At 39.8% G+C, this 118309-nt stretch overlaps 2 protein-coding genes across 5 annotated transcripts; one reads left to right on the top strand and one right to left on the bottom strand.

Annotated features, from left to right (window-relative positions):
• Positions 1–14785: 14785 nt before the first annotated feature.
• Positions 14786–94691, top strand: ROS1 (ROS proto-oncogene 1, receptor tyrosine kinase). 2 transcript variants are annotated; one of them, XM_082757135.1, is made up of 44 exons: positions 14786–15061; positions 16849–16902; positions 18098–18157; positions 18903–18929; positions 22347–22407; positions 23090–23238; positions 24672–24810; positions 26446–26647; positions 27322–27398; positions 29703–29825; positions 31750–31934; positions 33094–33191; positions 33721–34232; positions 34837–35049; positions 35943–36053; positions 36964–37145; positions 38103–38294; positions 43039–43139; positions 44733–44947; positions 45283–45440; positions 46027–46189; positions 47023–47285; positions 48121–48184; positions 48824–49026; positions 49761–49972; positions 50735–51021; positions 53048–53224; positions 55693–55910; positions 56286–56427; positions 60806–61038; positions 63595–63771; positions 64823–65000; positions 65474–65591; positions 68451–68638; positions 69249–69338; positions 70009–70144; positions 70566–70728; positions 71004–71068; positions 73676–73805; positions 74883–74980; positions 75566–75769; positions 76903–77037; positions 82134–82297; positions 93198–94691. In XM_082757135.1, exons 1-44 carry the CDS (start codon positions 14939–14941, stop codon positions 93326–93328), a joined length of 6921 nt encoding a protein of 2306 aa, XP_082613261.1. In that variant the 5' UTR covers positions 14786–14938; the 3' UTR covers positions 93329–94691. The 2 variants fall into 2 exon arrangements, with proteins under 2 accessions (XP_082613261.1, XP_082613260.1); XM_082757134.1 differs by having other exon boundaries at positions 45283–45446.
• Positions 94692–107120: 12429 nt separating this feature from the next.
• VGLL2 (vestigial like family member 2) lies at positions 107121–113116 on the bottom strand. 3 transcript variants are annotated; one of them, XM_082756652.1, is made up of 4 exons: positions 112911–113116; positions 110901–111189; positions 109106–109621; positions 107121–108290 (listed from the first exon to the last, which is right to left on the bottom strand). In XM_082756652.1, exons 1-4 carry the CDS (start codon positions 112989–112991, stop codon positions 108247–108249), a joined length of 930 nt encoding a protein of 309 aa, XP_082612778.1. In that variant the 5' UTR covers positions 112992–113116; the 3' UTR covers positions 107121–108246. The 3 variants fall into 3 exon arrangements, with proteins under 3 accessions (XP_082612778.1, XP_082612779.1, XP_082612780.1); XM_082756653.1 differs by having other exon boundaries at positions 107121–108128; XM_082756654.1 differs by lacking the exon at positions 112911–113116 and adding an exon at positions 112734–112800.
• Positions 113117–118309: the final 5193 nt, after the last annotated feature.

Raw genomic sequence — 118309 nt, 5'->3', positions numbered from 1 at the left:
TGTTTCCTCTTGCAAATGTGCTCAGTGCTCAGGTGGAAACTCCACACCTCTTCCAGAAGGTGTTGGAAACGCAGGTTTCCTATTGACTTCAGCACGGTAATGAATAACGTAATCAGTGCTGAAGCTTCTGTATTATTTATTTTGCTATTAAATTCACATTACTTTATCATGCCCTCTCTCTGTCAGTTTTCAATATGCTGTAGGCAAGGAACTTACTGTCAGCTCCCAAGATTAAATAATCATTAAGATGAATGAAGTAGTAGATAGCTCTCAAAGCTATTATTCAGGGACTCGTGTAACCCCCATCACATTGCTACATCAGTTTATGCATACTTTTTCAAACTTCCCTTTGTGAGAAGGAGAATTAAGACCAGCTTTTACATAAATGCAGTTTTAAAAGCAAGGACTTTGAGTCAAGGCAAAAGATTTATTCAGAAAGAAAGCATACATGGAGCCTAGCTAACACCTTGTGAGGATGCCTCTCAGTGGGTGCTTCACAATATGAAAACTCCCCGGCAGATCACTTCTTGAGAGCTTAGTGCAGCTGATGTTGTTCACTAACACTGACTTAACTTCAGAGAGACAGGATTCACACAGTGATGTGGGCAACCTGTTTTTTTGTTTGTTTGTTTGTTTGTTTGTTTTTTTTTTTTTTGTTTTTTTGTTTTTTTGTTTTGTTTTGTTTTAGCATGAGGACACTCTTTTCCTTTACAGTTAGTTTTTCCAAGGATGTTAGGAGCATTTTGCACGTTTACTTAGTGGTAATTAACTGAGTCACCTACAACTGGATAGTGTATCTCATCTACTATTCCTTATATGTATACCTTTACTGTGCAGACACCTACCAATGAGTAATCCAGTCCCAGGATGAAGAGCAAGACAGGACTTCAGGATGAAATCAGCTCAATATACTTTAGAATGTGGTGGACCAGCATGCTGGGGACATACCCAAGTTAAAATCTTAGACTTTTATGTTATCTATGGCTTCATGGGTTTATCTGCTTATCTATACTTGGTACATACTTGTATATAACGCACTGAAAGAGCTGCTTCTAAGCAGACCTAAAGCATCTGATGAGGCCTTGTGTGCCCTTTGGACTTGAGCTAGGTTGGTAGCTTTTTCTGGGGGAGGAGGCAGAGGAGGAAAGAGAAACGCATCGCACTGAGGAGTTTCCCTAGGCTTATCTTGCAAGCTTGACACTGTATACATACTTTCTTTGAAAAGCATCTTGTTTCATACAGTTGTTCTAGGGGGAAAAGAAAAGGCAAAGAACTAATTTACACAGAGAGGTTTAAGTTTCAGCTTAGCGGAGCAACCTTGCTTTTGTATGGCTAACAGGGAAGTTCCCGTTCCTCAGAAATTTTAAGCGTTTTCTTTGCTGACTGTGCAGGAGAAGGGGGAGGAATCACACAGCACAATGAAGTGTAGCAGACCCAAGGTCACAAATCACAAAGTGCAGGAACAATTCTAGACATTGAGAGGTATGTTAATCTCGTCATTTAGCAGAAGGGTAGCTTGCAGATTGAGAGGCCTCTGAACAGTCTTTATATATGGGGTACGTTTTGCATTTGCATTGGTGTAGTGCAAATAGTCATAGAGCTGCAGGATAAAGCTGAGAACAAAATACTCTAATCCCTGTGTTTCCAGGTGCTGCCTTCTGCTGTAAGTGTACTTTATCGTTGTAGAATTATATATATATATATATATATATATATATATATATATATCAGGAGAGGAAACATTTAAAGAAAAAGCCTGAAATATGGCTAGATTCAGGATTTGTGTATGACATATGGGGAGCCCTCCTTGTTAAAAATAGTTAGGCTACTGCAAAGTCAGTACCATTTCATGACATGGCTTAGAAAGTCCACCAAGTTCATTGAGACACAGCTGAGATATTCCAGATACACAGAGTACTTACTGGATACAATATCCCAGTAACAGTGTAAGGTTAAGGCCATGCTCATAGAGCAGCAAAGACATTTTGGCCCATACACTGCTGCCCTTCTTTAAGGGCTGCATCCTCTTAAACTAGTTGGAGAGAGCTGATCTACAGAACTCCCCTGGGCTTCTGGATATTCACATAACTGCCACTGCTCATCATCATGTAACTGCCACTGTCCATCATCTGTGGCAGATTGCAGGACCGAGCTCCCCCTGTCAGAGTCAGACATGGCTCAGGTGAGGCTCTTTTTCACTTTTTGCTCTGTGCAAGCATTGCTCTTCAGGTGTGAAAACGCATGCTTGCACAGGGGTGAAGGAGTTAGGAAAACATCTCCTCTTTTCAAACAGATCTGAGCAAATAACTCAAACTCTACTGCAACTGAGTGCTTCATTACTTGAAGAGAAACACGAATCAAAAATCAGATGGGAGAAAACTTTGGAAAGGAAAAACAACCTAACTGGCAAGGGCACGGGCTGTTGTGCCCACGCTGAGCTGGAGCCATAGCAGTGGCATCGTGCCATGACACTGAGAGCAGAAACCCTTGGTGGAGGGACTCAGAATATTCTTTGACCATAAGAGCACCAAAGAAGAAATTGCAGGCAATTTAGGTAACAGCCTCCAGGAGAGAAAACCCAACTCTAGCAGGCCTCAGGACATTTTTTCATTATTTTTTGGCAGCAGAGATGTTGCCCAGGCAGGAGCGGCAGCAGCAGCAGGGCTCTTCCCAGCAGTGGCACAGGGTGAGCCTGTGCTAATTGGATACTAAGGAGGATACAGGGCCTCATTCACTGCAACAACAGTTGGGTGTAGCTCTAATGAGAGCCGTATAGGAGATGAATGCGCACCCTTCATCACTTTAATTACTGTAACCTACCCAATCTTGTCACCTTTTATGATGCAATTATGAGATCAAGCTCAAGACTAATCGCTTGTCCCACTGCCACGCATTTTGCAGTTTCTCACAGATGCTTGGCAGTCTTGTGTCATCATTTTTCTTACTTTCAGACAAAATGAAATCAAGTTTCTAATCATCCTGGTTTTGAAGATAATCAACCAAACGTGCCATGCTGTCGTTTTTAATTCTGTCAAGAAATATGGGACAGAATGTTCCTTTTCATTTAAACATATTGTTTTAAGGTTGCCTTGAAAAATATTATGATCTAAAGATTCATGACATTCTTTGTCAAAACAGAGCCTACTATTTTATAACTTGCTAGTTGGCAGTACCCTTGATCGATTTGTCAGAGACAAGGCTCTCATTGCTTTTTATGGATGTTTAAAATAATTTTCCTGTTTCTATAAGGTATTAGCTCTCACACATTTAAAACATTACAACTTTTCCCCTTTAATCCATAGGTAGTATGTAATTTTAAACTATAGCATGATTTTGAGGGGGAGTTCACAGCTGAATCTGCATAGTCTGCATTTTTTTTCCATGAGAAACAAGTAGTCTTAGTTACTTACTCATATTTATGAGGCTACATCCAAGGAAAAGCAGGGAATTACTTCTGCAAAATATAAAGCAATCCAGTCGTCACTTACAGGAATGACCAATTGCGTTTGAATCACATGCCTTTTTAATAAAGACAGTTATTAGTCTAGCTATATTCTTCCAATTCTTACCAAACAAAAGTGTGGAGTAATGGATGGTGAATGCAAGTAAGCAGGGCTTAACCATTTTTGGTCCTGTATGTGTGACTCTTGCTCTCATGTGTAGCATAGAGGGTAGCTTACGTGCTGTTTTATTGACCACTATACCTCCAGTTATATGAATAAGAGCTTAGAGACCTGCAGGCAAATACAAGCGTGATCTGAACAATTGACTGATTTAGCTGAAATCAGTCATTTTACACCAGACCTAGCCCATCTTTTCAATTTCAACTTTTCATGCCACGTTGCAGTTTGTTGTTTTGCAGGGCATGTCATGAACTCAGGCAAGAAAGCCTCAGGGGTTGAACAGTAAGTCCAGAGATACTTTTCATTTCGTTCAGCTTATTACTTTGAAGAGAGAGGGATGGGAATCATGCTTATTAATTCAGTAATTAGTGATGGGTGTGATGGGTGGGATTTTCCCTCCCCTCCCCATGCTCGTTTTGAAACCTATGAAAGTCTGCATTCCTCGAGAGCTTCACAGAAGTAAGCCAGTTATGCATAGAGGAGGCATGGGTCATAAATCTGCAATAATCATTATGTGTGGAGAAAAAGCTTCTTGTGCAACTTTTCCACATAGCATTGGGGCATAACACCAATGAATTGCAAGGTCAAATTCTTGTAATTCATAACTGCCACAGCTGCGAATTACAACTGTATATATAGTTTAAGGGTTCTCTGTCAATTGCTTTTAAGGCCAGACTATGTATTAAATGTAAAAAAAGTGATTAACTGTCATCATCTGTCTTTGTGAAGGCGGGTCTTTGTGTCCATTTTTTAACATAACTTCAAAAAATATGGGCTTGAATTTTAATATTTTCTCAAAATTTAATTGCAGTATTCAATGTATTATGGAAACTGTGAAGCAAAAATGAGAGCCTACCCTATTTGTATAACAGGAACTTAGCAGAGTGATAAATACTCTGATCAATTTTAAACCTTCATTTCTCATAACATGATAAATGATCAATAGCTTGAAATTTTTATGACTTAAAGGTAGGTTCACGTGGACCATATCATTTCTCAAATATGTCTTCTCAAAGTAAGAACTTTTGGCATCCTACTGTCTCCTTTTTGTTAAAGATACTATACTCTTAGTTATGCAAGACATGCATAATGGTGGTTGTTTTTGGCCTAGGGGTTTACAAGTGGTCCTAAAGGATTTTCAAGATATGATATTTGAAGTTATGACCTAGTTAGGTCTGCCTCCTAGGCTTAAATTGAGCCTATTATTTTAATTGTTCCACAATTAAAGTATGGCACTTGCCCACAAAAATCACATATGATATGCTCTCCAGCTCTTGAGCTCAATGGTGATTTTCATGCAGGATGGTGGGGTCAGACCCACTGCCTTGCATAGGTTAAACCATGAATTCACCTTCCGTGGGCTGCTCACCTGCATGAACAGCAGAGATTAGGGATGGGTCAGGCTTTCACTGAGTCAGTCAAAATCTAAAACTTTACTTTGAAAAAGGAGAGATCAAATGGATTTTGATTCATTCTCATGGCATAAAGTGTTCCTTTTCCTACAGTCCCACCAATATGCCCTCATTCCTAGGGGTCTTCTTGAAGAAGAATTCACTGAGAGCAGCCCTGCTGAGAATGATTGAGGGTTCTGTTGGATAAAAAGCTTGACATGAGCCAGCAGTGCATGCTTGCAACCCAGAAGGCCAACTGCATCAACACAGGAGTGGCCAGCAGGTGAAGGGAGGGGATTGTCCCCCTCTGCTCTGACCTTGTGAGGCCCCACTTGGAGTGCTGCACCCAGGTGGGGGTGCCAGCACAACAAGGATGTGGATCCGTTAGAGTGGGTCCAGAGGAGGGCCATGAAGATGATCAGAAGGCTGGAGCATCTCTCCTATGAAGAAAGGCTGAGAGAGCTGGGGATGTTCAGCCTGAAGAAAAGAAGGCTCCAGGGAGACCTCATTGCAGTTTTTCAATACATAAAGGGGGCTTATAAAAGAGATGGAGAACAACTTTTTGCTTGGACAGATAATGATAGGACAAGGGGGAATGGTTTTAAACTAAATGAGAGAAGATTTAGGTTAGATGTTAGGAGGAAATTCTTCATTCAGAGGGTGGTAAGGTGGAACAGGTTGCCCAGAGAAGCTGTGGATGCCCCGTCCCTGGAGGTGTTCAAGACCAGGTTGGATGAGGCCCTGGACAACCTGATCTAGTAGGTGGCATCTTTGCCCATGGCAGGAGGGTTGGAACAGGAGTATCTTTAAGATCCTTTTCAACTTGAGTCATCCTATGATTCTATGATCCAGAGAGGCCATGTCAGAAAAAATTATGGTCAAATATCCTCTGTACCACAACATCTACTCCTATTACTAGAATGGTGGTGAATTATGACTCCTCAGTTTGCCTACTTCACCACTTCTAGACAAGCAGGAGCAGGAAGACGTTGCTTTTCAGCTGCTTCTTAATTATAAACCACTCTTGGAGCACATGTAGCTTATCCTACATTGGTTTCCTGTGGTTGCAGATGGTGAATTTGGTGGACCATGAACCTTCACTTACTGCCCTGCATCCTACAAGCAGTATTTTTTTGTTGATGTTCCTTGTCCTGGGGAATTTGTTGTTGTTTTGACCTGTGGAATTACATTAATGCAATAAAATAGCAAACACTGAAGCAAAAGAAACAAAAACAATGTGACAGAGATACCACAGCCAGAGAACAATTATAATAACATTTGTTGATGACTCCTCTACCAAGCAAAGGCTAACTTGTTGTTACACAACAAAAACATTTAAAGCTATTTTATTTTACTGGTCTTATAGAAATACACATATAGACAGTTTTTCATATGTATCGTCTTTATCTAAAAAGCGCATGCAAAAGAGCATGTGCTGGACCTGGAAACTCTACCAAAGGAAGCATTTCTATTTAATCATGCCTGGGCAGAGTCTCTGCTTTCAGCTTAATTCTTGGATCTAATTCAAGGAACCTGGAAGATACCAGGTAGTCTGTGTTGACATCAGCACCAAGTGCTCTTTGGGGCCCTTACTTCTCAAGTTCAGATGGATCTTACTGTAGTGGTTCAAATTTTGTTGTGCCTATGCCTCTCTACTCTGCTCAGCTTCTTCAATCTACAAACCAGCAAAGAGAGCACACACCTGTACCTCAGCTGTTTGACCTTTGCTTAAATTGCTGTTGGGATGGGTGTGCACCAGTATACTGCACTGTGAACACAAATGGCTCTGGAGATTGAAAGATGTGGTCTCCAGCGGTCTTTACTGTGGATTATCACAAAAGGACACTTTTTTTTTTCTTTTCTTTTTTTTTTTTTTTTCCACAGAATAGTTCTTCTCTGGTTTATAATTTAGTCCATATCCCACACGTTGCTAGAAAAAAAAAAAAAAAAAAAGATATTCTCAGAAATAGTTATACAGTATCACTTCTTATAAAATAAGTAATGCTGTTATATCTGATTTGACCTAGAGATTTTCCCTTCCTAATTTACTCCTTTTGTCCTTGAGCTTGACTGAATCCTTTCACTATTGGAAGAGATGTGTGTACATGTGTTCTTGTTCATGTAAGTAATACTGGAAAAATGAAATACTTTTCATAAACCAATTTATATCTTTAATCTAGGGAGCATAAACTTATGAACTGGTATGACATCCCTTGTTTAATGCTTCTCTCTTATCCTGCTTTACCTTGACATAGTATTTGTTATTACAGTTTAAGCATGTCATTGTTTTGCAAATCATTTGGGAGTCCAGATGTGCTCACAATTAGAGGCCAGCTCTTGTTATTTGTATTATCATAATGCAAGGAGAGGTCACTGCCCTATTGTGCAAGATCACATTCAAACACATCATAAGCAGCAGACCCCACTCCCCAGGCTTCTCTCTATTAAGGGACAATGATGTAGCCTTAGACCTAAATTTAGTTAACAATAGCAGCTGTTAAAGTGAAGGTTCAAACAAGTCGGGTCAAAGGGTTCCTTTTTTGGCCTTACTTCCCTTCTTCCTGTTACTCACCTGATCTCGTGTTGAGCCAATTCAACTTGCTGAGCCAGCAGAAAAATTTCTTGACCACAAGGTGAATGGATTTCTGCTGTGTCAGGGAGATGAATTATTTCGGTACACAACCAAAAAAAGCACCAGAGCTGGTGTGAAGGGGAATGACCACACAGCTAGGGCAGGGCAAAGGAGAGTGAGATCTGGGAACCTGATGGGATGGAAACAGGGAGAGAAAACATTAGGAGCAGGGCTGTTTTCTTTTGCAGAGCAAAGATCATCTCAGTTTCAATGTGTATCCTCATTTTTAGTTTTCAGGTGGAGCACCTATGTGCCTGGCCTTGCCTGCCCTTGCCTGAATTGGGCTCCATTAGTGTGGGGTGACACCAGCCTGCCTGTGGCCCGAGGGTACCCCCAGGCCTGCCTGTTCCTGCCTTGGGGGTTCTGCCACCTGCCCAGGACCCCATACCAGCCCTGGGGCCATCAGTCCCTGCTCCAACGAGGCTGCAGCAGGGCTGGGCTCCAGCTCCACACAGCCCTACCTGGCCTGGCCATGGCCCACTTGCAAGCCCACATCTTGGCATTGGCCCATCCCTGACTTCAGGGAGGTGCCTGCTGCCCTCTGGCTGCCCCGGTGGAGCTGTGGCACATGGTGCCCCAGCCCTGGGTACAGTTTTGTGTGTCCCTAGGAAGATGTGTTCATGTTATGGGACCAAGCAGAGGCTTGTCATGGGCAAGTGGAGTCACTGTGGGCTACTCCACAGAGGGGACCTTGCATGCTGACAGGTGCTGGTGTGCTGTTGCTGATATTTTGGGGCTGTCTCCCAGCATTTATCCAAGTCTGGGGGCTGTTGGAGGCATGCTTGTGCCTTTTTCTCCACAAGCAGACCTGGGCAGCAAACCCCATGACGGTGACAATTTTCTCCTGAGGTGATGCAGCCTCTTCAGCTGTGGCAGCAGCTGGTCCTCCAGACAGGCTTTGAAACCTTTAGAGGATAAAACCTTAAGAGTGGACTTGGCTGTCTGTGGTGTTAGCACATGTTAGCAAGTCAAGACAAAATGTTGGCCTTCCCACAGCATTTACCTTTTGACCTGTTAATGCATGTGAAAATTACGTGTTGGGTTATCATCCCCAGAAGTTTCTCATGTTAGTAGGTCTGGTAACTGTATTTTTACCCAGTTGAATGTTTCCCTCACAGGGTTTTTAGCTTGAAAAGAGGAGAACTACTAAACCAATGAGAGGGAAGAGCAGGCTCTCATTTTATTTTATTTTATTTTATTTTATTTTATTTTATTTTATTTTATTTTATTTTATTTTATTTTATTTTATTTTATTTTATTTTATTTTATTTTATTTCATTTCATTTCATTTCATTTCATTTCACTGTTTTTTACTGTATTTTATTTTACTGTATTTTACTTTATTTTACTTTATTTTACTTTATTTTACGTTATTTTGATTTTTGTCCTTGGAAGTTACTGGGGAACAGGTTCTGAAACACTAGATTTTTACAGAAAGTTTAGTAAGTAGTGCATCCAAACCCCTTCACAAGCAGGTTGTGGAGATGGCTGAACCCAGCCTCTGCTACGTCCCCCCCAGGTGGGCTCTGTTGCTTCTCAGGCTGTCACAGACTCCATGCATATGGGCTCACTCCTGGATTGCTGGCTGAGCAGTTTCTTTTTATGAAAGTGCCAGGAGATGAAATGTTCAGGTATTTTGGAACACCATGGAAACCAGGAGGTGTTAGAGGTAAAGCCTTTTATGGGAGATGTTTATGCAGACTGAAGACCCTGTACAAAGATCATGTAATCTATACAACTGCTGCAGTTCCTTTTGTCTTTTTCTCCTAATCTTGGCTTTATACCTTCTCATGCACTGATCTACATGCTCAGAGCAGTAAGTCACTCCCTCTGCAGAAGGCAATCTTCTTTTCCTTCTGTTCCTCTCTAAAAAACCTTTACAAATCTTTTCCATGCAGTCCTCTTCAGACATGCTGCATATACCCATTTCACACTTGCTCTGTTGCTCTGTGTGCTGCTTGCGTGTGTTGAAACCTAGTTTTCTTCAAATTTCAGATTGCACAATTGATTATTAACAGTCAGAAGATATCTAGGAGATAATGCAGTTGAACAAATCACTGAAGAGTTTTGCAAATACTTTGCCAATTTATCATCTTGAAGGCAATACAAAATGCAATGTGAGTTTTACCTACATAACAGTAAGGCTTTCATTGTCACTTTGTAACACTCACTTTTATGTCACTCTTTCTCCCTGATGTCATATAGGATGATAACACAAATGTAGTTTAGTAAACTCTGAGATATATATATATATATACTTGTATATATATATATATATGCATATTGTAGCAACCAAGAATATTTTTTAAAGCCCGATCTTTTTTGTAATTAACCATAATATACTCTTGGCATTGATAGATATTATTCTTTAACATTCCTTATAATTTCTGTCCTGGCCTAGCTTTCAGATCTCTCACTATTGTTAATTTCCACAGTTCAAACTTGCCTAGTCTGATATCCATCATTGTACATCATTTAATGAGACATTTCTCCAGTCATCATTACTGCAGATCAATAGAAACAAATCCCTGTCTCCTGACTGGTTTAGCTAAATATCTCACGCATGACTGTCTTTCCAATTTGATCCAGTTTAAGTCTGCTTTTTTTTTTTTTTTTTTTTTTTTTTTTTTCCCTCCCCCTTCTCTAATCTGCAGAGACAGATATAAATCTTGAGCCAGACTCCAAGGGGTTTCTCTTGTATGGTCTTCCCTCTGTTTGTGCAAAGTGTTCCCTGATGGACTGGCTGTGACTGCCAGACAAGCAGCTGCCTTAGCAGTTGCACTAACAAATAAAAGAGAAGGGAGGCAGGGGCAGTGGAGGGAAGCTCTTTGCCCTTAGGGTCCTTGTTCACTTACTTTACAGAGAAATTCAAAAGCTAATGAGGGCCCATTGCTGTTGGGAAAATGAGAATAATCTGTGATCTTTGGAAAAGAGTGAAAATCAGTCACCACTAGTGAGAGCTTCACATCTGCATATCTTTTCAAGTCTATTCCCGACAGACAAAAAGGTTAGATAAGTAACACAGATTTTCCTTTTAATTTCTGTGCCCTGTAGACTGGTGGTGGGATTGACAGTCTCTCCTTTTTCACCTCTCCAGTTTTCCTCCCCACCAAGATAGGGCACATGAATGTGGTCAAAGTTTCATGGAAGTTTTATTTCTATGAAACAGGGCACAAGCAGTCCAGATTAGACACTGACATTTTGGGGCCTTGGTGTGTGCCCTTCCTTGCCTCCTCAGGCATACTTCTTTCTTTTTCCACAGCCTTTCCAATTGCTGCTGCGTGCTGTGGTTCTGTGAAACTATGTATAGCTGTTTTCAAACGGCACTGTGTGGTCAAGTGTTTCATTTGATGAGGTTTTAGGAGCCTGATTTGCATGTGGGAGAAGATTAAAATTAGGTGGCTGGAGTGGGCCACCTGAGCTGACAGGTCTACCTTTTGGTGGACGCTGCTGCCACTGGGGCAGGGATGATGAGATAGCTCCTGGCTCTGAAATTTGAGAGCTTTCACTCTGGGGTATGAAAATAATCTAAAGTTGGCATCAGTTTATGTTAATGTCTTGGACTATAACCTTTGGCAGTTTAGGAGATGCTGCCCAACAGATCATTCTGGCTGTGGGGGTAAGAAGCTTGTGTCTATGCACTGGGGTGTATGCAGGGGAGGCTGCCAGCTCTCCTCAGCAAAAAAAAATCAGTTTTCTGCTGTAAGTGCATTGGAGCCCTAAAACCTGGTGTCTTATATCATTACCCTGCATATATTATACCATTCACATGTACATATGTACAAACGTGTACATGCTCACATACAGGAAGGATTTGTCTTTACTGTTCATAACCATCCCAGGTATACAGCAGAAATTAGTTACTTGCCTAGCAGGCAATTATAATGTGCATTTTTCTCCTCAAGATATAATAACCCTTATTCATTACTGTCAAGGTTCATCATTCATCTGTATATATTTTTATCACTCTCAAAGGAATTTAAAAGATGAATCCACAGTTTGTGAGGTGCTCTGAAATATATTGCAATTCACATAGGGAATTGTAATGGAGTCTGCTCTTCTCTCTTATTCACTACACTTATTTTTCTGCTCATTCATACTGTTCTCCATTGCAGATCCTAGAATTTTCTGTGCTTATAATGGTCTTTGGGTTGAAGGAAATGATGTACTGTACATAGATCTACAATATAAAGGATAAGTTTTATTAAAGAACTCTCACAGATTTTGTGTCCCTAGTTCTATGCCAGAATGCAGTTTTATGGAAGAGATACCCTAAAAAATAATACTTAATATTCCATTATTTACAGATTTTACAAACCCTCATTTTAAAGCATGGTTTCTGAAGCCCATAAATACTCTCTCCCTGGAGGCAGTTGTTGGTATTTAGGTGAAAAATCCAGAGCCTCAGATGACTACTTGTATTTATTTGACCAATGTGCTAGAAAGAATTAAGTAAGGAGACATTTCAGTACTTTTTTTCCTCTGAAAGTCCTGGTTTATGGCATGTTACAGTGACACCTGGTGGAAAAGTGTTGGAAGTCTAAGAGAAAATTCTGTTTTTTAAAACGAATCGTTCATACCGTTTTTGATATTAATATTTTATTAATTATCTGTATTGTGTTAATGGTTTGAGCACGTTTGTGCAAGGCATGTACACTGATGTGCAAATGGTCATGTACAAGAATTATCAGCATCAGTAATCACATTGTTTCCAGTTACAGGGAAAGTGTTAGTTACATGTAATTGATAGCAGCCCAATTTCCTTGCCCTAGGATCCAAATGCCAACATTTTTAAATGGCTGCCAACCTCTGGCTTTCAAATGCACCTATATTCCATTCCTAACCAGGATCTTAACTTGAGCTTTCCTTCTACCTCCAACTGCTCCTCCCTATACATCCCCCAAAACACCAAAGACATTCTCCAGTATCCCAACCTAGTTCTTCCTATCTACTGAGCCTTCTCCACCCTCATTCCCCAGCCCCATCTGCACCCACTCCAGGCTCCAGATAACCCCAGACCTGTGAAGGGCTTGCAGAGTCAGACCAATGTCTCTTCCCTCCAGTAGGGTGGGAGGAGCTATACTGACATTTTTGCTGTAGTATGTCTTTGGCCCTTACATGTTGGCTGTGGCTATTCAGTGTGCCCTGTGCCTTGCCAACTAGCTGCGTCTGGTAAGTATCACTACAGAGCAGAGGCCTGGATTCAGTGGCACAACCAGGGGAATAATGTGATCCTCCTACCCTTGACAGTCCAAGAGCATGGTCACTGACGGGCCTCGTGGGACCTGACACTAGCTGGTGCTGTGCCTCTTGCCACCCCTGCCATGGGCTACCTGGAGTAAATGGGACTGAGAAAGGACTGAGGAGCACTAACACTGGCAGTCCTTGTAGGAGGCACAGGGGAGGCAAGCTGCACGTTTCTTCATAGTTTGTATAGATTTAGTACCGCACAGGTATGGTGTCTTTTGTCTCCCCTACTCCTTTTGGGGTAACAAAATCAACTAGTTGATTAAATGAAAAAACAAGAAACAACGAATAACTAAACACGGTTCATTTTAATTTTTTATTGTTATTTATTTATTTATTTTTTAAAAGATAAAATTCAGACATATTATTTAGTCAGAATACACCTAAACCTGTGATTTAAAGCCATGCCTAATCTCAAATGACCACATATTCCAGGGATAATTTAGGAGTCAGTAATTTAGGGGCCATCCTCCACAGGCATTTCAGTTGTGGCCATCCTCTTCTGGAGTGTGGCAGAGCTGTAAAGTGTGGATGTGGGTTTTACTGTGACACCTGGTCTGGATGCTAGAGTGTTGGCATGGGTACATTTAATTTACTGCCTGAGAGTCCAAGAATTTCCTAAAGATCTACGCAAAGCACAGACTGCTCTGTTTCCAGAAGATATCACAGTCTACAGCTGCCTGTCACCAGCTCCCTCTTCGGTTATGCTTCTCCTGTGAGCACTGACAAAGCTTCTTCAGCCAAGCTGAGCTGGATTAGCAAAGAGCTACTATTTAAGCAGCCAGACTAACCTGGCTTATTTTGGCTGGAGCTAAGGAGTTTCCTCTTGAGCAGCTTTGCTGGTAGGTTGGAGGGGGGCAGCATCCATCTGGAGTGGAGAGGTGACAAGCAAATAGGGCAATCTCCCCCTCATCAGTGTACCTGAAAGCTCATGGTCTTACTCTCATCAGAGCTGTTGGCTCCTTTCAGCTACCATGCATGGGCACAGCAACACATGGGGCTGCACTGTGACCTGAATCGGAGACAACAGCATCAGGTTAATGCTAAACAACTTGTTTCTGTTGGTGTTGGGTTAGCATTAACCAGATTCCCAGCCTGCTCCTTTGCATGAACGCATGAATATTTGATTGTTAAATGAGTCAGATGTGGGAAGATAAAGGAGCATTTAGGTATGAGGGGATAGTAACATTGACAGGATGCGACAGATCTTTAAAATGCTATGTTATTGTCATGTCTGTACAAATATGTACACAAAAACACATAATACACATGCACAAAAATGACATAGCATTTATTTATACATATATATTTGTGTGTGTGTGGATTTATTTCCTGTTGCAGTTCATAGAACTACTCTGGGGATAGCTCTGCTAGAACAACAGAAATGTGCCAGAGACTGGAAGTTGTGTTTATCTCAAGCTTGAATTCCCTCTCACTTCTTTAATGTCTCCAACTGTAGATAGGATTCTTCACCTCTCTCCAAATCAGATATATGATTTATCTATCCACTTCTACTATCTTCCATGACATGGGTACAAACTTCTTAAAATATAATTAATTAATATTTTTGGACTGACTGGTTAGTGTTCTAACAAAGTCATTCGTCATCACGAACAAATTTTCTTAGTTATAGCCACTTGAAAATATTTAGAAATAGCTTAATCACAGTAGAAATGAAGATTAGGGAAGTTTTCTCTCAGGCTTTCCCTGTTTCCGTGTTTTTTGCAGCACCTGGCTCAAAGTGTTACGCAGTTTCCTCTTCACATTAATGATATTTATGTAAGGAGATACGCTGACTTTCATTGGTCACCTCATTTGTTTCAGTGGCTTAATAAGAAACTATGAAATAGGTGTTGTGCAATTTCAGGACAAGTGCTCCAGGAAGCTGAAAAGTTGTACAAACAATGGACTAAACAAAGACTTAAAGATATTTAATATACTGAAAAGTAAAATCTCACAGTTGTTTCTCCATCATCGAGACTTAAAGGAGTTTGTATGGCCAAGTCAAGAAAAGAATCAGACTGCCAGATGAAATTGTTCAAGTTATGAGGAACACTTGCCTGTGGGATCATCCACTAAACAGACTTGCTACTTTTTACTTTGTATGGATTTCTGCAGTGTATTGTACTTTCTCAAAAAATTGTCAAAACCTGTGTACAAGTAACTTGGTAAGTTCTGAAAAACTCTTCTTAATCTGTTGAAATGTATCCAATCATTAACACTGTAAGTTTTTTTTTTTTTTAAATTAATGATCGAGTCTTTAAAAATTCTTTTACAGAATGTATTTGAGTAAAAGCAGGGTTTGAGAACTAATATTTTACATTAGAATTTGTAGAACCTGGTAAAGAAAAAAATCCCTTTAACTAGGTTGCATGGGTTTTCATATTATACTTTCGTTTCAGCAGCTCCTGAAATTACTGTAAATTCTAAAGACCCTGGATAGTGGAGGAGAGCAACCTTTGGTCTTTCAGTTTATTCACTTTGCTTACAGGTTTCTGTCTAGCCTGACTTTTCTTATGTAAACTTAGAAAACCTTTAAATTCATAAGAAATTGCCTGGGAATCTGTGGCTTGCACAATTATCACATACTAGTTTCAGTTCTTTTTTAAACCATTTATGCTTTAAATTGTAGATATTTCTTTAAGAAGCAAAGTAAGAGGCTAAACCCTTAATCTTATGCTTTCTTAGTGTTCCTTTGAGTAGTCGAGTGGAATTTATTATTTTCCTTCTACCGATGCACAACAAAGATAAGCAAAAGCTCTCAAATCCAAATGACAGATCTGCCTCAGACTTTCAGGAGTTAGCTGCTTGTTTCTATTTGCTTGAAACATTGATGTTTTTAGAAGATCATGTACCTTTGCTCAGTAAAAAGGACATTTTGTGCCTTCAGGCTAATTAACTGTGTAAACCTCCTGCAAAAGACTATCACCTGCTCCTTTTTGCTTCATACATTTGTCTGACGGTTCCTTTAAAACTATTTCTAACTCTGGCACCAGTGAAAGAGTTAATTGCCTTCCCTGGTGGAAGCCTAGCATGCTATGATAACTTTAATGGGGATCCTTCCTTTGATTTAAGCTTAAATTAATTCAGAATAAGAAATAATTTTTTCTTCCTATCAGCTTTGAAAGACAGGAAAATCACGTTCATGTTCAGTGAATGTATTGTGTTAGGGATTCAGATGAGAAAAATATAATCTTGGAGCCTAAGAGATGTAAATTTAATTTTTCTCCTTCTATCTACTTGTTGTGTTCACATTTGTTTTGTGACACCTTTATGTGGGTCTGGGGTACTACCTATTGTCACGTTATGCCTGGTGTGCTGAAATGTCTTCCCGAGGGTTGTCTTGTTAAGGATGTTCTTACTTGCTTGCAGGACCAAACTAAAGAACTAACATTCAGCTTCTCAAAGGTTATTAGATACATCCCTAAATCATTTGCACTTCACAGGAGATGACTGGTTTTACACACTTTGAATGATGTGAAAAAAGAGGCACCTTGGCTGGAAAGCCCTTCTGGCAGCAGAGGAAAGCTGGCCACCATATGGCTGCATACAATCCCTTCAAAAGGAGGCTAGACAAAAGGCACTTAGCTCGAAGGAAAGTCTTTCTGCTCCCCAGAGGTCAAAGCCACTTGGCTGTGTTATTTATGCCCAACATATTTATGAAGCATTTGTTATTGACTCTGTGAACCAGAATCGGGAGACGAGGGCCAAATTCATACCTGAGATAATTAAATTAACACTAGCTGATTCTGCCAAGTCTTTGTTTTAGCAGTGCTCTGCAATTAGTCTCAAGTGAGAAGCTACTTGTGTGTCAACAATACATTTATTCATATGAATAAATATTAGTAAAAGAAAACTTGTTTTACAAGAAACTGATATTTTGTTATATTTGAAAAATTATTTTTGGGGAGGAACGTTTAGACTTTTTGTAAAAACACATGTATTTCTCTTATAGGAAGGAGAACTTGGAATTGCAAACCTTTGCAATGTTAGTGACATCAATGGGGCGGTGAGTAATGGTTTACTTTGTTAATTACTGGCAATTTACATAACTGCTATTTGGTAATATGGGTACAATGACCATATTGTCAAAGACTTCATGCAAATGTGTACAGTTCTCTGCCTGCCACTGTCAGTAAATCGTGTACTTAAATTTGGCTCAAATTATTAAAGAGACAACCATCTTTTTTTTTTTAATTATTATTTTATTTTATTTTTTTTTTAAAGAAAACTCTGTGTAAAGTGTCTGATTCTCTGCTGTTAATTGCGTCCAGGTTTGTGATCTACAAAATTCATAATCAATAACTTTTTAGAAAGTGAGTCAAAACTAGTGTTTTCTCCAAAATTAAAATCATTAAGACTTTTATTCAGCTTGCTTTGTACAATTAAGTATACTTATTTTGTTTTGTCAGTGATTTGATGGGGGAAAACTTAAGCTGATAAATGTTTAAAATTCAGAGTTCTGTAGGACTTCAAATGCTTGTGCTTGTAGCAGGAGACTCTTTAGCTTAACATGAGCTTTCCATAGCAGCAATCCTGTGAGGACATTAGCTGATGTTCTCCTACTTCTGATTTCATGTGCAGTTCATTCTGGTAGTTATATATGTATTCTTGGAAGAGCTGTGGAGAATTTAGGTATCAGTACTTTCTGCAGAGATTAGCGAGAAGCAACCTCAGCACCTGGCTCATTTATGATGATGGGATAGTAAAAGGCTGTGTTGTCATGACAGTACATAGTTGACTTGACTAGGTTACTGTGTATCTTTTCTCAGTGTTATTAATTCTTGCTATTTTTTTTTTTTTTTTTTCATGAGGCTTTTCAGTACTCGATGTCAGAGTTGTCACACTTCTAATGTAATTCCCTTCCAGCTTCCCTTTAAAAAGAAAAATGTACAGGAACATTAAAAGGTGGATGGGACAGAACAAACAAGACAGGTCCAACATCAAATTCAAATCACATAAGATTTATCACATCTTTGAAAACTCATTGTTTTAAAGCCTATGCCTTGCATGTTGGAGAGCAAGAGGCTTTTATTTGAATGGCTTTCCACTGTTCTTGGCTGTGCTGCATAATGCATATCTGCACTTCTACCCAGTGAACAAGCATTTCTGAAATGTTCTCCTCACCCTTAGCACTGGAGTTTCCCTTCTCTTTAAAAATGTGATTTCAAAGTCCTTTTTAAAGCCACCATCTGTCTTTGCAGTGCACACAAGGATGTCAGTTTTGGAATGCAACAGTGCAACTCAGTTGCCCTCTGAAATGTGTGAGTATTGCCTTAACCTTGGCTTTATAGCAGTTGTCTCCAGTCCATCAAGTACATTATCTAACAGCAGATGTGGAAAACCTAACGAGAGCAGTGTTTTTATAAAAAGAATTAAGGTCTATATATATTTTTTTCAGTATATTTATAGTATCTCCATTGGGAAACTAATCATAGAATCATAGACTATCCCAAATTGGAAGTGACCCACAGAGATCAAAAATAATAATTCTTAGTGTAGGAGTTGCCTGTAAAATCAGAGGTTTAAAATGTATTTGTCACAATATGGGGACACTTTAGAGTTTATTCAGCTCAACCACTTACCCAGATTTTCAAGCACTGAGAGAGAACTAGTGATTTTCAGGATTTTACTCTTCTGGGGCGTATATCAGATATAAATGTAGCTCATGTCTTCACTAGATTGTTTTCTTGCTTTTAGCAAACCAAATGGGGAAAAATTAGCATGGGTCTAGGAAAACTGCCATGAGTTTTTAAGCTGATCTTTTTGGACCTACCTGAAAAACTGAAGCTCATTCAGTCTGGGCATCATCTTAATGATGGTTTCATTTATTTATTTATTTATCCCCCAAAGTGTGGGTTTTCCTTTTTTTTTCACTATTTACCAATGATAAGATTTTTGAGTATACTTTTAATATAAGAAATTTCTAATTAATTGATATTATCTGTTAAAACACTCTGTGATTATATTTATGCTAATCCTGCTTTTCACTAATTTGCTTCTTGGCAGAACAAGACATACACCAGAGCATGTGAGGTAAGTTAAATGCTATCAGATTGATACAAACAAACAAAAAGATCATAATTTCAGTTCTTACAGTGTGCATACAGTGCTAAGAAATATAATGTAGATACACAAGATTATCAATCCAGATCTAATTGTTTTGTGTTCCCTAAAGCTGAAGAATGACTTAAGTATTTGAATATACAATCCCTTCTTCCCAGCATGTTTGCTAAGGGCATATTTACATTGAAGACTGCTCTGTAGCAAGGAGTGTTGCTTTAAAGAAAGCAATCTAATCTCACCAGCATAGGACACAATAGAGACCGACTTCAGTTATTTTCTGGGCTCTCCCAGGGTCTTGTTCCATTCAATTTTTCATTGATACCATCAAAGATAAACCAGAGAGAATGCTTATTCAGGCTGGTATGGCATTGACTGGGGAGAGGTGGAAGCTAGACTAGAAGGAGTGGGAGCTAGACTGGAAGGCAATACATGCTCTTGACTGGGAAGAGGATATGAAACAAATAAAATGTAATTCAGTAAGGCACGGTGCATTGCTCTTTGGAGAGAGAATGCCTGATCTGTGCTGCAGATGGAGTGGCCCTTACTTTGATAAGCATAAGACAACAAAATGCTGTTGAGGAGACAGTGCCTTACAGGGGCCTTTTAACTTGAACATAGAGTGTAGGATGGGACAGTGATTATTGCAGGACAATGTCTGGCACTGCTGAGGCCAGTTGTTGCATCCAGTTGGAGGCAAACTGGCAGTAGAGGAGCTGGAAAGAATCCCAAGTAGAACACAAACCTGCTGGGAGTCTGGAAATCTGATTGAAAGGATTGATTTTTTGGGGTGGTGGTGGTGTGCTTCTTGATCTGTGAAACTGTGAACATGACAATAGTTTGCAAGTAAGCTAAATGGCTTACAGATAAAATGGTTTTAGAGCATAGGAACAGCCTAAGAAGTAACCAACTTCTGCAGAAGCACAGAAATAGTGGTTTTGTTTGTTTTTGCTTGTCTGGCCATACAAAATGCCGATGTTATATTCACAAACTCTGTGAGGGCTTTTCAGGATTATCCTTACGCTGGATCAGCTGGCTGACTTGACTCCCCATGTGGTCAGGCAAGCACCAGTTCACTGCGTGCAGGGGATCAGGTCATTGAAGTCCTCAGGGGAAAGGAAGAGCCACAAGAGCAGGACATTTTCTTTGGGATTGGTTTAGCTCTGTTGTGTGACTACACCCTGGGATTAAAGCCTGATGGTATTACTCTGTCCTGGTTTCAGTTAGCACAGAATTAATTTTCTTCCTAGTAGCTGGTGGAATGCTGTGTTTTGGCTTAGAATGAGAAGAGTGCTGATAACACCCCGATGCTTTAATTGTTGCAGAGCAGTGCTTATACTAAGCCAAGGACATCTCAGCCTTTGCTCTGTCCTGCCAACGGGCAGGCTGGGGGGTGCAGTAAGAGCTGGGAGGGGACAGACCCAGGACAGGTGACCCAAACTAGCCAAAGGGGTATTCCATACCATCTGACGTCATGCTAAACAATATATAGGGGTGGCTAGCCGGGGGGAGGGGGCCGGACTGCTCGGGGTTAGGCTGGGCATCGGTCAGCGGGTGGTGAGCAATTGCATTGTGCATCACTTGTTTGTACATACTATTATTACTTTCGTATTATCACCATTGTATCATCATTATTATTATTGTTATTATTATTTTTGTTATTTTTTTTCCTGTCTTATTAAACTGTCTTTATCTCAACTCACGGGCTTCACTTTCCATTTCTCTCCCCCGTCCCAGAGAGGGAGGGGGGAGGGTGAGCGAACGGCTGCGTGGTGTTTAGCTGCCGGTCGGGTTAAACCACGACATACTCCTAGGATCTCCTAGGATGGTATTACTCCTAGCTAGGATCAGGGGAATGCCTCTGAATTCAGTGGGAATATACATAGGAAGGGACAGTTCCTATGATGGAGAATATATGAGGATTTCTTCTTTTCAGGCAGAGCAGATGGCAATTTTTGCTCAAAATTTCTAAGGGTTGGAGCTTCTGTAATCCTTTTACCTAAAGCAAAAATTGGATTTATGGTTCTGACAAAGATCAGAAGAAGAAGGAAAAACAATGCAAAACACAAATGGTTGAAAATGTCTGTGTTAAATGAAGCAGAAAGCACGATGAATCAGCTTGTTAAACTGACAAAGTGATCCCCTGCAAACTAAACAATACTTGGTTGTAAAGACAAGCTGCAATTTACAGCTGATAAGTAATATTTACTTATACCCAGACCTTTGCCTGCTAGTAGTCATTGTAATTCACTTGGAAGTATTTTATTTCTCTGAACATGAAAGCATTGGAAAAACTTTTGAAATGCTTGTACTTAACAGCTAATGCCTAGATTTCAGGTAATGTATAATAAGGATATACTGCTAGGGAAGTTTTGAAATCTATCTCAGCAGCAATTGACTTTTCTGAAGTTGTATGCCTTATCAGTAGACACTGATAGGGTACCAGAAGTGGGTATCCTGGAATCTTAGAAAGAGTGCAATTGAGGAAAATTGCTCAGTTAATATAATGAATTCCCTCTGAATGGTCTAAATGTTAATTATCACTTGAAAGATGGCTGATGTATGAAGCAAACTTCAAGGTTTATAGGCCAAATAAACTCACACAGTAAAATGAGCCCAAATAAAATGCCTGTCTAGAAAAAAAAAATGAAACCATCACTTCTCATTTTTTTTTTTTTTTTTATTTCCTGGAGACTCAGTCTTAAAAGTGATTTTTAAGCTGCTGCAATGCATCTGGGAAATGTTACTATCTCTTTTTATGTTCTCTGCCTATAAAACAGGGTAATGCTACCCCTAGGTTCCCTACCTAGACTGAAACATCTCAGAATTTTTCTGTTCTTAGGATGTGAGTGCTCACTGCCCTGGCGTATTGTCATGATTTCAGCTTGTAGACATGATTGTAGCAGAAGTAGTAACTACTACCAAGGAAATGTGAATTAGCCGGGCTTCTCTGACAAGTTGGATTCAAGCATTTTGAAAAATCTCTGGAATTACATTTGTAAGAGTATGCTTCATTCATGAGAAATATATGAAGTGGGAAAGGGTGAAACCCCAAATGTAGAATACATCGCCAACAAGTTAAAAAAAAAATATTTTCTATATCCATGGTTGTCACCAAATTCTTTTTCCAGCTTTAACACAGCTCCATATTTGTGCTTTCCACAAAGGGACAGTGTGTAAGGACAAAAGCCCTCATTCAGTGCCCAGTGAAGTTGATAGAATGGCTCTCAGGAAAATCTCTGGAATGATATCATGGTACTGCCATTTTAAAAAATGAATGTAATTATTTCTACAAGATTTTAATGTATTCAAAATGTCCAGAGGGTTTCTATGTATTTAAAATGTATGCATTTCTACAAAACTAAGCAGTGATTTTGGTATCCTACACAGACAATTTCCTGCAAGTTTGGCTGTAGCTGTGCAGAGGATGCATACGGTGTTGAAGCACAGGGTAAGTCTAAACATAGTCCTGTGTCTAACTCACAGTCTGATAAATTCCATTTTAAGATTACAGTCTTGCTTTGTGATCTGGATTTCTTTGGAAAAAATAGGGATGTTTTGTGTTTTTTTTTTTGATTCATTGGAAACCTATCATTCTCTTATTTTTTCTTCTAACAAAAAAAAAAAAAAGAAGTTAACTTTGCTTTACAGTAGAACATTTTCCCCCTCCCTTTCATGGACTTGAGACTTTTTGAATTCATTCTCAACTACTTAAGATGATGCACTCATCCTTGACCTGACTGTTCCATTGAAATCATTGCCAAAATCTTCCGTGACTTAAATGGTAATAATTAGGTTAATACAGTGGTGTTGAAATAGGCTCGGTGCATATCCTCTCTTCAGAGGTTTCCCATACTTTCTCTACTCATCAGACCTTTGCTAGGTACCTATAACTAAAAGTATATTTACTCAAGTGCAGAGTTGTAGTCACATTTGCTCAGATTGAGCTTGGCCTGTTCAAGCCTTTTTATCAAACTACTTTTAAAATGTCATGTGATTCATTCACCAACAGTTTAAATATATTATTTTATGAGTTTTTGTTGGCTTCACAGCTATCAGGTGCATGAGGTAATAGACACAGAGATTATCATGAAAGGATTTTTTCTCACTATTGTGTTATGTTTTCCTCTCAGAATATTTGAACAACCCTGGACCGCCATTTGCATCTACCATTGGAAGCCACAATGTCACGCTAGGTTGGAAGCCAGCTAACATCTCTGAGGTGAAATATATTATCCAGTGGAAGTTCAATCAGCTCCCTGGGGACTGGAGATACACTGAGGTAAAAGGGACAATTCCTTTTACTTTGCAAGGGAAAAGGTTCTTCACATTTATAATCCATTCCTGCTTCACTGGGGAAAAAAGAAGGTCATTTATTAATAGAGTGTAATCATGTCAAAAAACACGTGAGGAAAGAAAGTAACAGCCAGATTTTGCAACACAAGTGGCTGTAATTTAGTGGCTCCTTCATTGTTTTCTAGCAGTTTGCTAAGACTGGTAAAACATACCAGGATTCTTAATGTACTTGCAGGGCAAAGGTTACATTTATTGTCTGCTCTTTGCTTTATTTTAGAAAATAATTTGATAATGTATTAGGCACATAAGAGAGGTTTGTGAATATCATGGATAGCATAGAGAAGCTAAGAACTGAACAATTATTTCTTTTCCTCCAACATAAGAACTAGGGACCTTGGTGGAAAATTCAAAACAAGCACACAAAGGTATTTCATTGCAGAATATTTAGTTAAGATGTTCAGCTGCTTCCTGACATGTGTGGAAGTTAAATTACTAAATTTAAATTAATAAATATTAAAATTATTTAAATTACAAAATAGGGTTCAAAAAGTGACTGGACAATTCAATGGAAGAAAAAATTGAGTTCTAGTAAATATAAACATTGCAATTTTTTTATGTTGATTCATACTTATAAAATGTCAAGACTGTGATTATTCTAGAGAAATATAATTGCATGCTATTTTTATTTTTATTCCCCCTCTCCTTCCCCCGGGTATTCTACCTTATATATATATATATATATATATATATATATATATATATATTTTTGTTTCTTGTAAAAGGCACGATACTTGGCTATGTATATTGTTTTGACTCAGTGCAGTCATTCTTTGATCATGCTCTTTTGTGTCAACTGCATTCTTGTTATCTTGTCATCATCTCTATTGGACCAATTTCTGAAGCATGGTGAGTTGGTACAAAAAAGCATGAAAACCATTTGATAACCAGGAAGTTTTTTTGAATTAATCATTGGTGAAATAATGTGGAGCAATGACTTCAGACTGTAAATACTTTAGGGTATCTAGGAGCCATTGGATCAACTTTTAATATATATATCAAAAGTTTAAAATATATTGCCTGTGTTGTTGTTGTCATTGTTGTCATTATTATTATTATTAACCTTATTCTTCAAACTTACTGTTGCATCCATCCACCCACATCCACTCACTGCTTAGATTTAGTAAAAAATTAGATTTTCTAAAGAAAAGAGGTGGTAATAAGTTCTGAAACGAAGAAAAATCAAATTCTGTGATACAAATAGCACTTAGAATTTATTCTTATTAAAACTTAGGATACTGCACTCTAGTATCTTGAAATGTGTATGCTGCTGTATCAGATTTCTTTTGATCAGATAACACCCTATGTAATAACTCCAGATGGAGGAAGAAGGAAAATGGATGTGTTTATACATTGATCTAGGTAGTATCTGAAACTTTGTACACAGTCAAAGACCTTCAAGCCTTCACAGAGTATGTGTTTCGAGTAGTTTGGATTATAACATCTCAGCTGCAGCTCCATTCTCCGCCAAGTCCCAGTTACCGGACCCATGCTTTCGGAGGTAATATATTGCACTATTAATCACTTCTTTAAGGACCATATCAGAAACATTTAGATTTCCTTGTTTCTTGCTTCCTTCACAGAAAAAAAAAAAAAAAGCTGCTGCTTAATCTAAAGAACTATGTTTGTTGTCTGCTAGGTAGCTGCAGAAGTCTGAACTAAGAAGACTGAGGCTCTTTTTATTTGAACTACAAGATTTAGGGCTGTTTGCGTCTTCTGGTTTTAAAAATGTAGACAGAAATGTACACGGTCAAATTGTAAGGGCACATTGAATACTTTTGTGCATAATTACACACAATAATGTTTTGAATGAAATGCAAATGAAATGCAAATGTTTTCCTGGACCTTTAAGAAATAAAAATATGGTTGCTGGTTTTTTTTTTTTTTTTTTTTTTTTTTTTTACAACACACCAATTATTTTGCTCAAAAATCTATATATCTACAACAGAAAGACGGAACTTCCCCGTACTTCGTTATCATGAGACAGAAATTACATTTACAATATTCCTTAGTTACGACATCAGTGATATGAGAAGGTAAATAAAATTATAGTATTTGAATATAAATTCCTGGTCTGTTATTGTCTTACAGACAACATATGATGTCACGGTCATGTTATCAACATTTAATGGAACTGAAATTAAAAAATATTTTACTTTGCACTGATACTATTTCCTTTCTCTTAGTGATATATGCAGTTTCATATTGAGAACTATATATACCCTTGAGTAAGGCATTAGGGGAGGTGTCATAGCTTTTTAGTTTGCATCCCATGGCATAGTGTACATAATTTCATAGAAAAAATTAATATTCTTCATGTTTTTAAGTTACTTTGTTTTCCAGCTTCACTGAGCTTAATGCTGAAACATTACTGCTGCAGGACCTAACTTCAAAAGTCTTGTTCATGTTCCTAAATGACATACTTTTTTTTTTTTCCCCCACCTTGCATTTCCTGTTTAGGAAAACAAAGAAAATTAACAAAACCTCAATATAGAAGATAGAAGGAAAAAACCTCCAGGGTTTCTATATTATAGATTGTGACAAATCCCTCTGACCAGAGAATACAATATAGGGAAAAGACTATGGAAGCTGAGACTTGGCTCTCAGTGGATTCCCAAGTACACTGTGGTGGAGATCACAGATATGTGAGAAATTAAATGTTCTCCAACCTTGTAAGGCTTGGTCTTCTTCTTTTTTTCTTTTTACAACAAGGTCACTGTATAGATACCAAATAAACTTCAGTGAAAATATGATGTGGATGCAGCACTGAAAAGGCATAATTTAGAAGATTCACAGGGCAGACCGTTCCTGTTCTGTTCCTTGTTACATGGAGCAAACTGAAATATGAGAATGAAGAGCTGAAAGGTTATACATGTACACTCAAAATGTGAAATTAGTTTTCTTCTGCAAAATACAAGGAGGCTAGCTTTTCTTCACAATCCTTTAGAAAATATGTTCTGGACCTGATGTATAACTTTTCAACAACTTATATAATATTTATTAATTATTTTATAATAATATATTATTATTGGTAACCATCTTACCAGGTATAAAAACTAAAATAGTACTTGAAAAAATGAAAAGCTGTTCATGTCTTAAATGCCACAACAGTGTCAATTATTTCTGTCTTTTGCAGCTCCTACTACAGCTCCTATCATTAAAGATATTCAGAGTTCAAGTCCAAACACTGTCGAAGTTAGTTGGTATCCACCACTTTTTCCCAATGGATTGATTATTGGATATAACTTGCTCTTGACCAGTGAGAATCATAAACTCTTGAGAGCATCAAGAGGGCATAGCTTTCAGTTCTACTCTACCTTCCCAAACAGCACTTACAGGTACAATAAGAAAAGATAACCAACATGGCCAAGAGTGCTGTACCACTTCTTGCCCAGATATAAGAGGGTGTGCCTGAATACCACTTCTGCACAATTGTGTTTCTTAATTATGTTCTTGCCAAAAGCAGAGGTACCTTCCCTGAGATAATGAAGTTATTCTGGTTGGGTAGGCTGCTTATATTTATATGTAATCCAGGTGGGGAGGAAGGAAAAACATTTTGATATACGGCCAATAAGCTGCATTTTCTTAACATAAATATATATATTAGCTTGTGTAGCATGTTTTCAGTGTATTCAGGGAGTGATAGAGCAGTCCTCTCTATTTAAACATTAGAAAAATTTCCTTCATTTTTATTAAACACCAGGGTCTGCATTCTACTTCAGTGGTAAATACAGATCTTCCTTTGAAATGAAATTGAGTTCTTCTAAGTCTAAAATCCCATCTGAAATTTTTACTTGGAGGATATTGCTGTTGCTTCACTTTTCAGAGTTAGAGAAATCAGATTCTGGTTGATTGTATTTTTGTTACAAATTTCCAATAACATTTTATTTAAATGTATGTTTTCCAAAAGGAAAACACTTCTGTAGCACCTGCCCTTCTATATAAAATGCTTCTCAATCAATCACTCAAAAGAAACCCCTAAAACCAAACCCATCTCTTTGATTTACCATAGGTTCAGCATTGTAGCGGTTAATGAGGCTGGAGCTGGACCCCCCGCAGAAGCCAACATCACGACACCAGAATCTAAAGGTACAGGAGCAGCAGAATCCTTATCACTGTCTGTATCTGGGGACAAAATCACATTCACTGGGTTGTCGTGTACCCTGCAGAAGAGAACAATATTTAGACTGCAAACAGAGCACAACAAGAAGTTATACTCTAAGGAACTAATAGTACATCAGAGACAGTCCTGTTCTTTGGCTGTAGCATTATTGGGCTACACAGCACAGTAATAATCTGAGATGTTGGTAGACCCAAACAAATTCATCTTGGGTTGTTCTACAGGTGAAAAACATGTCAGTGGTCCAAGGCAGTGACTGAGAAGACATGCTTTCATTTTCTACAAGATTTTGATACACAAACATATTCCTTTTAATAACATTGAATATGTCATATGAAAGTCTCCTGTCAAAATGTCCTCAGTAATCTCATGCAAAATATGTGGAACTGCACTATCTTTTTTGTTGTTTTTATTGCTGTTTTTATTTTTACTATATTCACTTACTTGTAATAAAAATAATGATGCACTTTAAGTATCACTCAAAAAATTACAGAAACATTTATTAGTTGCCAGAGAAAGGTTTATGTTGACATAAATCACAAATGAAAATGAATTCACTGTTATGAAAATGTATCTTTAGAAAAGAAAACATAAGACTCTTCCCTTCCTGAAGAAATCCCTGTTGTCAAGTACTTGGAAGTTCTTAACCAAGCTCTAGCAAACACTTTAAGTGTGTCTCTAAATCTAAAAATCAGTAGTCATTTGCTACATGTTGGCAAAATTAGTCCTTTAGCTTCAGTGGTGCTTTTTCAAAAATATGTCTTACATTTTTATGTAATAGCTTGAGTTAGCTATCACAGTGGTATGTCTTCATCTGGAGGCTCCATAGAGGTGGAGAGCTTGCTTACTATACTTTAGAGCTTGGTGACTCTGAGCCACAAACATTTGTGCCATTTGTAAATTGTCCAGACTAGTACCTCTCATTGAGTTCATTAAGTCAAGTCAATTTGCAACAAGTTAATTTAAAGTAGAAAACAAACAGACAACCCTCCCTGCCAGAACAACTTCTGGCGTGGGGAGTCTCTCCCCCACCCCCGTCCTAGCTGCTACTTAAAAGAGTTGATTGCTGAGAGTTGCACCAGGGTGCACTTTTTGTGCGTGCTCGGGTGAACAGGATCTCCCCTTTCTGCATGTATCACATTCAGAAATGGTTTTACTGTGTCAGAGAAGGAATCCAATCTCTGGACTAAACTGTAAGAAATGACACTGGAAGAAAGATGAGGAAGTGACACTAGTCTCTTATACTAGGTACAAAGGTAAATGTACAAAGGAAAATGCTCAGTGCTGCATTTGGGTTGGAGTAGTGCCAGACACAGGCACAGGCTGGGAGAGCAGAAAGGAACGGAGGGTGCTAGTGACAGCAGGCTCAATGTGAGCCAGCAGCCTGCCCTGGCAGCCAGAGGGCAAATGGCACTGAGGGGTGCATTAAGCAGAGCACAGCCAGCCAGTCAAAAGAGGTGATGCTCCTGTTATATTTAGTGTTGGTATGGCCTCACCTTCCACATTGTGTGCGGTTCTGGGCTCCACAATATAAAAAGGATGTTATGATCCTTAAAAGCATCCAGAGGAGGGCAACAAAGCTGGGCGTGAAGGTATGTCCTGTGAGGAGAGGCTGAGGGCACTTGGGTTGTCTGCTCTGGAGAAGAGGAGGCCGAGAGGTGACCTTGTTGCTCTCTGCAACTCCTAGAGCAGGGAAAGTGGGGAGGGAGGTACTGGCCGCTACTCCCTGGTCACCAATGGCAGGACATGAGGGAACGGCACAAAGCTGGACCAGGGGAGGGTCAGGCTGGGCGTTGTGGGATATTATACTTTGACTGCGGTTTTCGAAGAGGCCAAGGGGAGTTAAATATCTGGCTTCCACTGGATTTCAAGGTGATATGGATGTCTTAGTGTGTTCTGTTCCCAGGAATCCTTAGGTCCTCATTTGCCCCAGCTCACTTTCCTTCACTAAGGACTCTCATGTTACAGGAAATAATGGTGTGAAATTCAGGTGGTTCATTCTCACCCTGGACAAGTAGTCAGATGGTCTTGGTATAGTGGTGAATAACTCCATCCACTTACAACACTCAAAGAGTTTAAGTTTTAGTTAGTAATTGCTACCATAAAAATGTATGTGTGTATATATGTGTGTGCATACGCATATGCATTTCTGTTAATGATGTGTCTGACTTAACATTATTTTGTGCAGCAGTCATCTCTCTATATTATGAATTTCTTCTTCTTCTTCTTCTTTTTTTTTTTTTTTATTAATTATTTAATTTATTTATTTTTAGTTAAGGAAAAGGCAAAATGGCTCTTCCTATCCAGGAACCAATCTTTAAGGAAAAGATACATGGAACATTTCCTCGAAGCAGCCCAGTGCCTTCCAAATGGTATAATACACCACAACATTACAGGTAAAATTTCATTGGTCTCTCTCTCTCAGGTGTAACTTACACCTCTGTGTTTGCCAAGGGCAGAATGAACCTCACCTAGTCTGAGAGAGTATTGGCCTCCCTTTATAATCAGTGGGGAGAATGCATCCTCAGTAAGTTTGCAGATGACACCAAGTTAGGTGCTTGTGTTGATCTGATCAAGGGTAGGAAGGGTCTGCAGGAGGATCTGGATAGGCTGGACCAATGGGCTGAGGTCAACTGCATGAAGTTTAACAAGGCCAAGTGCCGGGTCCTGCACCTGGGGCGCAATAACCCCAAGCAGAGCTACAGGATGGGAGATGAGTGGTTGGAGAGCTGCCTGGCAGAGAAGGACCTGAGACCATTGGTTGATAGTCAGCTGAATATGAGCCAGCAGTGTGCTGAGGTGGCCAAGAAGGCCAACAGCATCCTGGCTTGCCTAAGAAGCAGTGTGGCCAGCAAGGCTAGGGAAGTGATTGTCCCCCTGTACTTGGTTCTGGTGAGGCTGCACCTCGAGTACTGTGTTCAGTTTTGGGCCCCTCACTACAGGAAGGACATCGAGGTGCTTGAGCGGGTCCAGAGAAGGGCGACGAAGCTGGTGAGGGGTCTGGAGAACAAGTCCTACGAGGAGCGGCTGAGGGAGCTGGGATTATTCAGCCTAGAGAAGAGGAAGCTCAGGGGTGACCTTATTGCTCTCTATAGGTACCTTGAAGGAGGTTGTAGCGAGGTGGGGGTTGGTCTATTCTCCTATGTGCCTGGCGACAGGACGAGGGGGAATGGGTTAAAGTTGTGTCAGGGGAGGTTTAGGTTGGATGTTAGGAAGAACTTCTTTTCTGAAAGGGTTGTTAGGCATTGGAATGGGCTGCCCAAGGAAGTGGTTGAGACACCATCCCTGGAGGTCTTTAAAAGATGTTTAGATGTAGAGCTTAGTGATATGGTTTAGTGGAGGACATGTTAGTGTTAGGTCAGAGGTTGGACTAGGTGATCTTGAAGGTCTCTTCCAACCTAGACGATTCTGTGTGTTTCTGTGATTCTGAGAAATGTGAACTTTCAGGATGTGATTCGACCCGTTTGAAATGACAGGCATCAGGTTGAGATAAATTTTTCTCCCCAGCATTACCTCTTCACTGAATCTAGGCATCTAGTTCAGAGGTGGACTTTTATATAGTAGATATACAAATTGAGGTAAGGTGAAGCCAAAGCAGATGTTTCCCTATGACTGGTGACTGCATTTTCTCAGCATGAATATGAGAAAGTAAAGTGGTTCAAGCTGAAGACTTAATACAGTGTCAAAAGATGCTGGCTGGAGTGTATGCTAATGTGGTATGTTAGCAAGTCTGGGGCATATTGCTTCTGAACAAGACATTTCAGTAGCCTAAGTCACCAGACTACCATGTTATCTCAAATTACGTGCCACTGTAAGGTCTGTTATCTACACTGGTGCTGTATGTGGTCCTTGGAGACAGTGTGGAAATCTGAGTTTATCTTCTGCAGTTCGCAGAGCCACAAAGACGCCAGAGAATGAACGTTGCCCCAGACTAAATACTCTGTGATAGTACAGGAGTGGCACAGATAATGTCTAGCTTAAATTAGAGTACATGGTGCTTTGTGAGCAGATACAAACTGCATCTCTTTGCCCTGGAGAGGAGGAACTGGTGTCAGTTGGTTTGCATTTTATATATTCTTTTTCTGTCTGATTACCTTTGTGAAAGGCAATTGTCTACAATAATATCACTTACATAGGAGATGGGAAAGTTTTGTTATCTGAATGACTAGAAGTGGAGGAGAGAAAAAGTTAACTACTCTCCTATGAAGCTGGGTTACAGATTGAAAAGTACTTCTTTTTAAGGCAATTAGGAAAGAGTATCTGAAAAATTGAGACATATTTCTTATATTATTTGTGTGCACATATTTTTCTATTTTTTAGGAATTTCAGTGAATGTTTATCAACAAGTTGTCTATTTTTCTGAGGGGAATTCCATCTGGGTGAAAGGAGCTGCAGATATGTCTGACACATCTGACGTAATGCTCTTTTATGCTGGCCGGGGGAATATAACATCAATCTCAGTAGACTGGCTTTACCAGAGGATATACTTTGTCATGAATGAAAAGGTAGCGCTCTTGGGCTTAATTAATTTCTTATTTTATTTGAACCACTCCTACAGTTTAATTCACTTGAGAAATTCTGTTTTATATTTATCATACACAAAATATAATTGTAGAAATAGAGCTTTAACTTCAATAATATTCACATATTTCACAGATTAAAAAAAAAAAAAAAAGAAAAAAAAAAAAAGGAATATCTAGTCACATTTAAGCAAACAGGTTATACAGAGCTCTGTCTTCTTGTCTTATTTTTTCCCCTCAGGGCATAAAAGGCTTTAGTTTTAACAGCTTTATTTTAGTTTATTTATTTATTTATTTATTTTTGAGACTGGCTTCATGTCCAGCTCATACCCGATATTAATAGCTTTGTTCTTGCTGCTGGGTTCTCTATCTACCTCCTTTGGTTCCTACTCTTCCTTAGGAAGATGGTGTGGTAACTAGTCAGTGATTACAACGCTCTTCATAGATGGCAAAAGTTCAAGAGGGAAAGTGATGACAGCTGAAATTACTACTGTTTCAACCTGAAGTAAAATTATAGATAGCAACTCTGCACTTGATTCCCTACTGGTGAAACATTAATTACATTAATGGCCAGATTTTGCATGTACCTTTGTATTGCTCTAATGCACAAAGGACTAGAAAGCTGTCCTAAATGGTTAGTGTTGTGTTGTTTTTTGTTTGTTTATTTTGCTAGCTTCTTGTTGCTCTTAGTGAGAAATTTAGTAGTGAGAAAATAATAAAAAAGCAGCTGTAAATGAACACACTGATGGCAGAGCTTTCTGAAGCCATTGAAGATTAGAGAAGTCCACAGGTATTGCCCCCAGCATCAGAAAAGCACTTTCTTCTCTCTTTGTCCTACTGTACTAGATCATTTCCAAAACACAGTTTGTCAGTACCCCAAAATTAGGCTTCTCCCTCCAGCTCAGAGGCAGCAAGCTAGGATGAAGATGACTGGCAAAGAGCTCTTTCAGGGCAAGTTGTCATGGATGTATTTGTATGTGCTACACTGATATACTCGGGTGTCTGACAACACAGGAGCTCAGAAGGATGTAGGCTTGTGAGAGAGGTATTTTGTTGTTGGGTTCACCTGAAAGAATCCCCAGTCAGCTTGTTTGCTTGTTAGCAAATGCCCTATGCATCAGCAGTTTCTCTTCTCATTCCCCAGATACATGTTTGTCATTTAGAGAACTGCACAGCAGCTGAAGACATCACTCCTCTTTATGTGACATCCCCTAGGAAGGTTGTAGCTGATCCCTATAATGGGTGAGTGTCCTCCTGTGAGCGTTTGGTGTCAAAGGTGCTATAAAGCTCCTCTAATTGTCTCCACTTCAGTAGTCATCTAGTTCCTGTTTCAAACCCCTACCAAAACAAAAGTGCAATGGCAACAAATAACAAACTATAAAACTGTTGGAATAAAAGTGACACCTTGCAGTATTGTTTCTGCATTTTCTTCCCTAGGGTGTTATCAGAGGAGATAAAGTATTTCCCATACAGAAATTTGTTTTTTAGACATTTGGTGCATTTACAAGTATAATGCTCTTTGCATTTTAAATGTCCTTGCTTAATACTTGAGGTATTATAGAAGAATATTCTCTAGTGATCTGCCAGCCAGATCCCCAGAAGGTAAAAAGTGATGTGCTTAATTCTCCTAGGATGTATATTAATAGTACCAAAAGCATTTTCTTATTGTCTACGTAAAGTCAGGCACATCTTCAAGCTGTTAAAATATTTGTGACTCATCCATAAAGTTCTTGCTTTGTAGTTACTTGGGTATATTTTGCTCCATGACCAGGTATATTTTCTGTCTCTTGGAGGATGGTATATACAGAGCAAACCTTCCACCCTTTCCTGACACTGCCTCTGCAGCTTCACTAGTTGTGAAATCCAGTGCTCTGAGAGACTTTGTGATCAACTTCCAGTCTAAGAGACTTATTTTCTTCAACAAAACAGAACAGGCCTTTGTGTCGGGTTTTCTTGATGGTTCAGAATTTCATATGCTGCGATCACACGTGACGCTTGATGACATGGAGAGCTTTGTTTATGAAGATAACATGTTTACTGTCACGGATGGCTGGGCAGTTTTCCAGGAGGAGGTCTCTCCAGATGGAAAGTCTAGCTTCAATGAGTATGTTGTGGATTGCAGTTTGGATTGTCCAGAGTACTCTGGCTTTGGCAATTTGCTTTTCTATGGGGCGTCAACTCAACCTTTTCCTTTACCAACTCCTCCGCGGTTTGTCACAGTGCTATTTGGATTGCATCAAGCTGTGATTAGCTGGAGATCACCTGAACACACTATTGGAACTAGTAAGTTCAGCTTTTATTTCTGAAAGACCAGTCCTTTTCTTTCTAGGGGAAAAACTTCTTGTGTTTTCCTGTCCCTGATGTTGGACTTCAGTGACTTCAATAGCCAGTTCTGATGGAAGATTTACCTCAGTCTGAAAAATTTAACTCAAGATTTGCCAGTAAAATACCTGAATTTTCTGCATAAATAAATAAATAAATAAATAATAATAAAAAAAAGTTTATATAGGTGAGTAGCTCATCTGTCACTTGCAAGGGATTGTGAGCAAGGCTCCATCTTAACCAAGGTATGGAATGTTTGCTGATGATACCACACAGAAAATGCATGCCAGTGACTTAGTGGCTTTTAATCAGTGCTATAATCTACCTGATTGAGGAAAATTTTGGTTCTTCCAACTTCTTTCTTCATGTGGAACTGAGCCACTATTCTTGGTTGGTCACAGAGATGGGGAATATAAATTTTTAATTCATCTCTTTTTTTAATACTTCTGGTACTGGCATTTTTGAAATGAACTTTGAACTTACAAACTTACAGTTTTCTCAAAGAACACACATCTCCCACTACAGTCATCTACTCTGCAATAACATAATTGTTTGCATCTCACAGGTCCTTCTGCTTGGCAGAACTGGACTTATGATGTGAAAGTGTCATCTCAAAATCCTTCTGAGAAGGAACAGGTTATCTCAAACATTAGTGACACCAGGTTTATGGTGAAGAAACTGGCCAGCTTCACAGTGTATGAAATGTCTGTCAGAGCTGTGTCTCCTGCTGGTGAAGGGCCGTGGTCAGAGTCATTCAGAGGCATGACATTAGAAGAAGGTGAGAATTTCTTTGTCATCCAGGAGAAATGATGAATGAATCATGTGTACAGCTTTCCACCTGGTGAAGTCCAGGCTTTGAGCAAGGATTGCAACTAGAGGGGCACAAAAAGGATTATGTTAGAAACGTTAAAGATTACAGGTAAATTAATTTGAATTTAGTTAAATAAGATTCTCAAACTACAATGACGGTACTACACAGAATGTATTTATTATTCATGTTTATATATATATGTATAAATATATTTTTTCTAATGCAAATACACTGTCAAACACATTTCTTGATACATGGAAAAAAACAGGTATACAAGGAGTGCTTTTTGCTCTGTAAAGCACTTTCTGTGATGAAGTGGTTTGAGTAGCGTTTTAGGTATTAATGCCAGTTTACAGGAGAGTGCAGGTTCACTAAAAACTGATACTCCTTGGTTTTAATGAAGATAATGGGAGAAATGGGCATCTGCACAATGTCTAAGATTAGTAGATCTTTGAAATGCTTTTTGATACCTATTTCACCTGTACTAACCTATGTCTGAGGGAAAAAAAAAAAAGTTTCTATTTAATATACTGGGCTGGCAGTTGAAATCTGGGATTTTAATTGACTTTGGTAGGCAAGGTCCAAACCTGCAGTAGTGTTTAGGTATCTAATAGGGTTCCAAATTGTCTTATTATTCTGGGTCTAAACCAGCCCTGAATCTGTAACTTTCTCAAACTGTGATATTTTCATTCCTGTCCTTTTTGTCCATTATTCCTTAACACAGGCCAATTTTAACTATGTACTTCAGTAATTTCCCAGAAACAGGAACCCCTGCTAAGATAATTAAAATACAAATATAGTAAGTTAGTTGTTTGTTGGTGTACACAACTGCAATTTTCTTAATTTTCTTTCTTTACCAGCTGAAGAGGAAGCATATATATTGGCAGTGGGGGCTGAAGGGCTCTGGAGGCAGTGGTTGGACACCTATGGGCCAGGAGAATTCCTTTCTCCCAATATAAGAAATATTTCAGGTAAATACTCACCAAACTGGGTGTTGCTGCTGTATATTGGCATTTCTGAGGTCTTCATAAATATTATCAACTTGAAAGGCAAGAGCTTTCATTACAGCAGTCTAGACTTGAAGGTGTAGTGAAGCAGCTTCACTGAGCCAAACCTTTGAGTCCATCCTCTTTCTTCTACTTTCTGGATCAAATTAGTCCTTGGTGAAATGCTACTGATTATAGAATCATAGAATTGCTTGGGTTGGACCTCAAAGACCACCCAGCCCCAAACCCCCTGCCTTGGGCAGGGACACCTCCCACCAGACCAGGTTGCCAAAGCCCCATCCAGCCTGGCCTTGAACACCTCCAGGGATGGGGCATCCACAGCTTCCCTGGGCAACCCATGACAGTGCCTCACCACCCTTACAGTGAAGAATTTCCTCCTTACATCTAATCTAAATCTCTTCTCTTTTAGTTTAAAACTATTCCCCTTTGTCCTATCATTATCTTCCCAAGTAAAAAGTCACTCCCTCTTTTATAAGCACCCTTTAAGAATTGAAAAGTTGCAATGAGGTCTCCCCAGAGCCTTTTCTTATTCGGGCTGATACTGATGTCATCACAGTAACAGCAGAGCTGTAATCAACTCTCTGAACCAAATGGTTGTGCCTCCAGCATCCCAGTACAGATGTCATACTTTTATATTTGTCAGAGTGATATGTATAAAAATTTGTGATTCCTATAAAGAAATATTTATCTTCATGTTAACTGAGACTAAGCGTTCATTTGCATTACTCTTTAAAAACTAAAATGTTTGGTTCCTTTTTATTTTTAAATATATATATGCTACATATATTTGTGTGTTGTTTTATTTACATGCTTGTGAAATGCCTAATATCTTCTCTTTTATCTATTTATTTATTTATTTATTTTTTTCTTCAAGACCTCGACTGGTATAATGGCACTCTGTATTGGAGTAATTCCATGGGGAAAGTTCAGGCCTGGTCATTGAACAAGAGAGAGAGTACTGCTGAGAATCCTTATATATCTGACATCAGAAATGCAAGAATGTTGGCCTTCGATTGGTTGGGACAATGTTTATATTGGGCTGGCAAAGCAAATACGGTAGGGTAGAGTAGTACTTAAAAATATATATATGTAAGTGAAGTCAATAAGAAGACTGTAAAACAGTATTTGAGAAGACAGTCTTTATTACCTGCAACCTGAGATGCATTTGGACCTTTGCTATCATAATATATAAAGAGGAGGCTTTTTTAATGTGATTTTCCAGTCTTATATGAATGTCTATGGTAAAATATTAACTAATATTGACTAATGCAGGGTACTGAACTGCAGGTGCAAAACAGGCAAATACGTTATCAACAGTTTTGTAGAATTCAACATTGTTAAAATGAGCGAAGATGGTAAAAACAAAGGCTGCCAAGTCCATCTCAGCCATGAGGGAGATGGACTTTATTTTAATCCTTATATATGTAGCACATTAGCATGACTTGTTTACACAAAGATTTTCAAGATTGGCTTCTGTACTGTGATATTTTGCAGATCACTGTAGATAAAAAATAATTACAATTGCACTTTGTACACTCTCATATCAGAAACACTGACATGTGAATTATTTAAAAGGTATCTGACTTCAAAATTGCAGTGCTAATTTATGCAGTGCTGTCAAATTATGCCTTTCATTTCTTGTAAGTGCAAAGTCAGAAGCTTTTTTTAAAAACTGGAGCTAGAAGGCCAGATTTCACACTGCCTTGCACCCTCATTTACACTCGTGAATAGTGAATAAGAAGTGGGTGAGAAACTCTGTCAGACAGAAGGCTGCTGAAACTTGTAAAGCCGAGGGGTGTAGATATTTCAGCTTTTTCTTTTGTTACTTTCTGACAAACATTAACTAATAATTTTGCCTTGTTCTTCCATTTTGAATGAAAAGGTTTAAGTTTTGGAAGCCTAAGGCTTGCATAAACTTGTGATATATGGCTGTGGGAAAATCACTTGTGTATACTCAATTGATCATGGCTGACAATTTAAGTGTGGTGCTAAAAGCAATTCTGTTGTCCCTAGATCTACAGAAAATCACTGCTGGGAGGCCATATGGACGTTGTGGCTCATGTTGTGTACCTAGTGAAGGATTTAGTAGTAGATTCAGTAAATGGCTACTTGTATTGGGCTACGATGTATTCAGTGGAGAGTGCAAGACTGAATGGAGAAGAGTACCTTTTGTTACAAGAACAGCTACAGTTTTCTGGTAAACAGGTAACTGTATTATTATTATTATTATTATTATTATTATTATTATTATTATTATTATTATTATTATTATTAATCAGTGTGTTTTAGTGGTTAGATCTCCTCTTGGGTATAGTCAGTGTTCATGGTTGTCAAAATCACCATGTTATAACCAGAAAAACAGCATGCTCTTCTAGCAATATTGTTTTGTCCTTTTGAGAGCAGGAAGCAGGGTAAGAATTAAATCTTATAACTGTACCAAAACCTTGGCCCCTAATTCTGTTGCCACTGTGCCAGTGACGGGGCCAGCTTTATCACTGACAATTCCCATCCTGCCTGCTCCTGTTTCTTGCATGACAGCAAGAGCAGCAAGCCCTGTGCTTTGGGGATCTTTGAGGTCTCTACCCCGCAGTTTGCTCCTGCTCTTCCCAGTCTTCTCTTTCTCAGTTGCCCCAGTAAGCTGGAGGCCTGGCCCCAACTTGGCTCCTCTTCCTTTGCTTGGGGAGCTCCTGAGGGCTGAGGAGAGGCTGATACAGAGGAGAGGAGCTCATCTGGGAGGAGAGAAGGGGCTTCTTGAAAGAAGGAGGAAAGATGGTATAAGGTGTGTCTGTGTGTGGAGGGAAGGGTAGGGGTTCTTATTTGAGTTTCATTAGGGTGGATAATGGATCCCATGAAGATATATGCTGGTAGATTGGAGACATGCCATGGCTCCCAGAGCTCAGCAAAGCCTCTGCAAATTATGGAATCCTGTTACGTCCTTCCCTTTCCTACCTGGAGATCTCCTGGTGTGATCTGAGGTTCTCTCAAACAAGCTGTTTCTCTGCTGACCTCTTCATGTCTTTCTTTTCCATATACCCTTCTCTGATGTCCTACCAAGACTTTTAAGTTTACTTCTGACTCCCTATAGATCATCCTTGCCTTTCACAAACCCATTCTGACACTGCCACCATGTGGGATTTGCCATGCAAGGGACTTGCAAGGTGGGATTCAGTGTTGCCTATGCAGCCAAGGAACTCTGAGACTGGTTTGTGAAAAGATCAGCCAGGGTCACAGCAGTTGCATATATGTGCTTCCTTCCTTCTCTTTCTTTCTTCCATCTTGTCATGTAGCTGGGAAAGAAGTGAGGGATGACCCATTTCCCTGGCAAGAAAACACTTCTTTACCATAATGGGGACAGGAAGAGTCTGGGAGTCAGTTTGATTGGGATTGCAGAATCAGTGAAGCACATCATATTTGACGAAACTCTTCCAGGCTCTGTCTTTGGGGCAGGCTGAGGGACTGTCCTCTTTCAAGGCTTTTACTCTGTGGAATCTCTATCAAAGAAAAGTTGAATGATCCCCACCTGAAACCACAGCCTGTGTAGGGTTTCACTCTCTGTCCCAAGCCTGGTAGTAAGGCACAGTTTGACTGCTACAAAAGACATCAACTTAGATTTATTAAGGCTTCAACGTCATTCTTTAGAGCATAGCTCTTGATAAAAAAGCCTTTAAAAAAAAATCTACCCATCCTACAACTTATGCCCCTGTTTTACCTGAAAACAGGTTCTCTATTAAAAAGCCTTCCAAAACTTTAGAGATCTACGTCTCTTGGTTAGCTTTGTATCATTGCCCAGAACACTTCAATCTCCCTCTCCAAGAGGAAAAGAGGCTGGTGTTTCTCTGTTTAAAAAATCAAAACAAAAAAATCAAAACAAACAAACAAAAACCACCACAACAACAAAAGAATACACACACACACACACACACACACACACACACAAAAAACATGAAAAAGAAACAATACAAACAGACAAACAAAACAAAACGGGTCTGATTTAGTCTCTGAAAGGTGAATAACATTTGGAAAGGCCAGCTGATCTCACAGGTCTCTGTTACATTCACTTTGCAAGAGGGCTTGGTGAAGACAGGGAAAGCTGTTTCTGGTGTGGCACCTGCTATACTTGTAAAACTAAACACAGAAGAACTGAACAACTTTTGTCACACAGAGAACAATACTGTGTTGCATTTGGGCCACTGTATTTTCCAGTACTAGCCTCACACCTCTCTACAGAAGCTGAATAGTATGGACTGTCTTCGTGGGAAAAGGTATGTTGCCTAGGCTCAACAGCACACTTGCACTTATCTCATATCTTCTGGGTGATCTGTTGTGAAGGACTGACAAATTGCACTGTAGCCTAAGTGGCAAAAGTCACCTTTCCTACCCTTCTCTTTTGACATATGACCTGTTTCTCTAAATCACCTCATTCTAACCTCAATTTTTTTGTTCTCAGCTTCAAGGCCCTTGGCAGCAATAAGACTGCCTGTCTGCTGCTGTCATTTTTTTCTGCACTTTTCTCTATGTCAGTGATACCAGCCTTCAACCATCTACTTATTCACACCTCCTACAAACAAACATCTCCTCTCCTGCTTCTGTGTTGCCCCTAATCTATGCACTGACTTCTTGAACTCAGCCTCCTGCTGTGATACATACAGGAAAAAAGCCAAGTAAAAATGTCTAGAATGAGGAGTGACCAATTTTAACTGACAGGTGATTATTTTATTAAAATAAAACCCCAAATAACTCATCCAAAAAAGGCTGTACAATATTGTTTATTGGCGTAATTATTCCATATAAATATGCAAATGCCTGTTTGTACAAGTAATAATATGTATCTTCCTTGTGCAATGGAGTCCTTTATCTTGAGAAGAGTACCTTTTAACTCAATATTAAAACACAGATGTAATAGATAATTGGTGTTATGCAACAGTTAGAGCATGTTTTCTACATAACTGTTTCTTACTGGAAACTACAAGCTGCTTTTCTAATGAAGAACTGCTGTTCAGCTGCTCAGTATGGGACCTTCAGCAGTATAGGGCTGCACCTCTTTTAGCATGAAATTTCAGCGATGGGAATAGAAGATAGCTAGTATGGAGACAATAGGCTTCCCAAAATATATGAAAGCAAAGCTTTGAAAGTTCTTTGGCAGGAACTAGATGTTTTTGTGACAATTATTTTATTCTGCAATCAGTTGCATAGCCTAGTTGGTGTGTATGGTTTGATTGATTTTGGCAGAGTTATTCTGATTTATTTCAGTTTAGGATCTGGCCCAGAATGTTCAAAGCACTTAAGTAGTTTACACTGTACAATTTGCCTGGAACAAAAGTAATTTATAAAGTAGCACAGTGCATTGTATGCAGGAGGGGCCATGTCTTTTTAGGAGTTGCCTCTTACCATTGCTAGTCAAGGGGCATTTCAAGTAGCTAAATTTATCATGTCCAGAGACCGATACCTCTCAGGAAATGGAAGAAGACTGTCTATTTTTTGAAGCATAAGGGAAGGGAGATGTTAAATTATTGCCTAACTCCTGAACAGTACAAATGTTTCTTTTTTTTTTTTTTCTTTTTTCCTTTTATTAATGGGGATACAGGGATTAGGAGAAAGAAGATGGGCCTGTCTATGGGAAAATGTAACAGCTACAAAAAGAAAACAGGGCAAGAAATGAAGATCTAAATGTTTAAAAAAGCAAGGTAGATTCAGGAATATGTAATTTGGTGTTGAACATGGATGGGAGAATAGGTAAATGGGATAAAACATAACATGCTCGGTTGAATATGCACTAAGGCATATACATACTGTGAGATATTTTTAACAGCAAAACCTACAGGAGCAATCACTCAAACCTTGATTTTCTGACATACAATGTCAACAGAAATATGTCAAGAATGTGATTACATAAGGACCAGCAGACAACAAAGTGACACAGCATTTGCTTTCCTGTCATCATCTTCTGCAGCTTATTAATGAAGAGTTAAAAAAAAAAAAAAAAGGTGCTCCACTTACATTCCTAATAGAAATCCAACCTTATAAAAGAGTAACTACAACTAGTTTTTGGATGTAAAGTTTGGGAGCAGCAGGAAAAATGTTCTCAGAAAGGCCCCTAACAACTTGTAAACTGTGCTAATGACTTGACATGGACTGAACTTGATAACATTTAGCAGAATAACTTCTGGAAGCAAATTGTTTGTCAGTCACAGAACACGTTATTAGATGTCTGATTTCTATTATTTTTGCATATGGTATTGAATTTGTTGTTTATTGCAAAAGCAAGAAAGCTTTATTTTGGATATTAAATCCAATTTAAAATAAACAAAAATCCTACACCTAGCTTAAATTAAGATGATATATTGAAGTGATGAACATTTTTTCCCTTGACTCATTTAATAATAAACGATTTACTAAAATGTAAACATTTGAACATCCTGTTTAACTGAATACATCAATAAAAATGCATATATTTTCCATAAATAATGCAACACATTAAATATTCTATGCATAAAATCAAAGCTAGAAAACAAAGACAAAAGATCTGAAACACTTCTTTCAAAAAGTGATTCTGACTTTCAGTCTGGATATCAACCATCTGTTTTAGAGAAAGAATATTAAAACACCAGAGATGCTTTGGAAATTTTGATAGGTAGTTTCACTAATCACTTGATACACGATTGCCATCATATCTGAAGTACTCAGATGCTCTAGGAATGAACACTGTGACAGATGCTCATAAAATGTTATCTAGAAAATCATCAGCTGCTATAAATAAGTACCCACCAAGGACCCGATTATTTTCTAGTGTTACCTCTTTTAGTGTTAGAATAAATGTTCATGGTAATAATGTTATTTTTTCCAATAAAGAGCTACCCATCATGCTGCCTGGACAACATTGATGCTTAAGGGCTTTTAGCCCAGAAGTGAAAGTATATGCAAATTGCTGTTTGAACTTTTTGTTTCTTAGGTAGTTGGTTTAGCATTGGATGTCAGCCATGGTTTTCTTTACTGGCTTGTACAAGAGAGTCTATGTCTAAATCTATACAGAATTTCTCTTTGCAAAGAAGGGTAAGTAAATGTATAGCACAGGTAAGAAAGTCTTTATTTTCTTCCTTTTTTTTTTTTTTTAGGGGGGTGGGGGATGAGACTCTATTTAAAAACAGATTGTCTGGTGCTGAACACACCAGTTACTACTTGCACAATAAACAAAAAGAGCTGATGATCACACCTAGGTGATGGCAAACCCTGTGTTGAGATCATTGTTAGCATGCTTTTACAGTGAGAGAAACACAGTATGGATGCTCAGATGAACTTAGGTCATGCTCATCAATTTTTAAACTTAGCTTTAGGAACTAATCACTATTAATTGTCTGTTTTATCTTGGTATTTACAACACCTGATGGTTTTCAAGTGCCTAGGGCTGTAACTTGTTTATCTTACATGGAGCTTAGGACTTGAATTGACACCACTTTCTCAGAGAATCAGTGCTCAGCAGGGTTTCCGCTTGATAATCCTGAACATGAAACAGCTTCCTTATTTCTCAAAGGCGATTAAAAAAAAAAAAAAGTACAAAATTGTGTTTATGGAAGAATTCAAATATATGCTGATAAGACCTTGAGAAAAATGATAATTTGTTGCATACGTGCCAAGCGCATCATACAGAAGCTATTTGCCAGTGTTGATTTGTAGTAGCTCATGAAACTACATTTTTACTCCTTTTCATATGGGGAGAGCGCTGCTTTTTTACAAGCATGAAATCAAACCTCTTAAACTTAATTGGACAGTATCTGTATTTACATGTGTTCATAATGACACAAGATGGCTGTGAGTGGAATCAGATGAATTCTCTGACTGATTTTAGACTTGCCATGATTAATGGTAAACATTTAAAGCATCAAAATATGTTGATTAGTTTTAGCTAGAACATGCAGCTCCATTGGGAACCAATTGGCAGTCGTAAATCATCATGGCATGCCAGAACAGAGAGATTAGAAGTAATCCATCCTAATGGTCCTGATGGTGCGTCAAAGATTTTCTGAATTTGCTTTGGATAGCACTTGTCTAAGCTGAAAGATATTTCTAAGATGCTAAAATGATGCCTCTTAAAATGTATTTCATCGCTTTCTGAGAAGATAAATTGGGATCAAAAAGGGCCTGTAAGTTCTGACATTGAAGTAACTAGACAAATTAAATTATCATTGATACCAATGGAGAAAAGTGTTAATAGAGTTTAATAAATAATGGAAGGTTATTGAGGAAACTAGCAGGGTCAAATTCATCTGAGAATCTGCTCTAATGAAGTAAAAAGAATCTTAAGCTGTGAAGTAGTCTCCATTGTTTCAGTGGAGTAGTTGAGAGAAGTTAGGCTGATTTTTTGAAATACTCAATTTTCTACATCCATATGTCATAATACTAAGCCATTTAACATTTATCTTCTAATGAAATCAAAGGAATGAAGGATTTGTTTCAAGGGTGCTACTTTTATTTTGAAAAATGTTGTGCTCTAGAGAACTTGAAAACTAAAAATTTTTTTCCTGCCTCCTACATGAGTATTAAGAATTTGAATGACGAGAAACTTATTAATGGGTCATGTGTTGCATAAATCCTGTTCTCTTTACACTATGTGTTTTCAGCTTGCTGTTTTCATATATGTTTTCACAGCTGTGGTAATGTCATAGTCACAGAATTTGCAGCATGGAGTATTTCAGAAACATCTCAGAGTACACTGGAGTATTACAGTGGTCGTCTGTTCTGGATTAATAATCTTCAATTCATTACAACACAAGAAGTCAATCAGAGCATTAGCATTCCCTTTTCAGAGCCAGCAAAGTTTGCAGCCTTCACCATTGTTCACACATCACTTAAACCTTTGCCAGGTACATTATTTTCCTTATTTAAGCCCCTCAGTAAGGATATTCACTGTCAGCCTGTAATTCTCCACTCTTAAAATTCTTTAGCCATTTGACATAAGAACAACAGCAACTTATTAATGAGTATATCAGGCTATAGCTACATAATGTGCAATTACAAAAGCTAATGGGTATGGCTAATAAGAATACAAAATGTTGTTTTTCATAGGCCCTTATTTCTATTCAATAGCATTTTACTTGATTACCCATAGCTCCTTCATGTTTTAAATCAGGTTTGAAATCTCCACCTATTCCTCATGTTCTTTAAATTGTTATTATTTTTTTCTTCCCATTATGGACAGGAAATTTTTCCTTTACACCAAAAGTGATTCCAAATGCAGTACCAGTATCTTCCTTTAGGATTAAAGGAAATTCTTCAAGTTTTAACATCGTTTGGAGTGCCTCTGCAAATGTGGAATGGGGAACTGTCTTTTACTGCGTGGGATCAAAAGCTCTACAAGTGAGGGTATTCATACAATCCCTCCATATTATCTACATGTATTGCTGCCTCTAGTCACTCATATATCTATTTTAAAACAGAAACATAGTTTGTTTCTTCTCCAGAAGTTAGAAATTGGTCAAGCAATCAAACTAAAATGTAAATATAAAGCAAGCTGTCCCATTTCCCCACCACTGAGGCCAGCACTGGAGAAATATGTGCTTAGCAGCAGCTCTGGACCAGCTTATGGAGTGTGAAGTGCAAGGCGAGGAGCTCTCAGGGCCCAAAGATGTGTGAGAAAGCCGTTCACAGTAACGCAAAGACAAAAGTGTCCTCTGAGCTGCTAGTGGGACAGCCTTTGTCCAAATGTGAAATCTAGCCTTCACCCACACTTAAGTTTAGCACATTTGGTGAGCTGTATGTTAAATTCAAAGGGCAGATTGCTAGCAGATTGCTATGCACTACAGTGCTACAGGAGTTGGTGAAACAATGATCACTCAGAGGAAGAGTAGCTCTGTCTTGATTTTGTTGACCAGATTGATGAGAAGGATTTAGAAAACTGAAGGTCTGTTTTGTTTCATTTTGTTTCATTTAATTTCATTCACAGTCTTTGGAGAATGAACAGTGCCTCCAACCCCATAACCTGACAGTTCCATCCTACCAAGTTGATTGGCTGGAACCATTTGAACTCTTTGATTTTAGTGTGACTCCATACACATACTGGGGCAAGGCACCAACAACATCTGTATTCCTTCGAGCTCCAGAAGGAGGTACCAGAATTTCAAATCCCATTCCTAATCTGTAGTGCGTGCTGGGCCCAGGTCTATGTTAGCATGTGGAACCCTGTCTAGAGAGGAATGAAGAGCTTTCAGGGCTCAGTGACCATAGACAGAGTTGCAAGGACTTGTTCTTGCTTATCTTTGGCAGTTATCTGTTGCACACATAAATGCATGCAGTTGCAGTAACAGAATTTGAAACAGCAAGAGAATGACAATATATGCACCAGGCACCTATGACTATGAGTAATAAAGAGAAATTGAGATTCATTATAGTGACCATCAAAGGCTGCATGTAATATATTAACCACCTTGTAAATTTTTAAGAAATGTTATGCACTTTTTACTTGTGTTTGGTTTTGATCTCAAGCAGGTCAAAGTTAAGTCAGCTAAAGTCAGCTAAGATATAGTGCTGAATGACTGGTGCATTGAGAAAGCTTATGAGCTGCAGTAGATTTTGAAGTGGGCAGGAGAGTGGATAGAGTACATTCTATATTGTGAGAATTCTTGCAGTTCCACTGTTACCTATAGTATTTGGCTAAATAGAAATGTCCCAATCTGAGACACAGAGTGCTGCTGATATAGCTCTTTTTTTTTTTTTTTCCTAAGCAAATTAAAAGCAGATACATATATATTGATGAAAAACAGAAAGTAATTACCATGAAATTTTAAATACTCCTCTAATTTACACCTCACCACTTGCTATTTATTTTTCTCTTTTAGCATTAAAGTTGTCAAGGCTCAAAACTAAATTACAGGGTACAGACTATGTTTCAATAGAAATACCTAATTCTGTGTTTATTTATTTATTTATTTTTTGAATGCAGTTCCTTCAGCCCCTACAAACCCTAGAATATATGTGTTACATAATAACCTGCATGAAGGTGAAGAGAAAATCCGTGTGGAGTTCAGGTGGAACAAGCCTGAAAGGGACAATGGAGTACTAACACACTTCAGGGTTTACTATCAACTGTTGTGTCAGAATGACACTGCTGACACTCTCATGGAGTGGAATGTGAGCAATGTCAAATACAATGTGTTGCTCTTTTCTCTCAGAGATGTGCTTCCCCACCTCACAGTAAGGTTTCAGGTATGAAAAATTACTGAGCTCATCTCAGATGTTGTTCATGCAGCTTCATGTGTTTGTCTAGGGCTTGGGGCAAGAGGTTGTGGTTTCTGCTTTTGGAACTGCTGATTTACTGACTCACCCTTGGATACCTGGCTTAACCTTTCTATATGTTGTATTGCTCATTACATAAAGTGAAAAACAATACTGCAATATTATACAGGTTTGTTGAGGCTCAAAAGAAACTTTTCTAAAGGTCTCCCAAAGCCAATGCTAAAAGATACAAGTTCAACACAGATTCTGCTGAGCTGGTGGAGGGTCACAGACCAGTAAAACAGAGCCACTAGATCAAGAAATGTTTCACTTCTGGGGAAATACAAGGACTCACTTGATATCTGTAATAGGAGACTTACATATAAAACTTGTCAGGAGGTCACGTTTCCATCATGATAAAAGACCTGGAACACACAGAATGTGTGAAAGGCAAGCTGGAAACATGAAAGTACGTAACAGGCCAGGTAGATAGGGGAGAACGCTATGTGGGTTACAACATCAACCAACAGTAGGAAACTGCTCCAGCCTGGGCAAAGAAAGAAGATTTCTGGCTTTCTTTGAGTACCAATTGATAAATGCAGCCTGAATTGCCACTCTATGAGCCACAACATAAAATTTTATTCATAGTCCTGGTCCAGTCTTCAATGTAGCATTTGAACTGACCACCAGAGCAGAGCACATACATATATGTTCCTAGCTGAGCAGTCAGGGGATCTGGTTGTCTTGTCATTAATTGCGACTCTGTCGGCTCTGTAATGGAATATTTTATGCTGTTTAACATATGTAACAACCTCCTGTCTCACAGGTGCAAGCTTTCACCTCTGTGGGTCCAGGACCTTTGTCTGATATAGTACAGAGGAATTCATCAGGTACGGATGACACTATGGGTGCCTCTTCACGTTTTGTGTTTAATAGTTGGCAAACTCGACAGTACAGAAATTTAGTAATCTGATAAATAGTCTGACAACTGGGTGATGTTTGTTCTACCCTATGGTAGACAGCACAGAGGAGATAGCTACAGCAGATAGTTTGACAGGAAATTATTAACACATTTCTTTAGCTTAAATTTGGGGAATTTCAAGCCTTTTCTCAGAAGTAGGTGAGATTAACTTTTCTAGGCAGCACCAGCATAGCACAGAGCAGCAGTTTTTCATCTGTAGTCTGCATTCTACTACAACAGTATAGGTCATTTGTAACTGGGCTAGGGATCACAAGTTATTTCTAATTGGGCTGTGACAGGTAATTAAGAAAGCAAATCTATTTTTACTAGGCTTAAAGTTGCTGGGTAAGCATCCAGAATAGCACTGAAAAATTCTTAGAAGTTTGCATGTGAGGACAAGAAGGCAACATCAATCTGTGCATATCATTATTGTATTTATTTGCTGTGACATATGACCAAATATAATTTGTGTGGGGCCATCATTTATTTTTGTACTTGCTTTCATTATGAATGACTACTATTGTCTAGAATGTTTGGTGTAAATTCTGCTGTGCCCTTTTCCTTCCAGATCTTTTCCCTGTCCCAACTCTTATAACTGTTTCTGCCAACAAGTTGTTTCTTACTGACATAGACAATAATCATACCATATGGGAACTTTTGGCAAAGACCAATATAAAGGACATCTGTTATACTGCTAATGATGACACAATGTACTATATCCTAGAAGACTCTCTTTTTCTTCTGAACGTACAGACTACTTCAGTGTTTCAGGTATTCATTTGTCCATTATCTTGCTTGAAGGAAATACATGTATGGGGCCATTTTTGCTGTTATTTTGGCTCTAATCATGTTCTTAAAGAAGTCAGAACTGCATGCCGAAAACAGAAGAAAGCAGCATGATGAACAAAGTGCATTTAATGGCAAAATGAAGTGGGGGAAAACAGAACTCGAGAGATGAAATTTTCTTAATGACTGTTTGTTCATATGAAATGCTTATATGAAGGAGATGAGTGGCCCTTTCTAACACTGCAATACAAATATGTATAATATAATGAAATTTGGACTTACATTTTTTTTTTTGGTCACCTATAGTGATTGAAACAAGCCTGAGTATGCCATTGGTATAGTTTTCCTGTTAAACATGTATGATTTTACTGACATCTGCTTTGTTCATGAGACATTTCAACAAATATTTAATTTAAAATTCATACTATTAAATAAAAGAAAAGTAATTTTTGTATGAAATGTATTTTAATTTAACTTGTTTTCTTTCTGATTTCAAGAAAACTGAATCAACATGGAAGGAATTATTAATATTAGTGAAACAACAGATTTTGTTTGTATAAAAATATTGGAACCTTCACTCCATGGCATCTGTCTATATTTTGACTTCTATTTTCCAAGTAGTAATGACTTGGGAAACAAATCTGATTTCACAGTGTCCTAGCATCAGGTAGGATAATTCTGCTCTTAAGCAGTTTTAATAATTCTTTTTAACCCTTAAGTTTTTCAAAGATGCATTTCTTCACAATGTCACCGCCATCACAGTAGACTGGATTGCAAGACATCTCTTTGTTGCCCTGAAAACATCATGGAATGAAACTCAAATATTTTTTATTGATCTGGAACTCAAGAAAAAGTCTTTACAAGCCTTGAACGTACAACTGGGTAACCATAATTCAACTGTATCATCTCTGTTGTCGTATCCTCTCTTAAGGTAAGACATAAATTGCTAATAACTTCTTTAAAATATATTTGGAACATGATTTTCATGAAACATCAGCTCTTAAGGACCCAGAAGGACTTCTTATATGATAGATGTAGAGTTTAGAGGTATGGTTTAGTGGAGGACTGTTAGTGTTAGGTCAGAGGTTAGACTCGATGATCTTGAGGTCTCTTCCAACCTAGAAATTCTGTGATTCTGTGATATATATTTTTCATATATATATATATGAAAAAAAAAAGAAATATATATTTCATATATATATATATTTCATATATATATATTATATATATATAAATATATATATATAAATATATATATATATTTATATATATATATTTTTTTTCATTGTGTAACTCTCAGATACTTCTGTGTGTAGTTCTGCTTATATACTTCTACTTGACCTTGGATATATATGTAATTAAAAAAAAATAAACGTCTGTGTGAGTAAAAATTTCAAATGTTACTTAAATCCTGGTAGGCTGTTCTGTTCAGGTGATGCAAATGGAAGTCAGCACCATGTAGTCATTAACATAACATAACTGGAAACGTTTATTCTGGAATAGTCTGTTATTGCAATCTTCCATTCAAAAATTTCCTTTAAACACCTAGAATCTCTCTGGAAGTATGCTGCTTTAGTTGCACTGTTTGAAATATTTGGGAGGTTTGTAACTATATTCACTTACAAGAGTGCATTTAGTTCAGACTGTTCAGCTTGAAGTTTTTCTACTGTAAGCAATGCATTTTATTTGATAGCCGCTTGTACTGGATGGAAGAGCTTGATTATGGCAGCCGCATGTTTTATTATGATATTCTGAATAACACTGTGCAACACATTTTGGGATACATATCAGTGGAAGAACAAATGAGGAACTACTGCAGCTGTAATGTGACAGAAGCAGAACTAGGAAGATCTATGAGTATGGATGTGTCTGACTCCAAGAACCCCCAGCTGCTCTTTATCAGAGGAAGAGATGAAATATGGGCCTCAGATGTGGATGGTTGCCATTGCTGGAGACTTACCAGAATACCAAGTATTCAAGGTCTGAGTGCTCTTTTAAATTTCTAGGTAGTTTGTGATTAGTTCTGTTTCTTACACCAACAATGTTAATTTCAGCAAAATAACATTGATGAAGTACTTTCCATATAAAATTTATTAATCTGTAGGCTAGATCAACAAAAAATGTTGTGTCCTATATTTTCAGTTGTGTACCCTGTTGATAGCAACCAGGAGAATTAAGCCTGCATTCTATTAAGATGTCGGTAGAATGGAGATGCTACAGCCTCACACACTACTTGTCAATAGATTTCACTTACAGTATTAAGACATTGTTTTGTTGGGGTTTAATATTAGATACACCTATTACAGTTTATCTCAATGAAAAATTACCATAACATCTTAGGTCATATCTGAAAGTGGCACTGAACACTTCAATATTAGATGTGGGGAGGGTACTTCACGTATGTAGAGTCTTGTATGACAGCTTATCTATGTTTCAGTTCTTGTAATGATAATGCTTAATCTTGGTTGCTCAGTTTTCAGCTCATTTCTGCAATAGTGCTGGTAAAGCTGTCCCTCTACCAAAGGAGCTGCCTTGTTGTTCCTGGGAGAGGGCAAAACAGTGTTTTAATCTTGGAAAAATTATGAAAGTTTCTTTGGACAACTCTTGCTCTGTTTTCTTTTTTTTTTTCTTTTTTTTTTTAAATTATTATTATTATTATTATTATTTTATTATTTTTTATGTTATTATTATTTGCTTTATTTGCTATTAAAAAAAAAAACAAACAAAAACCAAACAAACAGAATTGTAGTTGTCATGACTAAAGATAATAAAAAGCCCCCAAATCTACACTTGTAAAGAGAAATACCAAAGTGTCTCAGCTTCATGAGACCTATTGGAATATAGGTCTCAGTTGGAGGCCAGTCACTAGTGGTGTCCCCCAGGGCTCGGTGCTGGGGCCGGTCCTCTTTAATATCTTCATCGATGATCTGGACGAGGGCATCGAGTGCACCCTCAGTAAGTTCGCAGATGACACCAAGTTAGGTGCGTGTGTCGATCTGCTTGAGGGTAGGAAAGCTCTGCAGGAGGATCTGGATAGGCTGCACCGATGGGCTGAGGTCAACTGCATGAAGTTTAACAAGGCCAAGTGCCGGGTCCTGCACCTGGGGCGCAATAACCCCAAGCAGAGCTACAGGCTGGGAGAGGAATGGTTGGAAAGCTGCCAGGCAGAGAAGGACCTGGGAGTGATGGTGGACAGTCGGCTGAATATGAGCCAGCAGTGTGCTCAGGTGGCCAAGAAGGCCAACGGCATCCTGGCTTGTATCAGGAACAGCGTGACCAGCAGGGCTAGGGAGGTGATCGTCCCCCTGTACTTGGTTCTGGTGAGGCCGCACCTCGAGTACTGTGTTCAGTTTTGGGCCCCTCGCTACAAGAAGGACATCGAGGTGCTTGAGCGGGTGCAGAGAAGGGCGACGAAGCTGGTGAGGGGCCTGGAGAACAAGTCCTACGAGGAGCGGCTGAGGGAGCTGGGCTTGTTCAGGCTGGAGAAGAGGAGGCTCAGGGGTGACCTTATTGCTCTTTTTAGGTACCTCAAGGGAGGCTGTAGCGAGGTGGGGGTTGGCCTGTTCTCCCACATGCCTGGTGACAGGACGAGGGGGAATGGGTTTAAGTTGAGCCAGGGGATTTTTAGGTTAGATGTTAGGAAGAACTTCTTCACTGAAAGGGTTGTGAGGCACTGGAACAGGCTGCCCAGGGAAGTGGTGGAGTCACCATCCCTGGAAGTCTTCGAAAGACGCTTAGATGTAGAGCTTAGGGATATGGTTTAGTGGGGACTGCTAGCGTTAGGTTGGAGGTTGGACTCGATGACCTTGAGGTCTCTTCCAACCTAGAAAATTCTGTGATTCTGTGATATCAGAAACCTCTTTTCCAGGAAATGTCTTTGACATTACAGTGTGGCTGAGATACTGACCCATATTGACTCAGTGTGAATAAAAGCATCTATCTGCTCTTGTAAAATTGGCTGCTCAGTGTTAATGCTGAAGCTTAACTCTACAATGTTTTCTTACAGATAAGAAAATTGGCAGCTTGACTGTAGATAAACAGTTTTTATATTGGAGCATTGAAACGAAGAAATATACTGAAATTTATCTGGCAAATAAAGAAACCACAAGACACTCTCTTCAAATGAAAACAAATCATGAGCTGAAAATCTTAGCCTACAGCACAGCAATGCAATCATACCCAGGTAGTGGGGATTTGAGTTGTTCTGTAAATGTAATAAATCTATTTCAGAGCTTGTATTTGAGTTGCAGATCATGCTATATGTACTTAGGTAAAATATGCTTTATGGATTCAGATACCTTCTGGAGGGAAACAATTCACTATGTACATTTTTAAAAGGATGGAAATAAGGACTGGCCATGTGTTGCATGGAAGTTCACAATGGTGTAAATATTGCCTGTGTTTCAATGGCTCAGGGTGATTATACCAAACCATACCTATTTTCAAAGTTATGTTGAACCTAGAGACTTAAAAAAAGGTGGTGAACATTAAAACACAGAAACAGAGCAAACATTGTGTCCTTAAGATGATCTGTAGCTACAAGGTGTTGTTGCAACGAGTTTGTTAATGATCCCTGTTATGACACAGATTTCTGCTATTTTTCATAAGTATGCAACGCTGAAAACAAATGTATGTGCTTCCAAAGGCAAACAGATAAGACCTCCACTTATTAAAGTGATTTATAAAGAAGTGCCTGAGAGGCAATTACAGCTTACTTGCTAGTAGTCTCAGGCTCCACTTACAACTCCTAATGTTTTAAACAATACTGGAGTGATAATGAAAGAAAGAAAAATTAGTTTCAATACAAATCCAGGATTCATTGTAGATATAGGGACTATACTTGTAAGTGCTGAGGTTTATAACAGCTACTAGCAATTTGAATGTGTTAAAATAATTCTTTAACTTCATTTTTTTACATAAAAGTCAGGTATATATACAAGAGAATATTTTAATGGGATGGACTTCTTTGGAATGAAAGAATTTTATGCAGTTTTTGGTAGCTAGCAGAGCTTCCTGAGTATAGCTGCTCTGACCAACACCCAGCCTATTCTTACCAGCACTTTGAGCAAGTTTATTCACATGAGGTCTGTGTGGGCTTGGCATTAGTACAGGAGCTTGGTTTGGCCCTAGTACAAAATGTACCAATCCCTCTCCTGAGGGAATGGGCTCCCTGCAAGAGCCCTAGACTTACCTGGTGCAGAATGAACAACTTAAATCCGAAGGGATTGTTTCTATCTAAAGATCCCCACAGAGCTCTTCTTATTGGAGACTGGACTTCTGCAAGTATATTTAGAGGAACACACAGATATGGGATTTAATGGGAAAAAAAAAAAAAAAAAAAAAAAAAAAAAAAAAAAAAGCATTGCACAGAATTATTTAAGATAAAAGGAAATGAAAATATTAAAATAAGATTTTTTTTTTTTTTGTAATGAAAGCAAATGGGGTGTATGTGAAACAGTGATGTTTGCAAAGACCAGCTGTGTTGACTGACATGCTATTTTTTAAATTTTTTTTTATTTTAGTGATGTGTGCAAGTAGTACTGTTACTTTCCTTTCACTCTAACCTATTTAATTGCCATCCAGAGAAGTGATGTCAGTTGATCATTTAACACATCAGAAGTACTCAGTGAAAATTATCGTCCTGTCACAGACTCTGTGAGAGAATGATTTCTCTGCTGGGTTAGGAGGAAAGGGACTGAATATGCAGTGAAGGATTTTTTGTGAGGATAAAACACATTTCTATGGAACTGCCTGACAGAAACTTTAGTTCTGAAAATGACTCAGATCTTTATTCCACCTGAGATTTTTCCCATGAGAGTTTTACTACTCTAAGAATATATAAATTGAAAAAGACTCAACATTACACTTATTTCTATCAAACAGGCTTTCTGATTCATCTTCCCTTACGTGCATGAGCCAGCTTTTGGCAGGAGTGACAGGGTTGCTCATTTAGGGAGGAAAGATCTTAACAATGTGGTCAGTTGTTCTGGCCGAAGGGCAAACATTTGTCCTTGCACCATCTTTGCCTTCTTGGCAGCAAGTAATGTATTTTAAATATTATTATTATTATTTTTAAAGTATATCAAATGGTAAGGTGTATCTTTTGTTACTTTTTGTATACTGTCATTGAATATTTTTCTATTGTTTTCTCCTTAGAGACCACTTTTTTCTTTCCAAAACTTGTCACTCCATTCCCTGTTGTTACAATGAACTTTACAAGTGAGAAGCTGATTGGAAGAAAAGAGAGATTTAATTGTGAGGGAAAGTTACTTTGTACTCTGCCTATCTGCCTTTTCTGTGACAAGCAAGTTCAAACTCATCAGTGTGTACTACCCTCAATAGCATAGCAATTAAGGTGTGGATTTCCAGGTGTGGATTTTCTTTAGATACCTAAAGAATAGCCTAAATACTATAAGAGCTCAGATCTTATCAAAGATAAACAAGCCTTTACTTTGGTGACTGTTATCTTTATGTCTACGAACGTAATTAAATATAGTATATCCAAGTGGTAATTTATTCTGTTTCTATTTGTGAAAGCAAAGAGAATACTTTGTGCTTATGCTTTCTCATATGAATCATAGTAGAATCCCATGAGAATTTGGATTGGTCCAATAGTAATTGTTTATTTATATTTTTTGATGTCTTTCTTAGATAAGAGTTGCTTGATTCCATTGCTAGACACTGAGAAACCTTCTATCCTTGATACAACGAACACCAGTTTTACAGTAAGCTTGCCATCTGTCACACCACAGCAGCTATGCCCTGGCATATCCCAGCCTACACCAACATATCTGGTATTTCTCAGAGAAATGACTAACAACACCAGGAACTCATCCTATCGTTTGTCTACTCTACAGCAAAAAACAGTGGTATGGTTGTTTTGGAACAAAAATACATCTGCTATCATATATGAACTGGGCATGATACCACTTCTAATACTTCTAATCATTTTATAAACCATTCTGTAACTTTCTAGCAGAGAGTTTTTCCAGTTCTACATATCCCATAGTAATTCTAATTTCTGATTTGTGTTTGCTAAGTGGTAAATTCCTTAGCTTTTCTTTGTACAAGTACTCCTCTACCTTTTAACACGTCCTTGCTAAAATCCTGTTGGGACTAGATGATCTTTAATGTCCCTCCCAACCCAAACCATTCTATTGTTCTTTGATTCATTGACAGATAATTGGTGTGACAAGTGAGTCTTTTCTGACAATACATATTTGTTATCTGATTTCTAATAATAGGAATTTCAGGGACCTATAGATGTCATAGACAACCTACAACCATTTTCAAGTTATGTCATACAAGCTGCAGTGAAAAACTACTATTCAGATCATGAAGAGCTGGCCATGGGAAAGGAGACAATTGGCACAACTCTATATGGAGGTTTGTTTCACATTTTATTCTAGTTTTAAATAGAATTCTCATCTCATTTAAAGAAAGTGTTTGGTTTGCAAATCAGAAAGTAGATAAATTCTCTGCTCAAAATATAACCTATCTAGATCTTCAGAAGGATTTGGAGACCAAACTTGATGAATCTGTAAAAGTCATAATAAATGTGTATGCTCTTTAATGTTTTCACTTATTGGCTTCCTGTGGAAAGATAAACTATGGATTAAATGACTAAGCAGTTGCAGTTTCTGCCTTAGATCATATTTTCAATAAGTTTTGTTTGAGTGTATGTGCAATTATATATATTTAAATGTGTGTTAGATATGCAGCATTATGACTTTTTCCCTTGGATTGACATTGTACTCATAATTACTGTTTTTTAGGACAATGCAAAATTGTTTCATTGTAAATCAGTCTATAGAGACAACACTTCATTTTTACGTCTCTTTGTCTGAGTGCCAATAGCATCTCTTCTGGAGGTTGTAAAAATTTTGTTGTGCCCTCCTCAGTCCCTTTCATATTAGAAGAAGAAAGTTAGAATAGTCCTTTTGACTTGAGCATTCACTGTGCCATTTAGTGTTGAGAGATGACTTATTAGGGATTAGCTAAAATAGATAAATAAATACATTTGTCAATTTCTCTAATTATGGCAGTAGACTGCTAAGAAACTTGAGTGGGAGAGGACAGTTGAGGGAAGTATGGGTGAAGGCTAGAGCCTAAGATATGATGACTAAGCAGCTAAAAGCAGTTTTACTGAAGCACAGCTATCTCTGTGCTGCGTGATGAGGTGTGACCCACTGATGCAGTGGGAGAGGACAGGGCCATGAGCTTGTAGCAGTGTCTAAGGAAACAGGTAACTCCACCCTAGAAAAAGATGACAGGAGCACAGCTCCCTTTCTGGAAAAGCATGAAGCATTTACAAAATGACAGGCCAAGGCTGCATTTGGGAAAACCTGCTCAGTGCTCTCCATAAGAGACAAGACAGTGAAAGTGAAAGGTGTATTTTGTTTTAAGGGTCTTCCGCTAAGCGCAAAGTTGCTTTTGAAAGAAGCATGAGAAATTAAAGTAAAGAGAAAAGAAAGAGTGGTCAAGAATGGTTAATGTACATATATATATATAGCTTGTTATTCAGTCTGTTTTTTTTTATTATTTCAGAGCTGGACCTGTGCTTCTGTAGTGTGTCTAGTTTATGAAGTCAGTATTCACCTCACATAATATATTTGTGTATTAGCTGATGATGAGCTCAAGAAAAGTGTTTTGGTTAACATCTCCTCTACTTTCTGCTTTGAGTGTAGGATTTTGCAAGTCTCCCTTTCTACTGATATACTCCAAAGGACTGTTTGTCACTTCAGTGCTCTTTTAGATAACTGTCATGTTAAATACACTTATTTAGGACACATTCTCCAGAACAGGATATGAGGAATTTCTTTAACACTTATGCTGTTGATCTGTGGACTGTGTTACGTTATGGGGAATTTATGACTACTCAGCCAATGTTAATTATTCAGCTGCAGGTAGCATGCTACTATTTTGTCTGATCACTAGCATGTATCTTACTGTTTCTTCTCCTCACTTTCTTACATTTATTCTCCACCCTTTACCTTCACAGTTATCCTCTCCACCCTGTTCTGGAGTTCCCAATGCAGAACAGAGGTCTGATGCTGCGTTAGTTCCCTTTCTAACTAGAAAAAAACAATAATGTTTTAGTTGGTGGATTCAGACCCTTATTTGAGTGCAAACCTACCAACTGCTTATCTTGTCATAGTTGATGAAACATGGGACATGGCATAGGGAGGAAACTTGACTCTGCTGCACTTTAATGTAGATGTGGGTCTTGCCCCCATCTGCCTTGATACCAAAATGGCCCTCAAATGCCAAAAGGGCAACTGAGATTTGTAGGAAGACAATTTAAGCTTTAATTTTATTTGATAACCTTACTAGTCTGAGCTAGTTGCCTGCTATAGTTTGAAATGCCTTAATCAGGGCAGGAAAATACTTCTGCCCACCCCCTACATCACTCTCCTGTTTGCACTGTTGAACAGCTACCGTCCCAGTTTCCCTGAAGCTCTTGTCAAGTCCCAGAAAGAAAAGTGAAACAAGAGATGGAGGCATGCTGCCACTCCTCTTTTTGGTACCAGACTTTGGAAGTTATCTTCCAACCCTGCTATTTTTTTATCACTTAATTGGATTTCTCAGTGTCTGCAGCATCACGCAAATAGAGTCACATCCTTTGTAGATCTCTGAATACTATTAGCATATCTCTAAATAGTCCATTGCAGAAGGTAAGAAAAGATGGCCAATGATCAGTGGATTTCAATTCTTTGCAGGGAAATCCACTGTAAAATTTGTATGATCCACTGATTGAATAAGATTGAATATTACTGAGGCAGGAATTCACACTTTTGCTCCTTTGTGTAGTAAACTGAGCCATCCTACAGCAATGTACACACTTTCCATGGAGGAATATAAAGGTAGAATATGAAATGGGAGACTGGGTTGCACCACTGAAATGGAATTTTTCAGGCTCAAGTCAAATGAAACATGAAACTCAGAACAGGCTTCTCTAGTTGGGGCAAAATAAAACAGTATGACCAAAGCAAAATAAAGTCCTAGAACAAAACAAAACAAACAAACAAACAAACAAAAAAAAAGCAAACAAAAAAACATATCCCAAAACGTGAGCATTTTAATAGGTATTTTTATCAACATTCAGATCTTTTCACAGTTTGTTGAAAATTTTCCAACTGGCTGTGACTAGAATGTGTATGTGTCCCAGCACCTATGTTCTCAATTTCATGAATGTAACTGCTAGTTTAAATTGTAATCAGACGCTACTAGAGCCACTTGAAGTGTGTATGCTATTTCGCACCTCTGAAGCTGTGTGCATTCCCTCTGTCTTTCCCTCAATTCTGTAATGAAATGAAAGAAGCTTGGATTAATCTTTACTTTTAAACAAACAGTAAGACAGAGGAATGAAAAAAAAAAAAAAAAAAAAAAAACTTGGAAAAATAAATGCATTGCTCTTGCCACAGAGTGTCACTCTTCCTCCACATATCTTTTAGCTAGTGAAACAAGAAATTTGTCTTACCACTGCAGCTTCTGCACATTTCACTTAAATAACCTGCAGTCTTGCTGGGGATGTATAAATTATAGCATACATTCTCATCATTCTGATATGTTGGGAACCTAGATAGTGTAGCAAACTTTAGCTTTTTACCTATCCAGAAATTCAATAGAAAAAAAAAAAAAAAAAGCCGAGTTGGGGCATTCCATATACCAGTTCAAAGTTTGTTATCTCAAAGATTCAATAGAAGGATCGCTTTTTTCAAAAACAGGTTAGTGACTAACCAGCTGGCATGGACAACAAACCTACAACAACCCAGTTTTTTACATTCTAAACTGGACAAAACAAAGAACTGAAGCATATATGGACTGATGAAAAATGAGCTTGGGGGGTCCTTTTTTTTTTTTATCTAATAGCCCTTTTAATTCCATCATGCTTACATGGTGTATTTGCAATTTTTTTTTTTTTCTTGTGTGTGTGTGTGTGTGTGTGTGTAAGTTACTGGCAGTCCAGAATACAGTATTTCTGTTCACCACAGATAATGGATTTAGCGCATCTCCAACATTTAGAAAGCTTATTATATTAGGTGGAAATGCAATGTTTTGCTATGTTATTATCTATCTTCTCTTGAATTACGATTAACAGTGACATCTTAGGTGAATTTAAACTCTCTGTCAAAGGCCTAGCTCATGATATGTCCTGTGTTTAATGATTTCTTTTAAAGAAAGAAGAATACATAGAATCTATGCAATAACTTAATTTTTCTAGAGGTTTTGGTATAAAGTGAAACTTTAACTTCTAACTTTTAGATCAGACAAAAAATAAATCAGTTTCACACTATATTGGAACTGCACAATTTTTAGAGCCCAAGCTCAGTGATTTAATGTATCTTTGAATGTATCTTTTAACTAGTATTGCAAGATATTTTCAAATTTAGGTTTTTCTTCTTTCAGACTTTTGTGTTTAAAAAAAGACTTTCCAATTGGGATAGTGTACAGGTACTTTTTTAGTGTATAACCAAGTAAACATCATCACAAACTCACATCTGACACTGATTAGTAAAGTAGGAGAGAAGAGGAGTTTTGCGATATGACTATAATGGTATAGGACATATAGGTATATGACAGTTTTGTTTTTTTTTTTGCTTACTTACATGGTACAGTAGCCAAGGATACTACCATATACACATATTTATAATTTGTTTTTCTTCCTCAATGACATGTCTTTATTTCTCTAAAAATAAAACAAACAAAACAACTCTAGTGAGACTGATATTTAAAGGTAGATACATTTTCCTTTTTGTTTCAGTACCAGAGGCAGTTGATTCCATTAAGGCAGTGGTTTTGTCTGATACCACTATCAACATATCTTGGAGTGAACCTCTGAAGCCAAATGGACCTCTGGAATCCATCCGCTATCAAATATCTGTCAATTTTTTATCTCCTTTCCCAGCAACACCCTTACGAAAAAGTGAATTTCCAAATGGGACACTTGCTTGGTCTGTCACTGGACTCCAGTCCGGAACAAACAATTTATTCAAGGTATAATGATAAACAGTATAATCACAACCTGTTTGTTCACTAACCTGGAATTTGTTAAATTGCCATTCTATAAATCTATATTCGTGTTTTGAAAATATGAATTCAAAACTTGGCAGAATTCTCTCAGTCTTTTGCTTTTTTGATTAAGGAAAATTAAGTATAACAGCTTATTCCTACATGGGTTTATCAGGTGAAATCCTTAAAACTGAGATCTTTTTTATTAGATGACCATATCACAGCTCTCAAAAGTAAATAGGAGATTCTACTGTAATCCTGCTGTAATTGCTCTGATAGTTGCTGGAATTACTCTGAACATGCTAAGAGAGGGTCAACTGATGGAAAACCTCTGTTCTCCAAGGAGGAGGCCTAGAACTGTGGCCTAATTGTAAAATGCTTACAAAATGCAATAAACAAGGCTATGCAAATAGGTCACAGTCAAATGATTTTATTTTTTTTTTCTTGGGAAAGCAAAAGGTCTGAACATTTCAATACCAGGGAACTCTCTATTGTTACTATTAATAGCAGGCTCAGCCATTTCACCAGTTGTTTTTTCTTTTAAAAAAAATGTAACAAATAGTTTTTCCTTAGGGGGAAAAAAAAATTCTCTTAGTCCAATAAAACAAAAAAGTATCTGACAGGTCCATGGAGATATAAGTGATGATTGAATTAATAGCTGACAGTACATAATGCTGATTCTGTTTTGCAGCAGCCACCTTTTAAAATAACAGCATATTATATAGCTTGCTTGCAAGCTTCACAACAAAACCAAGATATCAATGTTGACCCTTTAACAAATGCAGAAGATTAACTATGACTATAACTTAAAAATGTAAGCATGGGCTTCGTTCTTTGGAGGACTTTTAAGAAAATTTCTGTAGACAAGAATATTGAAAGGTGGTTGCAAACCATCTGATTTTGGATTTTGTTGGCATATGATGCTATCAGTACAGTAGAAAAAATAGTTCTTTTCCACTGTCTAGGCAAGTCACAGACAGAAGAAGATCCATGTTTTTCAACTATCAATTTGAAGCAGAAAGTTTTTTAGAGGAATATTGAAAATATAATAATAGACCTGCCCCAGGATGATTAGCAGAATGGAATATTCATCTGTCAGCAGCTGCAGTTCATGTGTACTCCCATATCAACATCACATGAAAACTTTGGTGGCTTGTGTGGTTATGGTGTCAGACAGTAACTCAGGCAGACAGGTTGTGTGGGCAACTGGGGCAGGGGGAGCAGCCTCCTGAAGTAATGTCAGTATTACCTGCCTGAGCACATGTCACTGCCGTAAGAATAAGAGAAAATAGTTTAATGTGGTGATAAAACCAAGAAAATGTAGGAAGAATTGGTTGCAGTATCTAGTAGTTTTTAATTTTTTTTTTTTTTTTTTTTTTTTTTTTTTGAGGAACAGGACATCTATATCTAGGTATTTAATACAATGGCATGAAACCAAGTGTTGCACAATAAATTTGGATGAAAGATCAGCTTAAAGAATACTTATAAAAGTTGATGTATTTAAAACATCAAGGATCTGTTTACAAATTGTCTGTGAACATTCAAGATTATCTTCTATAATTTTTGGAAGCAAGGAAGTCCCATTGAATTAGCAAAAAGAAAATGCCTAGCTTCAAAAAGGAAATTATAGACCACTTTGTGTAACTTCGATAGCTGAATGCATTATTATGCATATTTTCAGTAGGACTACATTTGAACAAAATGATAAATAATTGGTACACAAGCAACTAGAGGAAAATACGGGAATAAAAATGTGCAGTGCGAGTTCATAAGAACAAAACATACTGCTTCCTCCTTTACAGATGACAATTTTATGTTAAAAGGAAAAGAATAAATGATGTACCTGGACAACGGGATTATCATCAGAGAGACATTTTAGAAGTCAGCCAAGTACATGTTGTCTGCAGAATTCACACTGCAGAATCCATCACAAATGCACGTAGTTAGAGTGGTTTTCAGAATTCACCCTTGGCCTACGAGAACATTCAGCTGACAGCTGGAGGGGATCTGTTCTGTCCTAAATTTGATTTTGTGCTTTTGTTAATAATTTAGGTGGTGTAATGAGGAATATATATATATATATATATATATACATACACGTATAAACCTATATGAATGTATGTAAGTATGCATACCCAAACACGTCATATTTAGTTGTGGTTTACTGGAAGGCAGTGTGCTAAGGCACATTCTCACCTCATGTTTTTGTGATTGTAGAACGCTGACCAGCATGTGCACATGTAACATCTGCATGCTGGTGTAAGAGCCTATGAAATTAGGAAAGGTCTAAAAAGAGAAGAGTCTTGGTAGAAAGATGGAATGAGAAACTCAGAAGAGACTCTGAGGAGGGGAACTCCAGAAACCATGAACTTCCAGCCTGAAGATTAGTAATGCTGAAGATGTGGAACTCAAAATGTTTCATCCTATATTGCCTGAATATTGTGTTGATTGAAAACAGCTATTCTTCCAAACATTTTGAGTTGTTAAAGCTACCTTTTCCAACTGGTCTGGTACTGTGCAGTTCATTTCTTTCCTTACTAGGTTCTTGCTTTTCATCCCAATGAGAACTGGTTTTCTGAAAGTGTCCCTGTTACTGCAAAAACTTTTGAGACTCCACCTGCACCTGTCAACATATTCCCCAGAAATACCAGTTTCCAGCTAGAATGGCAAGCTCCTCTGCATGTCAATGGAACCAGCTTCTGGTTTGAGCTGCGTAAGGTAAAAATACTCCTGAGGTGTTTGTATATATATATATATATATATATATTTTTTTTTTTTTTTCCAGATCAAACTTAACCCACTTCTCTCCTGGTGAGCGAGACAGGGTGGCAGGACATCTATGAAGAACCTCAGTGGTTAATTTGGGCATGGTGACGTCAGACTTAGTGACTCAGAAGGGGCAGGATGGAGGCAGCATTTGCCAGGAACAAGGGGGGAGTGCAGCTGCAGCATTCAATGCTCCACAGTGCCAAAGGACATCCTGGATGACCCATCCAGAATTCCTCCTGGGTCTCCTGTTTCAGTATAGTCCCCTCCCTCTTTCCTCACTGCCCTCCCCCAACCCAGCTGGTAGTTACAAATCGTATGTCCACTCTGCACAAGAAAGTAAAGAAAAGGATTTTCAGCACTAAATGTCAGCTACAACCTGGCATTTCATTTTCCTGTTAGAGAGGTTAGGAGAAATGCTGAAGAGAAAAACAGGCCTGGTTGTGCAGACTGGTGAAGTGCTGCAGTGACAGCAGCATGGATGGAAGCTTCAGGTTTTACTTTCTGGACCACTGGACACAGAAAATGTCATATGCTAATCTGGATCACATAGATTCCTTAATATAGATAATCAGATCCATTAGGCCTATACCAGACATTTCCCATCTGCCCTAAAACAAATGTCATAGCACAATTCAACTAAACTGTCTCCATTCAATTGCATCGTGGCAAGCTGAACTCATGGGCATGTCACCACAGTGATCCAGAAATATAAACTGCACAGAGCTAAGCAAGGGGAAGGCTCCTTTTGGCTGGGCAAAGGGGTCACTTAATCTGTTGTCCTTTATGGCTGCCAAGATTTGTAGGTCTCCTGAAAACAAAGAAAAAAACCTAGTTTTTGTGTCCTTGGTCTCTAAGAAGACGAAGTCCTGTAATTGAAACAACACATGCATAATCTCTCCCCTATTATAATAAAAGGTGGTAAAGTAGTTAATATATCCAGAGATGGACTTACTTTCAATAGAGCAAGAATGTTGACCATGATGATACTTTATTTTTCTAGTGGCAAACAAAAAGTGACTGGTTTTCTCCTGCAAGCACTACATGCAGCACCGCAGGTCTTATTTACACGTGTAATCTCACAGGAACTCTTCCTTCTACCAACTATCTTGTAAGAGTGACAGTAGTATATGTTACGGGAGTGAAAAGTACTTCCTCTTCAACAATCTTTAAAACAACAGGTAAGGACATAGTGTAAAATAACAAGATTCTAAGACTATTTTTAGGACATGAATAATCAAACACAATATTTTGAAAAGCAGGCAATTTTTTTTTTTATACTAAGAGACAATAGTTTTGTGTGTTTAAAAAATAAATAACAATATACCATCTTGGCAAAAGTAATGTGAGGAAAGAAATTAAGATTTACTTTCAAGTGTAGCACAGGAAAAGAGTGAGGGAAATTGAAATATCTATATACATGTGAACTCACAGCTACTTGTGAAAGGCTGCATGGGAGTGAAAATTTTGAAATTTGGCCATCACAAAGAGAAAGCCAAAGATTCATTCTCCATAGGGATTATTAATCTAGATTCTTGGTTCACCTGAACATACAAACAGCCATGGACATGTCCAAATTTTGTTCCATGTCTGTTAGCTCTTTGTCTTGGTATACATGTTTTAAATGTTTTGTTTCTTCCCTGTTTGGTCAAAGCTGGTGTTCCTAGTAAGCCAGGAACTCCCAAAAGAGCAGAATACACAAAAAACTCTGTACAGTGGGAAAAGGCTGAAGACAATGGGAGCAACCTGACCTACTACATCTTAGAAAGCAGGTAAGCCATGTGTGCAGACACTCTTCACCTAGGGAGCAGCCCAGAACAAACCTGGGTAAGCAGGGGGAGGCTTTCCTAGCAGTTGTGTCTGGCTGTTCCAGCTACATGCACAGGTGGGCTAATTTGGGTGCCAAGGATGCTATAGTCATCCACTTCCTTCCAAGGAAGCACTGGAGTGCTGTTCATTCACAGGTCAGGGAAAATCTCTGTCTACCTCTGAGAGAAAAGGGCAACCAGAAGCGATGTGAGCGAGGTCCATGGGAAGCAGCAGATATTCTGCATGCGTGCTCTCCCTGTTAAGAGGCAGACAAAGCCTCCCAGCAGTACCTGGCTGTGAAAGCTGCATGTTGTGAAGACAAGGGTGATGGGAGGGTGGGCTGTAGAAAGCTACAGAGAGCAGGATGGCTACTCTGCCACTGCCAGACAACTCACATGGTCTGCAAGCCTGTGTCTTGGGAAATTAGCATAGCAGTCACAGGCTAGGCCTGCAACACATGCCTCAACTTTGGTGTGCTAGCTAAGAAATAAGTTTTGAGCTGCCCTTTGAGCCCAAACCAATATGGAGATTTTGGAAAATCCCTCAGAGTTTATTGCTTATGTTTTTAAAATTATCTTTGCTTGGACTTTTGTACAGACTAAGAGCAGAAGTATGAAATTTCTGAGGTGACTAGCACTTTTTGTTTTCTCCATTTTAAGTATCCAACTTGAGACAATTGAAATTGTTCTGATTTTTCAGAAGGTTTATGGGGCTGTGTTAAAATTAGGCTTCATCACTTTTTTTTGAAACTGGAAAATTTGAAGTATGCCTGATACAACTAATCATTTTTGGAAATATGGATCTGAGATCTCAAGGGCTTTTGCTTTGGTCCTGGTGGGAAGAGTGAAATGTCAATGATGGAAACAGCCATTCCCATAGGATCTCTTCCTTGGGTAATACAAGTAGCCATTGTTTCCATAAATTTCTAGGAAACATAGAAGAAAATATAAACTAGCAACATTTCCAGACCAACCCTGAAATACATGGTTGTATCCAGATACATATATTTGGATATATATTGTTGATTAGAAGACTCAGAAATACTTTCAAATCTGAATTTTCTAGCATTCAGTAAATATTCAAAGCTAAAATGTATGTAGAAATATATTAGCATTCAAGGGGCCCACAGAAAGCTATTATAAAGTTGCTAAAATTGATCATAAGCTCTTCCCATCAACATGGGATGACTAGATAATCTTTATAGTGCTCTGTCAGCAAATTCAGATCTTCTGGAGTATACATATAACACTCATTAGGCATCCACGGAGTGTTAATTCACACTTATTCCTGCACTAGCATTGTCAAGGTTGTATGGATGGGTTACAGTATATTAATGAGGCAGTGACTTTGAAATTTCTTATTTTTTTGACCACAACTCTGGAGAGATCTGTTTAAGGCAGTCAGTGCAAGGCTTAATTTAGGCACTATTTAAAACTGAAGAGATTCCATTTGCTGGGATATTCCTATAATGTTTTAAATGAGCAGTGATAGAGGGAAGCAAGGTTTTAAACTCAGCTGGTATTTATTTTTCCTCAGTTAACTTGGTGCTTATGAAAGTTAAGGACTGACAGCGCTGTGGAGTTGAGCATACTTTACTTATATAAGTTTTCACCCAGACATATTTTCCTGGTGCTGTAAGCTTCCATACAGTTCTGTGAGTGTACATCAGCACTGACCTGCATGCTATGAGACCACAATAATTTTGATATGCCAGCAGCCACATTGTACCTGGCTTGCTTTGGATGGGAAAAGAAAGGACAGTCCCTTGGCCTGTGTTGGGGCTGTGCTTTAGCCGCTGTGTTCTCCAGGCCCAGCTTCGTATTCATCTCTGAATCGTACTGTATCAACGAGGCTTTTTTTTTAGTTTAACAAAATATGCTTTTGTCATGCAGTTTGAATGTGCATACACTGGTGTTTTTGACTTACTTTGACTTTGAACTTCATGGTACTTTTACACCAGTTAGAAAAAGGTAAAGTCAGACCTATAGTATTCTAGAACATATTTGCGTAGCCCTTTGAAACAACCCCTGTTTTTCATACAGCTATGATAGGGATGTGAACATGAACATATAGTTTTCACATGTCTTTTTAGTTTAGAAATATTTGGCCTTTTTTTTTTTTTTTTCTGCATTGAAGTATGTTGGCAGAATGATTGACATGCTTACGAAGGTCATTTCACATGAAATATTACAGTCCTGTGTGACATGAAATGATATTTCAGATATGGCCTTTCAAGTTTAAATACGTGGTCTTCTTTTGGTTGGTGAATAATCACCTCTGAATTTATTGTGAGCAATCAATCTCAGTCCAATGGGGAAAGGAAGAAGTATACGCAGCAGTCAGCAGATACTATGGGAAACTGACTAGCTAAAGAATTGTGTCTTCACTGCCAATGACTTGCTTCCTGTTTAGCTTGTGAAACCTGATGCACAAGAGCCACTGAGTTACTCTAGGCCCAGGAAAGCAAAAACTTCTAACAGTACACATTTTTTTTTTTTTTTTCCTGAAAGCTAAATAAGAATGTTTTGAAATCTTGGCTCTAAGCTGTGCACTGAAACAGGTGAAAATGTGTTGTAGCTTTGTATGTCTAAAATGTTCTAATATTACATTTCCCATGACAAGCGAAAGATCTGTGATTCCTAGCATGGCTGAAATGGCATGGTGCAATTTTCTGCGCTGTAGCCAAAACTCCATGACTAGATTGAGCTTTCATGCAGGCAGAGAGATTTTGTGAAGGCTGTGGAACTGAAGAAAGGGGAAGAAGCAGTAAGCAGCCCTCGCTGCATTAACATACAGAGGTAATTTTGATGTGCCTGTTGTAGGAAGCAGACTGACAGCACCAACAAAATGAAGTCCTTGTGGGTGGTGGTTTATAATGGCTCCTGTGCCAGTATTTGCACATGGAAGGCCAAGAACCTAGAAGGAACTTTCCAGTTTAGAGCAGCAGCTGCAAATGTGCTTGGCCTTGGTGAATACAGTGACACGAGCAAGGATATTGTGTTGAGTAAAGGTATGTCCTGCACTTTCTTATTCTGTTAATCAAGTGTTTTATTCAGAGTAATTATACTTATTTCTGAAGAGAGACCTGCTATTTTATGATGAATTTGCTGCACAAGTAAAATAATGTGTCTAAGTGGCTGATCATATGGTAGCATTCATATGGTGAGCCTAGCTCACCATGGGCCTGAACTTTGTTTCTGCTCCTTTATATTGATTTGTCTTTGTGGCCCTACATTATGCATCATGGTATGATTCTTGAAGTAAATGCAAGCTTCTGTGATGGGTTAAGATGTGAAAATTACTTCTTGCCACCAGCTAGAATGTTAGACCTACACACTGGAGGCGTTTTTGAAAATCCCATTGTGAGTGGTCAAGCGGTTAGTGCTTTCTTGTTACATACATGCAGTAGGTCATCACTGCAAAAATACTCCAGACCTAGGGGAGGAGAATTAGTTTGACCAAATGTAGATGTCTCCATATAGTCTATAAGAGAGCTTTGTAGAAAGCAAAACATTTAAACAACAAGCAGCTAAAGGGTCCTCTCAGGTTTACTCAGCTCTGTCATATTGATACGGTTCATGTACACAGGGATTTACCAGTTTTCCTCTTCTATTTAACAGATACTGTGACCTACCCAGACATCATTGATATTGTTGCTGTGATTGGAGCGGTTGTGCTGGGCTTGTGTATGGTTATGCTGTTCGGTTTCGGTATGTGGCTGAATTTTTTTGCATATCTTTGGTTTGCCAGACCCCAGAAAAAGGTAGTACAGACAACAGGGGATAATGGGCCTCCAGGTTTAGGGAAATGCTGAACAATCCCCAGTGTGGGAGCTGGGGGGAATTTGTGAGCTTTCGTCTTTCAAAACCCTAGAGATAGTTGGTTACACTTTCAGTATCTAGGATTCCATCCTCAGGCATTTCTTGCCGTTGATTCCTTGCAGGGAGAGCACAGAAATGTTGAAGGAGCTCTGACATTCCTGTATCCTTATGAAAACTTGTACTTTGTAATTCTCAAGTTGGGTACTGCACTTGTTCTTCAAAAGTTTCCATTTTTTTCCTCTTCTACTTTGTCCCTGAAGGAAGGATGCAGAGATTACCCTGGGTTAATGGCCCTGCCCTCTCATTCCTAGTCTTCTCCCTGGGGTATTGCACCAGCCCTTTGGGATTGGGTCTTGCCACATTCACAAGTGGGCACGTGACTGATCTCTTAGTTGACTGTCTTCCATGGGAAAAGGTGGTGGCCAGATGGAAATGTCTTACTTACACAAGGGGGATCATGCTGAACAGAATAACAACAATAAAAAAAACACTTGTAGTCTACTCACTTACTGGTGTACTCTCAGAGTGAAATATCTGGTGGTCTTCTTCTCTGTTCCAGTATGGTACCAAAGAAGGAAATCCAGAAAACCGTCCTTAATCGGGCAGATAGTGCTTGTTAAGGAAGATAAAGAATTAGCTCAACTCAGGGGGATGGCTGAAGCAGTGGGACTAGCCAATGCCTGTTATGCTGTCAGGTATGTCCTTGAAGCAAATACATTTTCTGGACAAAAATATGTAAAAGGACTTCACTGGACTGTTTTTTTTTTATCAGTGCGCCCATCCCTGATGCCTTGACATGATGTTGAGGGCCACGTCTGCACAGCAGGGCAGGTCTGCTCTGAAGCATGCCCTGCCATGCTGCCTCCCTGGTGCATATCCTGGCCTGGATTGCCTTTAGCCCACCCTGCACACTCACTTTGGCAAGAAATGCAAATGCAGGGGCAGGGAAGGAGACATGGTGTTTTCCAGTAAATTCCAGAACATCTAGATCTCATCTGAACTCCCCTTAAATGTACCCGATGAGACAAGTAGTACCAGATTCATTTGAGAAGTAAATTTAATAACATTTCAAGCATGTTTAAATATTAACAAGTGACTAGTATTGCTGTTTTGTAGCATTCTTCCTTCTCAAGCTGAGATTGACTTATTGCCAGCTTTCCCCCGGGACAAACTGAACTTACACAAATTGTTAGGAAGTGGAGCCTTTGGAGAGGTGTACGAAGGAACTGCAGTAGATATCCTGGCAGATGGAAGAGGAGAAACCAAAGTAGCAGTCAAGGTAATTGCAGCTGTACAGTGCTCTGGCAACAGAATGGATGGGCAGAGAGATTTGGCTCAGAGGTTATACCACCAAAACAGGCATTGCAAGATTTGTATATTTTCTTGCAGGATTTCTTGCAAGTCGCTTAAAGCTGAACCTATCGCTTTGTAATGATTGCTGGAAAATACTGTGTAGGAAAGGCTGTGTCTAGGTCTGGTTGCTTTTCTTAAGCACTGTGTGATAATGGTGGTGGTGACCTAAGTGTTATTACACTTGTGCTTTTTGTTGAGTAGACTTTGAAGAGGGGTGCAACAGACCAAGAGAAGAGTGAATTCTTGAAGGAGGCACACTTAATGAGGTAGGAATAGCTTTGCCATTCGGTACCATTTAAAGCTGTTATTATATGAGGGTGGTGGCCTTGAAGAGGAATGAGAGCAACACTTTTCTCTAAACAAATTAGTGTGGCATTTTGGGGTGTTCTCATGTTTCTGCTAAAAAAAAAATACTACTGATGAATCTCATGAAAATAAAGCTGTAAGACTTTTACAGAATTTAAGATGCAGACTGCAAGTTCGAGTCATGGATCTTTTGGTTTTTGGACCTGAAAAATATTTCAATATCTTTGCTTTACTAGAATTAAGTTAGTTGTTAAAGGTAAATGGGCAACATTTGTCTAATATTGTTTTAATATTATATTTATGAAAATAAATATACCAAAACAAACTGATGCCTTGCAGTTTCAATTTGCTGTGGAGTTTTTTTTTTTTTTTTTTTTTTTTTTTTAAATGTGTATAAATTGCCACTAGAGGCTGCCACATGCTTCTTCTACTAAGGTGTACCCCAAAAAATAATGTGTATAGACTGTGCAATAACTTCACATAGAAAAGTCAGTGTGTTAGCTAGAAGTCTGGTTTTCCAGAGTTTCCAGAGAGAACAGTAGAAGTTGAACTGAAGTTTTCAGCTGATAGCATAAAACTAAGAGTACAGTTAGGGTTTCAGATGTGCTGATCTGCACTTCTTTGACTTCTGTTTCATGAGTGCAGGATTATAATATTTTAAAAAGTGAAAGACTTCTTCCTGTACAGGATAAATGCTATTCTAAATTTGAAATTGTTTTACACAGTAGTCTTTTTTTGTTTACTTGTTTTTTTTAAAAATCTTGCATTACTTTGAGTGTTATTATACACTATACATTGAATGATGGAAAAGGCTTGTGAAAACTAAAAGGAAATCATGTCATTACAATCTAAATTTATGATGAAGAGTAAGAGTTGAGTGTAAACTTCCTACAGTCTATCTATTTGGCAGTCATAAACCTGGTTAGGGACACTTTTCTGTGTAGTATGAAAATTATATGAAAGTCCCTAAAGCTTCCCCCCCCCCCCCCCTTTTTTTTTTTTTTTTTGCTTTTTGCTTTTTTTTTCCTCCAGCTATTAATCCAAAATGAGAATTCCTGGAAAAATATGTTATTGGAAATTACATTTAAATGTAAGCACTAATGTGGGCCCATGAATATAACAATCCAATGAGACAAAGAAACGAAGAGAATAGGAAAGTTCAAGTGTTACATATTCATGGGAGTCTTTAAATAATAATAATAAAAAAGCATGTTTTATTTATTTATTCATTTATTTTTGATGTGATAAAGAGTGATTTAGTTTCCTCCTGGAGGGCTTAGGCACTTTTTTTGATGTTCATCTATGAGGCCTCAAATTAAACCAAAGGTAGAAAAGGCACATAAATTGACCTGACTGTTTACAAACCCTGATGTTCATTCTTTAAAAGTTGCTTGCCTCTTGGAAGTGTGTTAAAATTCAGCAGTGGTGTTATGCTGTCCTGGTTAAACAAGGACTATTGGCTTCTTCTATTATTGTTATGCAAAGCTGTGAGTATCAGTATTTCAAACAGTCATTTGATACTGGTGATTGGTGGGTCATTTGTGTACAAATATATGTAGCAAATTCCTGGGTGTATCCCATCACTTGGGAACTAAGGAATGACAGCTCAGTAGAGAAAGGGCTGTGTGAGCTGTAAGGAAAGTGCCAGGTGTTCCTTTCTCTGTTTTTGTTCTTGAGAGTGCTAAAGTTTGTCTGATTGAGGTATGTGCTGGAGGCTGGGGGGGGGGTGGGACTGTCAAATTCAAAATCATACTTGTTCCTAAAGAGTTTTTGCCCACACCTAAGATTACGCAAATTGAAAGAGGTTAGAAGGAAAATGTTCCTCTGTTGTATTTGTTTGTTTACTCTGGTACGTTTGACAGCCCTTTAGACACCATCAGTTTCCGCAACAGAGTCAGGTTTCTCTGTCTGATGGTGTAAGTCCTTTCACACAGCAGAGTGAAGAGAAAACCATTTTTAAATACAACAAATGTGGTTGTAAAAACACGGGCACTGATGAAGTGTATAAATGTTCTTCATTCCTTGAAAAGTGCTAGATCTCAGAGGACTGATTGCTCTGTCATAATCCCATTTTTCTGGACACAGGCATTACTAGCATATCTGCAGGTTCTTGTGCATATTTTGTTTCTCTGGAAAATGTACTGTCATTCTTCTCAATAGTTCAAATCAATAGTTCAACTGTGATTACTGTAGTAAAAATACTCTATTAAAATAATAGAGATACCTTTAACGTACAGATGGCAATTCATGTTATTCCTAAATGAGACTGCCATTTGGCTACCTTGCCTTGCTTCCTGTAAACATGATGACGTCTGCTTTTAACATGTGTGCATATATTAGAGTGCTTGTCAAAGTACAGTGTAAATCTGTATTTTGAAAGGCTGTCCGTGAAATTGTCCCCTTAGTGAGCAAGTTCTGGCATTTTAAGTTATTAAATCATGATGTCGGCAGAGGCAGGCTTGTAAATCCTAAACTGCTCATTCATTTCTTGGAGCTATATGAAAATTATTAACTGTCAACCAATTGGACTTTACATACATAATCTTACATCATTTCCTTCTCTTTAGTAAATTTGATCACCCCCACATTCTGAAGTTACTTGGAGTGTGCCTGTTAAATGAACCTCAGTACCTTATACTGGAGCTGATGGAAGGAGGGGATCTCCTTAGCTATTTACGAGGAGCCAGAAAGCAAAAGGTAGGATAAAGACCCTGAGGGTTCTATTTTTAACCTGTAGCTTCGCACTGTTTCTCAGTTTTAATCTTCCTCAAAGGTCATGCTGATGTCCAGCTTTTCTGCATCTGCAAGCTCAGACCTGGTTGTTCCTTAATGCCCTGGGACCTCAGTGTTGAGTGCTGACCAAGCATGTTGTGAAGAAGATTGAATGTTGTGTTAAATGTCATCAGACTGAAATTGTTCTCTTTTTTTTTTTTTTTTTTTTTCAGTCATGATATGTCTGCTGAGTTCCTTTCTATGAACACCATGAACAGTGTTTTGAAAAATGATTATACATAATGATATCTGATCATCATACATATGATACATCGTGTATCTGGTCCACTAGACCTCATTTTTTTTTTTTCTGCTTTGAATAGTGGAAATATTCATAATGTGATAAGCAGAATCCAAGCACATAAGAAGATACTGTCCTTGTGCCTGTATCCATAAAGTCTTTACAGTAAAGAAAAGAAAAGAATAAAGAATAGATCTCTTTAATTAAGAAAGAGGTTAATTAATTTTCATAAGTAGAATGTAGATTTAAAGTATGAATGGTAGGATTATATGTCAAAGGGGCTTGACACTGGAATTTTATAGCATCGTAGCAATCATCTAATTTGTGTAGATGATCGCATCAAATCCACAGTCATTATTGAGGTGATATTCTATCAATCCGTAGTCTATCAATATGTATTCTACTGGAATAATATATTCTCTTAATACAGCAGCAAGCAAACCTGATATGATAGTGGGAGGAAAGTTTTGGTGTCCCATTTCTGCAACTAAAACAACGAAGTGATTCTGAAGTCCCTAGGATATTCTTAACCCCAAATCAAAGAACAGGATGTGTTCACCTGCCTTGCAGTGCTGTGATTTAGCAGTTTACCCTGCAAGTAATTAGCATCTGCTCTATTGGCATACAGATAGTTTGCACCTGTTTTGGAAAAATCCTATAAATTTCAAAGAGAAAACAATACTGCTTTTGTACAGGGAGGCTGTTATTCTGAGTCTGTAAAGCTGGAAGTCATGGGTAACTTCTGCCTTTGTTTTTTGTAGCTCCAGAGTTCGTTACTGACAGTGACTGACCTCTTGGATATATGCTTGGATATTTGCAAAGGCTGTGTCTATTTAGAGAAAATGCATTTCATACACAGGTACAGAACTTATTTCGTTAGCCTTCCAAGGCTTACCCACAGTATCAGGAGTAGTTATCTTACAGGAGTAATTATCTGGGAAAGGTGTCACAATGTAACAGGAAAAGTGAGAGCACTGGATTAAAATAATGTGATGCTTTTCTGTTGAAATTGCTTACCCAGGACCCATTGCACTCTAAGCAAGAATCCTATCCCTTACAACAAAGAGAAGGGCAAGTGGGCAGATCCTTTTATTGTCTTCATCTGTCTAAATGGATGATCATAGAGGACACCACATCAGACTCAAAGGTGCAGAGGGAAACAATGAGAGGTGATAGGAATAAGCTGCAGCAAGGGAAATTAGATAATATTGCTCACAATGAGCAGGATCAATCACTGTAATGTGTTGTCCAGCAAAGCTGTGGCATCTCCAAACTTGGAGATATGTGAAACCTAACTGGGTGATGCCCCAGACACCTGATCTAATCTTGAGGTGGACACTCTTCTGAACAGGGTGTTGAAGCAGCTGATCTCCAGAGGCCTCTTCTGACCTGAATTGTTCTGCAATGTTAACTCCATCCTCTTGTTTTTTGCCTTACAAATCAGGGACCTGGCTGCTCGCAACTGCCTTGTGTCTGAAAAGGGCTATGAGAGCTGCTCCCGCGTAGTAAAGATTGGTGATTTTGGACTTGCCAGAGATATCTATAAAAATGATTATTACAGGAAAAGAGGAGAAGGCCTACTCCCTGTCAGATGGATGGCTCCTGAAAGCCTCATTGATGGTGTCTTCACAAATCGCTCTGATGTCTGGTGAGTTATAGCAGGCAAGAACAGCAGGGATAGTAATACTAAATCCCACGGTAAGAAAATACTGGTTTGTAGCAGCAATAGTAAGTTTGTGTATTTCCAGCTCTAATAATTTATAAGCCAAGGCAGATTTCTTCCTAAGTGATATTTTCATGAGCTAACAAAAACTTTGGCACCAGGACAGTACCCGCATGGAAGTATTTCTTTACTTACTGTTTAAGCTCTAGCCTTGGATTCTGGCTGGAAAGAATTAGTGTCACTCAATCAAATAATTTTGTACAAGGCCTACAATGTGATTTTTTGCTTGCTTGAGCAGTGAATTGACTGCTTGCATCCTGTTCTTTCCACTTAGTTTTCCATTAGGTTAATTGACATTTCCTTCCTACCAGCAAATACTTTCCCCTTATCATTTTATCATGTTCTGGCAACTTTGCTGTTTTGAATCCCAATCTTCTCAGCATCATCAGGGGAAGTTCACGGTAGTTTGCTGTGTTTGTTTACTTGAAGTGCATATATGGATGGGCTTGGGTTTTTAGTGAAGAAGCAGAGACACGCTGCCAGGAGGCCTAGAGAAAACCAAACCAAAACAAAACAGATCCTTTAAACTTGAGTTTCACATGATTTTAGATTGGGTAACTGTGGATAGGAAAGGGTTGGCTGTAGCACACTATTCTTGCTGAGGTCTGCAGCTCTTAGTTTAATTACCACTCTTGCATTTATCTAAGAAAACTATTTCATGCTCTATACCAAACCCAATGAGACACTGATTGCTTTATGAGTGGTGCTTAAGAGACCTTGTAGGTGTCTATATTTCCAATGACAACTCCAGATATTTCTAAATACCTGTTTAACTGAGGGCATGCTCAAGCAGAGAGTAGTGCCCAGGGAAGCTGTGGGTACTCAGTGTCTTCTAAGCTCCATTTCAGTCTGGGAAAATGTGTCTGTTCCACATATTTACTTTAGCTATTTCAGAGGCTGGCTAAAGGATGTATGAATTGTTTCACATAAAATTAAAACTACTTACTCTTATTTTTTCTGAGTCTTATTCTTCAATTAGAGTCATTTTAGTTAACTGTTGACAGGGAGCTTGATTGTCATCACATTGGTAATTAAAATGCATTGTTGGTGCTTCTTAGGTCTTTTGGAGTCTTAATGTGGGAAACATTAACCTTGGGTCAACAGCCATATCCAGGTCTCTCCAATATGGAAGTTTTACACCATGTACGATCAGGAGGAAGGTTGGAATCTCCAAGTAACTGTCCCGATGACCTGTAAGTTAATTTTGTTTAAATATTCTTGATAATATTTATGAGACATCAAGAGTGTTATTGCCAGCAGACCATCATTTTGAAAGTCTACTTACACCCATTCAGAGTTCAACAACCTACTTTTTAGTTGTTGTTGTTTTTAGACAGAAGAGCTTGCACTTGTAGCTGCCAGCTTGCTACTAACTCATCCAGTAGTGCAGCCTGTGAATGTGAACTTCAGCTGCAAATTAAGTCTTGAAGTTGAAAGGCTGATACATATTGGTCTTTTAAACAGGATTTCAGAGATAATATAAATTCAATCTTGTACATGAATCCAGCAGTAATGCGATAAGAGGCTGAGAATGCCTGATCAACCAATTCAGTATTGGTTAGAAGTTAAGATGACTGTAAGGAAGATTTTACCTGTCCCTCTTACACCATGTGCCTACAGTATCAGATATAACTGGCTTTCTCATTGATAGCTGTAGAAAATAGGCTAACGTTAGATTATATATACGGAAAATAAACCATACTCTCTTTGAAAAACTCTGTCAAAAAAGACAACAATAAAAATTGAAGCTAAACAACAAAAGTGAATTCTGCACTTCTGGTTAGTCTTTAACTGAGCTGGATAAACAAAGCTTTCAATTTCCAACTGTTTCTTGAGCACAGATGCAATTAAAAGAAAAAAAAAAAAGAAAAAAGTAGTGGATCAAACTCATATTGGCCAGAGGTGTATGAAGGAGTAAGTTGAACCTGAGCCCAGTGGTCACTCAATATTGTCTAATTTTGTGTCTCAGTTTCTATACGCCCACTCTGCATAAGCAGTCTCAGCCATGCACTTGACAGCTGGTTCTACAAATGGAAGAAAAGGCTACTCAAAGTGCACAATTCTTACTCCTGGAGCTGAGAAAATGGTTTGAGAGTAATTCTGTGATTGGCAAGCCCACATCTCTGTGATAGGTCTTGCATCAATTACAATGTTCTCAGTTCCAGAAGGTATGATAATTTATCTGGGTATAGATGAAATACTATATTAACAATAAAAAAAAAAAAAAGAGGGAGGAGGGCAAGAAACATCAACACTTGGAAGAACTAAAAAGACATTAGGATTTTGTTTAAGAACAGAGTTCAAACTGGAAGTGACAGAACAAATGAGAGCCCAAGAACAATTTCTTTATCAGTATTTTCTGCTGAAAAATGTTTCTGTAAGAGATTGACTCACACTTGACCTTTGACTATAAAAGCGTGGTAGGTAAGGTATACTCATGAAACTAGTTTGATATTCAGACCTACATGGAGGCTTATAAGCTGCCTTTAAAATGGTTGACCAGATCTTCAGCATAACCAAGGAAACTTTGAAGTTTTCTTTTTTTTCTTTTTTTTAAAGTCACAGATCTCAGAAATTAGTATAGCAGGTAGGCCTTAAACACAGGTCCACATGTTGTAACTTGAAGGATCAGGACCTAATAGCTGTAACCTAGTTTTTGAAAGCCAAGGGGCTGAATGAGCTCTTAGATTCTTGTACCATCTTTTTATCTCATTTGGTCAACACTCAGCACCTGCATACAGCTTCTGTCAGTAGCCTAAATAGCTTTTTGCTACTTTGTTCAGTCATTAATGGCATGCTGGGATTCTTGACATTCCTGCTTTCCTCCATGTGGTTTTGAACCTGCATCAGGACATCAGCAGTCAGTAATTGTCTCCTCTGCACTTTGGCTTGCTCATTGTCATTTGACAAAACAAACCATCACTGATAGGAAGAGAGTTCAAAGGCCAAACTACTTCAGCTGAGAAGTGTTTAGGAATCTGTGGTAGGCTTACACTGCAAGGGCAAGTAGGGCTGACACAGAAACCTCGGGGTGTAAAAGGCATTAAGGAAGTGGGTTTGTATTTATTTTTTTGGGGAAGCAAAGGGAGACAGGTTCTGCCCCTCATTTCCCCAGGATACGATTCCAGGTCCACAAGATATTACTTCAAGAAGTAATCATCTGCTTTCCTCTAGAGAAGTATGGATATGTAAAGCTTGGTAATAAATTGAAAAAGTGGCTTTGGGATCTGTAAATGGGCTATGTTTATTGAAATATGAATCAGATATATGAGTGGTACTAGTTTTGCAGTCAGAGACATGCATCTGTTCACCTCGGTGTGAGGCTTGCATGGAAGAGCGTGGTGAGGTTCATGAAATCATGAAAAGCTGTAATTGTAATCAGAAGAATTTATACAAGTGCAGTGCCAGTTACTGACATGAAGCTGCAGTTTCACCAAATGCTCTCACCCTTGCAGAGTTGTATGACTGAGTTTGCTGACGAAACTTTTGATAACTACAGACTTTTGCTCTTCAATTGTAGGAAAGTTCCCCTGGAGGTTTTGGAGGGTGGGGGACAAGAAAGGCTTGCTCAGAGTGCATCAAGTGAGGGCAGGGACTCTATTTTATTCCAACAAATTTTCTAATTTTCTAAGGAAGTCCCCGCATCAATGATATTTTCCATTTTGTGTGTGAGAAAATTGGTAATGTCCTGTAGATTTTGTGCACTAAAGCAAATTTCAGGAGCAGTTCACTTTCAACCCTCAGTGTCAGCTACTCTATATTAGTTCTTTGGTTTTCCAGGCTCTTAGGTTCTCCACAAATGCAGCTCTGTTGGACATATGGCTACCTGCTGTCCAGCCCAGATAAAACACAGCTGTCATATGTAAGTGTACATCTAGGTGTACAGGCTAGCTCTTAAATCTAACATAAAACTGATGTTGTGTCTGGAATTGTTATTTTTCATTTCTTCTTGAAAGGCTTTCCCCAAGATGTAGGGCAATCCTCTGATTCTGATCCTCATACTAAAGCAATATGATATTTGCTAGTGCATGTTTGGCCCCCAAGAAAATACAGGAAAGCGTTTAAGCTGTCATTCATGTACATCTTGGCACATTAGCCTGGCTTTCACCCTCTTGATAGGTCTCATGTTGGTGCATTTGCAGACTAGTAAAGTTTATGCCATGTGACTTAAAGCTTCAGATGCTACAATATGCCTTGAAATCTAAACATCATGCCATAAATAGCTGTCCCTGCAAAATTTGCAGATATTTTCTGACTTCAGTCATTAGAAACCAAAACCTTATCTAAATAAAATACTTTATGGACTATATCTGTTCTACCCAGTATTAATATTTTAAGACAACCAGAAAGTAATTCAAGTAATTTGATTTAAGAAATAAGACTTTGGAACATAATCAAAATGAGAAAATGCCAGTTCTTTTTTTGTTTGTTTGTTTTCTTCATTGAATATCTCCTCCCTGTAACAAAGCTGAATGGCTTTGTAAAGCAGATTGTCCAATAAAAAGATTAGTTATTTAAAAAGACAGAGGTTGGTCTTAGGAAAGCAAAAATATTCAGAATCTACATTTGTCAAGTTTTTGTTTCATAAGTTACTCATGTATCATTTCTTATTTCTTTCTCCCTCTGCTGGCTAATGGCTGTTTATTCCTTCTATCTGAGCAGCAGTGTATAAAGCAAGCTCTGAACACTTCATTGCTACACCTTGCACAAGGCTTTGCTCTTCAGGGTCCAGGTGCTAACCTGGAGCACAGCACCTGAGCTCTTGTTCTTTTCTTGGATATACTGCAAATCAGCCTGACAACAAAGTCGATCATTTGGCTTCCAGCATCCAAGACTGGCTTTTGAGTTGAATGTGACAGACATTTTTTGTCAGCAGAAGGAAAACCAGATTAGTTCACCTCATTTTGAGTCCAGTTCAGTAATTTTCCATCTATATTTCCAGTGTCATCAATAACCAGTTCACCTGAAAGTAGGTAAGAGAGGAAGTGATTCAGAGTGTCAGGCAGTCACTATCACTTTTTAGATTCTTAAAACAATTTTTCAAGATTTCATTGAATTCTTTTGAAAAGCCAAAATCACTGTCAGCTCTGCAACTGCATTATATGGGTTGATGAAATGTCATTCTGAAACTATTTTTCTATTTTTTTTTTGAGAAAAAATATCATCAAAAATCAGAAATAGAGAGATTTCTCTCAGCTGTCACCAAGAGTTTTGTAAAACACTGAATTGTGGTGAAGGACAGCTGTCTCCTTTTTAACATGGATAAGTGAGGATCCGAGCAAGCCAATTCATTTCACATAACTCAGTAACGCCTGGTATCACATAGCAGCAAGTCTCTGAAGCTGTTTGTCAGGGAGGATTTGAACTTAGGGCTTAGAGGTGAATACTCTGCATTCCCGTAACAGCTTCCTGAACCATCCTTTCACTGACTGCTTAAATGCTGCACTCTAGTTCTGAAACCCTAAGACACCTCTCCTCTCTCAACACTTGGTGTATCCAGGTGCTGGCTGCATTTTGGTTTTCAACCAGGCTCCCCCTGGCTTTTGTAGGATTTGGTTTTGTGTAGCCAGGACTTGCTACATTTCATGCCTTCAAGTGAGCAATGTAAATCAGCCCTATCCTTTAGACAAACAAGAACGGCAGTTTTTCTTCGGAATGGTACCGACAGTTTTGTTCAAGGCAGGCTGGTATCCATGCACCCAGAGGAAACTCATGCCATTTTTGCCTTTGATGGGAAAATACTCCTATTTGCTTTAGTCTGGAGGAAGAAGTCTAAATTAACTTTTCTGTGCTGGAGGATTTGCTTTTTCCCCTGAAGTTGAGGTGATGTGAGTTGAAGAATAATTAATTAAGTTGATAACCTCAAGTTCATGTTTGGTTTTAGTGATTTTTTTTTTCTGTGAGAGGTTTATTTCCTTGTCACCGTTCTCAGAAAATGCTGGTGAGTTTTTAGGTGAGAGTGGTGAGAGCAGGTATTAATAGCAAAAGTGACTTTTCTTTACTTTTTTTTTTTTTTTTTTTTTTTCCTGCAATGTTATAGATGCTCCCAATCTCAAAAATGCCCATTGTTGAAAAATTGGAAGTATTCACAATGAGTATTCCCGACAACGGACCTTTAATCTACTTTTCCTTCCCTCAGCAGCTGGTGATAATCTTTGCACCACATGGGTTGAAAACAGAAGTTGAAAACCTAGGCTGAACTTGCTTGTCAGATGATTTAATGACAAGTGATGAGATGAATGACTGTTATCTTTAATTTTTGTATTTTAACACTTTTTTTCCTTTCCAGATGTGATTTAATCACAAGATGCTGGGCCCAAGAGCCTCAGAACAGACCTACTTTCTTTTATATTCAGGACAAACTGCAAGAGATAAGACATTCTCCACTGTGCTTCAACCACTGCCTTGAAGACAAAGAGGCAGCAACTGGAATCATCAACCAAGCTTTTGAGGGTAAGTCTGGGCAGCACCTACTGTCCTCACAGCCTCAGCCCCACAAACTGCAACAAAATGTGATTCAGCAGTTCTTTTCATTAGTCACTGCTGCAAATTCTCTGCCTATAAATTGGGAACAGAAGAGACTGACTTCTCTCATAATGAGCTTGTAAAGATGCATTAGGTGTCATTGTGTATGATGCATTAGATAAAGTGCGTATATAAGACTACCAAGCCAAAAAAAAACAAAAAAACAAAACAAACAAACAAACAAAACCAACAACCCTGTGAGGTTGAGACTGAGTCTGCCTCACAAGACATATCCAACTTGCACCTAAATTTCGATTTCTCCATTAACTAAAGACAGCAGTTGGGCACTTACTTTAGGAGTACTGATTCAGCAGTTGCCGGAAGGGGAACATAAATTAGGTACCTAAATAAAGCAGGCTTTATCCTAGCCTGAATGGTGATAGCTTCGGTCAGGAATCACAGTGTGCGTGTGTTCTGCACACTGTGAATGAATAAAACAAGGTGTTGTTAGGGAAGATATAGTCTACACAACAAAATCCAATCAGAGAATAACATTGTTAAGGTTGTGAAGGCAAGAATTTAAAAAATAGGTGATGCCAAATTTGAAGTTGCCTGTGCAACTATGATTTGGAGCATATAAACATGGAAATGAAAACAACTGACTGGAACAGAAGCAGGAGCTTTTCCAGTGCTGCAGTAATTCCTGGCTAAATAGAGGGAAAAGTAGTCTTTGTAAACAGTGTGATCTGAAAATCTCCAAAAAGAAAGTTTTCTTTATTGATTTCTCTTTTATTTATCAGTCTTTTTTAGTTTAACCTTCTTGTGGAAAAAAAAAAAAAATCTTGTAAGAAAAGTGCTTCCAATTCTAAAAAAGAAAAAACTACTTGTTTATAAAATTTCTAAAGATGTTTTTTTTTTTCCCCCTCACAAAATGACATTGAACTGCGAACTCACCCTGTTTCATAAACAGTTTTTATACATCAGTATATTGTGATTTTCTAAATAAATAAAGAAGTAAATTGCTGATCCATTCCAGGGATTATGCAGTATTCAACTACACAATTTTGTAGTAATTTTTTTCTAGATATTCTATCTGTGTTCAATTCCATGGCATCGTCCAATGCTTGGTTAATGATAGTTTGTTTGATATTTTGCTAATCTTTACCATTCGATGTAGCTTTATAGTTGTGAGCCTATCCTAATTTACCCATCATGATTTCTCTTTCTGTCAGATTCACTCTGTGCATGATATGTTTATGTGTAAAGATTGTAAAGACTAAGGCTAAAGACTTTATCGTGATGGACTTTTGACATGATGGACCAAAGTAACTTAGCATTTAGCATTGATAACCTATAACTTCCTTTTTTTTTTTTTTTTTTTTTTTTTTTTTTAATTAATAGTTTGTTTTGCATTCTTATCCTATAATGAAGAGCTCTGTGCTATGTGTATATTCATATAATTTCCTAGTTTCTTTAAGGGCATCTTTGCTCAGAATAGTGGAGTTCAGGGAAGAGATACTTAATCTGCAAAAATCTAAACCTGGCATTAGCTCAGGAAATGAGTACAGACAATTAATTAGACACTTTATCCAAGCTAATAGGTCTTAAATTTTGGATGGATGTTATCTCACCTAAATGCAGCTGTCTAGAAGCTAGCAGCGTCATCTAAGATATTCAACAAGGTATTTCTGTGGCCAGAAGGAGAGACAGCCATGTCCAGAAAGTGATGACTCTCATGTTTTAGGCATGTATCAAAGCAGGAAAGGAGTCACCTTTTGCCTTTCTCTCCACTGACAATAACTGGCTTCTAGATGAATCATTGTACTGGATTTGGATATGATTTGGATTAGATGTTTAATTTTCAGAAGGTTACAGAAAAACAACATGCACTGGACACAGGGCTGTGCTGATTTGGCTGCTTCCATCTACTCCTGAGCTAGTTTGATTTCCTAATTTAGACATCTGTGTGTTCCCTGACTCCATGAGAAGAAAGAAGACATGAAAACTAAGGGAGCTAAGGCAGTACTGTGGCATTAAATCAATACCTGTTAAATAACTTCAGCAGGGCTGAAATTTTACATGTGCACCCTGCTTTTCTGCTGCTTGCTGTTGGGGAACAGACAGGAATTTAGATTGTCATTCGTTTGGTGGAGCTGGCATGACACAGATGTAATGTGCAATGAGCTTAATTTCGTTGTAATTCTCAATTTAGCATTCTCCAACTGTGATCTTTGCCCTGCTCTTAACTTGCTCAAGCTAGGCATTGCTTTCACTGGGATGACAAATACATGTTCTTAATATAAAAATCATCCTTATGCCAAAATTGTAGGTTCTGCCATACTGCAGAAATCTCAGAGAAACTTTTATGATTTATTTCTTTGCCATGGACAAAAACGGTGTTCTTAGAAATGGTGAATTTATTGAGAAGGAAAATATGGATTGAGACTGACATGAAAAGTTTGGTTTGAATAACTAATGTTTGTAAAACAGTTTACTACAGAAAACATGGTTGTGTAGTGGGGTTTTTAGGGCAGTTTTAATAATAGTGGTACTCTATAATGTACGTTACAGGGAATCTGTTGGTAGTGGCCATTTTTTTAAATTAGGTTCAATCAGGCCTGTTTGTGATAGCCTAGTTGGTAAAATCTGACCCGATTTTATGGCAAGCAGAGCAATTCCTGGCAGTATCTCTCAGAACCAGAGAATATTTTGCTCAGCACACTCTGTTCCCTGGTCTTACCCTTTTCCCAATTAGCTGCCCTATTCCCTCTCAAAGATTCCCTCTGTTCTTTCCTTAGCATTGTGTCTGCCCACCTGGTGTTGTCATAGACTCACTGTTGCATCTGCATTACGACAGGAAGACAAAGGAACTTTTTTTAATGCTTCAGTTTCATCTTTTCATGTTCCAGTTCTCAAAATTCCTCCTTAACTTCTCCCCAGGCTCATGTGGTGATTTTCACACAGAGAATGTCCATCAGAAAATAGTGTAGCTTGAATGTTAACAGTATGGCTTGAGATTTATTCATCTACATATTGTCCTTTCATATGATTGCATTTTAAGTTACTAAACACTTGATAAGCTCTTTACAAGTCTCTATGACAAACATACTTATTTACCCATGTATTCATAGTTAATCTGTCAGCTATTTCCATCTTTCCCTGAAAGGGTCTTTATAAGTCCATTAAAACTGTCTACTGCATACTTGACTGAAGGCCTGGAGTCCTGGCGATACTTTAATGTTGTTGGATTATCTGATCAGAGAACCATGCACATCAGTTTTCCGTAGATCTCCAGCCTTGAAATTATTGAACTATTTTTCTGCCTTCAATGTAAACCCCCTGCAGTGGAGTTCAGTGTAATGCCGGTTCTGGAAGTATGGTTGATTTAAGCAAGAACTAGCAATTCAGGTTCTAGTCAGCCTTCCAGACTAAAACACACACTCTTTCATAACCCTGTCATACATGGTTTGGGACACAGAGTAAGTCTCAGTCAGTGATTTATAAAATGCTGTATAAGTGACAAGTAAGTGGTTTTTAAAATAACGGTAACCTTGGATTCATTTTTATCTGGTACTAAATGGAGCACTTCTTTTGTTTGTAGGAGTAGTAGAAACATGACAGCCAGAACAAATAAACCAAAATACTGTTCCATGATGGATTGTCCTGGACAACATTTTCCAAAAATGTTACGCAGTCATTGGCCTTTGTGTGTAATGAAACTCCTGTCATGAGCCTCCCGCCAAGAAATGCTTGCTCTCACCAGGAGACGTGGTTCCAAAAGAAAGAGCCAAATGTCAAGCAAAGTGAAATGATAGACCTCAAAATAACCATGATACTTAGCCCTATATGGAATCATCCATCTTCCAAATTTGGTTGAACCTTACCTGCTTGTAGTTAGTCACACCTGTCGCAGGTCCATACATGCTGTTAGCACTATTTCATAGGTGGAAGGGCTGGAAAATATTAGATTTCTGTATTAACATTAATACTGGTGTGGTATGTCATGCAGACTGCAAGTATGGGTGAATTAATATAAGGAGTATGTTAGTGTTCTGGACCGCATGCTAACAGGATAGTGTAGGGATGGCAAAAGGGACACCAGCTTTGTTACTGCTACCTTCTAAAGGAGGCCAGGAGTAGTGATAAATACACCCAAGCAATATCGGCAGGTCCTGGCACTGCTGCTTAGGAAGGGAGGGAAGGAAACCCAGCAAGAGTCTGACTTCAGTGCGTTGATTAAAGGATAGTGGGAATCGCTGGCTATACGCAACAGTAACTCTTGCAGCACTGGAGGAACAGGCAGCAGCCCACCAGGATGTGCAGATTGGTCCTCAGGCTCCAGCAGCAGTGGTCTAAAAACAGTATTATTTTTACAGAAATAAACGTCACAGTCAGGAGAACATGAGTTTGTTTGGGATGTCAGTCTGCAAAGTAAGTGCTGCAATGAATACTTTATTAAGCCTCAGTTCCACTCAATGTTTTCAGCATTTCTGTTGGGTCTCTATGGGTATTTCCTTACCTACCTCTCACTGATTTCCAATGAAACCCTTATCAATGAGAGTTATGTACTTAAATCCGCCTGTACCCTGTTACTGCTGCATTTCAGCAGCTGGGCACAATACCAGTCCCAGCAATCATTGCAAGTGCTCTGTATCATGGCAATGTAAAGGACCTAGAAATCTACCAGCTTAGAGTTTTTTGTTCTTGCTCTTACAGGCTTTCCTGGGGCATTGATTGTGGGCAGGCAAGAAGAATTAACATTTTTAGAGTGAGGGAAGCACTTTCCATCAGGAGGACTGAGACATCTGTGGGTTACCTTTATGCCTTTGAATCACATGGGAAGTGATTCAACAGATGCCCATCCATTGCTGACACATTGGCTGCTCTTGTCCCAGTTGCAAAAAGTGCAAAGGAAATGTATAAAGGATTCATAAATCAGCATGCTAAAAAGATGATCCTGCATTGCTGTAAAAATAACCAGACCGTCTATTTTCAGACACAACTTTTTACATGTGTACATGCAAGACAGCGTGGTATTTTTTCAGGTCCTAAACATTCCCCTTTACTGATGGAAACACCTGTTTGTTTTGGCAAATGTCTTTGCCGACATCAGACAACTGGGCATTAAGCAGCTGGAGCAGCTCCTTGCCTTTATGACCCAGTGGGACTATTCTTATCAGTGCTGCTCTCCCCAGTCCGTTTTGGACCTGTAAGGAGAAAATGTCAAACTGCTCAGAAACTTTGTCAGAGCACTGTGCTGTTCCTGCTAGAAGTGTTTCCTCTTACAAGAGCAGCTATAAGGTTCTTAGAGGGTCCCTGAGGAAATTCCAGGCCAGCCTGCTGTGCCAATTTCCATGGATACTTTGTAGTTATCCTGTAGATAGCAGGGAACTTTTACCTTCAACTGACAACATTTCTTCTGTGGTGATTTTTTTTTTTTTAAATCACTTTTTAAAAGGCTGCTAATGTGCTGAGAGTTGTACCTTTGGTAGAACCATGTGGATAATAGATTTTTTTTTTTTTTTTGGTTCATTCTTTGAATGGAAACATTTGGTGAGGAGAGGAGTTCTGGCATGACTGGACAGAAACAGCATCTACAGAAAAAAAAAACAACACCCAAAGGATGGTTACATTTGCCCACAGTATTTTGTTTTGTTTAAGAGCCATAAATATTTTTGTTTAGAAAGACTAAAGGAAACACATTTGGACTCAAAAAGATCATTTTTTAATCCCTTAACTGGAGCTGCCTTTTGAAATATGTTGGAAGATAAAAGAGATTTTTACAATTCCTCCTTTTTTTCCAAAACCAGTTACTCAGTGTGCTTTTTTTTTTTTTTTTTTTTTTTTTTCTTTCTCAATTAAGGTACTTGCTAAGAGTCTTTCTTTTGCTTTCTTGCTTTCTTGCTCTCTTGCTTTCTCTCTCTCTTTCTCTCTCTCTCTCCTGCTTTCTTTCTTGCTTTCTTTTGCTTTCTTGCTTTTTTATTTATTTATTTATTTTTAAATTCACTGCAAAACTTTTAATTGAGGGGGTTTGGTATTAAAATCTGGGATCAGTGATCTCACCATTAAAGATAACAGCTGCCTTCTCTGCTGGCTGAGTAGTGCTGGATTGCTGTTCCCTGTGCAAGAGTAATCAGTTTATTTTCCTAAAACCAGCTGCCTTTTAAAAACTGTTCTGCACACCTCTCTGGACTTAAAGTAATCACTTGGACAAACGGAAGCTCCTCTGAAGCAGATGTGTTGATAAGAGACATTTTTTAAACCTTGTATCTAGCCTCCTTTGTATTTTTCTGAAATTCAGTAATCCTCTTCCCCACTTAGCTTAGTGAGTGCCTGACCCACAGCCTGTGGAGGTCAGTGAAAAGACTTCCAAAACAGTGCGTGGTTACAACACTGAAGGGAAAGGTAAAGTTAGTGGTGTGACCATTTCAGATGTGTAACCTAGACTAATGCTGTTTGATTCCAGACAGCACACATGAGCCATATGACTTTGCAAGAAAAGTAATGTTACTACTTTGCCTTGGACCGAGGGAAAAATAAAATAAAATTAGATTATCTGATTTCTTTTGTATGGGTGTAAAGATATAACCAAATGAAAATTAAGTACCATGTTTATACTGGCTGTCTAAGCTGTTTGAAAGTCACCAGAGAGTTGTAGACATGTTCAGGGGACGTTACTGTGTAAAGGTAAGTGTGAAAAATAAGCATCTCAGCAAAATGACTCATCCCTCTTTTCTCTCTACATTGACTGTAAAGGGAGTCTGGACAAGGAGCCTAAACTAGGCACATAAGATCTGAGTAATTAAAACTTGGTAAAATGACTCCTACTTTGTGACCTAGGGAATGGGGACGCTTCTCTGCTTTTATATATATATAGACATATTGTATTGCAATAAGTGTGAAACTGGTCTTTTTTGGTACTCTTATATTAAAAATGATATGATAAATGATAAAACTAGTTAATAAACAGATTTATATCTGTGTTTCTCAAGACAGAATCTTGCACACGGGGTTCGGTCCACAGCTCTTAAAAAAAACACTATTCAAATAAAAATAAAAAACATTAGTCTAAAAAGTGTAAAAGTGCAGGATGAGCAAAATTCTTGTTTTTAGCATCTTTAATGTCTGACAGAATAGCAAGGTTGGTGAGTCACCCTCAAGCCATGCGAGATCATATGCTTCATTAGACAGGAAACACAGATATATCTCCACTGATATATAATACAGAGTGGGGTATTAAAACGGATATATATTTGTTCTATTTATATTCGTACTGGTAATGTGCAGACACTGAAACACAGCACCTCCAGCTCCAGGTGGCCAACAGGTATCAGTAAAACACTCCATATACAGGAACTGTCTCCTTGAGCTAACTGACACAGCTGAGAAAGAGCAGTCAGGGTTCAGTAACCACCTTTTTCTCCCCGAAAAAAGATACATCATCAAGCGCTTCTTTTGAATGCTTTCAGAGTGCAGTACATCTTTCTGCCATGCCAGCAAGTCAGCCAGTCTCTTCTTCACCTGCACGTAAATTGTGCAGAAGGGACAAAAGGCAGAATATGTATGAGAAAAACAAGAGGATGCTAGTGGGAAAAAGTAAATGTGACCGCACTTCCAAAGAAGTGATCCTTACCCTGTTGAAGGTGCTAAGCATTGCATATGATTGTGTTGCCTGGAATGAATAATGTCTCAGGCCAGATACTTAGCTGGTGTAAGGCAGTGATGTCCCACTGTTTTCTACCCAGCTTTGTTAATTTGTGCTTGCTGAGGATCTGGCCATGAAACAGCTCTATCAGAAGACCAACATCTCTAAGATCAGTTTGTTCACTCCCTACTAATCAGCTTTTCTAATGACTTTGCTTCCTCTTCTACATTGTCACCTTCTGAAATTAACGCCCCCCCTCCCCTCCAAGCCATCTGCTTATCAAGACATCATAAAAATTTGCACCCTTCCAGGCAGGATTTCAAAGCATGCTGTGAGCCCGCACAGCCTAAAGAGAAGGCAGTGAAATGCTCTGTGCGATGGTGATGCTCCGTGCTCTGGCTGCCCCGCGACAGGAAACAGCCAACCGAGATGCTGAGATCTGGAGGGGGGAAGCACAGATTTTATCAGGTCAGGACCAGTCTCCTCAGAGGAAGCTAAGCAAGCAAACTCCATTCCTCATGAGCATGAGTCAGGCGATCATCGTTTCTTGTGTCACTTAATGCAAGGCTCTTTAGAACATGGTTCTACTACCCCTGGAGAGGTGCATTGTAATTAATTTACCTGAAGTTTGGCTCAGATGTTATGCTTGCAATGGCTATTTGGGAAAATGTCCAGAAAGGTCGGGGTGACATGCATTTAGGACCTGAGACAGGTATCTACATAGCTACAGTACAGAGCTTTGAAGGTGCCATTTTATTACTGGGAACAGTCTACCTGAGGGCACACAGAGCTTAGTGGGGACCTACTCCTCAGCAGAGTTGTTCTCTGCCAGTACAGCCCAGTTGTTCTCTGGGCTGCTAGGGCTAGCCTGCCTCATGCCCTGAGGTAAGTTGTTTGAAGTGGATGTGGGTAACTCTACACTATGCAGCAGTTCCAGTGTAGACAACCCCTCAGGATTTAAGTGTTTGGAGTCCACTCCCCAGCACGACTTCAGATTCCATGAAGGTGTTCCTTGGACGCCTCCTCTCGGGGCATTTTGTTGGCTCAGCCAGGCTTTGCTTGTGAAATCTGAGGGGATCACATCACATGGTTTATCCTGCATTTACTCACGTATAACCCAGCATGACTATACATCAATCAACTAATTTTAGCAATGTTAAAACTGAAAAGAAAAGAATGATATTTCATGAATATGCTGACCTGCCTCCCCACTCCAGCTTCTCTCTATCTTCCTTCAAATTCTTAACGTTTTTTGGAAGGGTCTTCCTAAGATTATTCAGACTTCTATATGTTGGCTTATGGCTTCCCAGGGTGTTGGTGATGCTTCTAGTTCTCACATTTCTGGGAATATTTCACAGCACATAATGATTTTTTCTTAACTGCTCATTTTCATTTTCTTCTGTCTCCGTCCATCATATTACGAAGTGAGCAGAAATTGCTTGCTTGCTTTGCATGAGAGGCAAGCATTGTACTGTGTAACCTGACATCTTTGCATAGGTTTTTTGGCTTGTACATCAGAATGGTGCTAAGCTTCCATGGGTGCTGAATGCTGTGGTAAGAGGAGATGACACAACAGCAAAGGAAAGGGCACTTGTAGTGAAAAATCTCATTACAACAATGGCTATGTAGCTCGTATGTGTCATGTCAGAGAAGAAAGGGTATCGACGTTGTATACTTCTGCTTTTTGATAGGGAAAGAGTATTCCACAATAAATAGTCTTTCTTGCTGATTTTGTTTCTGAAGCTCAAGAAATAAAACCGAGGCAAGATATTTGATTTTTTGCTCTTTTTTCTCTGTAATGAGAAATGCAGCAGTATATAGGATAAGAAAGGATTATATTTTATATATTCTGTACTTCTTCAGACCTGTTGGGGAAAGAATTAGTAATGTATCTATATATCTGGTAAAAATATCTCAGTGACCTCATACTCACATTTGTGTAAACATCACCTCATCAGTTCCAGATACTTATACAGGAAACAAATCTGAATGCTCCTCTAGTGTTCTATACTTAGGCAGGTCAGCCGGCATATGTCTGGTCTCTAAATACCCAGTTTTACTTGGGTCCTTATTTTAAGGTTTCTCTCTTAAGAGTTTGCCGCAAACATGCCCTCAGCATTTACCAGCGTGCCTTTTCCAAAGCAGCTTGCGCCTGAGGGTTTCCATTAAAAGAATTATTGAACAAAAAACACATACAAAGAAGAGCTGTACTGTTTGGTGAAGGCTTGGTTGGGATCGAGTTACTAAATATTGCCATAATAGTCCTGAACTAACAAAGTGAGTATCAAATGATTTTTCGTAGCTGTCAGTCACTGTGGTATGTGAAGACAGTTTGTTCTGTCCCAATCCCCATCTTGCTAACAGGTTTCTAAACTCCAAATTCTCTTTCATATTTTCCTTCGTAACATTTCCTAATAGACTCTAGCATGTGGAAATGACTTTTGACTTTGTAACTGTTGTGTGCGTGATTGTAGTGACATAATAAATTGTATGTTGCCCGCCGCAACAGCACAATGCTTGCGAGCCTTGAGTAGAGAACTGTGAATGTCACATGCTTCATTTTCCAGTTGTGAAGTAAAATAAGGAGAGAGTGTAATAAAAAAAGGTATGCGTTACTAAGAATAAATGTACAAAATAGCAACAATTATAACTTGAGCCTTTAGTTAATCACTTTTACATTTTTAATATTTTTTTAAGATATAGCCCCTGAAATGGTTTTCAGGCAACCATGTATATGTGAACACTATCAAAATAAGAAAAAAACATAGTTTTTAGGAATTGACAAAGCACACTTAATTGCCAACTTCAAGCTTCTTGAAAGACAGAGTATTACAATTCCTCTAGAAAGAGAGGATATTACAATTCAGTAGGTAGAAAACTGCCTATGTTACAGGACTCTTCAGCAGTATTATTGTATTGTTAGCAGAGTTACACAGAGATACAGATTAAAACTGCTTTGGTTTTATACAGGAGGTGTTTCTTTACTACCAAAAGAAACAAGTTTTATTCATAACTGTACTGCTGCCCATGAAGGTATGAATGGTGACAAACAAGTGTCCCTAAGTGATTTGGCTGAAGATATAATCCACACAGGCAATAGCAGAAAATAAGTTTGACTCATCAGTCACTCTTTATGCAGTCACTAGACCAACTTTCTCCACCAGCTGACTTTGCATGCTTTCAAATACTACATGTATATAACTGTATGATTGTGTTTTTTTATTATTATTTTTTTAAATGCAGATTCGGACAGTATTCTTTCAACTACGCTAATGGAAACAAGGGATCAAGAAGGCTTAAATTATTTGGTAGTGGTCAAAGACAGCGACCAAGATCAAGGGAGCATCAGTTCTGAGGAACTTAGTTCAGTCTGATTCTCTCTGTTTGAGGACAGAACAGAATGCTCTACCAAAGACGACGTAAGCCAAAGAAAATATTCTGCACTTTATCATGCTTATAGTAATGTAACTACCAAAGAATGTCATAAGGTATTGAATGATGTGTAGACTAAGACAACAATTATATACTTTTTGATTTTCTAAATGTTATGGTTCAGGCGTTTCACAATAAATAGTTTAAGGAAATAATTTTTTTAATCAAAGAGCAAATAATTTTACTGTGCTGCTGATTAAATTTATGCTGCCACATTTCCCACAGACATAGACATTCATTCCAAAACAGAAGAACTAGTATGCTGTCTCACAGAAGGGACCAACTTGCTCATGAAAAAAAAAAAGAAAAAAAACACATTGAAGTCTAGCTCCATTGTATGCACACAAGGATGTACAAATGGAAAAAATAATATAAGTTATAGTTGTATTTTTATGAACTCCAAATCTGTAAGCAACTGACGAAAGGTGGCTAGGTTGTTCACTGTACGGGATGGTCTATTTTATTACTTAATTTAAACAAGTGCTTGCAATCATCTTGAATGTAAATTGCACAGCAACCAATCTGTGAATCAAAATGAATGTTTTTTCTTACCTTTCCTTTTCCCTTTCCTTATCTTTCCCTTTATAACATTGATCATCCTCTTATTTCCTTTTAGACTGGATAAAAGGAAATACTTTTCTTGGTTGTGCTTGGAGATCTAATTAAAATACATAATAAAACAATATATAAATCATTACTGAATAAAAGACAGAAATAAGCTCTAAGGAATGTTTCATCATGAATAACAATTTGCAAGTTTTGCAGTTATTCATTGGCATCTGTCAGGAAGATAGAATCATGCCCACTTTTATGCAAATATTTGATCATGGGGGGTGCTGGAGAGTAGTAAAGGCACCATCTGAAGTCAGAATGTAGACATTTTTAAGCTGCACCTCCACTGAAATTAAATTCCAAAGGTTTCTTAAATGGAGAATCAACATAGGTAAATGAGAGATTTGATTTTTGACTTTTTACTTGAAATTTAATAAAAAATGAGGGATTTTGAATTATGATTCTTTAAAATTCTCTGGCAAAAAGAGTCAAAGTAGTCTGTAAATATAGAACAATGTTTTTCTCATTTGCAGATTAACCACATTTGTACATGCACAAGCAACATTTACTAATACAGCTGCAGCATTTCTATCTTTTTTTTTTTTTTTTGGTTCTTAAATTATGCTCACCAGGCCATGAATGTCAGATAAATAAATACTGTATAATGTTTCCTCTCTCTTCAAGTGCTGTCTGATTGATTGTACAGCAGTTGATTGTACCTTACATTTCAGTAACTTAAACATGAATAATGTTTACTAACCAGTAAAATATGCTAGCCAGAAACCAGGAAGATCTCAGTTTTGTAGTCACCCTACCTGGATGAATTTACGTGCATGTGTAATTCAATCTAACTGAAGAGGAATGCTTAATCAGCCAGCTGCAAACAAAAGTTTGAAAAACAACCTGACTTCATATGATATCTTTTTCATTAGCAGGAGAAGCGTTCAATCCTGTCAAGAAGCTTGTCTAGGCAGCACCATTCCCAAGCCTCATGACGAGGTCTGTGATATGATAACTGAGGTCAATTCACTCTTATGTTGGTCTGAGTTGGAAAAGGATCATGTAAGAGCCTATTCAACATGGGTAAATTGGGTTAGTGGATAAGGTGAATGCCAGTGAGGGAGCAGTCAGAAGAACCCTTGAGTTCTTGACATAGTCACACGTATCCAGAGCTGCACAGAAAGAGCAGAGGGAAGATGTGTTGCTTTGTTTGCATTTTCTAAGTGCTGTAAGACAAAACTAGAATTGATGGAGCATTTATCACAGCATGCTGAGGAAGAAAATATCAGGTTTAATGCACTGTCAATGAATGATACTCAGGAAATTGACCAGTGATCTATAGTGATTAGGTGCAAAGGGCACTTTAAGAAAGCCTTGAATTTAAGTGTCTTGACTTTTAAAATAAGTGTAAACGGGTTTAAGGATTATACTGTCTTTTTAAAGAGATATGTATTTAGGGGAAAAAAAAAGAATCCTGATGTATCAGAAAGGTTAAATGTGAGATAAGGGTACAAATGAATGTCATTATGACAACACATGTGACATACTGCTGAGAGTCTCATCCTTGAGTGTAGAGCTAATATTGTGCATTTCCTTGTTTAAGACATACATTGAGAATGAGTGTAGGGTGTACTATCTATACAGCAAGAGAAATTCTTCCTGATTTCCCTTATAAACCAGAGGAAGCCACCCAAATAAATGAGAAACCATTCCTGTGAAGATTCTTTCTGCATGACCTGGAGGAACTAGAAAGAGGTGTTTGGAATCTGAATCATAAATGCACAGGAATTCCTGCTGGCAATTCTGAAAGCTTCTTAACAAGAGCATCGTTCTGTGGTTTGTATAAAGCAGATGGTCCCAGTCTTCACCTGCTGCAAATCAGGTTAAATATGCTAAGATAGGCTGATGCACAGCAGTGGAGAAACTGCCTCCAGTAGGGGAGCAGATTCTCAAGATTTGGCATGAGTTTGGCGAATACTGCTTTAGTCATTACAAAGTAAATTTTGATTGTTTCAGCGCAGTGTAAAGTCCTGGCCTCAGTATCACCAGCCTTATAGAAAGTATGACTGGCACGGTCTTGAAAAGTCTTTGTTCAGATAAGAATTGGAAATGTTGGGGAGTGGGAATAACAGCGCTACGTCAGCTGTAGTCCGGTTGATATGATACTGCAGTAAGGCAGTGCATGCACCCAGCAAAGCTGGCAATGTTCACACTACCAGCTTTGACTAGTTCCCTGTAGAACAGTGCAAAAATAACATCCCAAGAACCTGAGAAGTAAAGATCTAAGAGGGGATATTATCAAAACTCAATGCCAAGAGGTATTTTATGTTGCTTATGTATGTTGTAACTCTAGAAAAGAGTACGTGAAAGAAAAGCTAAATCTTCCTCTCCAGTAATGAACAACCCTAACACACACTTTTTTTTTTTTATTTTTTCTTTTTTTTTTCTTTTTACTGTCTCCTACATCACTTTGGGGTTTATCGGAAGTTCGCAGAGTGTTAAACACCTCCTTCTTCCTTCCTTGGTCATGATATGGCATCATCAATGTGGCTGAGTGGCTGCACAGTTCTCCCTGTTCCCGCTCCATGGGGATCCAGGCTGCTTTCTCTCTGGTGAATATTCCTTCTGGCATACAACATTCTGGGGAGCATTTCCTGTAGGGCTGTTTGCACATTTCCTTCTCTGTCCTAAAGTGACATTGGAGGAATTGGTGAAGCAAATTCTGATCTAGTGTAGAGCTGTGTTCACCCAACTACGTGGCTCGTCTTCTCTCACAAATGACTGCTGGTTCTCCATAAATAGCTGGACTGTGGAAGGAGCAAGGTCTGCTCAAATGCCACCCGTTGGAGGGGACTATCTCACTGAACACAGAAGGAGTCCAGGAAATTAGTTTGGAGTAGACTTCCTTTTTATAATAGAGAGGGAAGTGGGGGAACAGTTGCTCCTTCTCCTGTTTCATGGTATTGCAACTCTACAGAGCTCTGTCACTCCCACACTCACCCACAAGCAGCAACTGTTCCCCACACTGGAGGCTCCTAGCCTGGTGCGTTGTTATCTTACAAGATCTCTTGTGGTCTTTGATCCCTTTGGCCATCCTCACTTTTCTTCTCCAAACTGTGCTCAGTTCTACAAGCTCCTTTCTGAGAGCAGATCAGGAACACGTAGAGCATTCAAGATTTGTAGGTGTTTTCAGCTTTCTTCTCCATTCCTTTCTTAATCAATCATGTTGTTTCTTATGGGTTTTGACCACTCTGAGTAGTGAGATTAAATATTCATGGGATATATACATATACTTATCACAGAATATGGGATATAATATATATGTGAATTATACATCATATTCATGGGATTATATTATTAGGGGGAGTGGAGAGGTAGGCACTGATCTCTTCTCTCTGGTGACCAGTGATAGGACCTGAGTGAACAGCTTGAAGCTGTGGCAGGGGTGGTTCAGGTGGTTTTAGGAAAAGGTTCTTCAATGACAGGGTGGTCGGGCACTGGGACAGGCTCCCCAGGGTGGTGGTCACAGCACTGAGCCTGCTGGAGACCAAAAACCACTTGGACAACATTCTCAGACACATGATCAGTTTTTTTGTTTTCTTTTTGGGTGGTCCTTTGGGGACCCAGGAGTTGGACTTTATGATCCTTGTGGGTCTCTTCCAACTCAGATATTCTATGATTATAATCCGCAAATGTTGTATCTATGTTGTATCTAATGGCCTTCCTGGATCCCATCTACTAATTTGTGAAGTAATGATTACAGTTTACTGTGTACTTTATTTCATCTTTCAATCACTCCGTATTTGAATTTTGGCTGCTGTTTTATTGCCTAGTCACTGAGGTGCATGAGGTCCTCTGCACCTCCTCAGAGATGGGCCTCTTCCTCACTGGCCTAGTTTAACTCTTTATACCCTCCCACCATGTTCTTCCTGACTATGCCAAATGGCACAAGTCCAAGCATAACTGGCTCCCCTGGTGAGCTCATTTCCCTCCAAGAACTGATCATTTATGCCTATCTTTTGTCTCCGAGCTTTTAACAAAATATGTATCCAGGTGAGGACCCTTCCTTATATGGAAAGCTTAGCTTCCTTAACAGTCTTTGGTGGAGAACTTTGTAGATAGCCTTTTGGAAATTCACATCAACCATATCAACTGGATCATCCTTACCCATGTTTGATCAGTTCAGATAAGTTTATTAGTTTGTGAGGTGGAAATGCCCTTTGTAAGAGGATGTTAGATTTTGCCAAGTAAATTGATTTGAATATCAGCATTGAAACTTTCAGCATCTGGTGGCTTTTTACTTTCTAATCTGTCTTTTTCATATTGTGGTAAGAACCCCTACTAAGACAGAAATTCAGAAAGCTGAAAATCCCCTACATATGTGCACGGTATTGTGTTTTAGGTATAAAATATATTAATAGGGATGGATGAGAAATATTTACTGCTACCTATGAACATTATTTACCATGGCATAACATCAATGCTGTGGTGATCAATTAATGTTTGTAATTTATTTTGTAAATTGGAAGGGCCAGAGCAGATGTTACTTATTTACTAAGGCAGCATTTTCGGTGGCCTCACTTCTAGGTCTGCTGTCCTCAGACACCGCAGTGGTTTGGTCTGCAGAAGGCAGTAACACCCAAATAATTGTGCACTTCTGGGTTTGGGGGTTGAGCTTTTGAGTTAGTGCATACTGGTGACCAAAGATGTCCCAAAACTGTCTCACTTTTTTTTTTTTTTTTTTTTTTTTTAATTTGGAAACACAATAACCTACAAAGCAAAACCCAACACTTTTTGACAGAATTATTGAGTCCTTACCAGGTCAAAGAGAAGGTTGTGGAAAGTTTATGTGTAGCTGCTGAGGAGAGATATGCCAAGCTCCAGTGGGATTACTCAGTTCTTCCCATGTGCTCCAAAGAGAGTGCTCAGCCACTTAACATGAGCTCGGGGAATGTGCCTGTCAAGAGCTCTGAACTGGAAGCATATGGCTTGAAAAATGGTATTTTTGAGAGGTGAAATAAAAGGCAAAAGAGGTGTTTGTGTATCATTGTTTCTTTACAACGTATCACATTGGACTGAAAAATGCGGGACATTAAGATGCCTTTCTTTCTTTTTTTTATACTTAATGTTCATGTCTCTCTTCTTTGGGAGACTCTGTTGTCTGTGGTTCAATGGCATCATCCCAAGATTCAGAGAACTTTAAGGCGATAACAAGAAATGCAAAAGCTTGTGCAGCTTAACTGCTGTCCTGAGTGTTTTCTACTTGTCTTCATTACCTGTAAAAAACAGTAAGTGGTGGGGACAAGGAAGGTAAGCTGAATCCACCACAGCCTCACTTATCTGAGAAGCTCTAGCCAGGGCCCAGAGCTGAGAGTAAGTTGGTGTTCCTCAACTTTCCTGGTGCCCTAGATAACAGAGACTAGTTCCATCCTCCAGAACACAAGATCCCTCAAAATTTGGTTTCCTCACTACTTTTATGGAGGGGCACAAAGGACTCACAGCAGGGGCACTGCACTATAGCATGAGACCCTGCAGCAGTTTTCATCAAATAAAGTTTTATCATCTATTTGAATTGACTGTCTCTCTCTCTCTCTCTTTTTTTTTTTTTTTTTTTCTTCTTTCTTTTCTTTTATATCTATAAATTGCTGCCTATGATGGATTCAGTCCTCATATTTGGCTCCACTAAGCATAACTGGGTGAAACTGATTCTCCATGGTTTGAGCTTAGGACAATGCATTTTAATAAAACCATGAAGGCAAGATTTCTTCTAGTAGCAAATTTACCTCTTTCTACACAAAGATGATCTTAATTTGGCTCTAACAGAGATGAAAATAGTTGTTACAGTGAAGAATGTCTGTAAAATAGCCCTAACAACTCTGTCAGTGGATGAAAAGTCTTATTTCACCTTCATTTATTTTAATTGATTCTTGAAAGTTTTTCTTACACATGCACACTGGAGTGAGTTGCAGGAGCTTGCATACCAGGTGGATTTTTCAAATGATCATGGCTCTATTTATAATGACACTTGGCACCTCTAGCTGATATTATGTTTTAACTCTAATAAATAACCAGAAACCCTGTGCTTCAAAGCCAAGTGATGATGCCAAAATATTGTCATTATTGCCAGTGGCATGACTGATACTACCGTATAAAATAACCTTTTTTATAATGTGTTAACTTCTTCAGATGACGTCTTCCATTTGGAGGACGTTCATCACTGCCTTCTATCTTTTACGGTAAGAAGTGAGCTGTAAAATAGCCACTCTCAGTGTGGATACCAATCTCTTTTGCAATGCTGTTGACATAGCTGGCTCTTTTTTTTTTTTTTCTTCTTCTTTTTTTTTTTTTTTCTCTCTCTCTTTTTTTTTTTTCTTTCCCCTTTCTTTTTCTCCCTCCTATCTTCCCTAACAGTATAAGTCACTCAGTGACTGTTAGAGATGAGGCCACTAAAATACCTCTGTGGTCTGATGTAGTACAGTAAGCAACTACAGTTTCTTTCCTGTTCATTCCATAGAAAATTCAGTGGAGTTTCAACATTGTTTTATGGCACCAAAATCTCAGTACCCTGTTTAATCTCCTAGTGTATTTCTCTTCACGTATCCAATTTTCACACCTTTCCAGGAGTCCTGACCATGCCTAAGTTCTCAGTAATTTCCAGTCACAAATATATTTGGCTTTCTATTACAGAAAAACAGAAGTGGCAGAACTCTGGGAGTCACAGAATTAACCTCCTATAAGAATATCTTCTCTCACATCTTCATATTTCTTTAGTCTGATCTCACTACATCCCCAAGGATGGAAATCAACTCACACAGTCCAGCCCTATGGTCTTCAAGTAGGATCTTGCCAGCTTTGTGCTTTCCTCAGTTTGTTTGCTGACATAGTCTTTGCCATCTTAATAAAGATATCACTCTATAATTTTTGAGTTTAGCGCTTAAGGCAATAAGAATTATTCTCTGCCTTAATCTGCTAAAATAAAATTAATAGTATGATCTGTGTGTACAAACACCACACATACAGATACCCAAATCTTATACCTGCTAGGCTTTTTATTTTTTTTTTTTCATTAAAACTACTCTGCATTTGCAGACAGCGTTTTACTAATTTTGAGAAAGCTCTGAGAAGACTCCTTGTGCCAGAAGTGCATATCTTGAAGAATAAATGTTTACTCTAGGGGTGAGGTCCTGACAGAAAGTACCGATATAAGCAAATTCTGTTGGAATCTGTAGGAGTCTGGGTGAATTATAGCTGAATGTCTGAGGATTGCTGTATCAGGAGAGGTTCAGCTCTCAGTACCAGTGTACAGGAGCTTCTAAGTACACCTCTCCACTGAAAGGGAGAGGAGGGCAGCACTAGCTTGTGTAGTTATGTGTTATAGTTATATTTATAGTATAGTATAGTTATAGTTATATGGCTGTTGTTATACTCACTTGTTTAATTTCCAAAATTTAAAAAAACATTGGTTTGTATTCACACTTTAGTTTGTGTATGGTTGTGTGATTCTAATTCATTAAAAAAACTTCTCAAAACCTAAATGCAGTGTCAGATGTGACAACAGTGTGACACACTGAGAGCGTTGCCATAGACTGGGAATGAAGATGATTAGGTTTTGCTGGTGATCATGGACTAATTTTGGAAAGAAGACAGAAGGAGTCAGTGTACATCACACACAGGCTTAATCCTCATGTGAGCCTTCCCGCATACTTGCTGTTGGAAAATAAAAAGTAATTAAGGAATTAACTTTTTTTTTTTTTAAATTATTATTATTATTATTTTTTTAATATCCCACTTAGCTGCATTTTGAGTACAGGTGAATTAAGATTACTTTTCTGTCCTTTTCCCACTGCCATTCTTTAAGACTTGCTATTGCAACCATATGTTGAGCAGATGCAAACAGCCCTGCTGTCCTGCTTTGCACAGAGATGTCAGGGAGAAGATGGCCGAGATAAAGCAGAGCCAGCTGTCAAACATGTCCTCACACCTGGTCCACCCAGGGGTGGCTCTTGGCTGCAGTAGCACCATAGCCAGGTTTGGTGCTGTCATTTCATGGAAGCCATCTGAGAAGGGACTGTTGGTTCCGCTGCTTGCCAGTATTCAATGTTAAATTAAATGCTATTAAATGCTAAATAGTTTTTAATTCAACATTGAATTAAAGCATTAAGTAATTAAATCAGGCATCAAAAAATGGGGAAAAAATGACCCATTTAGAAAAACTTTAAAAGTTTAAAAAACTTCATGCATGTATCATGTGGCCTTGCAGCAGTTAGTCTAGAGAGTCTCTAAGGGCCTGGTGAAGTGTCTACCACCAGGAAGGAAAAGGGTTTGACCTTATTGCAGCTCAGTTCTCAGGTGTGCATGCAGCAGTCAGGCTGTCAGTAACAACCAGCTTTCCCATCTCTTGCTTTTGGATTGTTCCTAAAATTTTTTAGGATCTTTTTTTCCAAGGAGCACTTCCTGAAATGCCTTCTAGTCTTAATGTAGGCATGAATTTCTAGGGGAAACGTGTTGCTAAGATCCTCTTCAGCAGTCTTTGAGTCAATTTTGTGCTATATGAGTAACATGCAAAGATCTTGATGGAAACAATATAGGAAAATGAGGCAATGGAGTGACTGCAAGTGTCCTACTGCTATGATGTTTGCACTGTTCTGTTTTGGCTCAGATCATAGACCCCTGCAGACTTCAGGAAATATACATGTTTCTAGGGCATGAGAAACAAAAAAAAGAAATGGAGCAATATGGTAACTTTTAGAAGAGAGGCTTATATGGGACTGGACAGTGACAAAAATTGTGCCTGTTACTCTAAGGGCTGTGCGAATACAGGCATTGCAAATTCTTATCTGATCTACATGTTTTTATGTTTTTTAAAATTGCAAGAGTATTGCAAAACAATAAAGTGTTCTGGGAAATGCACCGCCAGAAGAGGGTAAACAAAAACACATACAAGTGCCCTCTTAGGCACAGGATTTGCATCTTCGTAGCAGAACAAACTCTCTGCCTTGGCTCTCTGTGCTCTCACTGAAGTGGAGGTCATGGCTAGTGACAACTGGGAGCTGTTCCTGGAGTCTCTCTTGCCTTTTTAGGTTATGAGGGTCTCTGTGTGTTTAGGATAAATATGATTGACAGCTCCACTCCGGCCCCAATTAGCACCCTATAATTTATTAGCTTCTGCTTTCAGATTATGCGCTAACTTCACAAATATTTCAACCACGGAAACAGCAGCTATCAAGTGTCTCTTTCCTGATCCAGCTCCCTGTGACTGCAGTTAAATACACAGACGGAGCTGTGCAGGTCTGTCAAGAGAGAATAATCATTTGTGTCTGTGTGCAAGAGGGGCTGTCACAGCTCTTTAGGACTCTGCTTGTGGAAAAAATAAATAAATAAATAAATCCCTGGCTCTGCTGGGCCAGGGGTTCAGAGCTGGTTCCTGCTACCAGGGAGCAGGACTGGAGGCCAAGGTGCTGGCTCTTTTTGTTCAGCTCTGTTTCTTGTACAAGTACTGACACTTCAAACACCTACTGCTGCCCCTTTGCTCCTCATGGTGCCGGGTGGGTAGGTGTGTGAGGGGAGAGGCTGCCTGAGGCAGGGCAGCTGTGGATGGAGGTTGGGGAATGGAGCCGATGTCTGGGGAGAGGAGGAGAAGTGGAGAAGATGAAGAAGACAGAGGTGGGGGTGCTGAGCCCGGAGGCACTGTGCCAGGTGGGGCAGGAGGGCTGCACTCAGGGGGCTCAGGGAGGAGGAGAGGGCACACAACTCTCCGATGCAATCTGCTCAAGGGTGCAGGGCACAGCATTCATGGGGTGTCCCTGCTTGGGGAGGCAGTAGAAGGTGTGCTGCAAAACAACTCCTTCTGTGTGGTTAGAGACGGACACAAATGGTAAGACATTTCTGGTCCGAGCTGCTTGTCAGTGCAGTTGGGTTAGAGAGCGGGCTAACTGTGGTGGAGCTAAAGGAATGGATCACTTCCCAAGGCTGTACCCTGAAAGCTTAAGGGCTGACTGAAATAAGGCTTTTTCTTTTTCTCTTTTCTTTCTTTTCCTTTAACATTTTTCTTTCTTTTTCTTTTTCTTTTTTTTTTTTTTTTTTAATTTATTTTCCTATTTTCTTTTCCTTTTCCCTTTTCTTTTTCCTTTTCTCTTTTCCTTTTTCTTTTTTTTTTTCTTACTTTTTTTCTTTTATCTTTCATTTTCTTTTTTTAATTTTTTTCTTTTTTTTTCTTTTTTTTTTTTATTTCTTTTCTATTTCATTTTTATGTTTGTTCATTCTTCTTCTTCTTCACCTTTTTCTTTTTCTTTTCCTTCTCCTTTTTCTTTTTTCTTTCATTTTTCTCTTTTATTTTTCTTCTTTCTCTTTTTCTTTCCCTTTTTCTTATTTTTTTTCCTCTTTCTTGTTCTATTTTTTATTTTTTTTTTTCCTTTTTCTTGCACTACCTTATAGTCTTATTTCCCTGTGCAGAATTGCTTAAACTGCAAAACAAGTGCCTCACTCCTCCAAATAATCACACCACAAGTCTCTCTCCTTCCCCTGCTGCAACTGCTCCTCTGGGTGGCAGGCCAGGGAAGCCAGCCAGGACACCACAATCCCCCAGAGGAGCTGACTCGCCTTTCTGTAATCAAAAGGGCATCTTAATTACAGCCATTGCCCAGAAAAAGATGCATGGGAACTGCCAGTCAGAGGCCCCTGCTGCATCTAAAGCCACCCGTAGCATTTTCCTCCCTTCTAGGAAGGGACCAGCCTTTAAGCCCTCTCTATGGCTTGTCACGAACCTAAATAGGACTTCAAAGGTAAAGCGAGAAGGGATGGCTTCTGACCCAAGGAGGAGACAGGGCAGATACATTTCCCTGGAGACGGGCAGAGCACAATCCAAGGGAGGCACGGAGGGGTTTTCAGCTTTCTCCTCCCCTCCCGCTCCCCTGGGGGCTCCAGTGGGAGACTCAGTGGGACAGGCGGCAGGAAGGGAGGAACATTTACCCTAAAGTGAGCTGACATGAGACTTCAAATGCAGGGACATATATATTTGTCTCTTAGGAGCCCTGCACTGCCTTCTTGCAACTGCGGCTATTCCACAGGGAGACCTTTGGTAAAATACAGAGGAGACTGCGGCCACAAATACTGTGTCCCCTCCCCAGTTTCTCCCGCAAATATCACCGTCAGCCTCTGCATTCACTGAAACAATTTTACTCTGTGCTGCACTCAGTTTCAGTTATTTTCAGAGCAGGGATGAAATGTCTGCAGCAAACATGCCTGGAGCTCACTCCACACACTGACACTCAGTGGCTGAGCAGAGTCACCTCTGTGCCTCCTTCGGTGCCAACCTGCTGCCACCCCAGGCCCTTCACCTCCTGTCCTGGTGTCTGCGCGAATAGGCCATGAGTGGTGTTTGTTTGTTAGGGCATAGCTGGAGAGCAGCAAATGGTGCTAATCTGCATGCTACGCTCACAGGAGGGGCACCTGGAAGGTATGCTCCTCAGGCTGCAGGACTGGGACCAACAGCCTTGCTCTTCTGGTGTGGGATCAGCACGTGGCGTATAAGACAAACATAACGTATAAGAACATATAAAAAGCATACCTTTTGCATTTTCAGATTTCTTGCAAACATTCAGGATTAAGCAATTAAACTGTGATGCAAAGAGGAATAATGCAGATTTATGAAATGGCACTGAGGTTATTGCATGAGAAGACTCCCCTCCCCTGTGCCAGGCAGTCTGTAGCACAGGATGAAGTTCCTCCTCTAGCAACATGAGCTGCAGCCCCAGTCCTGCAAAGCCTCACTCCCAAGCCTAAAGGTGGGAGCTGTGAGCAGCCCCCGCAGTCAGGATAACCCACAGAGCCAAGCTCTGCAAGGCTTAGGCAAAACAGGGCACATACATGTACACCTCCAGGCTGCAGCGCATCTGGAGTAGGAGCACTTTAAAAAGCTGGTTTGCATAGCACCTAATGCTATAAGCCACAATCCTGACTTTAGTGTTTGGATGTTTCCATGATATGACGATAAGTACTTGGAGAGTGAATATCAATAGCAATATTCGTGTATTCATTGCATAAATCCTCATGCTTGAAAATGTTCAAAATCAAAATGAATTGTAAATGCCTATGAAGTAAACAAGTGTTTTTTATTTATAAAAATGCTTCCAAATATATTTGGGCTGTATTACCCAGTCATCCTCACTAGGAGGAGAGAGAGAAAATGAGAAAGACAAAAAAAAAAAGAAAGAAATTGCACTGAAGCACAACCAATGTTAGAGCCCAACTAATCCTAAAAAAAAAAAAAAAAAAAAAAGTTTTGGCATCTGGCTGACTGGACCCCGTGAGTCTGGCTGAAGTGACCATGGCAAGTCACCTCCTGCCATTTGCCCAGCTCTGGCTGGGTATGCTCTGCACACTTTGTATTTCGAAGCCCCTCCTTTGCTTAATAAGAAATAAGAAAGATTCTCACAATATTTGTTCACACTGGTTTCTTATTTTCTTGTTCTTAACACTCCTGTTCTTTCCCATAAATTCTTTCTCTCATTTATTGCTGACCTAGGAGGAGCAAGCGCTCTGGTTATTCAACACTTTGCCACGTTACACCAGGTTTTGGAAAGTGAAAACCCTCAGAACAGTACAAAAGTCCATTTTCTAACACTGCTTCTCCTAGTGAGAGGACTGTCTTCTCACACACACTGAACTTTGTCAGCCTTCAAAGACATTACATTAAGAAAAAAAGAAAAAAAGCCATACTGTTGGGATCAGATGCTTTGCATGTAAAAACATCGGCTTTTAAGTATAGGTGGAAATTGCCACTTTTGCACTGTTTCATTAGCCATTCATCACTCTGTAATAGCATTTTAACTTACCAGTGCAAAATAACCATGCTGATTGTTACAGTCCTTTCTTCTATTGGCTTTGTGAAGAAGCATCTCTTATTACAGGGTACCACCTTTGTTTTAACCCACCTTAAAAATACAATGTACACTAAAATGTAGTGTTGCCACAGTTTTGCATTTTCATATCTTTTGCATTTATCACCTTATTTTTTACTCATTAGGAAAATACTTTCAACTGCTAAGATTTCTATTTAGCTTTAATGCAAAGTAATAAAACAACTCACTTCATCCACACTATAGGTATTTTTCCTATTTCATCCTGAAGTTTCTAGTCTGCCTCATTTCTCTTTGTTTTAATTCTTCATAAAAGCACACAGGGTGAAAGAAAGAGATACCTTTAATGCAGCTTTCCTACTGTTAAATAGATATCTTATTCCCTCTTTCAAAACAAAACAAAACAGCTATTAAAGTGACAAAATGACAGCAACAAGTAGACAATGGGAAATGTTAAACCCAGACCTATTGTCCATCATGGGCTTTTCCTTAAAATTGTTGGGTTGAGGGCAAGCAGTTTTTTGTTTCCTTCCCCCACTTCTTTAAGAGGGTTTAGCTTTCACCATAAAATGTTTCTTGTAAAAAAAAGGAAAAAAAAAAAAAAGAAAGAAAATAAACAACTGTTACGTATCCAATGCAAATGCCAAACTCTGAGAAGTGCCACCTTGGTTTTTGTATTTCTGGAGTTTGAACAGTTGTCCACAGAACAGCTGCATTTCTGCAAGCCCAAGGCAGGTGGCCCAAGCTAGACGCTTGCCACTCATTACCACAAAGCTGAAAAATCTGACCAGTTCCTTGGTAGTCCAAAAACGTTCATGAGTTCCAGTTTCTTCTCCTTTTACTTTTCTATAATGTAAAGTAAAAATCCAGTTCAAAACTGCTAAATAGATTTTCCCATGTTGCATTCTAGAAATAATTTTCACTGCCATAAAAAAATATTCACACCACTGAAAAAAAAAAAAAAAAAAAAAAAAAAACAACAACAACAACAAAAAAACAATTTCCTCTGTCTCCTGTATGAAGGCCAGTGGTTTTGCATCACTGTACATGATGTCATTCAACTCTTTTAAAGCAGTCCAACTGCAGTTCAGGGAGTGGAGTTTGGTTAAATAGAAGTTCATGGTCTTTGGCTCTCCTCTCTCAACAGAAGAGTTTTCCTCTCCAAAATAAGTCTAAAGGACCGTCCTTGCGATGCCAGGTTGCTTTAAGTCCCGTTGTCTTTCCCCAGGCTGCAGGGCCACGGTGGGCTTGGAAAAGGGCAAGGGGGGTCTGGGAGGCTTTGAGTCAGCTCATCAGCTCAGAAGGGATCCACCACAGAAGGAGTAACGTCGAGCTGCAAACCAAGACCAGAAGCTGTTACAAAGTGACCCGACTTCAGCTCCGAATGCCACCATGCCTAACAGGCAGAGATCTAGAGGGGAGAGCCAGGGGAGGAAGAGTGAAGGACAGCTCTAAAACCAGTACAGATCCTTGCTTTTGTCCTGAGGCTGCAAACCTGAGAATGGAGAGAAGAAAAAAAAAGGAAGAAGAAAAATAGAAACAGGTGTTTAAGGACAGAGAAAGACAAACTTCATTTCTGCCACACGAGATTGAAGGCTCAGCCTAAGTCATGGGCTCCTAAAGCAGGGCTGGAAGAAAGCAGTGAGGCGAGAAGAGCCTGGGCTTCTCCAGCGGCAGGCATGCATCCCTGTTGAACCTGAAGCAAGGCCACCTTATGGAGCCATTTGTGGCTGTGGTCACCAAACTTCAGCCAGAGGAAGCTGGAGCAGGCTTTCCTCGCCTCTGCTGCCACTGGCTGAGGAGTCACCTCTTTGGCAAGTCTGTCACCTCTCTGTCATGGCTACAGGCCTTACGTCCAGGCATCTGACTAGATAGACGCTGGACACCAGTACCAGCCTCACTGGCCACAGCAATAACCATTGCCCTTTTTCTGTTGTTATTATTTTTGCTGGGCAAATGCAAGGGTACATTTCTTTTCAAAGACTGGGAGAAAAAAAATAATAAAAAAAAAAAGTAGCTGGGGTTGTTTATAAACCTACAGTACTTTACAGAGCCATGCAGCTGCCTGCACACCTGCTCCATGGCAGGAGCCCAGTGATGGCCCTTGGGGCTCTGTCCTACTGCCAGCCCTCGCAAGGACAGGGCAAAAGGGCTCTAAAGCAAGAAGGGCACACGGGCTGGAGCTGGTGGCTTCCAACCCCAATTTATTTCCCCTTAGGGCCCCACCACACTGGGTCCTCCTGTCCTACCATCTTCATGGGGGTGGCCCTGAGCCAGGGGGACAAAAAGGGGCTGGGGGCTGCTCTTCACCTGGGTCCACGTTGAGGCCAAGGCTTTGTGCCATGTCCCCCGCCGCATTGGGGAAGGGTGCTGGTGTTGTCCAAGTGGCAGTGGCACCTGCCTCGGCCTTTCCCAGGTCGCAGGGGGGGCTGACTGGCGTGGGCACGGCGGCGGGTGTGAGGCGGTGGGGGCGGACAGAGGCGGTGGGCACCAGCAGTGAGCCGTAGCGGGGGTCGAAGTGGGGGCCGTAGACCTCATGCACGGCAGCGGGGCGAGGGTAGGCGGTGCTCTGTGTCCCGAGGTAGGGGTGGTGGTGGTGGTGATGGTGGTGGTGGTGGGCATGGTGCCAGGCCTCGGGGCCACCCTGGTGCAAGTGGCCGTGCAGGGAGGCTGGCGCGTAGGGGTCGGTGGCAGCGGCGAAGGGCAACTCGCTGTGGGCGGCGGCGGCCAGGGGGCTGCTGAGGGTGGCAGGGACTGAGGAGGGCTGGTAGGTGCTGTTCCAGAAGGATGGGGGGAAGCTGCGCTGGCTCATTGGGAAGGAGCCGTCTAGTGCGGGAGAGAAGAGAAGAAAGGGAAGTGAGCACCCAGTGATGTCTTTATCCCCCAGACCACTGCTGAACACAAGGAGCTGCTCCCCACAAGAACAGATTCCTCTCCAGCCACATATCCAACATGCCTAGCCCAGGGATGATCCATGAAAATGGAGCAATTTGCTCCAGGTTTCTTTTAGTAGCTGCTTAAGGAAAAGACTCTTACTTAAGGCAAGGGAAATACCTCTTTCCCTCAGTAGTGAAAACTGAGTCAGTTATTGTGCTCCACAGTAAGTTTCTGGGCTGGATTTCTCTTGTTTGTTTGTTTTTTTTTTTTTGTCCTAATCTCACTGTCCAAACATTTATGCCCAACACCTCAGAGGATGCCCCAACCCTGACAGGAAAGCTACTGCTTCCTTGGTGAAGTTTCAGAGTGGACAGCAACACTGTGAGATGTGACTATGTGCCAGCTTGAATTTTCTAAACATCTGGGGAATTTTTTTTTTTGGCAATTTTTTCCCCATTGGGCTTGTGCCTGTTTATTGGATATACCGCTAACATATCTGGGAAGCATTCTGTGGATCTTTAGGGATTGGCAGGGTGAAGGACAAGGCTCCTGCATTTTCCTTGTTCAGTAAGCCATGTGTGAGGTGGAATAGTGATTGCTAACACAGAGATAGGTGCTACGCATGGTTGGTCGGGAATGCACAGAGTTGCTGAAACAAATGAAAACATGCCCTTAATCCACATTTTCCGGGGAGGTAAATTAGCTCAGAGCCCTGAAATTACTCAGGAGAAGGGGAAGCAGTTCATGACGGACAAGGAAATCTCTCTTCTTTCAGCACTGAGTGCCTTCCACCCATGAAATACTTCAACTAGCATGGCAGTCTTAGAAGCCACCAATGGGAATTTCATGAAGAGACTGGGAAATTAGCTCTCAGCTAGGCATCTGGCCTGGCGATGGGGGTCCCGGAAAGCAGGACAGGTTATTCCCTGCCATATCGAGTACCCCATGAGTCCGTCTAGGGTAAAACAGGGCACAGTTATGGAGAATCTCTGCAATTTCGGGTCCTTGCCTCTGACCATGTCAATGACACACACTGGATGATGCACGGGGTCATGCATCTTCCAATTTGCAGCGGTGGGAACCTGCTGAGCTCCTTCCCAGGGCCTCTTGTCCTTCTGCTCCCATCTCCACTCCCCACCTCACCGAGCCCCAAGCCGCGGTGGCCGAGCCAGGTCCCGCAGCCCTCCAACCCTTCACCCTACACCCCCTCACCCCGCACCGCGCTCACCCCGCCAGGAGCCGGCGTTCCTCGCCTTGGCGCTGCCGAGGGAGAAGCTGCTGGGCTGGCTGAGGGCCCGGCTGAAGTGCTCGTCCACCACGGCGCTGATGTCCCCCTGGAAGTAGGTGAAGAGCACGCAGCGGGAGCTGATGTACTCGGCCTCGGGGGGTCGCTCCTTCTCGGGGCTGCAGTCCTCCTCCTTGATGCTGGCGGCGGCGTGGCCGGAGAAGGAGCTGCTGGTGCTGGCGCTGCTGCCGCTCTCCGGGGCTTCTTGCATTTTGGAGTAAAAGGCGAGTTTCTGGAGGAAGGGGGAGGCAGGGAGGGAGAAACGAGCCGGTCACGCCGTGCAGAGCGCCGAGGTGCCCGGGGCTCGGCGCTCCCTCCGTGCTCCCGCAAAAGGATGCGAGGGGTTGCAAAAGGATGCAAAAAGTGGCAAAAGGATGCAAAACCACGAAGAAACCCTGGCGCACAGGAGGGGAAGTACCGAGGGGGCGAAAGGCAGCGGCGGTGCTGGCAGCGGGGGGAGGCGAACGGCGACGGGCTGCACACCGAGTGCACGGCGGCGAGGAGGAGGAAGGGGGAAAAGAAAAAAAATAATAAATAAAAGACCCAACTCCAGCAGCCTCAAACACTTTTCAGGGCAAAAAGCACCGCCTCGGCCGGCGAGAAGCCTCAGGTATTTCCTACAAGCTTCTGCTGCTTCTGCTGGGTTCCGCCGGGGGAAGAAAGCCGCGGGCGCTGGGAAGTTTGCTGGGTGTTCCCCGTGCCCTCTGCACCCGCCTCAAAGCACCCGCAGCCGCTGGGACTTTCTTAGAAATAAGCGATGGGGCGCCGAGACCCTTCTCTTCCCGGCCGCTGAGGGTAGGGAGAAGCAGCACCGAGAGCCGGGGGGAGGCAGGTAGGGAAGGAGGGAGCCCCGGGCTGAGCCCCGCGGGGTATTTCATAGCTGAACCATGGCTCGAAATCCGGCTGAGAGTCACGTCGTGACTGCCGCCTTTCCACTTGGCTGCCGGCTCGGCCATTGAGGTAATAATCATCCCCCTAAATAATGTCACCCGTGTGCGGACGGGCCGAGGGGGGGGGCAAGGTGGGGGAAGACATCATTTGCTATTTGTAACAGGTATTCCGGCCCCGCTGCCAGCCGCCCGAGGTGCCACCCTGGTGGCCACGCCGTGGGGACGAGGAGCGGGGCCGGGGGCTGCCGCCAGCCCGGGGCTCTTCTGCCTCCTCCGCTCCCCTTTTTCGTTTGCAGGGAAATTCCGCCTTCCGGCTTTGGAAGGACTAAAGGACAGGAAGAAAAATAAAAATAAAAATAATAATAAAAAAAAAAACAAACCCACACCCCACGAGCAAACGAGTGGTAGCGCCGTGCATCAGGTGCAGCCCGAGGAGAAGGAGCGCGCACCCCGATGCGACGAGGCCACAGCACAGAGGGGCTGCAGATGCCACCAAAGGTCCCCTCGACCCCCTCAGGGCACCCGCCTGTTCCTCGGGGGCTGGAGCATCCCCGGCGGCACCGCAGCCTCGGCTCCCGTCGGGGCCTCGGCTCCCGCCCCGGCCTCCCGGCGCTGACTCCGTTTCCCGAGGGAAGGTCCCGCAAGCGGGGGCGCGCTGCGGGATTCCGGGGACACCTCGGGCAGCGCTTCCCCGCCGGTCCCTGCACGGGCTCCCCGCAAAGCTGGAGAATCACTGTCCCCTCCCTCCAGTCGCGCTCGGATGGAGCCCGTCCAGGCAAAGGGGAAAAAAATAAATTTAAAAAAAATCCCTAAAAAATCCCAAAAAAAGCCATCGCAGGGTTCATGTCGCGCTCCCGCTCCCGGGGCGCCCAGCCGGGGTACGTACCGCGCCGAGCCCCGCACCGAGGTGGGATGCGGCTCTGCTCCGCTCACCATCGCAGGCTGCCGGAGCTTCTCCCCCACCCCGTCCCCTCCCCTTCTCCTTTTCCCTTTTTCCTTTTGGTGAGGCCCCAGACGGCCATCCTCCCGCCGACACCCCTCCCACCCTGCAGCCCGCACGTACCTGGGGATAGGGGCTGTAGGCTGCCGCGAAGTACGCCTGGGGCGGCCCGTACACTTGGTACATAACATCCAGGCAGCTCATGGCTGGCCGCCGCCGAAATTTCGTTTTTTGCTCTGCAAAGCGGAGCTGTGCTCGGTGGGACGGAGGGAGGATCCGGGGGGTTAAGAGGCACCGCTCCTCGGTGGGAGGAGTGAGGGGGGATGAGCTGCCCCCCCCGCCCTGCCTCCCCCCGCCGCACGGTTCCCTCCCGGATCCCAAAACCGCCCGCAACCGCGCCGGGGGGCTTCGGCCCCGGGGCAGGGGCGGGGTAGCCGGGCAGGACCCCCAGCAGCATTTTTGCTATCGCTCCGGGGGGGTTTCTCCGTGCTCCCTCCCCGCCCATGCAGCCGCCAAACTGGGGCAAATGGGGAGCGGGAGGGGTTCCTGGTACTGCCCGGCTAGGGAGGAACGTGGGTGAAGCCCCCCCAAGCCCCCAGGGGAGCAGTGTGAGCCCCAAAACGCTGCCGCGGAGTTGCGGGAATTCCCAGGTCTGGCCGGTCAAGGTGGGAAAAAAGTTGCCTGTGGAGGAGGAACCTCCCCAGAAACGTCGCGGGAGCGAGGATGCTTTTTGAACGGAAACCAAAACGACGCCGCGGTTCGTGTGGAAAGAGCAAATCCTGGTGCAGGTAAGCGGGGTTTGCTCCCCAGCTGCCCGCTGGGTGCCCCCCAGGCGCACGCAGGTGGCCGTACCCTCACCCGCGATGCCCAGGAGGGAAAGCGGCTCCCAAGGCAGCGCTGTGAGTCCTCAGCTCAGCAGCAGCCCTTTCAGACTGCCGGCTTCTTCGTACCTTCTAAATTATTTTTAACCTCTTGTAATAAAGCTGAAAATAAAGGAAAAGTGAAAGAATATCGCTTACTTTTCAAATGCCGATTATTAACAAAAATCATGGGGAAAAAAAAAGCTGAAAAGAATGAATGCTTTGGATTTTGAAGACCCGGAATTCTTTAACTGAACTTTAGTAGGAAATCCTCATAATTAAAAAGGTTAGCATTTGCCTCTGTTTTGTTTGTTTGTCAGAAAAAACTAATCTTATGTTTCAAATTTCAGGAATTGTTCTGAATGCCCACTCTTTGCCAAAAATCATATTTCAGTGCCTAACGAGCATATTTTTTTCTTAACCGGGGGCAAGGTTTTCAATTCATATTTAAAACATTTGTTTCTTGCTCTTCTAGTTTGGTAAATTTGTTTTCTGTACGGAAATGTGACCTGGAACTTCGTGGCTGCATGGTTTAGCCCCGGCACCACTCAGTCCTCCTTCACACCAAATTTTGTGCCAGTGGCTGAGATGAGAACGAGGGGAGGAACTGTCGGTATCCAGCCTCAAAAAGGAAACGTGTCTCACACTCTATCATTTTGTTTCTCCTGAGCAGAAAGCAAACAGGCACCGTGCAGGGAAGGGCTCACTCTGTGGTGAGCATCCAAAGCACTTCTGCCAGCAAGGGAGCGCCCCTCAGTCCTTGTGGCTGGGGGCTGCGGGACCTCACCGGGGCCATGGGATCTCGCTTCTGCTGCCACTAGTGTGCCCTTGCTCCAGGGGTCGGGGGCCTGGCAGTTCTCCCATCACCGGGAGATCTGTGCCTGTTCTGAAGGCAGCAGCATGCTGGGTGGCAGTCCGAAAAGGATGTCCATTTCTCAGGAGGTGAGTATGCCTTGGACATGCAATCCCCAAACACCACATATTCCCCTGTTGTTTGCACAAGCACTTCTTCAATGGCTTTGTGCAACACCACGAGTTGACACCTGGCATGTGCCGTGGTGAAGCACGTGCTCTGTATGAAGGAAAAATCCAAAGTGCAATAGCAATACGAGACTGGGTGCTGTGATGTGGCAGAGAGCCTAGGTTGTGTCCCCTGGAGAACCTCTCCAGGGCTGAATTTAGTGGTTTTACCTCACACACAAGTAGGTCTGATGTGGCTTGGTGTGAATGCAATTTCTTTTACAGTCATTTGACAGTGAAACTGTGCAAACATGACCAAACTGTAGTGCCTTAAGGCAGAGCAATGCAAGCATTCATAGCAAAGAGCTGGCATTGTTTTGCCTTTTCAGTATGCTCTCTGAAATCAGTCCCAATATAAGAAATGATCCTGGAAACCATGGGTCAGAACTATATTCACTAATGATCTCACTACATATGTACAATTATATATAAATATCTTTTCTTGGTCCCAACCAAAGAACCTTAGGTGTGTTGCATCACATAAGAAATAACAAAGCCTTGGAAAACAAAGAAAGGCAGCTGAGATATCTTACAGAGAAAATTATGACAGCAATGAAGGGAAGAACACATTTAGGAAGGACATGCATTACAGTTGGCTTTGTACACTTAAACATTGGCAATGGCCTCTATCCTACATTCATATACCCATAGTTTTTCACAACAGCACCATGAGGAGAGTTACAATGTGCCTTGGAAAGCATTCCTATAATGCGATTCAAAGTTACCTTCTCATTATTCTGTAACCTTACACAAAATAAGAGCTGTGTGTTACAATGAAGATCTGGACACCCAAAAAACCCATCCAACAAGGTGTTAACACTCAGAGACACTAGGACAAAAAAACAATGGAAACATGGTAGGACCAACTCCCTGTGCTGCTCACCTGCTCTGGACATCCTCCATGCAACCCCAGTGTGTCCACCCTCTGCATGCAGGTTTGGTCAGCCAACCTCACGTCTGATCCAAGGCTGAAACATTTATTAGCCAGAAAACACCATTCTGGTTTTGAATCTGGCCACGCGGATACTTCATGCTGTTGATGCCATCCTCTCTCAGAAGTTCAGGGAAAATTCTGCTGACTCCAGAAAGGCACGCTGTCCTTACTGAGAGATATCTCAAGCTGGTTGGAGAATGCAGCCCTTGCTTTAGCAGTTTGTCACTGTGCTTAACAGCCTTCAGTGTTCCCACTTCCAGTTTGAGCGGATCTGGCTTCAGCTTCCAGCTGTTGCTTCATGTAATGCCTTACTGCACTTAGCTAAAGAGTTCTTTCATACATAATATTTTATAAAACTTATTTTATTCCACACTATATGTATATTTTTTTCCCTGCCAAAAGAGACAGATGCAGCTCCTTACTTTTCTGTGGCAATTTCTCTAGAGAGATTTTTGTACCTTAGAGAGTTTTTGTACCTTTTTTTTTTTTTTTTTTTTTTTTACTTTAACCCTGTACTTTTTTTTTTTTTTTTTTTTTTTTTTTTAACATTTTAAAAATATTCACACAAGAACTTGTTACTGTTCTAATATCTCTCTTGCAGAAGGTATACACAAAATATCTTCTTAGCAAATTCTGTTTATGTTTGAAGATTACCTTTTTTACCCCCACATAGCAGAGGTTTAAAGACAAGGAACTCACACTGATCCACTTTCCCACTGTGGGCACTACACGTTTTCAGAATCATTATTATGAGTTTGTAAAAACAATGGGATGTTTTGTGGTGTTTAACAGATGGCACAAGGCTATTTCTAATGTTTCTTCTGAGCTCTTACGTAGCTGACTGAGATTACAAGTAACCAACTCAAAGCTTTGGTGATGCCATGTGATCAGATGACACCTGCTCATGATACCTCTGGAGTCATTCTTTCCAGGACCCTTTCCACAGCCTGCCTACTGTGTTCCTAGATGTGCAACACCATTAGCGGCTCCATTCATTTGTTGTTTGCTTGAAAGTGCCAGTAGGCTTATCAGCAGACTCAGGTCTTTCTTATTTCTCATTCCATTTGCTGGCATTTTTGCCACTATGTTACCTCCAAAATTTATTGGTGAGACTTTATACCAAATATCAGGCTATCAATGAACATCCTGAATACATGTAGTTCACAATTTAATATGAACACTCTTATATAATAAAGATTTTTCTGTTGACTCCAGTTTTATGCATTTTTTGTCCATTTGCCATGTGCTTCATTTTTTTGTGTAGCGTTTCCTTTACAAGAATGTAACTCCGGTTTCAGTAGGCTTCTTATTTCTGTGCTCTTATTTTATTCTCAAATGTCATGAAATGAAAGATTCAGCACATACTTAAGTTAAAGTATCCAACTTTGGATGTTCTACTTGTGGATTTGCAATGGTGAAATTTGGCTAAGATCGATAACCCTGTTCTTCTTCTTGGTCTTTGTAGTCTCTGTGCTCAGTCTCCCTAAAAGCTTTTTGTTTCTTTTTAGGACTTGGCAACTGTTACCATGTTTTTCTCAGGGATGTTTTTGAGGTGCAGTCTCTGGGTCTGCACGGATGAAGAAGACTTCGGGCTCAGGAGCTGCTAGTTTGGTAGCATTTATGGGTACTGAATTTATGAAACTTAAAGACAAAAATCAGCATGGTAAAACAGAATGAGGGAACATATCACTGACTTCCTTGTCTCATTCATTGCCCTGTGGAACCCAGTTTTGTTTTATATTTAATTTTCAATCTCAAAGACATTTCTATAGTTAATTTTGATCTTCCTTTGAGGGACTTTTTTTTTTAAATTATATTTTTTTCCCCTTTATTTTTCCTTTCCTATGGCTCTATGAATTAACTGCTAGCTGCAAATTAACAACATGCACAGCTACTATTTGGTGCTGTATGTGACACCGTGCCTGCTCTGTGACGGGCCCTGCAGCAGCTGGACCATGTGCGGTGATTTTTCCTCAATGATGTATTTAGAGGGGAGCTGCAGCCCGGGTGCGGGTGCAGCATCTGGTGCATGTCACTCACTGCTCCTGCCCAATCCTCGCCGTGCGCGCCGGCTCACAGGCTGGGGCATCACCTGTCTCTCCTCTACTGATTGCGGCAGATGAAGAGATCATTATGCAGCGCTGGAAGGGGAACCTGGAGCTGTCATGAGGGGATAGATTAACGTGTGTGGGAACACACAGAACCCATTGAACGTAGAGCTGGGTTTTGCAGTATTAAAGCTCATGGAAGTTTTTTTTTCATGATCAATAGGGGAATAGGCTTGGTTTGGTCCTCAGAGGCAGAGCTAGCAGCTTTTGTGATGCTTGTGTCACAGGGCATTAGGCTCTGAGCAGAATCTCTGAGCAGGCACTGAATCACCAGAGCCACCAAGCCACCACATCAGGTTTGTTCCAAGATGTGTTCTCCAAGACTCTCTACATATTATTTTGTATTTATATAGAAAATATAGAGTACATATTTCCTCAGCTGTGCTCAGGACAAAGAGGCAATATCAGGCAAAATGTTCCTTAAAAAGATCTCCATGCACAACACAATTTTTTTCTGCTTTGTTTTGCATGTTTTTGTCAGCATGAGGTAAAAGTAGAAACAGATTGTTTCTGAGCTGCGTAGAAGTTACCTAAGCACCAGCTTAATTAATATAATGCAAGCAGTCAGCTCTTGAAGTAAATGTGACATGTAGCTCCTCT

This window comes from Aythya marila (genome assembly GCF_965140915.1).
Source record: "Aythya marila genome assembly, chromosome: 3".
NCBI classification, from domain to species: domain Eukaryota; kingdom Metazoa; phylum Chordata; class Aves; order Anseriformes; family Anatidae; genus Aythya; species Aythya marila.
This window is presented reverse-complemented; position numbering and strand designations above follow the sequence as displayed.

What these genes read in the sequence shown, in the direction of transcription:
- ROS1 (XM_082757134.1), top strand. Translation starts at nt 14,939, where the DNA reads ATGAGGAACACTTGCCTGTGGGATCATCCACTAAACAGACTTGCTACT. An exon ending in CACGACACCAGAATCTAAAG is followed by an intron (nt 27,399 to 29,702) that starts GTACAGGAGCAG and finishes ATTTATTTTTAG; the next exon opens with TTAAGGAAAAGGCAAAATGG. An exon ending in AACAATCTTTAAAACAACAG is followed by an intron (nt 65,001 to 65,473) that starts GTAAGGACATAG and finishes GTTTGGTCAAAG; the next exon opens with CTGGTGTTCCTAGTAAGCCA.
- VGLL2 (XM_082756652.1), bottom strand. Translation starts at nt 112,991, where the DNA reads ATGAGCTGCCTGGATGTTATGTACCAAGTGTACGGGCCGCCCCAGGCG. An exon ending in CCTACAGCCCCTATCCCCAG is followed by an intron (nt 111,190 to 112,910) that starts GTACGTGCGGGC and finishes CCCTTCCTCCAG; the next exon opens with AAACTCGCCTTTTACTCCAA. An exon ending in GAACGCCGGCTCCTGGCGGG is followed by an intron (nt 109,622 to 110,900) that starts GTGAGCGCGGTG and finishes CTCCCGCACTAG; the next exon opens with ACGGCTCCTTCCCAATGAGC.